Source organism: Pelobates fuscus, chromosome 5 (assembly GCF_036172605.1).
Source record: "Pelobates fuscus isolate aPelFus1 chromosome 5, aPelFus1.pri, whole genome shotgun sequence".
Taxonomy (NCBI): domain Eukaryota; kingdom Metazoa; phylum Chordata; class Amphibia; order Anura; family Pelobatidae; genus Pelobates; species Pelobates fuscus.
In genome coordinates, this window is record NC_086321.1 from 383,439,437 (window position 1) to 383,583,615 (window position 144,179).

The window sequence follows — 144,179 nt, forward strand, 5'->3', positions numbered from 1 at the left end:
ATAAAACGTCTATAATAATTAGAGAAACCCAGAAAACGCTGGATGGCTTTCAGACCTTGCGGCAGAGGCCATTCTATGACTGCAGCGAGCTTCTGGGGATCCATCCGAAAACCCTCGGCGGAAATCAAATACCCTAAAAACTGGACCTCGGACTGGTCGAATAGACATTTTTCTAATTTGCAATAAAGACCATTAGCAAGAAGGGTCTTCAGAACTGTTGTAACATGTCTGTGATGAGCGTGAATGTCAGTAGAATATATTAAAATGTCATCCAAGTACACAATAACAAATGAGTGAATAAAGTCCCTTAAGACATCATTAATAAATTCTTGGAACACTGCTGGGGCATTGCAAAGCCCAAATGGCATGACGGTATACTCATAATGACCTGACCGAGTGTTAAAGGCTGTCTTCCATTCGTGGTCCTTTTTAATACGTATCAAATTGTATGCTCCTCTAAGATCTAGTTTGGTGAATACCGTAGCATGTTTGAGCCTGTCAAACAATTCTGTTATTAGAGGTATAGGGTAAGCATTTTTGATGGTGATCTTGTTAAGACCTCTATAATCAATGCAAGGTCTTAAATCACCTTCTTTCTTTGATACAAAGAAGAACCCCGCTCCAGCCGGAGAAGAGGATCTTCTAATAAATCCCTTGTCTAATGACTCTTTAATGTACTCCTCCATGACACGGTTTTCTTGAATCGATAGGGGGTACACCCTGCCCTTAGGAGGTATAGTACCAGGCAACAAATCAATAGCACAATCGTAGGGTCTGTGAGGCGGTAATTTGTCAGCCTCTCTTTTATCAAAGACAGTCTTTAAAGTTAAATACTGAGAGGGTATTGTCGTAGATAAAGGAGGAACAGTAGGAACGTTAATAGAATTCACAGGCGTGACTTCAATAGTACATGACTCATGGCAGGCTTCACTCCATGATTTTATCTGCCCTGTCTCCCAGTCAAAAATGGGATTGTGGGCACGTAACCATGGATACCCTAACACCAACTGTGAAGAGGGAGAGGTGATGACCTGGAACCGAATGGTTTCATAGTGTAGAACCCCTGTGTACATGTGTAGCGGTGCAGTCTCGTGAGTAACAACAGGAGATATCAATGGTCTACCATCTATGGCCTCAACGGCCAAGGGTATCTCCTTCTCTCTGATGGGAATATTGTTTCTCTTTACAAAACCAGAGTCTATAAAGTTCTCGGCTGCCCCAGAATCAACCAGGGCGTCTATGTTTTCAACTATACAACTCTCTCCCATATGTAAAGAAACAGGGAGAAGCAGTCGGTTAGGAGGCAATGTAGGAGACTTAGAAATCACACCCAAGGCCAGTCCCCTATAAGGTCTTAGGTGCGAGAGTTTTCCGGGAGCAGAGGACACTCCTTTACCATATGGTCTCTCTTACCACAATATAGGCAGAGTCCCTCCCTTCTCCTATGTAATTTCTCAGTATCTGAGAGTTTGGCAACCCCTAATTGCATAGGTTCCTCTTCAGATACTTTAACACTCTCCGGTATATTAACTCTGGGTTGAATAGGTGTAACAAAACGTCTATTCCTGTTCTTAGTATAGAGCCTGTCACGAATCCTATTATCTATATCGATGAGGTAGTCAATAAGGTCCTCTAAGGCAATAGGAAGCTCCTTAGCTGCTACCTCATCCAATATAGAGTCTGATAAACCTTCCATGAAGGCCGTAGTTAACCCATTATTGGTCCAATCGACCTGTGAGGCAAGGGTACGAAACTGTATAGCGTAATCAGCCACAGACCTAGAACCCTGTTTAACCCTCATTAATGCTCTAGCGGCATTCTTAGACCTTTTCATAGTATCAAAAGTTCTGCGAAAAGCTGTTAGGAAACTGTGAAAGTTATGCACCATAGGTCCATTAGCCTCCCAAATAGGGTTTGCCCATTCAAGTGCTTTGTCGGTAAGTTGGTGCATAAAGAACCCAACTTTAGACCTCTCTGTGGGAAATGAACGTGGATACATTTCAAAATGAAACTCTATTTGGTTAATGAACCCTCTGCATGTCTTAGAATCCTCTCCATACCTAGGAGGAGGCGTTAAATGTGCTGTAGCGTTAGGCATAGTCGATACTTCAGGAAGCAGGGGTGCAGGAGGGTTAGGTGCGGTTGCTGGAATGGTTCTAGCTAAGAGCGTCTGGAGAGCCTGAGCTATTTGATCCATACGGTGATCCTGCTCTACAAATCTAGCCTCATGGGTCGCCATCTGTTGAGCTAAATCTGCGGGGTCCATGGCCCTATCGTAATGTAACGAGTATATACCCCTACACGCAGGATCCAGCCTAACAGAAGACAGTACAGAGGAGAGATACGTCTACCGGACCTTAGAGTGGCCGGACTCGACGTAATAGGATAAGACAGAGTCAGGAACGATCCGAGGTCAAGGGCACAAAGAGACAGCGTAAACGAAAACTAGCCGGGGACTGGTACACAGGAAACAGCAAGCCGGCAAACAGTACAGAATAGGATAAAGCGAAAACGAAGTCAGAATACAAAGCCAAGGTCAAATACGGAGAAACACAACTGAACACAACAAGCACTAAAGGGAACTGTAGCAGAAACCACGATAGGGCAAGGAACAAAGGGAAGAGGGTAAGTATAAGTAGCCTTCAAACTAATGTGATTGGCTCCTGTCACTTCCACTCCCCCAACAGGTAAGTGTATGGGGTGATTGGCATGACAGGAGCCAATGGGAGCCTTTTTGCAATTTAGGCTCCCACTGTCTCTTTAAGAGCGCGCCCGAGATTCGCGGCGCGCTCTTAGCTGCAGGCGGGACACGTGACCGCTTCTCGCGGTCACTGCCCGCCTTCCTGTCTGAACAGTCGGACGAGCCGCGCGCGGCTCGTGCAGCCGCAGGACCGCGCGCGGCTTGAAGAGAGGACCGCGTCCGGCCCCCGGATAAGGTAAGTACCGCTACAGAGTTCAGCTCATGAAAAATAGGGGCAAAAACAAAAGTGTTGTGTTAATTTTGTTCAGTGTTTCTTACACACAATGAATATTGTGATATCTAAGATTACAAATATGGGACGTATGGCAGCTGGATTCACATCTCTTGGCAGACACCCACATGCAGAGAATTGTGGGGTGCCACATGCTATTTGGGGTCTCTTCTCTGCTTTTCCTGTTTTAGAATTTGTTTTGAAATAACGCTGCAATATTTGCTTGTTCTTTATACAGCGTGGGCCAAAATTCAGTAGACACTATTGCACCAAACCAACTTTAGCTCAATTAAGCAGTTTTGGTGTATAGATCAAGCCCCCTGCAGTCTCATTGCTCAATTCTCTGCCATTTAGGAGTAAATCACTTTATTTATATCGCCCTCCATGTGACTTACACAGCTTCCTACACACTTTTGTTTAAACTTCCTTTATAGCACAGTCTGTTTAATTTAGAATTTCTTATCTCCTGCTCTGTTAATAGCTTGCTCCTCCCATGTGAGATTTAAGTTCAATTTACAGAACAGGAGATAAAAACTTCTAAACAAGTTAACACCTGATTGAAAATAAAACCATTTTTTCATAAAACACTGGTTTTGGTTGTAAGGACCCCTTCTTTATTCACTGCCTGCCCTCACCCAAAGACACAAAACAAACATAAAAAAGCATAAAGTAACCGGTTTTGCTAAGGTTCTTTCTGGAGTTATTCTTTCGGCAACTAAGGTGTTAATATCTGTATGTGAAGTGTTTAAAAGCAAACTGTGGCACATGCTGGAACCAATGAAGTGGTTATGGTGTTTGTAGACATCCTATAATGACATGGAGGAGACTGAGTGCAGCGTCCAGCCGTGACCCTCCCCGACAGCAGGCGGTTGAGGGATTAAAAATAGAAATTCCTCCTCCATCATGGGAGTTCAATTGAGCAGACCGACCCAGACTAATCGCCATCTCGCTGGGAGTCTCTGACACAAACTGTGGCAGCAGCGGTGCGAGTTGGGGAGGGACATTCCACCAGAATCCCATCCCACAGTCCCAGGGAAGGGAGGTGGAGCTACTGGTAACCACTTTATCAATACCGGGGGACCCTGCATCAGACACCCCAATATTAAAGCATGCGTCTTCTGTAATTATAATTTAATGGCGCAGCATTCATTACTTTCCCAGGCTACTTTTATGGGTGAAACAAACATTTTACTGAATTGTTTGGTTTGTCTGAATGTTTCCTTTTTCTGTCGCAATTCTGGAATATTTACTTGGATAACACACATTGTCGGGAATTTGTAATTTTAGGCCAGAATTGTGGAGTTTAGCGAATTTTCCAGTTCCCGTCAACTCTCCACAGATTCCAGTTTAGTGAATTGCAAATATGTGGCCAAAATCCAAAACACAACAAATGGGTTGTATTTACTACTGGGATCGGTGGAGAACGGAAGGATGTAACTCCGATAGATCTTCAGAGGTTTTAAAACTACAGCTTCCATGATGATTTGTCATTCTAAAGGCGTGCAAAGTATCATGGGAGTTGTAGTTCTACAACATCTGGGGATCCACCTTTTAAGCATGGAAGTAACTCATATAATCGTGAAAGAGTTCTAGAATCAGATATATAGCAGCAGACTGCCCCCTAGTGGTGCCACGGAGGCATTGAGCGACACAGACCGTTTCATTGTGTTTTGAGTTATTACCTCACAATAACCGTGCCGTCCAACATTTAGGCAGATAAAACATCCAATGTTCCAGTGATACTCACTACTTGTATACAAATAAACCACTAATGTCTGGACATGTGCAATTTGTTTCGTTCCGAATGTACATTAGGATGAATTTCATGAAATTGGGATATTCAGATGCTTACAAATGTCCGAAGTGCCGAACCGAAGTGCTGAACTGCTTCGGATTTCTGAAAAGTGGCAAAACAAGAGCGAGGGAGGGAAAATTACATGAATGATGACAGGAATCTTGACCAATAAGCCAATTCCTGGCACTGGGAGCCCTACAGATGTGTAAGTGGTTGTGGTGGCAGTCCGGGCACTGGGAGCCCCCTGCCCATTAGAGTAATGGGCAGGGGGCTCCCAGTGCCCGGACTGCCACCACAAGTTCCGAAAGAATGCCATTGGTCCGAATTGCTGAGACAATTATTTTTACTTACCCGAATTACCGAACTGAACTTTTTGCCCATGCTCTGTATTACGGGCGGCCCGTTCCCCCGCTCTGTATTACGGGCGGCCCGTTCCCCCGCTCTGTATTACGGGCGGCCCGTTCCCCCGCTCTGTATTACGGGCGGCCCGTTCCCCCGCTCTGTATTACGGGCGGCCCGTTCCCCCGCTCTGTATTACGGGCGCCATGTGGACCTTTTATTTAAGTTAACAGTCAAATTTGGGGGACTCTGCAACCCAAAGTTTGGGTGCACCTACTTCTTATTGGCAAATCCAGTGAGTGCAGATCCTGTATGGATTACATAAAGCAAGGAGCCGTCTGGATACTCGGCATGATTTGCACAGTGCTCTATCTATCAACATAAAGCCGAATCAGGAACTCGCCTATAAAATGAAGAAACATCTGGTTAGTTACTAAATGTTCACCAAGGATTGCAAAAAGAATTCTGCATTCGAAAAGGTTTGGGAAACACTGCTTTAAGGTACGAATGAATGCGTGAAATCCCTCCAGTCTCCCCCCAATGGTCTGGATAAATAATTCAACTAATGAGAATTCACAGACAAGTGGATAATTTACATTTATAGCTCTGTTTTAAAAACCACAACAGACTTCAAATAACTCGTCAAGTCTCAAAGGAAAACAGTTTTCAAGATCAAATAATAATAAAAAAAATATATAGCAGTATTCATCATATTCCCTTCAACCATGTCTTTGAATATATTATTCTGTATATATTATCTATTGTTATAGAGCAGCAATATAGGCTAGAACTTGGTATCTGTCAGTAGAGTTTAACCTACTGGAGCCATTTTAAAAGACTGCCGTAAACCTTTATGTCCCGGCTCCTCTATAGAGGCATTTAGTTATTATTAGCTCAAAGAAGATCACCGCCTTCGCATTTCTGGGGATATTTCTTAAATTGTTCTAGGATTAAGACTTTGTGGTCACTTTGCAATGTGTGACACACAAGATATCGCTTGCTTCCTCTGAGGCTCCCAAATCACCTGGTACCCTCAGAGTTTGGTTTGCATCATGTGTTTTAATAGGATAAAACCAGCCTGTGAGACTGCGGTTTGTACATAAAGCGTTACAATTATTAATAAACATACATTCTCCTGGAAGAGAGAATGGACGTTTAACCCTTTGCTGTGACACAAATGCCATTAAGTCCTTCTCTGCCAAGAGGGTCACCAGTGCCTTTTGTGCAAAGTTCCTCAGACATTCCACCATGATTGTTGGTTTGTAGGATTCAATTAGATGCTTAGAAGACAACTCTGTCCTCCTGTCTCCGTTCCCAACACAGGGTGCTGTTCATGGTAGCCACGTTGTCTTCTTCTTCCTGCTCCTTGGCCAGTTCAATGAATACCTGCAATTTAAAGGCATCAGGGGATAAGCGAGAGTGGAAGGGGCAGATGAACCGCACATAGCATAGCAAAGCGTACAGTGCTCACCTGTTCGAGTGATGACTGAGAGAAGCTGTACTCTTCAACATTAAATGTTTGTTTTACTGTAAGAGGAGAGAGATGCAATAAATGAAAGCAGACGACTCTCAAACGGTTCATTGGGGGCCAGAAGGGTTAGGTGTGGGGTGCATGGAGCACACTCAAACAAACAAAGGTGAAATTGGGGACAATGGGACGCACTATGGAGGTTACCTTGCTCCAATCTGGAGAATGACTGAGAGAGGGACTGGATGTCTTCTTTGGGAACTTTATATGACAAAATTGAGGAGAAGCTGAAACACAGAGATAATCATGTAAAGACCTTGTTTAGGGAGTTTCCTGGATTATTACACAGAAAAGGATGAATTACCTCTCCTGACGACTTGTGTTCGGGAAGATCTTGAGAATCTCTTTGTGAACAAGTTCTTCTTTTTGAATGCCAATGTCTGCGTCAAGCTTCATGTCCAAGGAAAAATGGCGCCCAAACTTGCTCTTTAGGTGCTGAACTGAACCAATGTATCTGTCAGGGAAATTAAAATAGTGTGACTGGCTTTATTTCGGATTCTGAAGGAGGACACCCAGGGAGCCTTTGGAAGTATCGTTTCCCGGTTTTGGAGTTCAACGCTGCTCCTCCAGTTGGTGCAGCTGCTAATTAGCTCTGAGCAGCCTTTATTTTCCACCTGGTAAACTCTGACACAGGAGGTGGTCTCTGAGCACTCTATCCCACCCCCGAGTAGACTTTTACACAAACCTCTAATCGATGGAGGAACAAAATTTATTTGATTGGATTTGCCTAACAAATTGATTCGTTTGTTCATCAGTTGACATGCATTTGATTCGATCAACGCAACTGAAAGGGATTTGTGCATCCCGGCCAGTTGTGGTTGCCAATAAATGAGCTCCTGCCTACCCTCAACAGAGTCTCATCTCATGCATGGGTGGGGGGGGGGGGAGGGTGGTGAGGGGGAGGGGGCAGCTGTATCTCTGCTCTGGGGATTGCTATATCACTATACTCCTCTGAGTTATAATTACTTGCTCTTGTAGCCTGCTACACTCTTTGGAGTAGGAGAGGTCTGCTCACTGGAAGCTGGATCCTGGTCTTGGGTCCAGGGTGGGTGGAGGACAGCGAGACCCCAACCAAGCTGTAACGCTGGAAGTGGGGACTACAGTGCTGATGGTGTCTGGTGGAGTGCTTGGAGTACTGGGTGAGCACTAGGAGCATCGATTGGCGGAGGTACCCGGTCGGGGTGCCAGGCGGTCCGTCACACTGGGTATTTATTAGTTTGTCAATATAGCACCCCAATAACATTTGGAAAGAATAGATTGAACCCTAATGATCTTGTCAACTTAAAGCAAGGAACTGTAATACATTTGTAATTATTATGGATAATTATATATAATATAGCCCTGTTGAGCATTACTTTGTAATGAATACATATTAGTTCATAAAAACTCTTTAAATTGAATCCCCCACCTTGCCTTTGTACTCTGAGGGCAGCCATCTTTAATCCCTCTTTCGTCTAAAGCATTAGATTATCTGCCTAGGCCAGTGGGTCCCAATGCAGTCCTCGAGTACCCCCTACCAGTCCAGGATTTAGGGATTACCCAGTTGTGTCTAAGGTGTTTTTAGAAAAGAAAAAAAAAAAAAACACTTTAGTCACAACTGGATAATCCCTAAATCCTGGACTGGTAGGGGGTACTCGAGGACTGGGTTGGGAACCCCTGGCCTAGACCATGCACAATGTGAAGGCTTGAATACGTCCCGTAATGAGAAGAGGTATTTAATTATATGTATATTGTACTGGATTGTAAATGGAAATGTATTAACTGTAAAACTGCAGTGTGTTTACAGTGAACTTTTTATCACAATAAATTAATAACGAAATAAAGCAGAAATTTTAAAATCGCTAACATTGTTTTTGTATTTCACCGTCTCAGATGGTTTTACCATTGGATCAGTGTTTTTATTGAAAAGATGAAATATCATGTACCTGAGCTGCCCGGCCACCATGATGGCCACGCGGTCACAGACGGCCTCTGCTTCCTCCATGTAATGGGTGGTTAGGATAGCGGCCTGCTCCTTGCCTTTAAACGTAGCACGGATCATTCTCCTGCAGATACAGATATTCCTTATGTTAATAATGAAAATGTAGCCATCACTGCATATAGAAATTATTATTAACAGATGGGTCTGAACTATATTTCCCATGATACATTGCCTCCCAGAAGCCCACGAAACGTGGCTCAGAATTATGAGGGCGCCATATTACGTCATCACTGACAGACAGACAGAGGAGGACGTCACAGCTCAGTTATGCAGCGTTTTTACACCATGTAGGGATTTTATCCCTTAAATTCCTTTAAAATATTATTAATGTTCGATTTTCTTTTAAGCTCGAAAAAAATGGGTGTGGTTTTAGATGCAGGGAGAAACCCATTTTAGTTAATTTTGGGAAGGGCTTTCCTGGCTGAAAGACACAGTGAGGGGTCTAGATTTTCACATTCTAGTGGCATAATATACTGTGACGTGTATACTAACCACATGCGCTGCTTGGCTTTCCAATCCATTCCATTGGACGGTTCATCCAGCAGCACAACGTCTGGATTACCCAGCATGCTCAGCGCGAAACATAGCTGCAGTAAGGCAAGAATGAGCCATTAAATGAATGCTCCATTCAGATTGGCTGGACAGCGGTGCAGGGAGTAGGAAACACAAGCTCACCTTCCTCTGGGCTCCTGCAGAGAGCTTCTTCACTGGTTTCTGGGCATGTTCATTCAGATCCAGAGCGTCGATTATTCTGCAAATATTGCACAGGTTCTTATTAATTCTGGCAAGATCAGTCAGTAAAGACTATAAGGCATCGTATACAATGAGTGTCTGGTACATTATGTCAGTAGGTCCCAGGGTGACACATTCCCATACAGACATCACATACACACACACACACAGCATCAAACATACAGACATCACACGCACACAGCATTGAACATATACAGACATCACACACACACACAGCATCGAACATATACAGACATCACACACACACAGCATCGAACATATACAGACATATCACACACACACAGCATCGAACATAAACAGACATCACACACACACACAGCATCGAACATATACAGACATCACACACACACACAGCATCGTACATATACAGACATCACAAACACACACCCATCATCAAACATATACAGACATCACACACACAGTCAGGGACGTATTAGCCATGAGGCAAGTTTTGGCATGTCTCGGGCAGCACAAAACCAGGATACACCACTGCACACAGTATCAAACATATAGAGACATCACACACACTGTATTAAAAATATACAGACATCACATCTATAAAGCATCTAACATCAACTGTCACATACATAAACATTAGACATATGAAGCTATCACACACATACACCTCCCATCACAAAGATGCAGCCAATAACACGTGTTTTATAACAGATATAGTATTCAGAACATAGAGGGGTGGTTAGACGCATATTAACGGCTTGTTCATTCATGGACAAAACGCACTTTGTTGTTTAATTTCGCAGGGCAATATTGCAGAACGTGCCTGGATTTCTGTAGATACTCTGTAGGTATTTGTACCTTTGTGTGTACAATGTGTCCCAATGTGTCACCATTCCAGCAGTGCCCTCTTGTGTTTGTTCTCTGGATCAGACTCTGTACCCGTGGGGCAAGCATCATCACGGAACACGAAGACCGAGTTCAGAATTACAAAGTGTCCGAATAGATCACAAAACATCATGTGGGAGGAAAACTGAGAAAATAAGCCATTTGCCGGCCAGCTTCTTCTGCCCTAACGACTTGATAAAGTTTTATTTTTCTGAATTCTGAAATCCGGGTTAAGTGACTGTGTTGAATTGGTTCACTGTGAACCTTCCTGACATTTTCCTCTTTATGACATCACTCGGGATATTTACCTCTTTATGACGTCACTCAGGATATTTGTGCTCATGCCCTTGATGGCTCCGTAAGTCTCGAGGTGTTCTTTCAGCTTTATCTCAGGCCAGAGATGAGTCATTTGTGGGGAGTATCCTATGAACCTCGCTGGCCTGGACCCTTGTTCTGCAGCTGGATCCCCAATTAGTATCTAAAATACAGGCAGACACGGGATAGATAGACAGTATCCCAAATAAATCATGCACACAAACCCTTCACACAGCTCTAAATTAATTTTACCATTACACACTCACCTGCCCAGCATTCGGCTCAGTCTGTCCTACCAGCATGTTAAGTAGATTGCTTTTTCCACATCCATTAGGTCCCACTAACCCCAATATCTCTCCTGAAAGCATTAAATGAGTAAACTGCCATTAGTATTATCCATTCTGTCATGGGTATCATAATATTAAAGCAAGGAGAGGGTGGGGAGGATATGGGGAGACCCACAGGGGGAGGGTGGAGAAGATATTGGAGGCGCACAGGGAGAGGGTGGAGAGGATTTGAAGAGACCCACAGGGGGAGGGTGGAGAAGATATGGGGAGACCCACAGGGGGAGGGTGGAGAGGATATTGGAGACGCACAGGGAGAGGGTGGAGAGGATATGGGGAGACCCACAGGGGGAGGGTGCAGAGGATATTGGAGGCGCACAGGGAGAGGGTGGAGAGGATATGGAGAGACCCACAGTGGGAGGGTGGAGAAGATATGGGGAGACCCACAGGGGGAAGGTAGAGAGGATATTCCCCACAGGATCAGAGCTCCCTCGCCGCCTGCATTCACCGCCCGTCCGCCCAGCAGCCCCACTGGACCCCAGGGAAAGGGAGCATTTCCCCCCCCCCCCTCCCATGCCCCAGCATTCCCAAAGGTAAGGAGGCTGGGGGGATTGAATTAAAAAAAATGTGAGAGTGTTAATGTGTGTATGTGTCTGTTAGTGAGTGAGTGTGTGTGCCTGTTAGTGAGTGAGTGTGTGTGCGTGTCTGTCAGTGAATGTGTGTGTGTTTATTTAGATGTCTAGGGCAGCACAAAACCAGGATACACCACTGCACACAGTATCAAACATATAGAGACATCACACACACTGTATTAAAAAATATACAGGGGGAAGGTAGAGAGGATATGTGAAGACCCACAAGGGCAGGAAAGTGGAGAGGATATGGGAAGACCCACAGGGGGAGAGTGGGGATGATATGGGAAGACCCACAGGGGGAGAGTGGGGATGATATGGGAAGACCCACAGGGGGAGAGTGGGGATGATATGGGAAGACCCACAGGGGGAGAGTGGGGATGATATGGGAAGACCCACAGGGGGAGAGTGGAGAGGATATGGGAAGACCCACAGGGGGGGAGTGGAGATGATATGTTAAGACCAACAGGGGGAGGGTGGAAAGGAAATGGGGGAGAGACACGGGGGAGGGTGGAGAGGATATGGAGTGTAAGGAGGGTATGAGGAGAGACACGGGGGGAGGGTGGAGAGGATATGGAGTGTAAGGAGGGTATGAGGAGAGACACGGGGGGAGGGTGGAGAGGATATGGAGTGTAAGGAGGGTATGAGGAGAGACACGGGGGAGGGTGGAGAAGATATGGAGTGTAAGGAGGGTATGAGGAGAGACACGGGGGGAGGGTGGAGAGGATATGGAGTGTAAGGAGGGTATGAGGAGAGACACGGGGGGAGGGGGGAGAGGATTTTGGGGAGAGACAAAGAGTGGGTGATCAAACCTGACCTTTCTTTACACAAAAAGATATGTTATTTGCCACCAACTTCCTCATTGTCTTCCCTAGGATGGTCTTTCTCGATTCCTCATATTCTTTATGTACACCGCTGACCAGGATCACTGGTTTCTGGAAGTAACAGACAGGAGTGGGAAGACATGCGGCAGAAGAGTTGTGTGGAATGAACTCTCACAGTCTACTTGTAGAAAAGGTTTGCGTGGGACGTGCGGAGTGAGCTCTGGAGTCGGAAATTAGTTGCTGGCAGTATTAGCTTCTCTCGTCCATTCCCGTTTCCCCACTACTTAGAGATCTCCTAACCCACATGAGATGAGATGTTGGGCTCTGAGCGGTGCGGTGGGCTCTATGGCCGGTGCGGCTCTGTGAGCAGTGGGGTGGGCTCTGGATGGTACGGTGGGATGAGTGGTGTGATGTGCTCTGTGAGAAATGTGTTGTGGCTCTGTGAGCGGTGCGGTGCGCTTTATGACGGTGTGGCGCGGCGCTCTGTGAGCAATGGGTTGTGGCTTTGAGTGGTGCGGTGGGATGAACGGTGCGATGCGCTCTGTGAGCAATGGGTTGTGGCGCTGTGAGCGGTGCGGTGGTATGAGCGGTGCGGTGCGCTCTATGACCAGTGTGGTGTGGTGTGGCGCGATGCGCTCTATGAGCAATGGATTGGGGCTCTGAGTGGTAAGGTGGGATGAGCGGTGCGATGCGCTCTGTGAGCAATGGATTGGGGCTCTGAGTGGTGCGGTGGTAGGAGCGGTGCGATGCACTCTGTGAGCAATGGGTTGTGCCTCTAAATGGTGCGGTGGTATAAGCGGTGCGATGCGCTCTGTGAGCAATGGGTTGTGGCTCTGTGAGCGGTGCGGTGCGCTCTATGACCGGTGTGGTGTGGTGTGGCGCGATGCGCTCTATGAGCAATGGATTGGGGCTCTGAGTGGTATGGTGGGATGAGCGGTGCGATGCGCTCTGTGAGCAATGGGTTGTGGCTCTGAGTGGTGCGGTGGTATGAGCGGTGCAATGCGCTCTGTGAGCAATTTGTTGTGGCTCTGAGTGGCGCGGTGGTATGAGCGGTGCAATGCGCTCTGTGAGCAATGGGTTGTGGCTCTGAGTGGTGCGGTGGTATGAGCGGTGCGATGTGCTCTGTGAGCAATGGGTTGTGGCTCTGAGTGGTGCGGTGGTATGAGCGGTGCGATGCGCTCTGTGAGCAATTGGTTGTGGCTCTGTGAGCGGTGCGGTGCGCTCTATGACTGGTGTGGTGTGGCGGATGCGCTCTATGAGCAATGGATTGGGGCTCTGAGTGGTAAGGTAGGATGAGTGGTGCGATGCGCTCTGTGAGCAATGGGTTGTGGCTCTGAGTGGTACGGTGGGATGAGCGGTGCGAGGCGCTCTATGAGCAATGGGTTGTGACTCTGAGTGGTGCGGTGGGATGAGCGGTGCGATGCGCTCTGTGAGCAATGGGTTGTGGCTCTGAGTGGTGCGGTGGGATGAGCGGTGCGATGCGCTCTGTGAGCAATGGGTTGTGGCTCTGAGTGGTGCGATGCGCTCTGTGAGCAATGGGTTGTGGCTCTGAGTGGTGAGATGCGCTCTGTGAGCAATGGGTTGTGGCTCTGAGTGGTGCGATGCGCTCTGTGAGCAATGGGATGTGGCTCTGAGTGGTGCGGTGGGATGAGCGGTGCGATGCGCTCTGTGAGCAATGGGTTGTGACTCTGAGTGGTGCGGTGGGATGAGCGGTGCGATGCGCTCTGTGAGCAATGGGTTGTGGCTCTGAGTGGTGCGATGCGCTCTGTGAGCAATGGGTTGTGGCTCTGAGTGGTGCGATGCGCTCTGTGAGCAATGGGTTGTGGCTCTGAGTGGTGCGATGCGCTCTGTGAGCAATGGGTTGTGGCTCTGAGTGGTGCGATGCGCTCTGTGAGCAATGGGATGTGGCTCTGAGTGGTGCGGTGGGATGAGCGGTGCGATGCGCTCTGTGAGCAATGGGATGTGGCTTTGAGCGGTGCGATGCGCTCTGTGAGCAATGGGATGTGGCTCTGAGTGGTGCGGTGGGATGAGCGGTGCGATGCGTACTGTGAGCAATGGGTTCTGGCTCTGAGTGGTACGGTGGAATGAGCGGTGCGATGTGTACTGTGAGCAATGGGTTCTGGCTCTGAGTGGTACGGTGGGATGAGTGGTGCCGTGTAGCTCTCTACTCTATCAGTTGCCCGTCGTGTGTGAGGCAGATATTATCCTAGGTATATTACTCACGATCTTGTGTATATTTACATGTCTGTGGGCACTGTATACTTTCTTTAACAGCCATTCAGAATATAGATAATAATTTGTTTCATCTTGTTGTGGCAGAATATACTTTACAAGTCTATATTTAAAGAACCACCTGTAACATCTCTCTGACGCAGTATGGATTCTTCTCAAGCTTCCTATGTTTTGAAGGAACACACCAATGGACACTTTTTTTATAGCAATTTAGTAGATCTAATTTAAATGACTACATCCATTCATACATGTAATAGTTATTATTTCACATTTTGGGTATATACAATTTGGACATCTTTGCTGAATGCACCCAGCACTGAGTTTTTCTACAATATATATATATCTAATAGCTGAAGATCTCTTGTCTGCAGCCTTTGCAAGCCCTCCCCTTCTAGCCCCACCCACACTTTCTGTGGCTATCCAATCACAGACTTCCCAATGCAGCTCAATGAGAAGCCTTTGCAAGGCAGGTCCACTGGGCAATTGCTGCCTCTTGGGTTTATCTCCACCTAGCTAAACAAACCACTATTCGGCAGGGATCAGGTATGTGCACAGACATAATCTTACTGGGATCAATGGATATCAGAAATAGAACCCAAGGAAACGCCTGAATGCAGTGCTTCATACTCGGGTGAGGAGCAAGAGTAGATATACCCTGATAGACCCATTGCTGTCACAGAGAAGAGACCGTCAGCTACTGATACTAATTGAAGTTAGTTGATACTGCAAAGTAGTTAGAGTTAGGGACCAGGGAGGAGGGCGGCAGAGGGTCATTCCCCTCCTTAGTGGGGTGGCTAATCTTGTAAGAGGTATTTTGCTCTCTCCTTCCCTACCATTACCGCCATCCCCCCCTCCCACTGCCCTGGCATCCCTCCATTACCTTTCTCTTCCATCGTCTTCCCAGTTATCCAACCAACTGCTGCTCTTAACTTAAAGGGACACTATAGTCACCTGAACAACTTTAGCTTAATGAAGCAGTTTTGGTGTATAGAACATGCCCTGCAGCCTCACTGCTCAATCCTCTGCCATTTAGGAGTTAAATCCCTTTGTTTATGAACCCTAGTCACACCTCCCGGCATGTGACTTGCACAGCCTTCCATAAACACTTCCTGTAAAGAGAGCCCTATTTAGGCTTTCTTTATTGCAAGTTCTGTTTAAGATTTTCTTATCCCCTGCTATGTTAATAGCTTGCTAAACCCTGCAAGAGCCTCCTGTATGTGATTAAAGTTCAATTTAGAGATTGAGATACAATTATTTAAGGTAAATTACATCTGTTTGAAAGTGAAACCAGGTTTTTTTTTTCATGCAGGCTCTGTCAATCATAGCCAGGGGAGGTGTGGCTAGGGCTGCATAAACAGAAACAAAGTGATTTAACTCCTAAATGACAGTGAATTGAGCAGTGACATTGCAGGGGAATGATCTATACACTAAAACTGCTTTATTTAGCTAAAGTAATTTAGGTGACTATAGTGTTCCTTTAACATATTAAGTTACATATTTCAAACCCTAATTACTGCACCTCCCGGCTGCTTGTGAATCAGTTCGGTGCCTTGTATTATATATCTTTGTTGTTCAATGGAACTATGCTCTCTTTCTGATTTTGCCTATTTTGATGTCTGTCTAGTGCTTAACAAATATTGTCATCCATTTTATGGACATATCTGACTTGTATTGTCTCTGGATATTATGTAAAGAAACTTAAAGAAACACTATAGTCACCTCAATTACTTTAGCTAAATAAAGCAGTTTTAGTGTATAGATCATTCCCCTGCAATTTCACTGCCCAATTCACTGTCATTTAGGAGTTAACCCCTTCAGGACGGAGTCAATAGTGCACGTTCTGATCAAAACAAAACGTAAACAAAAACTGGAATTTGCGCCATATGTCTGTTCACCCGTAGTTCCCCTCTTTCATATTATATGCACCCACACTTATTATATATCATTTTGTTCAGGAGAAACTTATCATTAACTATTCATATATGGAACATAATTAATTATGAATACAAAAATGTGAGAAAATAAGATTTTTTTTTAATTTGTATTTCCGTCTGACATTTTAGCTGTGAATGTCATAATACTGTTTTAATGCAAAAAAATGCACATATTTGTAATCAGCGATGTCTCACGAGTACAACAGTACCCCCCATTAACAGGTTTTATGGTGTCTTGGAGAGTTACAGGGTCAAATATAGTGCTTGCGAATTTAATTCTCTGCACTTTCTCCCTGTGTTGTCAGGCATGTCAATCAAATTTTAATTAATCAAATGACCTAATTATGTTAAAAGATTACTTTAATATACACGTAGAATTTTAATATATATGCATTTATAGGTATTTAAATTCTACGTGTATACTAATGTAATCTTTTATGTAATTATATGTATTTATCTATCTATATATATATATATATATATATATATATATATATATATGCGGTTATTTGCATTTTATATATAGATAGATATATATATATGTAAAAAATAATTTTAGTGGAGCGCTGATTCAATGTAGATAAAAGAGATTGGGGTAAATAGATAGGAGACCTAACAACCTATATAATAAACGGCAGATGCATAAAAATAAAATAAACCCCTCTCTTAAAATGACTTGGAACTGACCTTATTTATACACTCAAATAGAGTAAAAAATACATTTATTGAAAAAATACAGACAAATATATCACAGAAAAGAAAATAACTTTTGCGGATGAAAAATATGTCTATGAAAAAATAGCTAAAAAAACAGCCACATAAAAAATGATAAAATTAAAGTCCAGACCTTATTTGAATGCTCGGCGTCCCGAGTTAGCAAAGATGAATACTGCTGAAAAAAATATCAAATAACGGTCCTCTTTATAATCCAGATGCTGGCTGATATCCGACCTCTCCAAACGCGTTTCTCCGCTTCGGCGGCTTTTTCAATGGATGAGGTCTGTGTCTCTGTGTTCTCTTTATATAGCAGTTTTTGCCGACAATCATTTGCACACGGCAAATCCAAAATTCCAATGTGTAATGCAAAGTTGACTTCTATGTAACTAGTTAGTTACTAAGTGTTCATGCCTAATTGCTCAAAAAATAGATACTTATTATAGGCAGCAGAACATATTACCTGTCAAAGCACTAACGTGATATATGTACTGGAGTGCCCATGTGGGCTCCAGTACGTAGGAAGAACAAAGAGGCAACTGTACATTAGAATTAGGGAACACATGCTGAATATAAAGAAGGGATATATGCAACATTCAGTATCGGCCCACTTTAAACAAACACACAATTCGGATATGAGCCTTTTGAACTTTAAGGGGATATGTAGAGTAAATAAAAACTGGAGAGGAGGAGACCATACCAAACAACTGGGCATCACTGAGATGAAATGGATATATCAACTTGATACGCTGCAGCCTAAGGGTTTGAATGCCGAATTTGAGCTGTGTCATTTTTTGGGATGAATCCCCCTTTAAATTTCCATTTTTTATTAAAATTAATGGCATATAATATCTTTAATCCCACATGCATTTATATCTAGAAGTGGTAGCAGAAGCGCAAATATAAGATTTTTTGCGTCTATTTAGATAATTTTTATTTTATTTGTATTTTTATTTTTGTTTTTATTTTTATTTTCTACATTAGTCTGCTATATAGAATCATCCTTTTTTTTTATATATATAAATAGAGATTTCTACTTTTATAGGGCACCTTTTTTAATTTTATTTCTCTTTTATATATTTTTATAAGTTGATAATGGGAGTTATGCTTTTATTCACTTAGGGATTGTTTATATAGCAACAAAGCATCCATTATACCGTTTAAAATTAATAGTATAAGTTTCAAGACATCATGTCTCGGTATATTTAGAGAATAGATTATGGGGGACCAATGATACTCACTTTTCTGATACAAAACAATAAAAACCTTAAGGTGATAACGGAAAGGTTCTCTTCACTTACCGAGTCAAGTGTTACCTTGGTAACACGAGTAAATAAAGTTAAGTAATCTTATGTGCCGAAATCTCCAGTTATGAAATTGTGATACACTGTAACCACCAGATTATGGAGGAGTTATATTTACAATCATTGACTTTCTGTTTAATTCAGAAAATCTTACGTTATTCTACTTTCTTTTTCATGCTTGTTAATATGAGAAACGGCAGTTGCATTTAAACCCGATCAGGCGGGGTTACTATGGCAACAGAAGTAAATAGAAAATAGAAATGGTTATATGCTGCCTATAATAAGTATCTATTTTTTGAGCAATTAGGCATGAACACTTAGTAACTAACTAGTTACATAGAAGTCAACTTTGCATTACACATTGGAGTTTTGGATTTGCCGTGTGCAAATGATTGTCGGCAAAAACTGCTATATAAAGAGAACACAGAGACACAGACCTCATCCATTGAAAAAGCCGCCGAAGCGGAGAAACGCGTTTGGAGAGGTCGGATATCAGCCAGCATCTGGATTATAAAGAGGACCGTTATTTGATATTTTTTTCAGCAGTATTCATCTTTGCTAACTCGGGACGCCGAGCATTCAAATAAGGTCTGGACTTTAATTTTATCATTTTTTATGTGGCTGTTTTTTTAGCTATTTTTTCATAGACAGATATATATATATATAGAATGTCATTCTAAGTGTATTTTGTTACCAATATATATATTAATAACAAAATACAGTTAGAATGAAATTACATATGAATATATAATTTATATTACATTTTGTTTCAATATTTTATTTATTAATTGTATTATTTTATTTATTTTTGTAATTATACGTATATATATATATATATAATATATGTGTATATATCTATTATATATTATATATATGTAACGTCAGTCTAAGTGTATTTTAATACTAATATATGTACTTATATTAGTATAAAAATACACTATGACGTTAAATATATATGATATATTTAATAATATTATATATATAATATTATATATTTATAAATATATTTATTTTTTAACATGTCTAATATTTTTTTTTACAGATCCCACCAGCAGGGGGACTGTCTGATATTTCAGACAGCCCCCCTGCTGGCAGATCCACAGCCACCTATAGGGGGCCATGTGATCGCTCTTTGAGAGCGATCACATGACCCCCGGGGGCCTGATTTGCCGTGGGGGGGCTGCCTGGGCTGTGAAGCAGTCCTCCCGAAGTGGAGCGCCGGTAAGGTAAGTATACCAGGCGCTCCAGGGCTCAAAGCCGTTACCCGGTTCTATGCCGCCGCAACGGCTTTAAAGCCCACTTAATGGCATAGAACGCCGTAACGGCGAGAAGGGGTTAAATCACTTTGTTTCTGTTTATGCAGCCCTAGCCACACCTCCCCTGGCTATGATTGACAGAGCCTGCATGAAAAAAAAAACCTGGTTTCACTTTCAAACAGATGTAATTTACCTTAAATAATTGTATCTCAATCTCTAAATTGAACTTTAATCACATACAGGAGGCTCTTGCAGGGTTTAGCAAGCTATTAACATAGCAGGGGATAAGAAAATCTTAAACAGAACTTGCAATAAAGAAAGCCTAAATAGGGCTCTCTTTACAGGAAGTGTTTATGGAAGGCTGTGCAAGTCACATGCAGGGAGGTGTGACTAGGTTTCATAAACAAAGGGATTTAACTCCTAAATGGCAGAGGATTGAGCAGTGAGGCTGCAGGGGCATGTTCTATACACCAAAACTGCTTCATTAAGCTAAAGTTGTTCAGGTGACTATAGTGTCCCTTTAAATGAAAAACAAAACCAACCAACAAACAAACAAGGAAGTAACAGAAGTAACACGTCTGAATGACTTCTAAAAGTGTACATGTCTATTGAAATCTGCACTTTTTGTAATATGAAAAAAGACACTCTTCACACACAGATCATTTCAGTGATATAAACTGCTTTAGGGGTCTGGAGTGACCTTTAACTTGCTACATAAGAGAGCTGGCAATAGAGCAGTACCCAGAAACTAGTGCACCCCATAAAACACTGCTAAACACTCACACAGTAAGCGGAGTATTGCTAGACGTTAATAAATAACTCCAAAAGGAAAGTGTGTCCCCCTCCTCCCCACACACCACGTTAGACAATGTACAAGAGGGGACAGGTTCTCTGCTAGTAACCATTCTGTACATCATGGTTCGTCAACCTGGTCCCTACCGCCCACTAGTGGGCGTTTCAGGATTCCAGGTGGGCGGTAGGGATTTCCAGGTTGATCGGGCGGGCGGGTGCGAGCCGGCGGTACCCGCGCGACTGGGTACCGCCGTGACCATTTGCGGCTCCGGCCCGCCCGGTAAACCGCCGGGGCCGCCTTCCAAAGTGTCCATCGGGTGGCCCATGCTGTCAGGGCCACCCGATGGATGCGGATTGTAAGGGGGCCCGGTCACGCTGTTAAAGCGCCCAGCGCTGACCGGGCCCCCTGTGATGACATCAGAGCTGGGAGGAAGTGATTCCCCGGTCACTCCTCCCAGCTAAAACTGAGAGCCGCGCGGGAGGAACACCAGGGAGTCAGAGTGGGAACTCTGACTCCCATCCACCTGAGCCACCACTGGACCCCAGGGAAAGTCACCCTCCTGCACCTTAAAGGTAGGAAACAGGAGGGTGACTTAAATATAATGTGTGTGTCTTTGTAGGTATGTCTTGTGTGTGTCTGTCTGTATGTGTCTTTGTATGTATGTCTTGTGTGTGTATGTGTCTGTCTGTGTATATGTGTGTGTGTGTGTCTGTATGTGTCTTTGTATGTATGTCTTGTGTGTGTATGTGTCTGTCTGTGTATATATGTGTGTGTGTGTGTCTCTGTATGTATGTGTGTCTTGTCTTTGTATGTATGTCTTGTGTGTGTGTCTGTCTGTGTATATATGTGTGTGTGTGTCTGTATGTATGTCTTGTGTGTGTGTCTGTGTCTGTCTGTGTATATATTTGTGTGTGTGTCTGTATGTATGTGTGTCTTGTCTTTGTATGTATGTGTCATTGTATGTGTGTCTTGTGTCTGCATATGTGTGTGTCTATGTATGTCTGCATGTGTGTGTGCATGTCTGTGTGTCTGTTTGTATGTATGTGTCTTGTGTGTATGTGTGCCTGTCTGTGTCTTTGTGTGTGTATGTATGTGTGTCTTGTGTGTCTGTATATGTGCCTGTCTGTGTCTGTATGTATGTCTTGTGTGTGTCGTATGTGTGTCTGTATGTGTCTTGTGTGTGTATGTGTCTGTCTGTATGTATGTGTGTCTTGTCTTTGTATGTATGTGTCATTGTTTGTGTGTCTGCATGTGTGTGTGTCTATGTATGTCTTATGTGTGTGTGCATGTCTGTTTGTATGTGTGTCTGTTAGTTTGTATGTATATGCTGCGAGACTAAATATTTGATATCTGGTTCGATTTTCGTAAGGAACAAACGAAGGTCTCTTTCAGTGATATTCAGACGACTTCTCTGTTTGCGCATAATATGATTTCTCATTTGTGCGTCAGCTCATCTCCTCTCCCTCCTCAATTCCCCTCCCCACCTTTTTTCCCCCTTTTTTCTATTTTTTAACCATCCTTATAGCAATGCCCAGTAGGAAGGCTGAGCTAGGTAGCCCACTTACTATAGTCCACTATAACATACAGACACACACATACAGACACACACACACACACAGGACACACACACACAAGACACACACACAAGACACACACGACACACACACACAGGACACACATACAAAGACATAGACAGGCACACATACGTGTGTGTGTGTATATGTGTGCCTGTCTGTGTCTTTGTATGTGTGCCTGTCTGTGTCTTTGTGTGTGTGTCCTGTGTGTGTGTGTGTCTGTATGTTATAGTGGACTATAGTAAGTGGGCTACCTAGCTCAGCCTTCCTACTGGGCATTGCTATAAGGACGGTTAAAAAATAGAAAAAAAGGGGAATAAAAGGTGGGGAGGGGAATTGAGGAGGGAGAGGAGATGAGCTGATGCACAAATGAGAAATCATATTATGCGCAAACAGAGAAGTCGTCTGAATATCACTGAAAGAGACCTTTGTTTGTTCCTTACGAAAATCGAACCAGATATCAAATATTTAGTCTCGCAGCATCAACCTCAAGGATCTCATTAATCACTAGTAAAGGTAATTTCAATTTACTTTATTGTTTTCTCATTAAACGTTATAAAGTTAAAAACCTTATAAACCTGCATTAAGTAGAAATAAAAAGATAAATGTACGTACATTTATTTTTTTAAAAAACACCCCCCTTTCTTAAAAATATTCTGCATTTGCGCGAAAACTGGTGGGCGGTAAGGAAATTTTTTCAACCAAAAAGATGCATTAGTGGGCGGTAGGTAGAAAAAGGTTGACTACCACTGCTGTACATAGTCTAAACGAGCATTATGATTGGCTGAGTCACTGCATATGCTGTAAACAATAGAAATATGCAGCAAATACCGAACCTTGAAATGTTAGCATGTTTTTATGTTAGTTTACAGTATTTGCGTACATGATTTAACCCCTTAAGGACACATGACATGTGAAATGTCATGATTCCCTTTTATTCCAGAAGTTTGGTCCTTAAGGGGTTAAGGCATTATCTATACAATACATTCCAAGCATTATAAAAAGAGCATAGAAAGGACAGCTGTGCGGTTCTCAAGGGGTAAATGTTTATATAAAATGCCTGATAATGGTTGTATGGTAGAGTCTTACATTTTAATAGGATTCTCACGGGACAGTGAATACCAGAGTTAAATCCTGTTTAAAACAATGGCAGCCAATAGTCTGCTCGCCATTCGTTCTAGGGATGGTGGTAAGATAGCCAGTCTATGCTACACAGGCAGAACTTCAGCTCTTGTAGGCTGGCACAGCGCCATGGGAGTTGTAGTTCTACCATTTGGCCACGTGATTGTGGGGCTCACCTCTCCACAGCCCGCCGTCATGTATTCCCCAACTCTGGCTCTCTCCGCTCGAATATCCTCGTCTTCATTGTCAGGAACTTCAGCAAATTTCCACAACTTCTTTTTTTTAGCTTTGTTTCTGCAAAAGCCACAAACTTCAGCGAGTTATTATTAAAAATGCAACTTTAACACAGTGATAATGGTTAAAAAAAAAAAAAAGACGCGAATCCTTGAGATCCAGACTCTCACATATTCGTGTTACTGCGGTTTATTTAAAATAAGACATAAAAACACAGTTTGAATTGATTTTCCTTTACAGTGAGTGCAGCAATGATTGCTTTCCTCTGGGGGACGCACTCTGTGAGCACAGGGTTCCTTTACTTGTTCGTGTTTTCTAGCAGCTAGTTTTCGGTTTGCATGTGCTCCTTCATATCCACACTATTACTGGTGTTTATCATATAGAGGCTCGGTGTTATATTTATGCCTATGATTTTATATTTCTATATTTGCTTACATAATAAGTATCCTTTTGGTTTGAGCATAAAATTTATATATTTCTATTGTTAAGGTATTCGATTGGTTTGCTTTACATGTGTCTGATTTTCCCAATCCTTTTGCACCCTTTCCTATATAACTCGTACTGTACCCTTGTCTTGGCCCTATTTATATTACGTATCTTCTGAATACGCCTATTTTGTTCTCATGTACAAAACCCATTTACACGTCCTTCTAAATAGCGCATTGGCATAAAGAGAAAGTAATTGGTTAATGCTGGAGATTGCTCGGTTTATTCAAATTCTATGCAGGATGCTGGGTTTTTATTCTTCCTTCTATGAATACATGAATAAAGAAGACGATCTGCAATCAGTGTTGTATTCCAATCATACCTGAAAATTGGGTCTTTTCTTATGGACTTCCCACCATTCTTTATCTCGAGATAACGTAGGATCAATAGTAAGACCACGCACTGCATGTACGGCTGGAAAGATGGACACGGAGTGTTATTACGGAGTCCAATCACAGCATCTGAACCAAGTCAAACGTTGCTTTTATCTAGTGAGAAAAGTGGGTCACTGTTCTAGCACTTGTTAAAGGCACAGGCCCCGGGTCTTGACTATACGAAGCTGTTACGTAATCTGTAGAAGTATCATGCGTGAATCACCAGACGCATCCTTGTGCAAGTGTTAGAAGGGAAAATTGTTCATTGGTGAGATGGGAGATTTATCACAATACCCCATTCTGAAAAGTGGTGCAAAGTTGGTGGCCAAATGAGGGGATAATAGCCCTCTCCACCTTATAACTATTATTGCCCTACCCATCGACCATGGATACAAGGTCCTACACCATGAATGGTTAAAGTAGACCCAACTCAATGCCCACGGGTGGGATGGGGGCTTTTCTAGTGACTGGGAAGTAATGGCTTTTAAAGTTTATTAGACATGCCCCCCACCTGCAAGACCCCCATAGTATTTTTTTGTTTTTAAATGTTCACATCATTAACCCTTGCGCCACTGCATGTTTTTAACTAGCATGCAAATAGTACTTCTCATTATTATTGCAAAAAGCAAGTGAATGAAAATTTTCAAGTGTGCGTCCTGCTGGTTGCATTTGGTTTATCTTCGGCCGCCAATAACCGTGTTGTCAATAAGTTCAGATGCTGTTATTAGTGATTTTCTGAATGCTTCCAAAAATTTTACAGAATGGGTGAGATCCACAGAACCTGGCTTTAGTAAATCAGCGATCTGGCAATTCAGTTGCAATTTGGTAACTTGTTACCGAATAGTGAATAACAAAGTATCCCAAAGTTTTAAACTCATGGAATCAGCAGGAATACTCCGTGGGTTTTCTGCCAGAGATTCCTCCACTTTACATTGGAATCACCTTTGGAAATCTCCCTACTGAGCGTCTTTAACAGGCTCTCTCTGCATTCTATAACAGCAGTTTGAGAAACGACTCCTGTATTGCACCATAGGAAGTGGGGAGGTGGCTCTGGTTTCATAGACCTAATTGTAATGTATGAAGACTGGAAGAAGAACATTCATTGGTTATATATAGAAAGGCTCACGGTTTTAGTCTTTTTCTTACCGCTATAACGGACACCAGGAGCCGGCCCAGCTTTGTATACCCGTTCTCATCACTATGTGACACTTTCCAAGACATCTGCAAATGTAATAATAGTAATTCATCAGCTATTACTTTAATAGGATGGGAATAAAAAACAAACCCCTGAGAATGTGAGATAGCAGGAATCCAGACTGGTATAAAGGTGGAGATACTCTGCACGCTAAGCACAGGCTGGCAGGTCATGGGGAAAGGTGCCACCAAAATCACTAATCACAAAATAACAGCCAGCTATATTAAATGCACACCATTAATTTCAAGACAAAACTTTAAATAAAACCATGAACTTCAGTAGGAAATAAGGGTTTATAACGTAGATTAAAGATTTAGCAACCGACATAATAATCCAGGTAAGTCCTGGCACAGATTGCATTGGTGGAGGAGAAAGCCTCTATGCTGACTGACAGGCGCAAGAGACGGAGTTAATGACAATGATTGACAGGGAGACGAGATGGATATGTTCAGCTCCAGGATAGAGGTCAACACAGCGATGTGGATTTCCACATTTAATTTTATTATCTACACCTCCCAAAACACACATTTTTTTTAAATATAGGGGACACATTAGCAGGCTATCTTACTGTTATGAGTGCGATATATATCATATCGTACTGTTGGGAGTGAGATATATCATATCGTACTGTTAGAAGTGAGATGTATCATATCGAACTGTTAGGAGTGAGATGTATCATATCGAACTGTTAGGAGTGAGATGTATCATATCGAACTGTTAGGAGTGAGAGATATCCTAACAGTACAATGTAATATATCTGACCTAACATTACGTAAGAGGATATATCTCACAGACACTTTATCACGGTTTTAGTAACACGGTTTTTATATCTGTGATATAAGAAAATTAACATCTTAAACAAATGCCTTGTTCCCTATGTGCGCTGCGGCTTTGTAATTCTTCCACACCGTTTCACTATGAAGTTACTAGTGTTATGCTCAATGACACTTTATTAAAACATATTAAATTGCTTTAACCTACCTTTATAAAGAATGTCAAACAACCTATCAGTGGGTAAATTGGGATAAAAAGAGAGAAAATATCATGAAGAATCGTGGCTATCAAATCGTTTCCAATAAGGAATGCGGCTTCGGTGATCGTGATGGAAACGGACGCTGTCTGAAGAATAAAAACAAGACAAATTACATTTTCTTTACTGAGCGAAATGGGACTTATATAATTCACATTTTCCGTCTGCTTTGCTGTGAGTTTTAAATCACCTCCACCTTATCAGAGAACAGTCTGCAGTCTGAAGGCTAGCTGCCTTTAAAACATTTTAGGGCAATCATTTTATTTTAAAGGCGGTAGTATAGTAGGTAGATATATCACAGGGAACACGGAACTTGAATAAAATTAAATACGGTTAGGCTATTGCAGCATGGCGGGCATGAACGTCAGAATCAATTAATTACTAACAAATCATAGCCTTCAAGCAGTCAACTGGGTTTAGCCCAGTATTAGGGAGGTCTATAAATAACAATATGATCTACGACATGGAAAAATAATAATACTATGATCTAAGACAGGGGTAGGCATCCTACACGGCACTCAAGGCTGCTAGAGCCAAACTGGCTCTGGCTTATCAGGAGTTCCAGTGAAACTTCAGATATCTGCTAATAGGTAAAGGTGATGAAGGACAATCCTTAATGTATGCATTGCAGCACATAGAGATTGTATTTTATAAACCCTTTCACATTTAACCCTTTATGTGGCTAAAAAATACCCCTTCCTGTCTCATTGGAGATTCTTCGCTGATATCAGCAAATCTAATGGCTAGAGTAGGCCTCACCTTTTGGAGCTTGCCTTGATGTGGCAGGTGAGCTTATATTCAAATGGCCATTGGAATAAAACTAAAGAGCCTCCATTTTGTTTAAATGTACATAGGGATTTAGGCCAGAGCGCAGGTAACGTTCTCTTTGTTTTTACTATGTATTTTGAGCTGTTGAATATTAAGCTACTGCTGCTGTAAGCGCGGGGCTTTATCTTTGAGTTTGGATATGGAAAAATATTGACAACATGATCTACGATATGGAAAAATAATGGCAATAGGATTTAAAATATGGAATAATAATTAAAATATGATCTAAGATATGGAAAAATAATAATATGATTTACGATATGGAAAAATAATAATGATATCCCCTAGATATAGAGAAAACAGTTAAGATACAAAAGGATGGGGGGAGAGAGGGGAATTAGGGGCCCTGTATGACATGAGATAGTCTAACAGATGGCCTCAATCTAAGCCCCCAGCATGGTTTACTAAATAATGAAGAGAGATATTCACAATACATACCAGGGCGAAGATTATAGACCAGCACTGCCGTGTGTCATGAATCTGTTTGTAGGTGAATGAAACCACATAGGTCAACACGATCACAGCAGGAACGTAGCCCAAAAGGCAGAAAATCTGAAACAGATCGTAGCTCAGTGAAGAATTATTTCATAAAAAGTGATGTTCTAATGAATATGGGACATTATCACACAATACTACTGCCAGCAATACATATGGTTAGTTTCTAGGTTTTCACTAAATAAGTGTTATTCCACTTATATTTCCTCTTTAATTAACAATTATCAATGTGATGTGTCGATTGGAAACCTCCGGGAATAAAAGGGGGCACAATCAATGTGATGTGTCGAGTGGGAACCTCCTGGCAAAAATGGGGCCCAATCAATGTGATGTGTCGCGTGGGAACCTCCTGGAATAAAATGGGGCCCAATCAATGTGATGTGTCGAGTGGGAACCTCCTAGAATAAAATGGGGCCCGATCAATGTGATGTGTCGAGTGGGAACCTCCTGGAATAAAATGGGGCCGATCAATGAGATGTGTCGATTGGGAACCTCCTGGAATAAAATGGGGCCCGATCAATGAGATGTGTCGATTGGGAACCTCCTGGAATAAAATGGGGGCCGATCAATGTGATGTGTCGAGTGGGAACCTCCTGGAATAAAATGGGGCCCGATCAATGAGATGTGTCGATTGGGAACCTCCTAGAATAAAATAAGGCCCGATCAATGAGATGTGTCGATTGGGAACCTCCTGGAATAAAATGGGGCCCAATCAATGAGATGTGTCGATTGGGAACCTCCTAGAATAAAATGGGGCCCAATCAATGAGATGTGTCGATTGGGAACCTCCTAGAATAAAATGGGGCCCAATCAATGTGATGTGTTGCGTGGGAACCTCCTGGAATAAAATGGGGCCCAATCAATGTGATGTGTTGCGTGGGAACCTCTGGAATAAAATGAAGCCCAATCAATGTGATGTGTTGCATGGGAACCTCCTGGAATAAAATGGGGCCCAATCAACGTGATGTGTCGATTGGGAGCCTCCTGGAATAAAATTGGGCTCAATCAATGTGATGTGTCGCGTGGGAACCTCTTGGAATAAAATGGGGCCCAATCAATGTGATGTGTTGCGTGGGAACCTCCTGTTATAAAATGGGGCCAAATCAATGTGATGTGTCGAGTGGGAACCTCCTGTAATAAAATGGGGGATGATCAATGTGATGTGTTGAGTGATCAAACCCCATTTTATTCCAGGAGGTAACCAATGGGTGTGTCGATTGGGAACCTCCTGGAATAAAATGGGGCCCAATCAATGTGATGTGTCGAGTGGGAACCTCCTGGAATAATATGAAGCCCAATCAATGTGATGTGTCGAGTGGTAACCTCCTGGAATAAAATGGGGCTCAATCAATGTGATGTGTCCATTGGGAACCTCCTGGAATAAAATGGGGCCCAATCAATGTGATGTGTTGCGTGGGAACCTCCTGGAATAAAATGGGGCCCAATCAATGTGATGTGTCGAGTGGTAACCTCCTGGAATAAAATGGGGATCAATCAATGTGATGTGTCGCGTGTGATGTGTCCATTGGGAACCTCCTGGAATAAAATGGGGCCCAATCAATGTGATGTGTTGCGTGGGAACCTCCTGGAATAAAATGGGGCCCAATCAATGTGATGTGTCGATTGGGAACCTCCTGGAATAAAATGGGGTCCAATCAATGTGATATGTCGCATGGGAACCTCCTGGAATAAAACGGGGGATGCTCAATGTGATGTGTTGAGTGATCAAGCCCCATTTTATTCCAGGAGGTAACCAATGAGATGTGTCGAGTAGGTACCTCCTGGAATAAAATGGGGCCCAATCAATGTGATGTGTTGTGTGGGAACCTCCTGGAATAAAATGGGGCCCGATCAATGTGATGTGTCGAGTGGGAACCTCGTGGAATAAAATGAAGCCCAATCAATGTGATGTGTCAAGTGGTAACCTCCTGGAATAAAATGGGGCCCGATCAATGTGATGTGTCGAGTGGGAACCTCGTGGAATAAAATGAAGCCCAATCAATGTGATGTGTCGAGTGGGAACCTCCTGGAATACAATTTGGCACAATCAATGTGATGTGTCTTCTAACCAGTGCAGGGATACCCGAAATAAAATGGGGTCTGATGTAATGTGTCTTCCAACCACTAGGGACCTAGGTTTTGTTTTTGACTTAGAACATAAGAAACACTATTTGTAGTAGATGAGTAAGTAGAACTTACCAAGGTGATAACCGTTCCAGCATAGAGATAGATCCCGGTATTAAGAACTAGTAAACTTCCAATCATTAGGAAGAGGATGAGAAAATACAAAGGCATATCTACTGCAGCCTGTCCTACCCAATAGGCCGACTGGTAGAGACCGGACATCTTCAGCTGGGTGTAAGCATTCACCTGCCACGGGAGAGGATAAAAGACAGAGACAATTACACGTATATTGACATGGTAACAACTATACGCACACTGACATGGTAACGGCTACACATACATTGACATGGTAACGGATACACAGACACTGATACGGTAACGGATAAATTTACATTGATAAGATAACAGATACACAGACACTGATACCTAACAGATACACTTATATTCATACAGTAACGGACACACTCATACGGTAACTGATACAAAGATATTGATACGGTAACATACACAGACACTGATACAGTAACAGATACACTTGCACTTTTACGTGACAGATACACCTAGATTCATACAGTAACGGACATGCTGCTACAGTAATGGATGCACAGACACGATACAGTATCAGATACATAGACCCTGATTCGGAAACGGGTACACAGACACTGATACGGTAACGGGTACACAGACACTGATACGGTAACGGGTACACAGACACTGATACGGTAACGGGTACTCAGACACTGATACGGTAACGGGTACTCAGACACTGATACGGTAACGGGTACTCAGACACTGATACGGTAACGGGTACACAGACACTGATACGGTAACGGGTACACAGACACTGATACGGTAACGGGTACACAGACACTGATACGGTAACGGGTACACAGACACTGATACAGTAACGGGTACACAGACACTGATACAGTAAAGGGTACACAGACACTGATACGGTAACGGATACACAGACACTGATACAGTAATGGGTACACAGACACTGATACAGTAACGGATACACAGACACTGATACAGTAACGGGTACACAGACACTGATACGGTAACGGGTACACAGACACTGATACGGTAACGGGTACACAGACACTGATACGGTAACGGGTACACAGACACTGATACAGTAACGGGTACACAGACACTGATACGGTAACGGGTACACAGACACTGATACAGTAACGGGTACACAGACACTGATACAGTAACGGGTACACAGACACTGTAGCGGCACCCCGGTGTAGTAGGGGTTTACGCCGCTGAGAAGGTGTCCTTTCCCCCAAGCACGAAGTCAGCTAAAGCATAACAGGTTCCCCATAATTACGACATCCAAGTAATGGTCATCCCCTCCAAGCACGAGACGAGACTCTGTGTTGAGGGTCAAAGTAGGAATAATGTTTATTCTGCAACTCGGGCTTTTATGCCGTACAACAACTCCTCCCCGTATCCGGAGGAGATAATACATTTACAGTGGGAGTCACTCCCACTGTACCGAGCAGAATATTATACAAAAATTACAGGTTTAATAATACACACAATATATAACAAAAATACAATGTGCTACGTGTATTAGGGAACGGAGATCTAGGGGAACAATATACGTGAAAATCCCCTAGATCGGTTGGGCCGTTCGCTAGATACACGTTCGCACCATTTACTCAGGAACCATTTAACATAAACAAAAACTCTCTCTTGGATCCGGTGTCTCTATTTCGGTACTTTGGATCTGTCGACCAGTATGGGCGTACGTTACCGGTAAGGTTGACATTCGTCGTGTGGAAAGTTTGTGATTGTTCGGTCATTAGTCCATGCGGTCAAAATGGCCGCGACCCATTGTTCTTTCCACGTGGCGGCGCGTACCGTACGGATCCACAAGTACCCGAAATCCACAATAATCCAAATACAACGACAATTCTCCGAGATGGTATCTGTCACTCTCAAAAGGGGTCCGTCACAGAAACTGATACGGTAACGGGTACACAGACACTGATACGGTAACGGGTACACAGACACTGATACGGTAACGGGTACACAGACACTGATACGGTAACGGGTACACAGACATTGATACGGTAACGGATACACAGACACTGATACGGTAACGGGTACACAGACACTGATACGGTAACGGGTACCCAGACACTGATACGGTAACGGATACACAGACATTGATACGGTAACGGATACACAGACGCGTAAACGGATGCACAGATGTGGATGCGGTAACGGATACACAGACATGGTAATGGATACACAGACATCAATATGGTAACTGTATCAGTTACCGTATCAATGTAAGTGTATCAAAGACACTAATACGGTAACGGATACACAGACACGGTAACAAATACACAGACACGGATAGGGTAACGGATACACAGACACTGATACGGTAACGGATACACTTACATTGGTACAGTAATGATACACAGACATCGTTACGGCAACTGATACACAGACACTGGTACGGTACCAGATACACAGCCATTGATACGGTAATGGACACGGTATATCCACATTTATTTATGGAGCACAAACCAAGTTATGGTTGATGTATTGACACATTTATTTATGAAATTCTGACAAACTGGCCCATTCCATCCCACTGTCACTATTATAATAAATACCAATAATTATTGATTGTCCAGCTGGTATTCTTACCTTATGATTGTAGGTGTTTTCCATGGCAAAATACGGTAGCATTCCCACTGCCATTATCCCTAGGAAAGCAACCAGAAAATAGAGGTCGAGCCTGATGGAGTTATCTGAGAAATCCTAGAAAAGCAGATCAATACGTGAGTTTCTTACATGTTAGGGACGTTTTCTGAGGCTTTCTTTATGCTGGGAATTCATGCTTTAGAATGAGATTTCCAACATGTAAGTCAATTACTCTATAGCATCAGCCATGCCAATAAGCATCAGATTATCAGATCTATGTTTGTACATTAAAGGGTCGCTCTAAACACCATAACAACGTTCTATGGCTGCACACTAACCACTGATTTGCAAATATCGCACAGCTATAAGTCAGCTCCTCAGAACAGGTCAGGTCAGTACTGTCCAAACTGTCAGCACAGAGTCCTCGGGATGATAGCCGAGCTCCGCGAGTTAAACGTTATAGTGGTCACGTTGCGTCCGCTATAAGTTCATTGAGCAGTTAAATCATCCTTTTGACAAGAGGCGTCTGCTGGCTACTATCACTCGCTGCACATTATGTAGAAAATGCATTGGTTTTAGTCATTTTTACTCTACTCTTCCCATTAGCTCCCAATTCACTCAGAGTTATACAAGAACCCATGGTTTGTGTCTCCATGACCAGACTAAATGATCAGAGATGGCGAGTGCTTTGTATTATAACTCATTGAAGGGACATTGGTGGCTGCAATGCTTGGGGCATCTGCAAGTTCACTCAAGGACAAGAAACCTGCACAAAAAAACATTGTGAAAGGCTGAACATGACTTTTTCTTGGTCCCTCACCTGGTAGAACGGACTGCTCCAGGTCTGGATGCTTTGGTTGACACGCAGCTGACGGAGCAGAGAGTTACTGATTGCATTGATGAGGACCGGAAGGGAATGGACCATGGTTTTATTGAACACAACCCCATAGCTGTAATACTAAGAGACAATGATTACATATGAAGGCCATTGTAACAACTATAAATATACATAAAGAATAGCTAGCCTAAATTACGTTTTATAATTAGAATATATTATATGCAGCTTGTTTAACAAGGCTTTGCATCCCAGCATTTAAAGGGATCCTATAGTGCCAGGAAAACAAACCCGTATTCCTGGCACTATCGGCTGTTTGAGTTCCCCCCCTCCCTCGGCGCTGAAGGGGTTAAACCCTCTTAAGCCACTTACCTTAATTCAGCACCAGGCTCCCTCGGCGCTCGTGACTTCTCCTCCCCCGCCGATGTCAGCTCCCGAGTGGAGCCGAATGTGCATGCGTGGCCAGAGACGTCCGCGCATTCAAACCTCAAGGCTTTCCTATGGGGATCTTTTTTTTTTTTTTCGCTGGAGGTCCATAAGAATGTCCAGCATCAAATAAGTGCGATTTACTCAGTGTAAATCGCGGAAGCGCCTCGAGTGGCTGTCAGGGAGACAGCCACTAGAGGCTGGATTAACCCTGTAGACCAGACAATTTTTAGGGTTGCCACATTGGCCGATATTTGGTGCAAAAATACCAGCAATACAATTCTTTGAAGAGAATGTTCTGCAATATCCGGACCGGCCACCATGGTGTGCAGTGCTCTCAGGCCGTACTAAGAAAACTCGTTGGTGCTTGGCTGTGTGGACAGGGCTAAGATGGGGTGTCGCTGCTGGTCCCTGCCCTCTCCACTAACAGAATCCGCATTGCAGGAGCTGCAGGTCAAGGAGATGGAAGCATGGACTTGAGAGCACGTGTGCGTGTATATTCAGCAGTTTGTGTGTGTACTCCGCAATCTGTGTGTTTGTACACAGCAAACTGTGTGTATACTGAGCAGTTTGGGTGTATGTACTCAGCAATCTGTGTGTGTGTGTGTATAGAGTGTGAAGAAAACAACATACTTTGGTTCTCATTCATTATTTTTTGGTTCAGTAGATAAATCTACCGAACACCGACCACTCCCCAGGCTCATTAATTTCTAAGAAAACCACAGAAATTAGCGCTCTCTCTATGTGGCCATTTTGGCACACAAAAAGAGGCTGCGGGACTTGGTCATCGAATGTCTGGAACTCCAAATCGGACACTACTTCCCGAACGCCAGTTAATGTCGCGAACGCCTGCTTCTTTTCCCCAACCAGCCAGGAGAACGATGTTCAGTAGGTTTGTTCTCACAAACTAGGGGAACAAACGTTACCTATGAGCAAGGGGCACCATTCGTGGATTTGTTCGGTTTGGGACTCCTGAAATTGACCAACCGCTATCCCTGAAACTCTGACCATGAAACTGTCAAATTTTTACCCCGGTGGAGATCGGCTGTGTTTGTGGGAACTGAGCGCAATTTAGACACCTTGGGCGTTCAGATCCAAGCAATCCGGGGATATGACATTTATGGGGGTCCCTATAATATTTACGTGTTTTATTATGTACTTGTGTCATTGTGACTCAGGAATATAAGGGGCGTGTTGTGGGAGTTTTTGTGGGCATGTATACTGTACTCTGGTCTTGCATAAAAGCTGCCCGTTTGGCCTGAATAAAGACATTCCGGTTATACCCTTCATCTAGTTCAGGCTGATGTTTGGGTATGCATCTGATTACTGGGTGGATGTACTTGTATGCTGTATTTTAGAGAACGTTTGAATCAACACCTGAACTGCGAGCTATAATCATTCAGCCTCTAGCAGTTCGGGAGAAAGCAAAAGAATGGGTATCCGAAATATCAGTGTTCGTAACATTCAGCAATCAGTGTGTGTGTATACTCGGCAATCTCTGTGTGGGTGTGTACTCGGCAGTCTGTGGGTGTGTATATTCACCAGTCTCTGTGGGTGTGTATTCAGCAGTCTGTGTGAAGGGCCGGCGCTTCCTGAAAGACCACTGAGGGAGGGGGGTGGGCGAGAGACCACCATGGGAGGGGGGGGAGGTGGAGGAGGGACCTCTATGGGGAGAGACCACTGTGGCGAAACCAACCTCGCCACTGTGAACTGGAGAAGCCTGGTTGCTAGCCTCCTGCCCAGTGATTATGGCCCTGGACTATATTGCCCTGTAAAACTTACATTTGGGGGTGGCGAAACCGACCTCGCCACGTGTCCTTGGAGGGGGCTGATTGCCCGCCTCTTGCCTTTGGACTATGGACCAGACTTTATGGGAATGTGATACCCCAGATAGCTATACCATGGAGCCTATTCATATAATGAAAGACTATGGGAAAGACTTTAGCTCCATGGCAATTGTACTGTGTGAATAGGATCTGTGCGCTATTCGGTAGTTTTGTGCGCTCAGATCCCAGCTATCTGGGGATATGTGAAATGTCTGTGTGTTATGGATAAAAAGTAACTTTCTGTATTTTAAAGTGTTCTATGTCTTTCTGTAACCATGTGGTTAATGGAGTCTGCTTCTAGCCCTGGATAATTGGATTACTTTTCTCTTTGTCTCCAGGATAGAGGCCTATGTAAAACCTGTCTAAACCGGTTTGCCATGCGGCTAGTAAGGGACAAAAGATACTTTTAGTAACTTTTGAACCCCTGGTCGGATTCATGCCATTTTTTAATATGTTGTTCCCCTGAATGGATTGATTGTGGATATGTATTTTTAGGTGAATGTGATGTATGGTTTTTGAGTTATGAAAGTTGTGTAAAAAGTATATTTTAAACTGTATGAATAATGGGATTATGTGTCACACTAAGGGGAGGGGATGTGTGGGTTGCACCCGTGATACTATTGGTCATTTTATGCCTCCCCCTGGGTGTGGCCTGTATGTGTGAGATGGAAATAAAAGCCAGGCTGGATGAGCAAGTCCAGAGTTCCTGCTTAACCCTCAAAGTGAAGTGTCGTCTCATTATTGGGGGAGGATTTATTGTATGGTGTTCCAGTTTGACTGCTAGGAGTGTAAACCTATTCGTATGGTTTTTCCTATTCAACTATCTACAGCTTAAGATCTCTCCTATAGAGTTCTCCTCATTGTCCTGGTAGCTCTGAATGTGAGGCAAACCTTGGCTGAGATCATCAGAAGGCTTTCCTATGGGAAAGCATTGTGATTGGCTGAGATAATCACTTCTGATGATGTCATTTTACTATATATAGGTTGGGAAGGGGGCTAGATGGTGTTTTTAACACTATAGGGTCAGAAATACATATTTGTATTAGATTTAATACAGGTTAGGGTTTCTGATCCTATAGTGTTCCTTATTCCATTTGTTCTCAATCAAGATATTGTATATTTGTTTCATTTTATTAAAGACAGGAGGATTCATATTTGCTTTACTTTCTTTACTCAAACCTCCCAGCAGCAAAGAAATGGTTAACAGTGTAAAGTAAAAAGTCAACCAATCACATTAACGGTGTCAGTAACAAAGGGTAGTGATGCTCCTCCCACTCCCATTCTATTGGTGTATATATCCTGTAATTAATATTACACATTAATATTCATACTAATACTTGATCTATTTTGTGCTGGGATTGCTTTCTCTATTTTTAATCTAACTATTTCTCACTATCATTTTTATTTTATTATTATTTTTACTTCTCTAGTCGGCCGTTGAGTATCACCAGTGCCCTTCATGCATGGGGGGCTCCTACTCTGTTTTCCCCTCCAACTGATCCAACTTAGCGACGGTATAAACCGTTCAGGGCACTTTGTTTCAGCGTGCCTTGCCGCCTGATAAAGTTCCGCGGCCGGCTTGCTCTCGGTGCTTGCGTCTATCACTGACGCTCCGTGTCCACTCCGCCCCCTCCTTCACTCAGCCATATTTTTTCAATGATTTTTCCTGCCGTTTCTCGCTCTGCCTGATAACCTCACCTAATGTCGGTTTGGCGGTTCGGCAGAACAGTGAACAGATGCAGGGACCCTTCCTGCTTCATTGTTGAATGGGTAAGGCAGTGGCTGAGTGACAGGCAACAGAGGGTTGTAGTCAATGGAGTATATTCGAAGCTTGGGCTTGTCACCAGTGGGGTACCTCAGGGATCTGTACTTGGACCCATTCTCTTTAATATTTTTATTAGTGATATTGCAGAAGGTCTTGATGGTAAGGTATGTCTTTTTGCGGATGATACTAAGATATGTAACAGGGTTGATGTTCCAGGAAGGAAAAGCCAAATGGCAAGTGATTTAGGTAAACTAGAAAAATGGTCAGAGTTGTGGCAACTGACATTTAATGTGGATAAGTGCAAGATAATGCATCTTGGACGTAAAAACCCAAGGGCAGAGTACAGAATATTTGATAGAGTCCTAACCTCAACATCTGAGGAAAGGGATTTAGGGGTGATTATTTCTGATGACTTAAAGGTAGGCAGACAATGTAACAGAGCAGCAGGAAATGCTAGCAGAATGCTGGGTTGTATAGGGAGAGGTATTAGCAGTAGGAAGAGGGAAGTGCTCATGCCATTGTACAGAACACTGGTGAGACCTCACTTGGAGTATTGTACGCAGTACTGGAGACCGTATCTTCGGAAGGATATTGATACCTTAGAGAGAGTTCAGAGAAGGGCTACTAAACTGGTTCATGGATTGCAGGATAAAACTTACCAGGAAAGGTTAAAGGATCTTAACATGTATAGCTTGGAGGAAAGACGAGACAGGGGGGATATGATAGAAACATTTAAATACATAAAGGGAATCAACACAGTAAAGGAGGAGACTATATTTAAAAGAAGAAAAGCTACCACAACAAGAGGACATAGTCTTAAATTAGAGGGACAAAGGTTTAAAAATAATATCAGGAAGTATTACTTTACTGAGAGGGTAGTGGATGCATGCAATAGCCTTCCAGCTGAAGTGGTAGAGGTTAACACAGTTAAGGAGTTTAAGCATGCGTGGGATAGGCATAAGGCTAATTCATAAAGATGATGGTATTTCATCAAAGTAACACAAAATTCATCCTATATACACCAACTATATACATATATCTAGACACAGTATCCTCCTTTGTTCAATGAATAGTTCAAAGTCTGTATATCTGTACACGTTAATTGGTGATCTTAAGCGCAAAAATAAAGCAAAAGTCGTGTGGGAAAATTAAAAAAAAACCAGTGAAACAATAAGAGAAAACTCTAGGAAAATCGAAAAAAAGTGTAAAAAATGAAAAAAGTTGAAAAAAAATTTGAAAATAAGAAAAATGAAAAAATGAAAAAAATGCAAAATACTAAAGTCCTGATAAGTAGCAGTCCAGTATATAGTGCACTATATGTTACCCACTATCTGTGGGTTGATCTCACCAATGTCGTCTATTTCTTTATGCTGTGTCCTGTAGGAAGATTCTGTAGTCTGTGAAAGATGGTCTGAATGGAGGGGATGGAACGAATTCCTGATGGTTGTAAAAGTGATCGCCACCCTGTATCAGCGGGTAGCTGGTCAATCCTGCTGTAGTGAATGAAGTCAATCGTAAGGCTCTGCTATAGGTAGGTTGAAGTCAATCGTAGGGCTCTCCTGTGAATGGGCTGCGCGCTCGGGACATATGAGTCCCTTCGATGGCCCCAGTACCGTGCACGGATACTGGGGCCATCGAAGGGACTCATATGTCCCGAGCGCGCAGCCCATTCACAGGAGAGCCCTACGATTGACTTCAACCTACCTATAGCAGAGCCTTACGATTGACTTCATTCACTACAGCAGGATTGACCAGCTACCCGCTGATACAGGGTGGCGATCACTTTTACAACCATCAGGAATTCGTTCCATCCCCTCCATTCAGACCATCTTTCACAGACTACAGAATCTTCCTACAGGACACAGCATAAAGAAATAGACGACATTGGTGAGATCAACCCACAGATAGTGGGTAACATATAGTGCACTATATACTGGACTGCTACTTATCAGGACTTTAGTATTTTGCATTTTTTTCATTTTTTCATTTTTCTTATTTTCAAATTTTTTTTCAACTTTTTTCATTTTTTACACTTTTTTTCGATTTTCCTAGAGTTTTCTCTTATTGTTTCACTGTTTTATTTTTTCATTTTCCCACACGACTTTTGCTTTATTTTTGCGCTTAAGATCACCAATTAACGTGTACAGATATACAGACTTTGAACTATTCATTGAACAAAGGAGGATACTGTGTCTAGATATATGTATATAGTTGGTGTATATAGGATGAATTTTGTGTTACTTTGATGAAATACCATCATCTTTATGAATTATTCTTAAAAGCTTTTCAATAAATACTATGAAATTGAACATAGGTTTAACTATCATTTAATGTCATTGATTGAGTGCGGTATTCATATTTTGTTTATGATATTGATTAGGAGTTTTTTTTGTGGGGTTATACCTCGAATACCGGCACCTAACACTTAATTGAGTGCCAGCACATATTGTTTTTTTAGGCATAAGGCTATCCTAACTATAAGATAAGGCCAGCCTACTCCGCGTTGAAGAGAGGGAGGTGTCGGATTCCCCTGCACTGTGACTAGTCTGCAGCCTACTCTGCGTCGAAGAGAGGGAGGTGTTGGATTCCTCTGCACCGTGACTAGTCTGCAGCCTACTCCGCGTCGCAGAGAGGGAGGTGTTGGATTCCTCTGCACCGTGACCAGTCTGCAGCCTACTCCGCGTCGAAGAGAGGGAGGTGTTGGATTCCTCTGCACTGTGACTAGTCTGCAGCCTACTCCGCGTCGAAGAGAGGGATGTGTTGGATTCCTCTGCACTGTGACTAGTCTGCAGCCTACTCTGCGTCGAAGAGAGGGAGGTGTTGGATTCCTCTGCACCGTGACCAGTCTGCAGCCTACTCCGCGTCGAAGAGAGGGAGGTGTTGGATTCCTCTGCACCATGACTAGTCTGCAGCCTACTATGCGTCGGAGAGATGAAAATTAGTGCTGAGAGTTTTAATAATTAAAGTATTCTGATTCTTGGCACTCCGCATGTAGTCCTGTAACTCGCACAATGCTCAACCAGTCTCAATTTCTTTCCATTGCTGAGCACCATGGGAGTGGATTCTTCCAAATCTAACGACTTTCTGAATGAGTCATCTAATCTTACAACCCCCGTATTGAGTAATCTAATTTTACAGCCCCCCGTATTGATTACTCTTACAGCCCCCCCATATTGATTACTCTTACAGCCCCCCGGTATTGATTAATCTAAACTTACAGCCCCCCGGTATTGATTAATATAAACTTACAGCCCCCACGTATTGATTAATCTAATTTTACAGCCCCCACGTATTGATTAATCTAATTTTACAGCCCCCACGTATTGATTAATCTAATTTTACAGCCCCCACGTATTGATTAATCTAATTTTACAGCCCCCCCCCCCCCCAGGTATTGATTAATCTAATCTTACAGCCCCGGTATTGATTGATTTATGATTGATTGATTAAACTAAACATGCAATCCGTTTGAAAGTCAGAATTGATAGCGCATCAGCTCATGCTTACCTCTCCTGAGCGCAGCACATTCAGGCCACCATTGTGCGGAGATAAAGATACATTTTCACCCTCGTTAATTACCTCCACTTTTATCATCTGGTTGTTGAGAATGGCAATGAGGTCATCAATATTTGTACCTGTGTTTAAAATATTTAAGTTATTAAAGGCAACATATCCTTAAAGGGTTTAATAATTTACATTTAAGCCCCACCCCTGTATCTTTTAAATAAAGCAATTTAACTAAAACTTAGTTCCCCTGTTAATTCCCTGTGTGTTTGTCTAGCCCCTAACACCGTTCTTCCTCTGCCTGAGATCATTACTGATGGTCTCAGCCAATCCAATGCTCCATTATAGAGAAGCATTGGGGGCCTAGTAAGCATGTGTGGCTATTGTGATAGAGCCAATTAGCATCTCAATTAACTCTTCAGCAGAGTGTAGAGCAGGCATAGGCAACCTTCGGCACTCCAGATGTGTTGGACTACACCTACCATGATGCTTTGCCAGCATTATGGGTGTAAGAGCATTATGGGGGATGTAGTCCACAACATCTGGAGTGCCGAAGGTTGCCTGTAGAGCAATGAATGTCTGTCCTACTAAGATTGCAGGATCCCTGCAGGAAGAGTAACAGATTATCAGAACTACAGGTGGCCATTAGTACAAATAATATCACTGAAATTTCTATTTACAAACATCAGACTGCAGGGACAGGCTCTTTACATCATAGTACTTAGAGAGTCCCTTTAACAAAAATAACCCCAGTTTATTATGTGACTCAAGCATGCGGTAAGGAAGATCTTAGTTATTTAGTTCTGCAGCAAAATGGTTTAGATTTGACTTTAAATCCACTAAAAAAAAAGCAGAGAAAATAAACAGATATTTGCCAGTGACCGACCTGTGGAGTTCTCAAGTAAAAGACTTGTAAGGTATCTGTGGGTCTTTTGTCCAGGTTGTAGAAAGTAAAGATCTGGGGAAAGCTTCGTAGGAGCCAAAGATCTGCGGTAATAGCGGTGTACAATGCACATCGAAATCTGAACTGCGAGGAAAACCAATAGGAACAACGATCTGAAAGGAAAAAAACTGCTGGATATAGTGTGTGATTTATCCTCTATAACTGGATACATAGTGTGTGATTTATCCTCTATAACTGGATACATAGTGTGTGATTTATCCTCTATAACTGGAGACATAGTGTGTGATTTATCCTCTATAACTGGATACATAGTGTGTGATTTATCCTCTATAACTGGAGACATAGTGTGTGATTTATCCTCTATAACTGGATACATAGTGTGTGATTTATCCTCTATAACTGGATACATAGTGTGTGATTTATCCTCTATAACTGGAGACATAGTGTGTGATTTATCCTCTATAACTGGAGACATAGTGTGTGATTTATCCTCTATAACTGGAGACATAGTGTGTGATTTATCCTCTATAACTGGAGACATAGTGTGTGATTTATCCTCTATAACTGGAGACATAGTGTGTGATTTATCCTCTATAACTGGAGACATAGTGTGTGATTTATCCTCTATAACTGGATACATAATGTGTGATTTATCCTCTATAACTGGATACATAGTGTGTGATTTATCCTCTATAACTGGATACATAGTGTGTGATTTATCCTCTATAACTGGAGACATAGTGTGTGATTTATCCTCTATAACTGGAGACATAGTGTGTGATTTATCCTCTATAACTGGATACATAATGTGTGATTTATCCTCTATAACTGGATACATAGTGTGTGATTTATCCTCTATAACTAGAGACATAGTGTGTGATTTATCCTCTATAACTGGAGACATAGTGTGTGATTTATCCTCTATAACTGGAGACATAGTGTGTGATTTATCCTCTATAACTGGAGACATAGTGTGTGATTTATCCTCTATAACTGGATACATAATGTGTGATTTATCCTCTATAACTGGATACATAGTGTGTGATTTATCCTCTATAACTGGATACATAGTGTGTGATTTATCCTCTATAACTGGAGACATAGTGTGTGATTTATCCTCTATAACTGGAGACATAGTGTGTGATTTATCCTCTATAACTGGAGACATAGTGTGTGATTTATCCTCTATAACTAGAGACATAGTGTGTGATTTATCCTCTATAACTGGAGACATAGTGTGTGATTTATCCTCTATAACTGGAGACATAGTGTGTGATTTATCCTCTATAACTGGATACATAATGTGTGATTTATCCTCTATAACTGGATACATAGTGTGTGATTTATCCTCTATAACTGGATACATAGTGTGTGATTTATCCTCTATAACTGGAGACATAGTGTGTGATTTATCCTCTATAACTGGAGACATAGTGTGTGATTTATGAGAGGTCTTACTTACACACATCGGAAAGATTTACTGTCTCGATACAAATTGCGGATGTGTAATTTGGCTACTGTAGCAACCTGCTGCTTCCACAGCGCCCGGCCGCTCAACATACAAGACTCTGAATGCGGTAGGGTCAACAAGCCTTGCTCAATCTCCTCCATAGACCTCCACTTCACGTCCTCTTCCACCTTCTGCTGGCCGAAAATATGATCTACAGGAGACAGAATGTGTTTCATAGTAAACAAAAGTCCTAACAGTATCTAGAACTTCTATATTATATCCAAACTTTGGAGTGTTGGGAAAAAAGGCTATTTAAAGGGAGAACATGACCACGACAACAAGAGATTGGGAATATTTTGTGAATAGGATAAAAGGATCTCCACGTTTCTAACCAACACCTGGCAACTTGCAATCTTGAAGCACCTCATCCACCAGCAGAAACAACTAAAAAAATTGACTCATCACCTTCAGAAATGACCCTCAACAATTGATCAGAGCTGGAAGGTATCTCTGAAGTGTTGGAGCAAAGTGTACATTATTAAAGGTTTGCAATTTAGACACTCCCTTGCCAAGCAACCTACTACACCAACTCCCCTTTATGACCCAGAGGTCTTTACTAAAATCTCCAAATCAACCCTGGTGGAGAGTAGCACAGCTGTTACTTTAAAGGGACACAAGTCACCAAAACAACTTTAAATTAATGAAGCAGTTTTGGTGAATAGATCATGCCTTTAAAGTCTCAATTCATTGCCATTTAGGAATTAAATCACTTTGTTTACACAGTCCTAGTCCCTCCTTCCTGCCGGAGATTTACACAGCCTTCCTAAACACTTCCTGTAAAGAGAGATCTAATGTTTACACTTCATTGCACATTCTGTCTAATTTAGAATTTCGTATTTCCTGCTTGAGAATCGCTCTTTGACACTGGTGAGCTACAGGTGTACACAATACATGGAACACCCTTTCCTAAACATGACACCAGGGACCAAAATGTCTCCTCCCCGATCTCCCCCCCCCCCCAAAATGTCTCCCCCCGATCTTCTACAACAGTCTGATTGGATGTCCACCCGCTTTCTGAAATTCAATCTCCTTAAAAACAGATCTTCCTTTTTTCCCCTCTTCAGAATACTGATCCTCCTCTTCCACTCTCCCTGCAAGTTGACAGTACGAGCATTTGTCAGTCCTTACATGCTTTCTGTCTTAACGTTTTCATTGATCCCGGCCTCACCTTTGTGCCTCATATCCAGTTTGTTGCTAAAAGCGGTTGATTCCATCTTGACAACATTGCCTTAGTCTGCCCCTTTCGTACGCTAGGTGCCGGTAAAGAGCTTTATCATGTTCTAGTAACTTCTCATAGAAACATAGAATGTGACAGCAGATAAGAACCATTCGGCCCATCTAGTCTGCCCAATTTTCTAAATACTTTCATTAGTCCCTGGGCTTATCTTATAGTTAGGATAGCCTTATGCCTATCCCACGCATGCTTAAACTCCTTTACTGTGTTAACCTCTACCACTTCAGCTGGAAGGCTATTCCATGCATACCACTACCCTCTCAGTAAAGTAATACTTCCTGATATTATTTTTAAACCTTTGTCCCTCTAATTTAAAACTATGTCCTCTTGTTGTGGTAGTTTTTCTTCTTTTAAATATAGTCTCCTCCTTTACTGTGTTGATTCCCTTTATGTATTTAAATGTTTCTATCATATCCCCCCTGTCTCGTCTTTCCTCCAAACTATACATGTTAAGATCCTTTAACCTTTCCTGGTAAGTATTATCCTGCAATCCATGAACCAGTTTAGTAGCCCTTCTCTGAACTCTCTCTATAGTATCAATATCCTTCTGGAGATATGGTCTCCAGTACTGCGTACAATACTCCAAGTGAGGTCTCACCAGTGTTCTGTACAATGGCATGAGCACTTCCCTCTTTCTACTGCTAATACCTCTCCCTATACAACCAAGCATTCTGCTAGCATTTCCTGCTGCTCTATTACATTGTCTGCCTACCTTTAAGTCATCAGAAATAATCACCCCTAAATCCCTTTCCTCAGATGTTGAGGTTAGGACTCTATCAAATATTCTGTACTCTGCCCTTGGGGTTTTACATCCAAGATGCATTATCTTGCACTTATCCACATTGTCAGTTGCCACAGCTCTGACTATTTTTATAATTTTTCTAAATCATTTGCCATTTGGCTTATCCCTCATCGAACATCAACCATGTTACATATCTTGGTATCATAGCAAAAAGACACACCTTCCCATCAAGACCTTCTGCAATATCACTAATAAAAATATTAAAGAGAATGGGTCCAAGTACAGATCCCTGAGGTACCCCACTGGTGACAAGCCCAAGCTTCGAATATACTCCATTGACAACAACCCTCTGTTGCCTGTCACTCAGCCACTGCCTTACCCATTCAACAATATTGGAATCCAAACTTAAAGATTGTAGTTTATTGATAAGCCTTCTATGTGCAACATTGTCAAAAGCCTTACTGAAATCTAGGTAAGCAATGTCTACTGCACCACCCTGATCTATTAATTAGTTACCCAATCAAAAAAATCAATAAGATTAGTTTGGCATGATCTCCCTGAAGTAAACCCATGTTGTCTCTGATCCTGAAATCCATGTGTTTTTGGATGTTCAAGAATCCTATCCTTTAACATGGTTTCCATTACTTTCCCCACTACTGAAGTAAGGCTTACTGGCCTATAGTTGCCCGACTCCTCCCTATTACCTTTCTTGTGAATGGGCACAACATTTGCTAACTTCCAATCTTCTGGGACTACTCCTGTTATCAATGATTGGTTAAATAAATCTGTTAATGGTTTTGCTAGTACACCACTAAGCTCTTTTAATAACTTTGGGTGTATTCCAGCAGGTCCCATTGACTTATTTGTCTTTACTTTTGACAGTTGAAATAGAACCTCTTCCTCTGTAAACTCACATGTAATAAATGACTCATTTATCCTTTTTCCTGAGGTCCCTTTCCTTCATTTTCATCTGTAAACACTGAACAAAAATATTAATTGAGGCAGTCAGCTGGACCTTTATCCTTTTCTACATACCTTCCTTCTTTTGTTTTTAATCTAACTAATCCTTGTTTTACTTTTCTCATTTACCGTATATACTCGCGTATAAGCAGACCCGAATATAAGCCGAGGCCCCTAATTTTACCCCAAAAAACTGGGAAAACTTATTGACTCGAGTATAAGACTAGGGTGAGAAATGCAGCAGGTACTGGTAAATTTCTAAATAAAATTAGATCCTAAAAAAAATACATTAATTGAATATTTATTTACAATGTGTGTATAATGAATGCAGTGTGTGTGTATGAATGCAGTGTGTGTGTATGAATGCAGTGTGAGTGTATGAATGCAGTGTGAGTGTATGAATGCAGCGTGAGTGTATGAATGCAGCGTGAGTGTATGAGTGCAGCGTGTGGGTATGAGTGCAGCGTGTGGGTATGAGTGCAGCGTGTGGGTATGAATGCAGTCTGTGTATGAGTGCAGTGTGTGTGTGTATGAGTGCAGTGTGTGTGTGTATGAGTGCAGTGTGTGTGTGTATGAATGCAGTGTGTGAGTGTATGAGTGCAGTGTGAGTGTATGAATGCAGTGTGAGTGTATGAATGCAGTGTGTGTGTGTATGAATGCAGTGTGAGTGTATGAATGCAGTGTGAGTGTATGAATGCAGTGTGAGTGTATGAATGCAGCGTGTGTATGAGTGCAGCGTGTGTATGAATGCAGTGTGTGTGTATGAGTGCAGTGTGTGTGTGTATGAGTGGTGTGTGTGTGTGTGTATGTGTATGAGTGGTGTGTGTGTGTGTGTATGAGTGGTGTGTGTGTGTGTGTGTGTTGCAGAGCCTTGGTGGGGGGTGGGAATTTTTTTTTTATTATTTTAATTTTTTTTATTATTATTTATTATTATTTTTATTTATTTAATTTAATTATTATTATTTTTGTATTATTATTTATTATTTAATTATAAAAATTTTTATTATTACTAATTATTTTTTTTTCGTCCCCCCTCCCTGCTTGATACATGGCAGGGAGGGGGGCTCCTTCCCTGGTGGTCCAGTGTCATTGGCAGTTCAGTGGGGGGAGAGGGGTGCTGGCAGAGCTGTAACTTACCTGTCCTGCAGCTCCTGTCAGCTCCCTTCTCCTCCGCGCCGTCCGTGCAGCTCCCTCTGTAAGTCTCGCGAGAGCCGCGGCTCTCGCGAGATTTACACTGGGAGCTGACCGAGGTGCTGAACGGACGGCGTGGAGGAGGAGAGAGCTGACAGGAGCTGCAGGACAGGTAAGTTACAGCTCTGCCAGCCCCCCTCTCCCCCGGTCTGTATTATGGCAATGCAAATTGCCATAATACAGACTATTGACTCGAGTATAAGCCGAGTTGTGGTTTTTTAGCACAAAAAATGTGCTAAAAAACTCGGCTTATTCTCGAGTATATACAGTATGTATCTAAAAAATGTTGTCCCTTTTTTACTGACTGTGCGATTTGCTCTTCTGTGTGTGATTTGGAAGCTCTTATAACTTGCTTAGCCTCTTTCTGCCTAATCTTATAGGTCATTCTGTCTTCCTCACTCTGGGTTTTTTTATAATTACTAAATGCTAACTTATCCCCCTTCCATAAACCAACCTATACCACTCTCTCCATCTGCCGATGCTACAAGGTCCATAGAACCACGGAATCTGGAAACCATTACATGTTAGGTGGAGTTGGGGCAGTCCCAGCAATCAGTAAATGGTTTCAGTTTGTCCAGCATTTGGGTTTTCTGCGTGGACACATGCGAGAGGTTTGGCTGGAATGTTGACAGGCGGAGGTAATAAAGGGTGTGAGGGTTTTACAGCAGGACAGACCAGGACTTGGGGTTGGAAAAGAAATTGTAATATATTCTCACGTTTCGTTGTATGGGTAAATGATGCTGAGGCCGCTAAGGCAAACCGCACCTGTCTGATCGAGTTCAGTTTCCGTTTCTAGTTTGAAGAAGACGTCTTCCAGGCTAGTAATGGACAAGCCATAGGTAATTACACCCACAGTGGAATCACTCTCTAGAGTAGAAAACAACCCTATGGAACACACAATCACAATATTACAACATATAATGTAATAACTGGGGCATTCTGGGGTTTTATTACAACAAGCAGGCATTCAGGACTCCCGGGTTGGATTACCTGCAAATTTATCGGTGTCTCTGAATGGCAGGTTATAGATTAGGGAGGTCTCTGTCTGCTGCATTACACTTGCCCCCGATATGTGACGTGTGATCATCTCCGTCATAGAGTCTACGTTACAGGATGCATTGATGTCCAGGCTGAGGAGAGAAAGGCACACATTATGGCTACAGAAAGCCTAGGGTTTACTCACTTTACCAGCCATGTACCGGAGAATTGCAAGCTTTAGGCCAGCTGGAAACGCATCCAACCTCTTTTACTGTGAATAACCTATAATTCTAGGTTTAGTGGATAACATTTTGTGAACTGACAATTTGTCAAATCATGCTGAAAACGCTCTTACATTGAGCCACTTCTCCCTAATTTCTCCATATATCATTCCACACAATTTACTGTACAGAGAAAAAAAAAGAAAAAGAAAGACACAAAGCAATAATCCATGAGCTGACATGCTTCCTGGCACATTCACCTGCCAGGGATTAAAGAAGGAAGATGGCGGCATCGTGAGGTCATACCTAATTTTTCCCTTCTAATCCAAATGCCACCTTCCAATGCAGGTCACCTGGGGTTGTCTTCCCAGACATGCAGACACACTGAAAGTGACTGGATTTAGTTGTTAGAATCACAATTCCATTTTATAATTAGGACATGTCCCAGTATGACACAGACCACCTCTGTGGCATTTCCATTCTGTTTTTAAAATTAGGGAGAGTCCGCTGGTGGGCTTGTGAGTCTGCTGCATATCTCGTTCATCCGATTCCTCTAGGGGGATTCATGACGGTTGTACTGGGTGGTTGTGGACGGTAGCCGGCAAGCAGGAGCAAGCCGTTTCATCCCTCCAGCTCCGGGCCTGGAGTTAAGGCCAGCATCATGTAGCCACTGACCCGGGTGTTTCCGGAGTCAGAGTCCTTCCCTGTTGGGACAGGTCTGGAGACTTTAATGGTACTGCACTGCCTGTGGCGAGTGGGCCTCCGCCTGCAAGGAAGGTGCGCCGAGGTTAAACCCCTGATGGCCTTTGGCCCAGATGAGCAAACGTGGGGATTTTAGTGTTGTATCCCATTCCCTCTCCGACTGCCATCCATCTGACATCCCCCTGTACTCCAGCTCTCCTGTGGCTGAGTCTGTGCTGCAACATGTTGAGCTTCAGTCCATGCACAGAAGCTATCAAACAGATTGTTCAAGCATGTGAGTAGGTGCTAGGTTGCGTTGTAGTGGCTCTCCATTTTGATGCGGTCCGCGGCAGGTCGATTCAGTGGATGGTATGAATGTGTGAGGCATCCCCTGATTCACCGATGGTTGCAAAGCGATAATGCTGTAGGTTGGGGTCCGAGATGGAGCAAGTAGCTTGTGGTTAAAGACGATTATCGAGCCCAGGCTCGGGAGCTCACACACAGTGCATCCGCTAGGCTCCACAGTCAGGCCCCCCCACCTGCCCAAAACAAACATTTTACATAGCTCTGTAAATATCATTTACACGCATGTCTGCTACATAGTAATAGTGTAGCAAAAGTACTGAAGTATACAAAAGTCTGTCAGACGCTAGCTTAAAATAGAATACATATTTGCTTATATATCACAAAATTTTAAATTTCAAACAGATCCTGTGTTTGTTAATAAAACCTGGTGATACGGAATGGAGTCTCTCGCCTATGGAGTAGTGCTCGCGGGTGCAATGGTTATCCATATTTAACAGTTTAGTAGATATCCCCCAAACACACAAAGTAATGCTTGTAAGACAGCTTATTGATAAGGGGAAAAGGCAAGCGTGCCCTAGCCTACCACGGCTGCTACTTCCTTTAACTTTGTGAAGCAAACGGGAGAGAAAGTAAACTTTTCCGTCTGGGTGTTAGTGACGGAGTGACTGTTCGCATCTGAGTAACAGCCACGGATGTGTTTCCGCTAAAAGTTATAAAACGGTCCCAAATATTACAGACTTAAGACATATAAAGCAATTCAGCAAGTCCTAGGCACACCTCCACTGGCTTGTTTGCTGATCTTACAGCACAGTGTGTTTGTTTGATTTGTTAATTGAACTTGGATGATGGTGGATAATGAAAGGAGAGTAATGTAGGCTATAGCAGGCTATAAAAATAAGTAGGAGATATGAAATTCTAATTCAAACATCGATTCAGAATATTTAAAAAAACAAACAAAAAAAAAAAAAAAAACTTATGTTTAAGAGCTCCATCTTTTTTATCCCTCTACTTAACTGTTCAGTCATCAATCAATATATATACAGAGCAGGGAAAACGGTTTATAGAGAGATTATTGATAAAGAACGTTATGTTTAACACATTCACAAGAGATGCACATAATACTTTATATACCCAGGTTATCACGCACCATACCTTAATCGATAGCCAACTCCCCATTTGCTCTTAAGGAATAAGGAAGTCCCAATGCATGTCAGCATCCCCTGTGAAATGACAGCTTTACGATCTGAAAACCAAAACACAGTTACCTGGACCTTTTTCCAAACACCAAAGTAGGTTTCAGATTCATCACGCAATCAAGACAAATTAACAATAAATGTAACCTCACAGTACAATACGTACCAAAAATCATGCAAATAAAGCATGGGGCCAATAGGAACCTCTGAAACCAGAGGAGCAACTTGGATTTACTCCGAGAGAGAAGGAAAGCACGCTGTACCTGCCGATCACACCGCGGCCAAGCTCAGTACCCATCTCAGTTGGCAGGGGGCATGCAGGGAGACCCGGCTAGCGTCTATTCACTCGACCATGGTGTTTTTGATGTATTTAAAGCAGGTACACTCAATGGCTCATCAGTCATTCTGTGGCCACTAAATATGGCTCCAGCTAATACAGGGAGCCCAAGGTATTGATTGATAACTGGGCCTCCCTGGTGCGAGCAGTGTTAAGTCAGCATTAAGCCCACTCTGTGGAGGACGGCATGGAACCTGTTCAAGTGGGGAAGAGGTTAACTAAGCTTCTTCTAGATTACCTTTGGCAAACGTTAAGTCCTGTGTAATGTGTTCCAATTTTCTTTGACATTTGCGATCCACCAGGTGGCGCTGTATGCTGAATGTGATCTTCCCATTCATGGTACATTACTTTTTGGAAACTGAAAAAAGCCTCATTGTTGGAATACAGGATTCATAGCGGTTTCTTCACAACTAGACCTAGAACAGTCTGTTTATCAGTTTCATACGGAGTATGTAATCCTGATTTGTCAGATTGCTCTGTGATTAGTTCCAGAAGGGTCACTTAACACAAGGTTCCTTTGTGATCTGGGATGGTAACTAAAATAATGTAACTACTACAAATGAATGCCACTTACAGTCGGGCAGAGCTTCCAAGCCCTCCTCAACAGAACGCAGAATTATAAAATGTCACAGAACCGGCGATCTGACTGCCTGAATTAGCAATGAATTAGTGACATGAATTAATTCCTTTCTCATATCCATGCACCATTACAGACGTACACACTTAAAGTTACCTGCCAGGATGTCCGCTTCATCCATGCAGTGAGTGCTGAAGACAATCACATGATTTTCCCTTCTGGACTTTAGCATGTTCCAGACAGTAAACCGTGAGCAGGAGTCCATGCCAGCTGTGGGCTCATCCAGAAGCAGCACCTGGGCACGGCATTAACAAGAATTCAGACACCACGCGTGTGACCACAAGGATCAATTCTGGGGCAACATTCTAAGCGATAAGTGAAGGAACCAGATGTAGTATAAAACACTGGTTTCCATGCGGACTGCTCAATCTTTAGAATGATGCCCGAAATCGCCTCCTTCTGAATACAGTAATGGGCTGGCTGGGGTCATTACCTTAGGATTCCCAAGTATTGCAATGGCCACGGACAACTTCCTCTTCTGGCCAATACTGAGCGTCCGGACTTGGTTGTGTTTTAATACCTGCATATCCAACTCATTAAGGATCTTATTTATCTAGAAAGAAAAGGCAATACAGAAAGAAAGATCAACAGATCATTCACGCGAATGAAAAGGGGAGGATGATGAAGTGTACGTTGGTGGTTAATTCAGCAGTCTGCTCGGATAAATGGCAGAAGCATGAATATGATAAATTGACCAAACACACAGCCTTCACACAAAATCTGTTACTACAGAGATCATTCTGAATTTACTTAAAAAGCAAAAATGACAGACGTCAATGTACTTGCTATCATTCTGAATGTTTTGCAGCCATCCTACACCTGGTATGCAAGATTGTGACATGCACCACCTGCCATCTCCTGTCCTCATCCAGCAGGTCCACGGTGCCAGGCCTGCAGCCACGAGTTGGGTCACGTCTCCCAGACAACCAAAGACACCAGAGAGATGTGTGCACTGAATGGAAGCTGCAGGACAGCCCGGTACGCTCTAAAAGCCCCATAGTAATCCCAGACATCACAATAATTGTAAATAGGAGGGCGGAATTGGAAGGTGCATGGTTATGCCATAAGCAACCTACAGTCAGGTCCATAAATATTGGGACATCAACACAGTTCTAATCTTTTTGGCTTTATACACCAACACAATGGGTTTGAAATGAACAAGATGTGCTTTAACTACAGACTTTCAGCTTTAATTTGAGGGTATTTACATCCAAATCAGGTGAACAGTGTAGGAATTACAACAGTTTGTATATGTGCCTCCCACTTTTTGAGGGACCAAAAGTAATGGGACAGATTAACAGTCATAAATCAAACTTTCACTTTTTAATACATGGTTGCAAATCCTTTGCAGTCAATTACAGCCTGAAGTCTGGAATGCATAGACATCCCCAGACACTGGGTTTCATCACTGGTGATGCTCTGCCAGGCCTCTACTGCAACTGTCTTCAGTTCCTGCTTGTTCTTGGGGCATTTTCCCCTCAGTTTTGTCTTCATCAAATGAAATGCATGCTCAATCACATTCAGGTCAGGTGATTGACTTGGCCATTGCATAACATTCCACTTATTTCCCTTAAAAAACTCTTTGGTTGCTTTTGCAGTATGCTTCGGGTCATTGTCCATCTGCACTGTGAAGCGCCGTCCAATGAGTTCTGAAGCATTTGGCTGAATATGAGCAGATAATATTGCCTGAAACACTTCAGAATTCGTCCTGCTGCTTTTGTCAGCAGTCACATCATCAATAAATACAAGAGTTCAATAAATACAAGAGTTTCATTGGCAGCCATACATGCCCACACCATGACACTACCACCACCATGCTGCACTGATGAGGTGGTATGCTTTGGATCACGAGCAGTTCCTTTCCTTCTCCATACTCTTCTCTTCCCATCACTCTGGTACAAGTTGATCTTGGTCTCATCTGTCCATAGGATGTTGTTCCAGAACTGTGAAGGCTTTTTTAGATGTTGTTTGGCAAACTCTAATCTGGCCTTCCTGTTTTTGAGGCTCACTAATGGTTTACATCTTGTGGTGAACCCTCTGTATTCACTCTGGTGAAGTCTTCTCTTGATTGTTGACTTTGACACACATACACCTACCTCCTGGAGAGTGTTATTGATCTGGCCAACTGTTGTGAAGGGTGGTTTCTTCACCAGGGAATTAATTCTTCGGTCATCCACCACAGTTGTTTTCCGTGGTCTTCCGGGTTTTTTGGTGTTGCTGAGCTCACCGGTGCGTTCTTTCTTTTTAAGGATGTTCCAAACAGTTGATTTGGCCACACCTAAAGTTTTTGCTCTCTCTCTGATGGGTTTGTTTTGTTTTTTCAGCCTAATGATGGCTTGCTTCACTGATAGTGCCCCCTCTTTGGATCTCATATTGAGAGTTGACAGCAACAGATTACAAATGCAAATAGCACACTTGAAATGAACTCTGGACCTTTTATCTGCTCCTTGTAAATGGGATAATGAGGGAATAACACACACCTGGCCATGGAACAGCTGAGGAGCCAGTTGTCCCATTACTTTTGGTCCCTTGAAAAGTGGGAGGCACATATACAAACTGTTGTAATTCCTACACCGTTCACCTGATTTGGATGTAAATACCCTCAAATTAAAGCTGAAAGTCTGCAGTTAAAGCACATATTGTTCATTTCAAGTCCATTGTGGAGGTGTATAGAGCCAAGAATATTAGAATTGTGTCGATGTCCCAATACTTATGGACCTGACTGTATTAAAACCCAGAGCAGTTGAGCGGTCATTGCTAGTTATTCTGTGCTATTGCAGGGAGCACTTGGATGTGTATTCACATTTGATTCTCCTGGTACCTGACCATTGCTGCCTGGATACTTGGCCTTATGGAAATGTTAGACTTTGCCATCGGCTTGGGATCCTTTATTTCTCACCATGACCCCAGTGGGTACTAACCAGCGTGACTCCAGTGGGTACTAACCAGCGTGACCCCAGTGGGTACTAACCAGCGTGACCTATGTCCAAACACAATCTAAGACAAACTGTGAAAACTGATCAAGCAGAATTGTGAAGAAATCAATATATGTTTAATCTGCCTCTTACTGCCAGGTGGATATATTTAATCTGCCTCTTACTGCCAGGTGGATATATTTAATCTGCTGCTAACCTCCAGGTGGATATATTTAATCTGCCGCTAACCTCCAGGTGGATATATTTAATCTGCCGCTAACCTCCAGGTGGATATATTTAATCTGCCGCTAACCTCCAGGTGGATATATTTAATCTGCCTCTTACCGCCAGGTGGATATATTTAATCTGCCTCTTACCGCCAGGTGGATATATTTAATCTGCCGCTAACCTCCAGGTGGATATATTTAATCTGCCGCTAACCTCCAGGTGGATATATTTAATCTGCCGCTAACCTCCAGGTGGATATATTTAATCTGCCGCTAACCTCCAGGTGGATATATTTAATCTGCCTCTTACCGCCAGGTGGATATATTTAATCTGCCTCTTACCGCCAGGTGGATATATTTAATCTGCCGCTAACCTCCAGGTGGATATATTTAATCTGCCGCTAACCTCCAGGTGGATATATTTAATCTGCCGCTAACCTCCAGGTGGATATATTTAATCTGCCGCTAACCTCCAGGTGGATATATTTAATCTGCCTCTAACCTCCAGGTGGATATATTTAATCTGCCGCTAACCGCCAGGTGGATATATTTAATCTGCCTCTAACCGCCAGGTGGATATATTTAATCTGCCTCTTACCGCCAGGTGGATATATTTAATCTGCTGCTAACCTCCAGGTGGATATATTTAATCTGCCTCTTACCGCCAGGTGGATATATTTAATCTGCCGCTAACCTCCAGGTGGATATATTTAATCTGCCGCTAACCTCCAGGTGGATATATTTAATCTGCCGCTAACCTCCAGGTGGATATATTTAATCTGCTGCTAACCGCCAGGTGGATATATTTAATCTGCCGCTAACCTCCAGGTGGATATATTTAATCTGCTGCTAACCGCCAGGTGGATATATTTAATCTGCCGCTAACCGCCAGGTGGATATATTTAATCTGCCTCTTACCGCCAGGTGGATATATTTAATCTGCCTCTTACCGCCAGGTGGATATATTTAATCTGCCGCTAACCGCCAGGTGGATATATTTAATCTGCCTCTTACCACCAGGTGGATATATTTAATCTGCCTCTTACCGCCAGGTGGATATATTTAATCTGCCGCTAACCGCCAGGTGGATATATTTAATCTGCCGCTAACCTCCAGGTGGATATATTTAATCTGCCGCTAACCTCCAGGTGGATATATTTAATCTGCCGCTAACCTCCAGGTGGATATATTTAATCTGCCTCTTACCGCCAGGTGGATATATTTAATCTGCCTCTTACCGCCAGGTGGATATATTTAATCTGCCGCTAACCTCCAGGTGGATATATTTAATCTGCCGCTAACCTCCAGGTGGATATATTTAATCTGCCGCTAACCTCCAGGTGGATATATTTAATCTGCCGCTAACCTCCAGGTGGATATATTTAATCTGCCTCTTACCGCCAGGTGGATATATTTAATCTGCCTCTTACCGCCAGGTGGATATATTTAATCTGCCGCTAACCTCCAGGTGGATATATTTAATCTGCTGCTAACCTCCAGGTGGATATATTTAATCTGCCGCTAACCGCCAGGTGGATATATTTAATCTGCCGCTAACCTCCAGGTGGATATATTTAATCTGCCTCTTACCGCCAGGTGGATATATTTAATCTGCCGCTAACCTCCAGGTGGATATATTTAATCTGCCTCTTACCGCCAGGTGGATATATTTAATCTGCCTCTTACCGCCAGGTGGATATATTTAATCTGCCGCTAACCTCCAGGTGAATATATTTAATCTGCCGCTAACCTCCAGGTGAATATATTTAATCTGCCGCTAACCTCCAGGTGGATATATTTAATCTGCCGCTAACCTCCAGGTGGATATATTTAATCTGCCTCTTACCGCCAGGTGGATATATTTAATCTGCCTCTTACCGCCAGGTGGATATATTTAAATCTGCCTCTTACCGCCAGGTGGATATATTTAAATCTGCCGCTAACCTCCAGGTGGATATATTTAATCTGCCTCTAACCGCCAGGTGGATATATTTAATCTGCCTCTAACCGCCAGGTGGATATATTTAATCTGCCTCTAACCGCCAGGTGGATATATTTAATCTGCCGCTAACCGCCAGGTGGATATATTTAATCTGCCGCTAACCGCCAGGTGGATATATTTAATCTGCCTCTTACCGCCAGGTGGATATATTTAATCTGCCGCTAACCGCCAGGTGGATATATTTAATCTGCCGCTAACCTCCAGGTGGATATATTTAATCTGCCGCTAACCTCCAGGTGGATATATTTAATCTGCCTCTAAACTCCAGGTGGATATATTTAATCTGCCTCTAACCTCCAGGTGGATATATTTAATCTGCCGCTAACCTCCAGGTGGATATATTTAATCTGCCGCTAACCTCCAGGTGAATATATTTAATCTGCCGCTAACCTCCAGGTGGATATATTTAATCTGCCTCTTACCGCCAGGTGGATATATTTAATCTGCCTCTTACCGCCAGGTGGATATATTTAATCTGCCGCTAACCTCCAGGTGGATATATTTAATCTGCCTCTAACCTCCAGGTGGATATATTTAATCTGCCGCTAACCTCCAGGTGGATATATTTAATCTGCCGCTAACCTCCAGGTGGATATATTTAATCTGCCTCTTACCGCCAGGTGGATATATTTAATCTGCCGCTAACCTCCAGGTGGATATATTTAATCTGCCTCTTACCGCCAGGTGGATATATTTAATCTGCCTCTTACCGCCAGGTGGATATATTTAATCTGCCGCTAACCTCCAGGTGGATATATTTAATCTGCCTCTAACCTCCAGGTGGATATATTTAATCTGCCGCTAACCTCCAGGTGGATATATTTAATCTGCCGCTAACCTCCAGGTGAATATATTTACTCTGCCGCTAACCTCCAGGTGAATATATTTAAACCATTCAACCTGAAATATGTATTTTAAAATGTCCCTAAAGGTCATAGACTGCGGTCAATATTAATGCCTTACAGCCCTGATATATACATCCTTTTAATTACATGAACAATTAGATAATACGGCCTCACTCAATGCCACAATAATTAAATGATAGAAATGCAGGGAACAGTGTTTTGGGGTGGTGAGGTCTACGTCTATGATAACAGTCTCGGACCTCTTGCTCTCTTGTCTTCTCAGGTAGACCTCTTAATGAAGCAAAGATGGAGAGATTCTCTTCCACAGTGAGAACGTCAAAATGGACATCGTGCTGCTGGCATATTCCGGTGACTTTCCTCGCCTCCAGTATCTCATCGATGTCCGTTATCCTGTGTCCATAAAGAGTAGCAAACCCTAAAAAGAAAAAAAATGCGAGTTAGACATGAAAGGATTAGTCATGGACGTGTGAATTTTAACTAATCCATTGTAAATTTAAAGGGGAATTCACATGTTCAGACAAAATATCTATGAATTGGAAAATACCAGTTATCGATGTTTTCAGCTTAGCGATCCTGAAGCCAAACTGAACACCTGCAAATTTACTAAATTGTAAGGAATAGGATTTTTGGTTGGATGTTAAACAGAATAGAGATGGAATCCACGTTACACTTTTAGTTTCCGTGAAACTGGCAATATTCAAGAAGAGGACTAAAAAGTGACTTTTTAGCACTAAACACTTTATTCGGCTACTGACTTTACAAACATTTAAGTTTGCTGCAAATTTCTACTGAACTACAGAACAGACTTTATTTTTTGTGATAATCCACTATTTATATCAATTTGGCAGGAACGTAACTGAAAAACAGAAAACCCGTCTGCAAAGTTAAGGGTAAAATAGGTGAAGGGAAATAAGGGGATTTTTTGGAAATGGAATCTTAGGTTCAAGGTAAGAACACGCCGTGTTACAGAGAGATTACAGAACCGGATAATAATGGAAACGGATTCCCAGGATCAGGGTAAGAACACGCCGTGTTACAGAGAGTTTACAGAACCGGACAATAATGGAAACGGATTCCCAGGATCAGGGTAAGAACACGTCATGTTATAGAGAGATTACTTCCAGCGCCCCAGTGTTTTGATAACATGAGTTGGGATGTTGACACTGGAGGCTGTGGACGCGGCTCCTATACGAAAGGAGTGCCCTGAGTAGTTGGCTGCGTTGAGGCCCAGTTGTGTGAGCAAGGACCTGACGTAGGTCATGAAGGTTGTAGTGGTGAGTACTGAACCTTGTAGCTGTAGTAATGGTTGTGAGGGCAGTAAGTTATGATGCTGTATGTAGGATCAAGAACCCTGACGGGACACCATCTGTTGTGCGTGGGATAGTACGGAACGTTTACGGGTATGTGCTGACAGGTTTTGGAGTGAGGTAAAGTCAGGATGTAATGATCCATATGTTTTGTCAAGTGGAAATAGAGGAGGAAAGGAGTAGTTTGGGTCGTGGAGGTTGTAGTGAATTCTCTAGGTCTTAGAAATCCATAGAAAGCCATGTATATTGCGGTTTTGATGATAGAATTTGTATTGGTGTCAAACGGTTTTAAGTCAAGCAGGTTAGACAATGCATTAAAGATATGGTTATCTATGGGTAGCCTCTGGGCTGTATGTGTGGGTTCTGATTTCTGAATACCTCTGAGTATGGTCTTAATCTGGTGAGAGGCCATGAAACTGTTGTTATTTTGGTGTAAGATTAGCATGTGGTGTTGAATGCCAGTGAGATAGAGTTTGATGGTGTTATGACATTTTAAGTTTAAGGTGGCAAAAGGAACCAAACCCCAAAAAAGATGTCATAACAAATGGTTGCATGATGCTATGTTCCAGAAGGAATCTTTTGAATAGTGTGAAAGCTCTGTTGTATGTTTTGTGTGTATTGTTTGAAAGTGCCAATTGGGACAATGTCCTGCTATGCTGCATGATGGTTTCTAGTCCAGTATGAGTTGTTGAAATGTTGGAGTGATGGTGGCTGCCAACCAAGTGAGTTTCCTCAGAAATCTCATGATCGTAAGGGATTTGGAACGACCTTTGTTGATGATGTGACAGGTTGCCTGGTTGTCTGAGTAACAACACACTGGCATATTAGCCCATAAATGACCCCATGCTACGGCAGCCGCCACGATGGGATAGATCTCAAAAAGAGCTGAGGTAGTGGAAAAACCTTCCAAATCCTCAACTGCTGAAGGCCAGCTGCCCCAAAGCCATTCGTTCCCAAAAATTGCAGCAAAACCAGTGGTAGATGCCGCATCTGACCAAATGGTAGGAGATGAGTCAGTCAATTGAGGGAGGAACATACTTTTACCATTCCAAGTGGATAAAAATCTCTTCCACCTGTTTAGATATGCTGTAGCTTGGGTATCTAAGGACAACCTGTGTGTGTCATGTAGGAAAAGATGCAATAGTCGTGATATAAAGGAGCGGCCTTGAGGTATGATGCGCATAGCAAAATTTAGTGATCCCAGCAGGGACTGTAGCTCTTTGCGGTTGCAAGTACCGAGCTGAAGGTAGCTGTTTATGTAAGTGAGAATATTCACTATCTTATCGTGTGGTAGGCTCGCTTGCATTGTGGCGGAGTCTAATTGGATACCCAGAAAAGTGATAACCGTGTCTGGCCCCTCTGTTTTCTTAGGGGAGATAGGTACACCTAGTTGCTCAAATAGCTTAGTGGTAGCTTTGAGACTAGTAGGAGGGGAAGTGTTCTCCTCAACCAGTAGGAAATCGTCCAGGTAATGTAATACCATAGGGAATCTGGCTATGTTCAATAATAACCAGCATAATGCTTTGGCAAATGTGTCAAAAATAGCTGGGCTACTTTTGGACCCAAAAGTTAACCGGGAGAAAAAATTGTAGTTCCCAGACCACTTGATGCCATGCAGGTGCCACAGTGTGGGGTGGATTGGTAGTAATTTAAAGGCGTTAGTAATGTCGGTCTTACTGAGCCAGGCTCCAACCCCTGCTTGTATGATAGCGGTAATGGCGTGATGTATGGTGGTGTATTGCAGGGAGAATTCCTCAGAGGGGATGAGGGAATTAAGACTGGGGTTGGCCGATGAGTGGGGTGCCGATAAGTCAATGATGACTATGTTTTTGGGAAGATTTCCCTGTAACAATACCAATGGGGTTAGTGCGCCATTCTATAAATGGAGGAGTTTTGAAAGGCCCCAATACGAAGCCCTCAGCCACTTCTTGAGCTATGAGGGTGTCAACCGCTGTGGGGTTGTGTTGGGCGGATTGTAGATTAGGGCATTCCAGAGTTCCGGCTGGTATGTGTAGGATACCTGTATGGAAGCCTTCTGTTAAACCAGAGATAAGAAAGTCCACTAGGTGTCTAGATGGGTGCTGAGACATAAATGCAGTGAATACTGGCATATTAATGGACGTTAGGTAAGGCTTGGAATACATTTTATTTGGACACATGGTCTTTGCATGTGCCCTAAAACATTTTGAACAGACATGCAATAGTCTACATCCGCTGTAATTACAAGACCCAACATTGAAATTGTTACATATCTGGGACTTGCCCAGAAACTTGATTGGGCGTCCCAGTTTGTCTCTTGACAACTTCTCTGGAACCCCAGAGGAACTAGCTCCTTGCGTGGAGGCATGTTCGTCTGCCGTGTTGGGACAAAAATTTGTAGTATGGGCTGTGGAGGAGCAGTATGCACAAGCCGGTAGTTCTTAGACCTGCAAAGTGTCTGCAAAAAATGACGGTATCAATCCTTCCCCAGTTGGATCGTGTTCCGTACTGGGAGAAGGCTCCAGACACTTTTGTAGAAAAAGACCTATGGTAGTCATAGAAGGCTGAACCACCATATTTGTTGCCCAGGTCTACCAGCTTGTGCATATAGAGATCAAACTCCTCTCTTCTGTTGGGATAGACCGCACAGATGACATCCCTGTAAATACCAAAGGCTAGTACAAATTCAGGGATAGTCAGTTTCCTGTTTAGGAGGGCATCCCTAGACCTGACAACAACAGATACATCATCATAAGCATACGTCTTATTCTCAACAATATCCTGGGAGGCAATCAACAGGGAAGCCAGGTTGACGTATTTACCTTCCAGGATATCCTTTTTATGTGTTCAGGTATCATATGAGCCGGGCTAACTTCCTGGTCATCCAGGGTGATGGCTGGAGCAACTAATGCGGGTGGCCCTGCTAGAGTAAGGGCCGTGGTGACCGACTAAAGTTTCTCCAGCCTGGAGTTGACCTTGCTCATGGACGCCATGAGTGAGGATAACATGGCATGTATGTCTCCTGGGTTGGACTGGCTAGGTCCTTCCCCGGCATCCATGTTATTTGTAGATGTGCGTAGCAGTTTGAAAAGTTCTTTCCTTGCTGTAGCGGGGTAGGGGATTTGTCGTGTACTCAATTCCATGGTTATACGCGGGATCGTCCAGTATCTGATCGATGCTGGACTAGCTAGCTCTCCTTGTGTGGGAGTGACAGTTCTAGCCGGGGTGCTAGGCAGGGAGAAATCCTCTACCCCTTCCTGAGACATACTATAAACAAAACAATTAATTAGTATATGAAACCACCAAATTGTACTGGCAGGCTAGCTAGGCCGGATGGCGAAAACATTATACTTGTTTGGTGACAGATGAGGCCCTGCTAATTGCCAAGCGGCTTGAGAGGCTCTATCTATGCGTTGGCGCGAGGGGTTATTGAGGCCACTCGTAGTGGCAGGAGTTTTAGGCCTCTCGGTGACTGTAAGACAGAAAACAGGGGAAGGGAGTGACAGGTAAGGTCCTCTCTATGCAACATGCGAGGTGGCTAGCTAACGTGTGGCCCGATGGGCGTTTGCCTCTGAAATGTTTGAGGTGGGGTGTTGGCCTTGTGGTACCACTAACTGATGGCGACTGCCAAGACGGGGTAAATACCTATTGGGAAGCCTGTGACCCTATTGCCAGCACTCTAACCTAGGGGGACGAAATGAAATGTATGGTAGAATACCATATGAGCAGGTGTACGTACCTGGTAGTATGACAAATTCACAGGAAAAAAACGTGTGGAGCAAATATATATAAGCTTGACAGCCTGAAATGGGTAAAATAGTAGTATGATGAGTGTGGATTGTTGGAAAGAAAACAAACAAACAGACGTATAGCCTGTAGCATCAATGTTTTAAGGTTTGCTTGCGTATGATTGCAAATAAAATGTTGATACTATGCAATAGATATGTGTTACTCAGAAATGTTGTCATGGCTTTAATAAGACATCTGAGGCAGGCCGTGGCCTATGTACCAACAACATATGTGTTATATAATAATGGTGTGTAAGGGAAACATAAAATGTAAGTTATATATATATGTATATTACTGTGCAGGAAACGTATGATTGGTTGGATCAGCACGTGTGATTCAACCCGAGTATGCATGAAAAGGAATTAAATCCTTATGTGTCATGGCTAACAACAAAGAAATGAGGCCTGTAACGTAGGCTGATTAATTGTAATGAAATGGATAATTTATGAAAAACTCCTGTAAGCGTGGGAGTCCAATGATCCATACAGAAATGTTAGCTGGTTTCATGCACTTGATGTAATAAGTGATACCTTAAAATAGCAATGAACATGGTCTGTCTATTCAAACAAGCAACTATTTAACCGAATGTATATACATGAAATGTAACTCACAAAACAGATCTATGTGAATACATAGCAGAATAACCAAATCTAGTATGAAGGGAACCAGAAGTTAGCATGAATAGCTTAACCGTATGCACTTTAATGCGAACAGCAATCGTGCATGAATATGACATGAATAAGTGCCGAACGGAAAACATAACCGAAATGACAATCGTTTAAATGAAGCAAGGGAAAACAGTTTGTGCGAAATGATCGCTTCTCTAATACGCATGATTTAGCCGAACAATTTGTAAGAAATGAAGCCGCGAGAAAGGGTATGTAATGCAACTGTGCAGAGAAAACCGTAAAGCGAGGACCCGTGCTGTACCGTGCGCCGTGGGAACCGATCCTGGCGTGACAGGTAGGTCTAACTTACGGTTTAGGAGTCCCTGGGACGCGATCTACGACGAAGACCCGGGTAAGAAGCTGGACGGACGGAAAAGGCCTGTAAGAGGATTCCTGGACACAGCTTGCCGCGGAGAAACTCGTGGATAAGAAAACCAAGATGGCGTCTGAGAGAACCCGGAAGTAAATCCTCATTCAACGCTGACCTCGAACGGTAAGGAGCAAGGTAAGGGGAGTGCCTTAAGTAGGCTAGGGGTAGCAAACCAGCACCTCCCACAAATCCAGGCAAAATTGCCTTAATACATATATAAATTATGATGAAAAAAATGTAACAAAAAAAAAAAAAACCACACACACACACTTTTTCAAACTTTGACCCCCAAAATCTGTTACGCATCTACAACCGCCAAAAAGCACCCATGATAACTAGTTTATACATTTTGTCCTGATTTTAGAAATAGCCAATGTTAACATGTTCTTAGCTTTTTTGGAAAGTTATAGGGCTATAAGTACAAGTAGCAATTTGCCATTTCCAAACCATTTTATTTTTCTTAAAAATTAACGCAAGTCACTTATCTTTCAGGAATCCCAGAAAAAACGCTTCACACACACACACATATTTTTTTTTTTTTTTTTTAAAGAAGACAACCCAAGGTATTAAACTTATTTTGGCTCTTCATTTTACCACCAATCTCTGCCAAATTAAAAAAATAAATAATTGGTGATTTTTTTTTTACACACATAGCAATTTAAGAATACATGTACGGGGAACTTTAAGGAGTACTGCCAAAGAACATCCCGATATGTGTTCAGCAACATCTCCTCAGTGATACCCCCCCCAGGTGTGTCGGGTTCTCCGGGGGCTAAAAGACCTTATTTGGAGGGTGCGCATTCCAGTTTTCCAACTTGCAATTTTCACAGCTTGTCATCATGCACCCATGTCCTATTTGGTACATTTTTGAAGCCGGCCAATGTAATTCACCCCCATCAAACCATAAATTTTTGAAAATTAGGCAACCCAGGGTATTCAATATCGGGTATGTCCAGTCTTTTTTAGTAGCCACTTAGTCACAAACACTGGCCAAACTTAGCGTTTATATTTGTTTGTGTGTTGAAAATGCAAAAAAACTATTATGAACGCTAACTTTGGCCAGTGTTTGTGACTAAGTGGCTACTAAAAAAGACTGACATACCCCATTTGCAATACCTTGGGTTGTCTTCTTTTGCAAATGGTATGCGCCATCATGGGGGTAATTTTCATTCCTGGGCTACCATATGCTCTCAAAGGCAACATAGCCATCTGGCAAATTTCAATGTGAAAAAACAGCCTTATATTTAACCCTGTAACATTCATAAATGGTATAAAACCTGAACATGGGGGGGTACTGTTATACCCGGGAGACTTTGCTGAACACAAATAGGAGTGTTTCAAAACAGTAAAACATATTACAACAATGATATCAGTGAACGTACCATTTGTGTGTGAAAAATGCAAAAAACTTCACTTTCACTTAAAATATCATCTCTGTGATAGGTTTTACTGTTTTGAAACACTAATATTTGTATTCAGTGAAGTCTCCCGAGTAAAACAGTACCCCCCCCCCATGTACAGGTTTTATGGTGTATTGGAGAGTTACAGGGTTAAATACAGTGCTAGCAAATTAAATTCTCTGGACTTGCTTCCTGGGTTGTCAGGCAGGTCCCTCAAATTGCAATTAATAAAATTACTTAATTATGTAAAAATATTACATAAATTTGCATGTAGAATTTATACATATTTAAATATTTGAAGTCTACGTGTCGATTTATGAAGTTATTTATGTAATTATGTATATGGACAGATGTATATTTCCCGACTTTACGAACTAATTAGTTCATAAAGTGAGAACTAATTTCCCATAGACACAATGTAATAAACACGGGTTCCGTTCCTGACCAACAAATCTTACCATTGAAAACCTAAATTATTAAGTATAAATACAGAACGAAAGCATAGCAAATACATGTATGTTGTAGGAATTTTAAAGGCATGCATACCATACTGAAATCGTTAAATTATCATCAATCCTCATACTATTCAATGAAGAGACATGCTGCACCTCTCTTAAACCCTCATGCTTATTCATTGTCTTCATTATCAGCTTCCCCCTTTCCTTTATCACTTTTCTTTTACTCCTTTTTTATTTTTACAGCTCTCAAACTCTCCTTCTCCTCTCTTACTTTCAAGCTTGCATCTCTTGTTTAGCACTTTTCTGTTACTCCTTTTATTTTTACAGCTCTCAAACGTTCTTCCTTCTCCCCTTTTTCAGCCCTCCTCCTGCTCCTTACTATTGCTGCCTGCCAAAACATGGCACAATGGTAAACACACATACACAGACAGCTATGCCAGACACACACAGACACAGACAGCAATGGCAAACACACATACAGCTATGTCAGACACACACAGACAAATCAAGTCAAATCTATACCCAATAGCACACAGTGCAATCATATTACAGGATATGTAATGTATGCCCATGAAAGCACAAAAAGAATACAGTACAATCTAAACCTGTTTTTTAGACTTCCCTTTATCTTCAGGAACGGTGTTCCTGATCCTCATCTCTCTTCAAGTCTACTCCTGATCACAAATTCCTCGTCTTCTCTTCTTGTTTGTGCTCCAAAGCACTCCTCGGTCCTGATCCGTGGACCACTGACACAAAATGGAGGTGAAACAAAATGGCGGCACATCCAGAAAAAAGCTCATAAAGTTGGGAGTTCATAAAGCGAGAGCTTCTTAAAGTGAGAAATGCCTGTATATATAAATTCATTCTAAGTGTATTTTGATATAAATATATAAATTAATATCATAATACTGTTAGCATAAAATTACATATATACATTAAAAAAAATAAAAAAAATTCACCCTCGAGGCACTCGGCACAGGCAGAGCATCGGAAGCCTGCCTGATGGCTTCCGATGCTCTGCCTCACTGCTGGACTCAACGTGGAGCAAACCGGAAGTGATCGCTCCGGGGAGAGCGATCACTCTGTGTTCTTCGGCGGCCCGGCAGTCAGGAGGGTATTGCACGATGCCTCGACATAGAGGCATCACTGCAAAACAGTTAGTGTGGCTGGAAGCGATCATGATTGCTTCATGTGCTCTAATTAGTCGCAGACATATCAGGTACGTCCGCGGTGCTTAAGGACCGTTTTTTTGTCGGACGTACCCGATACGTCCGAAGTCAGGATGGGGTTAAACAGCAACTAGATGCATACTTGCAAAAACAGAATATTCAATTACCTTATATACTAGAGTATAAGTAGAGTTTTTCAGCACTTATACTCGAGTCACTGTCTGTATTATGGCAATTCACATTGCCATAATACAGACAAGGGGCTGTTGGGGGCTCGCAGCGAGCTGTTACTTACCTTTCCTGCAGTTCCTGTCAGCTCCCTCCTCCTCCGCGCCTGTCCGGTCAGCTCCCTTCTCCTCCAGTGTAAGTCTTGTGAGAGCCGCAGGGTCAGAGCGTTGCCATGGGTTACCGTGGCAACGCTCCGCGCGGCCGCGAGACTTACACTGGGAGCTGACAGGGGAGCTGACCAGACCGGCGCGGAGGAGGAGGGAGCTGACAGGAGCTGCAGGAAAGGTAAGTAAATGCTTTCTGCCAGCCCCCCTCCTACACAACCCATCCACTGGACCACCAGGGAATGAGAGCCCCCCTCCCTGGCCAGCTAACAAGCAGGGAGGGGGGACGAAAAAATAAATAAAAATTTAAATAAAATATTAATAATAAAAAAATAATAAAATAAAAAATAATATATTAAAATTATAATAATTAAAAAATAATAATAAAAATGCCCACCCCCTCACCAAGGCTCTGCATCACATACACAAACACACACTGCATTCACACACACACACTGCACTCATTATATACACACACTGTAAATAAATATTCAATTAATATAATTTTGGGGGGATATTTTATTTAGAAATTTACCAGTAGCTGCTGCATTTCCCACCCTAGTCTTATACTCGAATCAATAAGTTTTCCCAGTTTTGGGGGTAAAATTAGGGGTCTCGACTTATATTCAGGTCGACTTATACTCGAGTATATACCGTATATAATTTTTCAACTGTAGGATAATAGCTGCTTGATCCAAGGATAAATCTGACTGCCTTTTTTGGATCAACAGCAAAAAACAGATGTGAGGAAGGTTGAACTTGATGGACACGTGTCTTTTCAGCCTATGTAACTATTTAACAGAGACAGAGAAGCATCATCCAACGAGGGAACGGAATCAGTCAGAAATATATCACCTCCACATACTAGGCTGGCTAGCATAACAGGAGTTGAGATCCACAGTACAACGTGTACATGGCTATTCATAAGATAGTGATTTGTGGTAAGTTGACAGCAAAAAGGGAAGATTCTGCAGCTCTGTAATTTTTCCTGAATATCTATTTGATTAATTCAGCTTTACGCACTGTTTAGCGAGTAAGCCCCTTGGCATTGAGTCTGCAAAGATCTGGGGAGAGAAGGAAATGAATGACTTACCTTCCGTTGGAGGACAAAGCCCACATAAAATATTCATTAGTGTCGATTTCCCAGTGCCACTGTGTCCAAGCACAGCCGTTATTTCACCTTCGTACATGCTGAAGGTCAGCCCTGGTGTTAACAAGAATAAGACACATTGTAATACAAAGCTCTCTCTAAATAATAACAAAAAGCAACAACTGTCACTTAGTCTTACCTTGAAGGGCTTCTACCTGCTTGTTATTCTTCTTGAAAGACTTGTGGATACACTTTATCCTAAAGATGAAAATGATTAATTAATTTATTGGCAATTAGTAGCAATATAACTAATCAACAGACGGAGATCTACCATTTACCATTAACAAAACAGCAGACACACAACATTAATTTTATGGGCCATTTATAGAGGCGTTGAGACGTCACTACGTTCATAAGAACACTGGAAATCCAACACTGTTGTAATAATACAATAAGCTGTAATGATTCAAACCATAATAATCTACAATAACACAATGAGTTGCAATAATACAATAAGCTGTAATAATACAAACCATAATCTATAATAACACAAGGAGCTGTAATGATACAAAACAATCTATAATGATGCAATGACATACAATGAGCTGTAATAATACACTAAACTGTAATTATTATTATTATGTTATTATTTATATAGTGCCATCAAATTATGCAGCGCTTTACAATGGGTGGACGAACAGACATGTAGTTGTAACCAGACAAGTTGGACACACAGGAACAGAGAGGTTGAGGGCCCTGCTCAATGAGCTTACATGCTAGAGGGAGTGGGGTAAAATGACACAAAAAGGTAAGGATAGTATTAGACTAGTGACAGTTGCAGTAGAGGAATCAGTCAGGAGCTATTAACAGTTTAATTGATACGCTTTTATGAAGAAGTGGGTTTTTAACGTTTTTTTTAAGGAGTGGAGACTGGGTGAGCATCTAACTGAGGAGGGAAGCGAGTTCCACAGGAACGGTGCAGCCCTCGAGAAATATTGAAGGCGAGCATCAGAGGTGGGAGCATGGACAGAAGATAGACGTAAGTCTTCAGCAGATCGTAAGGGCCTAGACGTGACATACTTGTGTACAGGGCCGGACTGGCCCACCGGGATACCGGGAAATTTTGGCCGGTCCGGTGGCACACTTAGAGGGGGCCGGCCGCGTTCCACGCTGGAGCCACCGGGGCGGGTTGCAGCCTCGCCGGTCCGGCGGCACTCCTATCACTAAAGGAGGAGGGAGGAGCATATCTATCATGCTTCCTTGCGGTTACCACAATTCCAAGCACAGAATACAGCATACTGTGCTGGGAATTGTGGGAACTGCAAGGGAGCATGGTAGAGAGACATGCTCCTCCCTCCTCCTTCAGTGCTCAGCATCAGTGACAGGAGTGCCGCCGGACCGACAAGGCTGCCACCCGGTCCAGCGACTCCAGCGTGGAACGCGGCCGCCCCCCCTAACTTCTCTCGGGAAAAATGGGGGGGAAGGGAGAGAAAGGGAATAAAGAGACACAAGGGGAGGGGGAAAAATAAAACCGAGAGGGGGGAATAGACACAGGGAAAAGAGGGAGAAAGAGACAGAGGGGGAAGAGTGAGACACAGTGGGAGAATAGAGAGATAGGGGAGAAAGAGGGGGAATAGAGAGGTGGGGGAGGGAGGAGAAAGACAGAGGGGAAGAGAGATGTGGGGGAGAGAGAGACACAGGGAAAGGGGGGAGAAAGAGACAGAGGGGGACGAGAGAGGCTGAGAAGGAGAGGGGAGACATTGACACAGAGGAGCAGTGAGGGGGAGAAAAAAAACATACAGAGGGACTGGGGAGAGACAAAAAGGCACACAGAGGGGCTGGAGATAAAAAGAGACACACATAGGGGCTGTATATATAAATGGTGGATGGGGGGGCAACGGGGCAATTCCACCCCCCCACCCCCCCAAGAGGCTCTCCCCTGCCGGCCGATCTCCCTCCCCGCTGCACAGGCACCGTGTGGGCAGAAGAGCCTGCAGCTCCTCTGGGTCCTTCTCGCGCGAGCACAGAGCATAGCCGCGGTTACCACGGCAACGCTCCGGCTCTCACAAGGGTGAACTCTAGCCCTGGAGCTACGAGCTAGAGTTCACTCTCACCACTGCGACCACCAGGATTCCTGGTGGTTGCAGTAGTGTGAGTGAACTCTAGCCCCATACACACACTGCCCCCACAAACACACACCATACACCCCCCCGCCCCCCTCAAACGGTTTGACTACTTACTCTGGGAGGGGGTCCCGGCACCATAACCACTACACAGAGGAGTATTGTTATTGTGAATATTTATTTAAATAATCTACAAGTGCCCATCCCGGGATCAGGCTCTGGATCCGCCACTGGTATATGACATGTATATTAATGTGTGTATTAGTTAGATTATATATAACTAATTATATCATATTTACACAAATATTAATGTACATTTATATATGCATAATACACAGAGAAATGTCATTAATATGTACCATATGTAATAAGCAGATATTGGCCCAGTCTTGTTGCTAGGTGCAAACTCCAGCACAATAACATCCGCATAGAAATAATATTGGAAGCCAAAGGAGCTAATGATACACAGAGCTGTAATAATACAATGAGCTACAAGGAAACTGACCATAATCTGGAATAACACAATGAGCTGCAATAATACAATAAGCTGTAATAATACAATGAGCTGTGTGAAGAAATCACTCTATGTATAATATTTCTTCTATATTCATTCGGTAGATCTAACTACCGAACAAAGACCACCCCCCTGGCTCGTTAAACTTCAAAGAATGCTTCAATTGAACCCTCTATCTGTGCGGCCAGCGTTTGTACTACCGAACGCCACGTGGCTGAGAAAACGGCGGCCATCTTTTTTCAGGCAAACAAAGTCGACCACTCGACTTCCCGAACACCGGACTCAAACAAGCGAACGCTGGATCTATATTTCCCGAATAGCTAGAAGAGCGCTATTCAGTACTTTTGTGCATTCGAATGAGGGGAACAATCACTGTTAAGAGCCAGGGGGGTGCAATTGTTCGGTTTTTACCCTTCTACTGAATAGACCGGCAAAACCACCCAAACTCCTGGAACTATTTTGGGCAGCCAGCTCGCGGTTAGCCGGTTATAAAGGACTTCCACACTTTTTGAGAACCCCTGAACCGATCTGGGTGAAATTTGAATATGTTGGTCACCCAGATCGGGGCTATCAGGGGACATATTATTTGTGGGGATACCCCGTGTATAAAGGGGTGTTCTGAATATTGGGGAAAATTGTAATTTTTCTGCCTGGAGATAATGAAGTTATTACTTTATCAGACTTGATTATCTCCAGGACTAGGGGAGGGAATTGTATGTTTGTGCTGGGTGTGTTTTACTGTACCTGATTGGTTATACTGTGTCCCTCCCTGTGGGATGTCCCCTTGCATGGGGACTTGCATAAAAGCCTGTGTGTGGTCATTAAAGCCAGTTCTGTTGTACCCTTCTTCTTGACTTCGGCTGATGTTTGGGGATTCGTATGCTTTATTAAAGGAATTATCTTATAAAGCTATTTGTATTCGTATGGTTTTCGTCTATTTCATCTACCGAACGGAGAGCTATATTCACTGATGCTCTGGCGGTTCGGGAGGAAACTACCGAATGAGGATTAAATATACTAGGTTTCCTTACAAGCTGCAATAATACAATAAGCTGTAATGATACAAAACATAATAATCTATAATGATGCAATGGGTGATATTAGACTGATGATACAATAAGCTGTAACAAATCAATACGACTATAATAAGCTGTAGGGATACAATAAACTGTAACGATACAATAAACTATAATAATCTGTAACCATACAATAAACTAGATTAAGCTGTAGTGTCCCTGTAATGGTGATTCACATGACATGTTTGCAAGTAGGGTAACACAGTAAAATATTCAAAGGCATCTATTCAAGGTTGTGGCGAAACCGACCTCGCCACGTGTCCTTGGAGGGGGCTGATTGCCCGCCTCTTGCCTTTGGACTATGGACCAGACTTTATGGGAATGTGATATCCCAGATAGCCATACCATGGAGCCTATTCATATAATGAAAGACTATGGGAAAGACTTTAGCTCCATGGCAATTGTACTGTGTGAGTAGGATCTGCGCGCTATTCGGTAGTTTTGTGCGTGCAGATCCCAGCTATCTGGGGATAGGTGAAATGTCTGTGTGTTATGTGTAAATGTGACTTTATGTATTTTAAAGTGTTTTATGTTGTTTTGCAACCATGTGGTTAATGGAGTCTGCCTTTAGTCCTGGGTAATTGGATTACTTCTCCAATTAACTCCAGGGCAGAAGGGAGGAAACCAGGGTGCATTGTGGGGATGTTTTTCTGCCAGCCAGAAAGGAACAAAAGATACTTTTAGTAACTTTTGAACCCCTGGTCGGATTCATGCCATTTTTTAATATGTTATTCCCCTGAATGGATTGATTGTGGATATGTATTTTTATGTGAATGTGATGTATGGTTTTAAAGTTATGAAAGTTGTGTAAAAGTATATTTTACACTGTATGCATAATGGGATTATGTGTCACACTAAGGGGAGGGGATGTGTGGGAGGTAACATCTATGTCATTGGTTCTTTTATGCCTCCCCCTGGGTGTGGCCTGTATGTGTGAGTTGGAAATAAAAGCCAGGCTGGATGAGCCAGTCCAGAGTTCCTGTTTTAACCCTCAAAGTGAAGTGTCGTCTCATTATTGGGGTAAGGATTTATTGCATGCTGTTCCAGTTGACTGCTAGGAGTACAAGCCTATTCGTATGGTTCCTATTCAATGGTCTACAGCATTCATACGCTTGGGAGAATTTAAAAGGTTTCTCGGATTCGGTGATTGTGGTGTCTGCCAGAGTGCTTGGAGTCCTCAGGAAGCACTAGGAGCATCCATTAACGGAGGTACCAAGTCGGGGTGCCAGGCGATCCGTTACATTGGTGGCAGCGGTGGGATCGTTCCTACAGCCAGAAGGACAGCTACAGGAAACACCATTCCTTTGGATTTACAAATTGAGGGCAACGCTAGCAGTCGTGCAGTGCCCCTGGGAGCAGACAAGTATGGAAGGTTCTGGCTCTGGAGATGATTGGCTGGCCGAGGTGAGGCAGTGAGTGGCCGAGTATGGGGATGATATACCCATGGAGACACGCCGGGTGATCTGGAACCAGGTCATGGCCGAGCGAAACACAAGGCTGGACCGAGAATTCCGGCTGGCGAAAGAGAGGAAGTATGCTCAGCAGCAGGAGCGTTACAGCAGCCGAGTAGAGGCTGCATCCGAGGAGGTTAGCCGTCTTTCCCTGAGGCGGCGGGAGGAACCCGAAGTGGGGGTCCTCATAGACTGGTCCTGTGAGGAACCACAACAGGCAGGTAGAGATGGGACCAAGGTCTCTCCACCGGGCCCATCGGGATGCTGGGCAGCCGGCCCAGATCCCCAGCAGCAGCCAGAGTTGCCAGGTGGGGAAGCAGGTGGCCCTTACTCACAAATGTTGAGGGGCCTCACGGATTGGTCCTGGGAAGACCCACAGATGGCAAGTGGAGATGGGACTGCGGTCTCTCTACCGGCCCTACAGGGATGCTGGGCAGTCGGCCCAGATCCCCAGCGGCAGTGTGCGTTACAGGGAGCTGAAGGTACTGTTCTTGCTCCCCAGCAGCAGTCTACGGTGCAGGGAGAGGAGCCCGTTATCCCCTCTCCCCAGCGGCTGAAGGTGTGTAAGGGAGAGGAGTTTGTTACCACCTCTCCCCAGCAGCGGATCATTAATGTACAGGGAATAGAGAGCCCAGTCTCCATTCCCCAGCGGCAGAGTGTTCTAATGGGAGAGGAGCTGGTTACCACCTCTCCCCAGCGGCAGCCCAGCTCACCAAGGGGAGACAGTAAGCCCCTCACCAGCGCAGATGGGACCGTGGTCTCTGCGCCCTGCCTACAGGGAGTACAGAGGGTCAGCCCTGCTCCCCAGCGGCAGTCTACGATGCAGGGAGAGGAGCCTGTTATCCCCTCTCCCCAGCGGCTGAAGGTGTGTAAGGGAGAGGAGTTTGTTACCCCCTCTCCCCAGCGGCAGCTTAGCACACCAAGGGGAGACAGTAAGCCCCACACCAGCGCAGATGGGACTGTGGTCTCTGCGCCCAAGTTACAGGGAGCTGAAGGGGCCGTCCTCCCTCCCCAGCGGCAGTGTGATTTGTTGGGAATTGGGAGCCCAGTCTCCATTCCCCAGCGGCAGAGTATCCAGCAGGGAAGGGAGAGCCCAGCCCCCTTTCCCCCTCAGCAGGACTCTGTGCTGGGAGGAGAGACAGTCGGTCTCCCTCCGCAGAGACGGGAAGTATGTATGGGAGAGGAGATTGTTACCACCTCTCCCCAGCGGCGGATCATTAATGTACAGGGAATAGAGAGCCCAGTCTCCATTCCCCAGCGGCAGCTTAATGTACCAGGGGGAGACTATCAGCCCCACACCTGTGCAGATGGGACAGTGGTCTCTGCACTTCCAGCACAGGGGGTAGGGACGGTCGGTCCTGCCCCCCTACGACAGGGCTGTTTAGCCAAAGGGGAGACAGTCTGTCTCCAGCAGCAGAGCTGTGTAACTAAAGGGGAGACAGTCGGTCTCCAGCAGCAGAGTTGTGTAACTCAAGGGGAGACAGTCTGTCTCCAGCAGCAGAGCTGTGTAACTAAAGGGGAGACAGTCGGTCTCCAGCAGCAGAGCTGTGTAACTCAAGGGGAGACAGTCGGTCTCCAGCAGCAGAGCGGTGTAACTCAAGGGGAGACAGTCGGTCTCCAGCAGCAGAGCGGTGTATTTAAAGGGGAGACAGTCGGTCTCCAGCAACCAGGCTCCAACCAGACTACTCCCGTGGTAGTGCTGGCAACAGGACAGAGTACCGCTGGTCTCTGCCCCCTCAGCAACCTACCAAGGCAGCCTACCAGTCCCCCACACAGCCGTGGTGAGGCACCTGAACCTGGACAAGATTCTCCCTCACCCAGGTGTAGTAACTGTTTATTGTGGGTGGGCTGCTCTGCTGTTTCTGTCTTGTGGGTGGGCTGCTGGACTAACAAGGGCACTGACCGGCAGGAGGTCAAGTACCCTGTTAGTCTGGGGGATAAAGGGGAGAAGTGTGGCGAAACCGACCTCGCCACGTGTCCTTGGAGGGGGCTGATTGCCCGCCTCTTGCCTTTGGACTATGGACCAGACTTTATGGGAATGTGATACCCCAGATAGCCATACCATGGAGCCTATTCATATAATGAAAGACTATGGGAAAGACTTTAGCTCCATGGCAATTGTACTGTGTGAGTAGGATCTGCGCGCTATTCGGTAGTTTTGTGCGTGCAGATCCCAGCTATCTGGGGATAGGTGAAATGTCTGTGTGTTATGTGTAAATGTGACTTTATGTATTTTAAAGTGTTTTATGTTGTTTTGCAACCATGTGGTTAATGGAGTCTGCCTTTAGTCCTGGGTAATTGGATTACTTCTCCAATTAACTCCAGGGCAGAAGGGAGGAAACCAGGGTGCATTGTGGGGATGTTTTTCTGCCAGCCAGAATGGCATGAATTCAGGGGAATAACATATTAAAAAATGGCATGAATCCGACCAGGGGTTCAAAAGATACTTTTAGTAACTTTTGAACCCCTGGTCGGATTCATGCCATTTTTTAATATGTTATTCCCCTGAATGGATTGATTGTGGATATGTATTTTTATGTGAATGTGATGTATGGTTTTAAAGTTATGAAAGTTGTGTAAAAGTATATTTTACACTGTATGCATAATGGGATTATGTGTCACACTAAGGGGAGGGGATGTGTGGGAGGTAACATCGGATTAAAGGTTTCTCGGATTCGGTGATTGTGGTGTCTGCCAGAGTGCTTGGAGTCCTCAGGAAGCACTAGGAGCATCCATTAACGGAGGTACCAAGTCGGGGTGCCAGGCGATCCGTTACAAAGGTTAAATTCAACATAACAGAATTATTATCCATTAATCAGTTATATGCACTTCTAGTGCATCATTCGGATTGGCTGCCGCAGCTCCATGCTGATTGGCTGCTGACCCCACACCTCCGTAGACAAACCTAGTCGACAGTCATTAATTGCTGCTGTCCATCCCAAAACAAGTAAAACAATGGACACTAACACATTCCATATATTTCAATAGAGAGAATGGTTTACTAAATAGGCACATGTAACTTTTTGGTGGTTGTGTCCCTTTAACATCAACATTTGCTTGAAGGACTAAAATCGGTTCTATGAAGCCGCAATTTAATACTAATTTAATACGCTGCTTTAAGCTCTAATTAACAGAATGAAGTTACATTGTTTCACTAGCAGATTAACTACCGTATATACTAGAGCAGGGCTTCCCAAACTTTTATGGGCCGAGACCCACTTTTCAAAATGGTAATTTTTCGAGACCCACTTGCTTTTAATGCGTATTTTAAAAAGTGAACACCATGGCAATCCGCTTCAGAGGCATACAATTGGCACACCATGGCAAACCGCTTTAGAGGCATACAATTGGCAAACTATAGCAATCCGCTTTAGATGCATACAATTGGCACACCGTGGAAATCCGCTTTAGATGCATACAATTGGCATACCATTGCAATCAGTTTTAGATGCATAAAATTGGTACATCATTGCAATCAGTTTTAGAGGCATACAATTGGAACATCATGACAGCTTTAAATACATAAACTTGGCACACCATGGCAATCAGCTTCAGAAGCATTCAATTGGCACACCATGGTAATCAGCTTTAGATGCATAAAATTGGCATATCATGGCAATCACTTTTAGATGCATAAACTTGGCACATCATGGCAATCAGCTTCAGAAGCATTCAATTGGCACACCATGGAAAACAGTCAGATGCATACCATTGGCACACCATGGCAATCAGCTTTAGATGCATACACTTGGCATATCATGGCAATCACTTTTAGATGCATAAACTTGGCATATCATGGCAATCACTTTTAGATGCATAAACTTGGCACATCATGGCAATCAGCTTCAGAAGCATACAATTGGCATACAATTGCAATCACTTTTAGATGCATAAAAGTGGTACATCATGGCAATCAGTTATAGAGGCATACAATTGGAACATCATGACAGCTTCAAATACATAAACTTGGCACACCATGGCAATCAGCTTTAGATGCATAAACTTGGCATATCATGGCAATCACTTTTAGATGCATAAACTTGGCACATCATGGCAATCAGCTTCAGAAGCATACAATTGGCACACCGTGGAAATCCGCTTTAGATGCATACAATTGGCACACCATGGCAATCCGCTTTAGATGCATACAATTGGCATACCATTGCAATCAGTTTTAGATGCATAAAATTGGTACATCATGGCAATCAGTTTTAGAGGCATACAATTGGAACATCATGACAGCTTTAAATACATAAACTTGGCACACCATGGCAATCAGCTTTAGATGCATAAACCTGGCATATCATGGCAATCAGTTTCAGAAGCATTCAATTGGCACACCATTGCAAACAGTCAGATGCATAAAATTGGCACACCATGGCAATCAGCTTTAGATGCATAAAATTGGCATAACATGGCAGTTTTAGAGGCATAATTTTGATATATCATGGCAGTTTTAGAGGCAGAAACTTTACACATCATGGCAATCAGTTTTAGAGACATACAACTGCTTACTCACAGACTCAGAATCAGAAATGTTGTTGTCCTGCTCTTTCATCCAGGCACCTCACGTTGATTATCCTAGTGGTGGAACTAATGTAGAGAGGACCGTGGTGCAAGTATGTTTTCTGGGCCCCCATCTAGTGAAAGTGTGGCCAAAAGGTAGATCTCCATCTGTCGGAGAACTTCAACAATAATATGCCAGATGGAGATCTACCATTTGCACATCATTGCAGGGTTATATTTGTGAGCAGTGTTTGAATGTAAGCATGTTTTTGTATTAAGTATATGTGTGCATGTATGAGTGTATTTGTATGTACTGTTGCTATTGGAATGTAGTGGTGTACTTGTTTGTAATGTTTGCATCTGAATGCAGGGGTGTTTGTATATGTAGTGTAGGACTTTAAATGCAGGTGTGCTTTTTGTGTGTAGTGTTGGTGTTTGAATGAAGGGGTGTTTGTAGATCATTTTAGTGTTTTAATGCAGGGGTGTATTTGTATGTAATGTTTGCGTTTGATTGCAGTGTGTGTGTGTGTGTAGTGGATGCAGTGTGTGTATATTGTGTTTATAAAATATACATATACACAATGTGTGTTTCAATGTAAGCATGTTTTTTGTATGGAGTATGTGTGCAGTGTATACACACACACACAGACACACAAATACACACATTGACACAGCGATACACACAATGACACTTAGTTTCCCACACACAGATACACAGACACTCATGTACACAGATACACACAGACACACAAATACACACACACACAGACACAAAAGGACACGCAGAGACAGGAGGTGAGGGTGACAGTGTGGGAGGGAGTGTGTGTACTGGTAACAGTGTGGGGGGCAGTGTGAGAAAGGGTTACAGTGGGTGGGCAGGGGGAGAAAGGGTTACAGTGTGGGGGGGGCAGGGGGAGAAAAGGCGACAGTGGGGGGGCAGGGGGAGAAAAGGTTACAGTGTGGGGAGAGGGGCAGGGAGAGAAGGGGTTACAGTGGGGGGGTAGGCAGAGAAGGGGTTACAGTGGGGGGAGGGGGGCAGGGAGAGAAGGGGTTACAGTGGGGGTAGGCAGAGAATGGGTTACAGTGGGGGAGGGGGCAGGGAGAGAAGGGGTTACAGTGGGGGTAGGCAGAGAAGGGGTTACAGTGGGGGTAGGCAGAGAAGGGGTTACAGTGGGTAGGGTAGGCAGAGAAGGGGTTGCAGTGGAGGGGTAGGCAGAGAAGGGGATACAGTGGGGAGGGTAGGCAGAGAAGGGGTTAGAGTGGGGGGTAGGCAGAGAAGGGGTTAGAGTGGGGGGTAGGCAGAGAAGGGGTTACAGGGGGGGAGGGCAGGCAGAGAAGGGGTTACAGTGGGGGGAGGGCAGGCAGAGAAGGGGTTACAGGGGGGGAGGGCAGGCAGAGTAGGCGTTACAGTGGGGGGAGGGGGGCAGGCAGAGAAGGGGTTACAGTGGGGGAGGGGGGCAGGCAGAGAAGGGGTTACAGTGGGGGGAGGAGGGCAGGCAGAGAAGGGGTTACAGTGGGAGGGAGGAGGGCAGGCAGAGAAGGGGTTACAGTGGGGGCAGGAGGGCAGGCAGAGAAGGGGTTACAGTGGGGGGGAGGGCAGGCAGAGAAGGGGTTACAGTGGGGGGTGGGGGGCAGGCAGAGAAAGGGTTACAGTGGGGGGAGGAGGGCAGGCAGAGAAGGGGTTACATTGGGGGGAGGGGGTCAGACAGAGAAGGGGTTACAGTGGGGGGGAGGAGGGCAGGCAGAGAAGGGGTTACATTGGGGGGGAGGGGGGCAGGCAGAGAAGGGGTTACAGGGGGGAGGGGGTCAGAAAGAGAAGGGGTTACATTGGGGGGAGGGGGTCAGAAAGAGAAGGGGTTACATTGGGGGGAGGGGGTCAGACAGAGAAGGGGTTACAGTGGGGGGGAGGAGGGCAGGCAGAGAAGGGGTTACAGGGGGGCAGACAGAGAAGGGGTTACATACAGAGAAGGGGTTACATTGGGAGGGAGGGGGGCAGACAGAGAAGGGGTTACATTGGGGGGAGGGGGGCAGGCAGAGAAGGGGTTACATTGGGGGGGAGGGGGGCAGGCAGAGAAGGGGTTACAGGGGGGAGGGGGGCAGAAAGAGAAGGGGTTACATTGGGGGGAGGGGGTCAGACAGAGAAGGGGTTACAGTGGGGGGGAGGAGGGCAGGCAGAGAAGGGGTTACAGGGGGGCAGACAGAGAAGGGGTTACATTGGGGGGAGGGGGCAGAAAGAGAAGGGGTTACATTGGGGGGGAGGGGGGCAGACAGAGAAGGGGTTACATTGGGGGAGGGGGGCAGGCAGAGAAGGGGTTACAGGGGGGCAGACAGAGAAGGGGTTACATTGGGGGGGAGGGCAGGCAGCGAAGGGGTTACAGTGGGGGGAGGGGGGCAGGCAGAGAAGGGGTTACGGGGGAGGGGGGCAGACAGAGAAGGGGTTACAGGGGGAGGAGGGGGCAGAGAAGGGGTTACAGTGGGTGGGGGGTGGGGGGTAGACAGAGAAGGGGTTACATTGGGGTGGGGGGGGCATTGTTTGGGCTCTGTGCCCTACCTGCTTTAAACATCCCTGGTGGTCCAGTGTCTCCCTGGTGGTCCGGTGGGTTACCTCTCCGGTCTGCAGCTCCGCCGGGTGCTGAGCTGCAGACAGTGTAATAAAAGTCTCGCGAGCTCCCTGAGTGTTGCCATGGTAACGCTCTGGGAGCTCGCGAGACTTCTATCACACGGTCTGCAGCTCTGCACCCGGCGGAGCTGCAGACCGGAGCTGCTGGCAGACTGACTGGAGGGAGCCCGGCGGCATACAGGGCAAGCTGCCGGGCTCCCTCCTGGTGTCAGTCTGCATGCCTGACTGTCCGGCGGCCCTGGATGTGTGGGTCAGCGCGACCCACTGGGGATCGCCCTGCGACCCACCAGTGGGTCGCGACCCACACTTTGGGAACCGCTGTACTAGAGTATAAGTCGACCCGAATATAAGTCGAGACCCCTAATTTTACCCCAAAAAACTGGGAAAACGTATTGACTCGAGTATAAGACTAGGGTGGGAAATGCAGCAGCTACTGGTAAATTTCTAAATAAAATATCCCCCCAAAATTATATTAATTGAATATTTATTTACAGTGTGTGTATATAATGAATGCAGTGTGTGTATGAATGCAGTGTGCGTAGTGTGTGTGTGTATATAATGAATGCAGTGTGTGTATGAATGCAGTGTGCGTAGTGTGTGTGTATATAATGCAGTGTGTGTAGGAATGCAGTGTGGGTGTGTATGAATGCAGTGTGGGTGTGATGAAGAGCCTTGGTGGGGGGTGGGCATTTTTATTATTATTTTTTTATTATTTTAATATTAAATTATTATTTTTTATATATTATATTTTATTTTTCTATTATTATTTTTAATATTATTAATATATTTGTACTTTATTTAAATTTTTATGTTATATTTTTTTCGTCCCCCCTCCCTGCTTGTTAGCTGGCCAAGGAGGGGGGGCTCTCACTCCCTCGTGGTCCAGTGGATGGGCTGTAGGAGGGGGGCTGGCAGGAAGCTGTAACTTACCTTCACAGCAGCTCTTGTCAGCTCCCTTCTCTCTCCTCCGGTCAGCTCCCACTGTAAGTCTTGCGGTCTCTGACACCGCGGCTCTCGCAAGACTTGCAGAGGGAGGTGACCGGAGGAGAGAGAAGGGAGCTGACAAGAGCTGCTGTGAAGGTAAGTTACAACTCGCTCCCAGCCCCCAACAGGCTCATTACAAGCCCGGCGGTCCTGGTCTGTATTATGGCAATGTAAGTTGCCATAATACAGACATTGACTCGAGTATAAGACGAGTGGGGCTTTTCAGCACAAAAAATGTGCCGAAAAACTTGTCTTATACTCGAGTATATACGGTACTTGTCTTCCTCATACAGAGCTGGTTGGAACGAGACCCCGGCATAGCCAGTTGGATTATATGCTAGAATACCTGATTGCTTCTTTTCCTTGCAGTTCTGATGGTACGGGTTCCACCATCTCACTTAGGGCCAGATTACTGTTACAATGGCTTTCGCTTAACTCGCCGTAGTTTCTCTGTCTCTTTGACCAGTAGGATGGTTTCAGAAAGAAAAATGGCGGCCGTTTTAGTCCATATTCCCCTATTTAAAAAAAATTTAAAAATTAAAAAATCTATATTAAACAGGTTGTTTTTTTCCGCTCTATTCCTTTAACACAGACATATTTGCTGGATCTACAAACAGTCTATAACTGATGAGGATGCTAGGATCATATGGAACCATAAATGGACTTCTATACACCAGTCATAATCATGAAAATTTGTGCAAGAAAATGTATCTAGCAGAGAGATGCAGGAATGCCAACTAACAAGTTAAGAAAAAGGTAAACGGTTTTACTCCTCTGTATTATCAAAACCAATGTCATCATGTAGGACGGCAGTCAGACTGACAGCGATGGGCCGACCTGCCCTGGTGGGAACGGACATTGGCCATGCAGAAGTGCAAATCGACTGAAGGGGTGGAGTTTAGGGGCTGGGATAGACCATTTTGTCAAACTGATCTTAATAGTGGGCAGCGACCATAGTGTGACATTTCACTGCCCCTCCCCTCCCGCATCTTCCAGGCTGTAAGCCAAGTCACACCTTCTGGCTAACCGAAGGCACCAGGGAGATGTTTGCACTTGAAACAAACCACAGGACTGGCCAGTGGGCGCCGCTATGTCCATAATACAGATCACAAGTTCCTATGGTAACCCCACACAAACTGTACATTAAAAAGACAGCGGTTGGTGTGGGGCACCATATGTAAAAACAGAATAACAGAGCCTGCCTTGCTCCGTTGCTAAAAACAATTTAACCTGAATGAAGCAGTTTTGGTGTTTAGAACATGCCCCTACAGTCTCACTACTCAATTCTTTGCAATTTAGGAATTAAATCACTTTGTTTATACAGCCTTAGTCACACCTCCCTGCATGTGACTTACCCAGCCTTTCTAAACACTTCCTGTAAAGACTCATATGATGTTTATACTTCCTTTATTGCAAATTCTGTTTAATTAATTTATTATCTCCTTCTCGGTTAATAGCCTTTTAGACACATAGCAACCTCCCATGTGTTATTAAATTTCAACTTCCTGAGCAGGATATAAAAAACTTCTAAAGCAATTTAAGATCGGTTTGAAAATGAAACCTTTTTTCCATGCAGGCTGTGTAAGTCACAATCAGAATAGAAGTGACAAGAGCTGCATAAACAAAGTAACTCCTAAATGGTGGAGAATTGGGCAGTGAGATTGCAGGATATGATCTATACATAAATGCTGCTTCATTAAGTGGCAATAGTATACCCGTAAGATACTGAGCTGTAGGGTCAATGGTCCTGAAAATGTCCCTTCAGTTTTTACTAACCTAGCTTGCATAGAGCCATGTTTTATCCACACATCGTCTGGGAGTACACAATACAAGGAGGCTTGGCAACCAATCAAATCCATTGCTCCTGAATCAGGTTCACATATTATAGTAGTGATGATAACATTTATGATAATGGTTCCCAAAGACAGAATTCAGTTCAATATCTAGCTTATCTGAATAAATTCACTTTTCCATTATTATTTCACAGACATGTCCAGGTTTAATAGTGTCCACTAGCTGGCTTGTTTGAAAATTTAAATGGACACTATAGTCACCAAAACAACTTTAGTTTAATGAAACAGTTTTGGTGTATAGATCATGCCTCTGCAGTCCCACTGCTCAATTAAATTACTTTGTTTATGAACCCTAGTCACACCTCCCTGCATGTGACTTGCACAGCCTTCATAAACACTTCCTGTAAAGAGTCATCTAATGTTTATCCTTCCTTTATTGCAAGTTCTGTTTAATTAAGATTTTCTTATCCCCTGCTATGTTAATAGCTTGCTAGACCCTGCAAGAGCCTCCTGTATGTGATTAAAGTTAAATTTACAGAGCAAGAGATAAAATTGTTTAAGGTGAATTACATCTGTTTGAAAGTTTTTTCATGCTCTGTCAATCATAGTCAGGGGAGGTGTGGCTAGGGCTGCATAAACAGAAACAAAGTGATTTAACTCCTAAATTTTGATTTAACTCCTAAATGACAGTGAATTGAGCAGTGAAATTGCAAGGGAATGATCTATACACTAAAACTGCTTTATTTAGCTAAAGTTGTTTAGGTGACTATAGTGTTCCTTTAACTCCCCAAACATTACCAACCTTTCTCTTACTAATGTTCCAAAGCATCAAGCTACAGCCCAGACCTTACTAGGATTTAACTCAGAAAACTAGAGGTTTGACAAAACATTGCTAGGAAACTGCAACTCTTACACCAAAAATTCCCAGCTGATAAAAAGCAGAGTTTTGGGTCAATTCTCAATAATTCCGGGTTTAGCGAATAAATCCATTTATTATTACTCAAGGGGAATTCATGCATCACAGATCTCAGGAGGTTAATACTTTCACATTAACCGTATCAATCCATCCGTGCCTGGTGTAATATATTAACAGCGCGTCAGTGGACACCCCGCCAATGAATTTCATCCAATTATGAACACAATTGATATCGTATGGAAGGGAGGTCTGAGATAGCGCCAAACCATGGGACGATACTTGCAGATTCCTGGAACCATAACCACTACAACAGTCTGCAGTATTAATATAGTGTGTAGAGCGCCCCTTTAAAAACAAGCACATACAAGTTTTACTAATCGTATCAGTCAATAATTAAAAATTCCCCTCATCAACATTTTAAAATGAAGGAGTTTTATTCCCTAAACTATTATGTTCAGTAAATCAAGTTCCAAAATGTAGACCAAAATAGATCATTTGAAGATTTAGGAGATAATAGACGTGTCCATGTCATGGTGTTTGGTTGCATACCTGGGAGGATCTGATCGAGATACGAGGCTAGGAGAAGGTACATGACGCTGTCCACCACAAGGAATATAAAGGTGATGATAAGCGGGTATGGCCCATCCTTCAGGTATGACATCTGGGCTCCTCTGTCATAGCCTTCCAAATGCATAATCTGGAGAATAAACCAAACTATCCCATAATTCCTTTATTCAAATCCCACAGATATTAGTACAAGGAATCCTAAATACAATACAACTCTGAAGCAGTGACTGCTGAAATCAAATAGGAAGCAGCTACAAAAAGCTAAATGAAAATTCACCTAATTGAATATTAAAGTCTTTAAAATTAATTCACATAGAATTGCTGCTCTGGGAGACTGCAAAATGCAGGAACAGAATGCTTGGAAGTCAAAGATTTGTTTCCCATGCCCGTGTCATCACAATGAAGTTGTTATGGTGCAAGGAAGTCCCTGGTGCTGACCTACCAGGTACCTTTTTTCACTCAGTTTAATGAATGTCAAGCCACCGGAAATGAAGGGGCAGAGCTCTTGGGTGCAGTGTTTCAGATTTTGGGATTAAACGGCTTGCTAACGGTTTAAACCCTGAAGGTAAGAGGTGCCTGGGACCTTCTTGCAACAAACAACGTGTTATGGTGTCCAGAGTGGCCCATAGTCCTCACCCAAAACTAAACCTTAACAGAAGCAAAATGTAAAAAAAAACAAAAAAACTTTCAATGATTTAACTCATTTGTGTTAAAGTCCATATTTTAACACATGATTTCAAACAGGCCCCAGCGACACGCCACCAATCCTCCTCTACAACTGTCCTGTTCCAGGAGCAGTGAATGTCGACAAGAATAGATACCAGATGCTCCCACTGGCTATCACTGCCATCACTGGAGATTGGGTAAACTGTGGATTATAAACTTTTCAGGTACAAGTTAGGGCGATCATTGTAATATGCCTAATGCACATCCTGAAGGCGTTAAAGAAACACTCCACTGAAAACAATGTTGTGGTTTCTTTAACAGTTTAGTAGATTTATCTCCCAATGAAACGATTCATTCACTTCTGATTTTTCCCTTGTGGGTATATGTAAAAAGCTTGTAAACGCTGCAGATCTCTCTTCTGAAGCCTTCCCCATCCAGACTGTGTGTGCGGGGGAATCCTCCAATCAGAGGCTTCACATGTGCACTTGCATCTTTCCTCTGCTTCTGTTGTACATCTCACTGAGAAGGGGTAAGGTAGGTGCGCACTAGCCCAGTTATTTCTCTTATGTTATTTCGTGGAGCCCCGGCTGTCTGAGGGGCTATTAGGTCTTCTGCCCTCAGTTTCTATTGAAATCGTCCCTTTTATAAACTATAGACACAGCAAGTTGCGTGTCCCTTTAAAAAAGCACATAATGTTGAGATCTAAATATAAAAAAAAAAAAAAATTGACACTGACCCCAATATAATTGGATAAATGAGTATTGCCATGCTCTCCGTATCAGTAGCCATACTGTACCTGGGCCACTCCAATCATGAACGTGCAGTGACAGAATGGACTGAAGAACCACACAAACGACTTGGGAAAGTCCTCTTTCAGCACAATGAAAATGCCCACAGAACCGAGAACCAGCGTCGCCAGGAATCCAACCGCCCCGGCCTGCTTCGCTTTCTTGAAAAGTGGCGTCAACATCAAGGAAAATAAAATCTAAGAGAAATAAATGACAAAAGACCGTGGGAGATTTACCAATGGAGCAAAATGTTCCCCTTATTAAATACATTGTACTGAAGTCAAGGTTGTTTATTGTGACTGTCCGTTATTTATTGCAGTTTGATACGGCTTAATATGTGATATCAGAGTAACAGCTTATAGCTAGCAAGCATCTTTCCTACAGGAAGTTAACACCAACCTCTGGCCTGCTGTAAAAAAGTTAAGTTTATGGATTAGGCCATAACCCATACCCCACCCTTTCACCCGGGGTCATTACCGTATCCATTCACAGAGTCAGTACCATATCCATTCACCCGGTATCACTACCAGATCCATTCACACACTGTCAGTATCGCATCCATTCACCCGGTATCACTACCAGATCCATTTACACACTGTCAATACCATATCCATTCACCCAGTATCACTACCAGATCCATTCACAGAGTCAGTACCATATCCATTCACCCGGTATCACTACCAGATCCATTCACACACTGTCAGTATCACATCCATTCACCCGGTATCACTACCAGATCCATTCACACACTGTCAGTATCACATCCATTCACCCGGTATCACTACCAGATCCATTCACACATTGTCAGTATCACATCCATTCACCCGGTATCACTACCAGATCCATTCACACATGGTCAGTATCACATCCATTCACCCGGTATCACTACCAGATCCATTCACACATTGTTAGTACAGTATCCATTCACCCTGTATCACTACCAGATCCATTCCCACACTGTCAGTATTACACCCATTCACCCGGTATCACTACCAGATCCATTCACACATTGTCAGTACCGTATCCATTCACCCGGTATCACTACCAGATCCATTCACACATTGTCAGTATCGCATACATTTACAAGCTATCACTACGGGATCCATTCACACACTGTCAGTATCGCATCCATTCACCCGGTATCACTACCAGATCCATTCACACATTGTCAGTACCGTATCCATTCACCCGGTATCACTACCAGATCAAATTCACACACTATCAGTATTGCACCCATTCACCCGGTATCACTACCAGATCCATTCACACATTGTTAGTACCGTATCCATTCACCCGGTATCACTACCAGATCCATTCACACATTGTCAGTACCGTATCCATTTACCCGGTATCACTCCCAGATCAAATTCACACACTGTCAGTATCGCATCCATTCACCCGGTATCACTACCAGATCCATTCACACACTGTCCGTATCGCATCCATTCACCCGGTATCACTACCAGATCCATTCACACACTGTCCGTATCGCATCAATTCACCCGGTATCACTACCAGATCCATTCACACACTGTCAGTATCGCATCCATTCACCCGGTATCACTACCAGATCCATTCACACACTGTCCGTATCGCATCCATTCACCCGGTATCACTACCAGATCCATTCACACATTGTCAGTACCGTATCCATTCACCCGGTATCACTACCAGATCCATTCACACACTGTCAGTACCGTATCCATTCACCCGGTATCACTTCCAGATCCATTCACACACTGTCCGTATCGCATCCATTCACCCGGTATCACTACCAGGTCCATTCACACATTGTCAGTACCGTATCCATTCACCCGGTATCACTACCAGATCCATTCACACATTGTCAGTATCGCATCCATTCAACCGGTATCACTACCAGATCCATTCACACATTGTCAGTACCATATCCATTCACCCGGTATCACTACCAGATCCATTCACACATTGTCAGTACCGTATCCATTCACCCGGTATCACTACCAGATCCATTTACACATTGTCAGTATCGCATCCATTCACCCGGTATCACTACCAGATCCATTCACACATTGTCAGTACCGTATCCATTCACCCGGTATCACTACCAGATCCATTCACACATTGTCAGTATCGCATCCATTCACCCGGTATCACTACCAGATCCATTCACACATTGTCAGTATCGCATCCATTCACCCGGTATCACTACCAGATCCATTCACACATTGTCAGTACCATATCCATTCACCCGGTATCACTACCAGATCCATTCACACATTGTCAGTATCGCATACATTTACAAGCTATCACTACGGGATCCATTCACACATTGTTAGTACCGTATCCATTCACCCGGTATCACTACCAGATCCATTCACACATTGTCAGTACCGTATCCATTCACCCGGTATCACTACCAGATCCATTCACACACTGTCAGTATCGCACCCATTCACCCGGTATCACTACCAGATCCATTCACCCGTTATCACTTCTCTTTGAGCATCTTGGGAAATGTAGTTCACAAGTAGTTGGTGTGCCAAAGTTAGCAAACACTGAATTGGAAGGGAAGAGTCAGGGGCTTTGCTATTTTGTAGAATATGGTCCCTGTGACAGCACTTACCAGTGAGATGCCGTACAGAGCGTACAGTAGAAAGATGAGAAAACTATTACTTCTTTTAAACGGGAAAAAGACGGTGGTAATAACTGCCATCAGCAGAGATATTAGCAGGTTCAGAGCTGTATAAAGGAGAACCCAGGGCAGCCTGCAAAAAAATACAACTTTATCAGATGGACAAAAATCACTGAAAAACACTGGCATTACAGAGTGTCCGTGTTAGTATTTTAAGTTGAATTCCATTAAGATGACCTAATCCCTGGCCATTTACTGGGCAGCCATTCTGCTCATCTTTGGAAAGTGGCGTGTTTAGGCCCAAGACTGATCAGAGTGGCTGTAAACAGACAAAAACCTGAGAAAGCCTAGCTTCACTAACAAATAGAAGAGACTTATTTCCAGCATCGAGACTCCCTTGGCACTGCTCAGCTCTCCTCCTGCCGCAATGTCATCGGTGAGGCATGGCTTCCTCCAACGTGGTTCTAAATAAGGATTCTCACCTGATGCGCATGCGCGGTGACTGACAAGCATGCATCGAAGCTTCCCCATAGGAAAGCGTTGTATTCAATGCTTTCCCATTTGCTTTCGTGTTATGTGACAGGACAGCCACGTAAAATGGATTTTACCCCACCATGGAATCATGGCGGCTTGTAAAAACTACAATGTTTTACATTGCATGGTAATAGCAACATGATCTCTTCACCCAGCCCACTTCAATGAGATACAAAGATTGTAAAGACAAAACTAAAAAAAATCTCCTTAGATAACGACAGAGGGTTACTTCTGTGGAGTGTATGGTAAACAAGGGGTGTGTACGTTTTACTAGCATTATCTCAGACACTAGTATTCAATATTACATAATGTTCTCTAGAAAATAAATCAAGAGAGCACCCAAATCTAGGATAATTTTAGCCACACATGGAATCCAGTTATATTTAATGCAGCGATCATGAAAACAATCTCCAGCTAACAGATAGTAAATTATAGGACAGTACCAGAAAGCCGTGTCATGAAGGCCCATAATCTTCAAAAACTCCTTCAGCTTTTTTTCTTTTTCTGCTACGATGTGCACAGCCAGGGAGCATCCAAAAGGTGAAAAGGCCATAACGAGGAAGATGAACATCAGGACACGGTAGAAGAGGTCAACTTCCACCACAGACTGCTCGCCCATAACAACCACCTGGGTCCTCCTCAACTCGTCCCAGGCAGAATAATTGGTTTTTAGCTGGAATTAGAAATAACGTGAAGGACTCTCAAATACCAGGAAATTATTTATACTACCTATAAATAGCTGAAAGACCTGGGGTGAAGTACGGGACATAATCCATCAAACTGTTGGCTATGAAGTCTCAGGATACTTTGGAGATAAATAATGTGTTCTGAATAAATCTGGACAAAGGTCATGAAAAGGCTACGCTTTCCAGGTTATCATCTCCCTTACAAGGTGATGTCTATAAAAGAAAATAAATAAATAAAGTCTGTAGATCAGTATTTTGCATTGTTTGTTTGTCCCCATAGATAGGAAGGGTCACATATTCATTGGTATTATGGGACACATTACATTCACCGGGTCTCACACCCCCCATTGGTAGGAAGGGACACATTACATTCACCGGGTCTCACACCCCCCATTGGTAGGAAGGGACACATTACATTCACCGGGTCTCACACCCCCCCTATTGGTCGGAAGGGACACAATACATTCACCGGGTCTCACACCCCCCATTGGTAGGAAGGGACACATTACATTCACCGGGTCTCACACCCCCCCATTGGTAGGAATGGACACAATACATTCACCGGGTCTCACACCCCCCATTGGTAGGAATGGACAAAATACATTCACCGGGTCTCACACCCCCATTGGTAGGAAGGGACACAATACATTCACTGGGTCTCACACCCCCATTGGTAGGAAGGGACACAATACATTCACCGGGTCTCACACCCCCCCATTGGTAGGAATGGACACAATACATTCACCGGGTCTCACACCCCCCATTGGTAGGAATGGACAAAATACATTCACCGGGTCTCACACCCCCCATTGGTAGGAAGGGACACATTACATTCACCGGGTCTCACACCCCCCATTGGTAGGAATGGACACAATACATTCACCGGGTCTCACACCCCCCATTGGTAGGAAGGGACACATTACATTCACCGGGTCTCACACCCCCATTGGTAGGAAGGGACACAATACATTCACCGGGTCTCACACCCCCCATTGGTAGGAAGGGACACATTACATTCATCGGGTCTCACACCCCCCATTGGTAGGAAGGGACACATTACATTCACCGGGTCTCACCCCCCCCCCCCCCCTCCATTGGTAGGAAGGGACACAATACATTCACTGGGTCTCACACCCCCATTGGTAGGAAGGGACACAATACATTCACCGGGTCTCACACCCCCCCATTGGTAGGAATGGACACAATACATTCACCGGGTCTCACACCCCCCATTGGTAGGAATGGACAAAATACATTCACCGGGTCTCACACCCCCCATTGGTAGGAAGGGACACATTACATTCACCGGGTCTCACACCCCCCATTGGTAGGAAGGGACACATTACATTCACCGGGTCTCACACCCCCATTGGTAGGAAGGGACACATTACATTCACCGGGTCTCACCCCCCCCATTGGTAGGAAGGGACACATTATATTCACCGGGTCTCACACCCCCCATTGGTAGGAAGGGACACATTACATTCACCAGGTCTCACACCCCCCATTGGTAGGAAGGGACACATTACATTCACCGGGTCTCACACCCCCATTGGTAGGAAGGGACACATTACATTCACCGGGTCTCACACTCCCCATTGGTAGGAAGGGACACATTACATTCACCGGGTCTCATCCCCCCCATTGGTAGGAAGGGACACATTACATTCATCGGGTCTCACCCCCCCCCCCCCCCCATTGGTAGGAAGGGACACATTACATTCACCGGGTCTCACACCCCCATTGGTAGGAAGGGACACATTACATTCACCGGGTCTCACACTCCCCATTGGTAGGAAGGGACACATTACATTCACCGGGTCTCATCCCCCCCATTGGTAGGAAGGGACACATTACATTCATCGGGTCTCACCCCCCCCCCCCCCCATTGGTAGGAAGGGACACAATACCTTCACCAGGTCTCACACCCCCATTGGTAGGAAGGGACACATTACATTCATCGGGTCTCATCCCGCCCATTGGTAGGATGGGACACAATACATTCATCGGGTCTCATCCCCCCCATTGGTAGGAAGGGACACATTACATTCATCGGGTCTCACCCCCCCCCCCCCATTGGTAGGAAGGGACACATTACATTCACCGGATCTCACACCCCCATTGGTAGGAAGGGACACATTACATTCACCGGGTCTCACACTCCCCATTGGTAGGAAGGGACACATTACATTCACCGGGTCTCATCCCCCCCATTGGTAGGAAGGGACACATTACATTCATCGGGTCTCACCCCCCCCCCCCCCCATTGGTAGGAAGGGACACAATACCTTCACCAGGTCTCACACCCCCATTGGTAGGAAGGGACACATTACATTCATCGGGTCTCATCCCGCCCATTGGTAGGATGGGACACAATACATTCATCAGGTCTCATCCCCCCCATTGGTAGGAAGGGACACATTACATTCAACGGGTCTCACCCCCCCCCCCCCCCCCCACATTGGTAGGATGGGACACATTACATTCACCGGGTCTCACATGTCCCCATTGGTAGGAAGGGACACAATACATTCACCAGATCTGATTAGTGGCGGCTACACTTGAAAAATGAATCAGTTACAAAAGAACGAATTTCCGTCAATGCTATGTATAGAATTTGTGTCCGTCACAAAAAAAAAAGTGAAATGAACACTGCAATGGTAATATTTGTACAATTTAGTAGATATTCCCCCAATGAAAATATGCATGCATAACTGGGGTACATCTAAAAGCAACTTGCAAGAGGTGCAGATATCTTCTCTGAACCAACTGAAGTGCAAGCTACAGAGAGCTTTCATATTGTTGGCTTTTTGTTGTGTAGAGAAATCTCTGCCAGTTTAGCAGTCACTTCTTACAGAGCAGAGAGGATTTTAGCACTTACCTTGATTATTGCAGAGTTTATGCATGCCTGCAAAGTTGTGAATGTTGAAGAGAAATACAAAGATGCTTCACACTTCCAGGAATAGCACAGCTCTGGGAAAGAGGCAAAGAAGACCTGTGAATACCCGCATGATGCAGAGTCTAATGGCTAATGTTGACTTACCATCTGCCCCCAATGGCTGCTATTCATACCACACAGTCCAAACGCAAACCAACATATTAATAAATAAAAAGGGGGTGAAGGCCCATGTTATATTTATATAATGGAAACCAGGCTATAAAGAGACGTAGCTTCTCACACACCACCACACCATGTAAAATGCAGTCATGGGAAGAAGAAAGTATACACACACACACACACGCACATCGATACAGGATCTCACAAAAGTGAGTACACCTCTCACATATTTGTAAATATTTTATTATATCTTTTCATGTGACAACACTGAAGAAATGACACTCTGCTACAATGTAAAGTAGTAAGTGTACAGCCTGTATAACAGGGTAAAGTTGCTGTCCCCTCGAAATAACGACAAACAGCCATTAATGTCTACAACTTATTTGTTAAAATAAAGGATTTTTGGCTTTACATACCTTGGTTGCCATATTCCTTTCTTTTATTTTATTTATATTTTAGTTTAAATATCCTCACCTGACCACATTATCTTTCATCGCCTAAAAGAAGCACAAAGAATCATTAGGTGGGGATTATACCACCCATACGCTATACATCGAGCAGTAAGCCTGCTCAATATACTGTGAGTATATTTCATGCTTTTATCTCTCAATTTTAAAAGATACAGTGAGCACTATATTTTATTCCTTTTATTCTGGGTTGGACCACACTGCTGTTGGACTACCGTACTGTTATATACATCTAATAACCAGAAGCACTCCATATATCCTTGAGTGGGGATCATTCCACTTTACACATTCCATACCAGAGCTGGACTTTAGCTCTGGATATTGTGAGTAGTACCTTATTATTATATTATCCCAATATCTAAGTGCATCTACATACTGTACCATTGGAGTCCCTTCTTTTTGTTTTCTCCCCCCATATTCCATTGGATTACAAGCCTACACTCGTGACTATTCATCTTATCGGCTGTCCCACAAGAACTCTCCCTACTACTGTGGATTACACTTCATTGGACTAGTGTTATGTTACTTGGACTATATTTTATTATCTACTCATATAAAGTACCACACTTTGTTTATTTTTAATACCATTCTTTAATACCATTCTTTGTCCTTATAAAGCCTTGCCCCGCTCTGCAATTAGGCTCAGAGCACTCTGATTGGTGGGTTTAAGCCATCCAATCAGAGTGCTCTGACAGGTAAATGAAGAGACTGACAGGTAAGTCTCTACAGTTACCTGTCACAGCACTCTGATTGGCTGGTTTGAAATCCACCAGAGTGCTCTGTGTCATTTTACACAGCGTGGGGATGTTCTTTGGAATTTTCCCACGCTGTGTAATTTGACTCATAACTCTCTGATTGGTTACTTAATCCACCAATCAGAGAGTTATGAGTAAAATTACACAGCGTGGGAAAATTCCAAAGAACTTTCCCACGCTGTGTAAAATGACACAGAGCACTCTGATTGGGGGATTTCAAACCAACCAGAGTGCTGTGACAGGTAAATGTAGAGACTTACCTGTCAGTCTCTTCATTTACCTGTCAGAGCACTCTGATTGGATGGCTTAAACCCACCAATCAGAGTGCTCTGAGCCTAATTGCAGGGCGGGGCAAGGCTTTATTTTTTTATTGTTTTGAAAATTGGGTCGTTATTATGGTTTTTTATTTGGCCTTTTTTGCAGGCTGAAAAAAGAAGATTTTAGAAGAAAGAAAACATTGAATGGTAAGTTTTATTTATTTTTTTACAGGTACTTCGTTAAAGGTCCACCCCTCATCAGTTTTTAGGGTGAGGGGGATCATTTTTATTGTGGGGGAGGGGGTGACATTAGGTCCCCCCTTATTAGTATTTAGGGCCCCCACCCACCGCTCAGGGGTGGGGGCCAGGGGGGAGGACATTAGGTCCCCCCCCTTATTTTACTGCAGGGCCCCCACACACCACTCAGGGGTGGGGGCCAGGGGGGAGGACATTAGATCCCCCCCCTGTTAGTATTTAGGGCCCCCACCCACCGCTCAGGGGTGGGGGCCAGGGGGGAGGACATTAGGTTCCCCCCCCTTATTTTACTGTAGGGCCCCCACCCTTCGCTCAGGGGTGGGGGCCAGGGGGGAGGACATTAGGTCCCCCCCCTTATTATAATTTAGGGCCCCCACCCACCGCTCAGTGGTGGGGGTCAGGGGGGAGGACATTAGGTTCCCCCCCTTATTTTATTGTAGGGCCCCCACCCACCGCTCAAGGGGGAGGACATTAGGTCCCCCCTCATCATTTTACTTTAGAGCCCCCACCCGCCACTCAGGGGTGGGGGCACTATTTTTTTTTTTTTTTTTTTTTTTAAACAGTGAGCAGTCACAGGCTGCTCACTGTTTACTAGACTAAAAATTACTTAGTATTAGTAAATTTGGCTGAAAGACCAATTTAGGTCTTTCAGCCTTTTGGTAGATAACTCCCTAATACCGTGGGAATTAGGGAGTTATCTACTAAGCGGCTGCAAGAGAAGTCCCGAGGTGCCGAAGTCCCGATGTTCCGAAATGTCGAAGTGCCAAAGTTGCCGTATTTCCGAAGTCGAAGTTCCGAAAATCCCGAATTTCGGAATGCCGAACCGAACCGAAAATTTTCCCCATGCACATGCCTACCGGTCAGATTTGGGTCTTAAACCAAGACAACTGTAATGGATCTGCAATGGTTGCGTGGTAGGTAAACATCTAATTTAATTATTTTTGGGAGTCTAAAATCAGGTTTTTACTTTCCTTTGATTGGAAACTCTACCTCTTGGTTCTATATAAAATGCAGACACTGGGATGGTTGCTGGAAAAAACTTCAGTTTGTAGGACATGGAGTCTTTAAATACGACACCAACAAATCGACTTTCTAAAAAGGCACTGGCTGTTTTAAGTTTCTCCTCGTTAGGATACGGGCTGATGGTTACATCTGGAAACAGAAAGGATATACATTAGAACAGGCGACTATAGAACATTATATATAAATCCTCTTATAAACTGCGCTGTTTGAAAATAGAGCAAAGAATAAGCTGTATTAGGTTTCCCCAGAGGTTACACCAGCTCCTGTCTTGCTCTGATTCTATCCCACATCAAGCTTCCTTGAATCCAGAGAGATTTTCCAGTGTTATATAATCCATATCACATGTGAGCTGATGGGAGTGGGTTAAAATCCCATGATGTCAGCTGTCCTGAATATACTGCCAGCCAAAGCGTGCAGATCGGGTGTCTTCTCTAATCGAATATTTAGATAAACAATTAAACCTCCTGACCGTGTCTGCGTGCCATACGGTTTCCTCTTTGTCTGTCTATATATTATCAGCAGGTGGATCTGATGAAGAGGCTTGTGTGCACATACTGTGTATATTATGGAACGTCCATATACCAAAATACTCACACCTCTTCCTCCCCAAGCCATACCTGTCCTCAAGCACTCGGAGGCAGCCAGCTCCATGACGTGTTGTGTGACATTATTAACCGGCGTGTAACCGATAATAAGATCCGGGTATGTGGGTAGATCCAGCTCCCCGAGCAGCCTGCTTGTTGTTGCCTCATAGTGTTTGCTGGGATTTAGCAAACTAACCCAGAGCAGCGATATCAACCACCAAATGATGGGGTAAAGGATTTCCTGCGTAGACAGATATTGGAGCAAAAATCACAGTCTACCACTGGTGTTTTTTCTCACCACAGAAAAGGGTTTATGCAGATTTATTCAAATTATATAATTAGGATATTCTGGGTCCAAATGGATTGAATTTTCCATACATTTTCTTGGATGGAGTCAGGAGTAAAATAGCACATGGATCTTTTTCAACAAATTAATACGTTTTTCAAATGAGAACAATTTGTTAGAAAAGCTTACCAAATTAATTCTCTACAAAAATTTGCACAGATTTTAAACAGTGACCTCTGTCGAATGATCATTTGGAAGTCTCTTTCTAACAATATTGAATCATTTATAAAAGCAGTTTAAATTGAGGCCTGAGTCTTAAGGCTCAGAAAGTGGACCCCAGTTAAAGAACCACAGATTTAAACCAGTTAGGAAGGCAAAACAACAACTCCCTTGATAAAGGCATTTTGCCAAAACGTTGGGGCTTATTGGTTGACTCTTGTCCTTCTTCTTACTAGATCTGGTATGCTTTTTTGTGTGTGGTGTGTGGTGTGTATATATATATTATATTTTTGGGTCTGTTACATTTGGTGTCTCATAGTTTTTTTGTATACTTGTGTCCAGTGATTTATGCATTATGTAGTTGCCTATATGCAATTTCAGAACTTGTAGGTATTGCATTGTACGCTCCATTTGACGTCTTTTTCATTCATTGATACAGTTTATGAGAAAGCCTATTCCTGTGACCCATTTAATAAAATACATTTTCATATACATTTGTGGTTGTGCCCCTTGTTTAAGCAATATATGTAACTCTTTTGGCCTTTGGGAATATGGCCTTACACAAGTGAGAACCCAGTATTAGTTGCCCATTTCTGTTTGGATATTTTCTGTTCCTTATCAGCATTTTGAGTGTGCCTACCTGTTTTAATTTTTACTAGGAAGGCAAAACAACACAGGAATTATTAGCAGCTGTTGGTCTAACTTTTGACCAATCCCGATCCAAGTTAAAATGGATTTTTCTGAGCAGTGCTGTTTTAGTGACCAGGGGCACTCAAATTCTGGACGTCTAGCTATTGGCAGATTGCCAGATCCCTTCTTTTTTGGTGGGCAATGGTTTATGGGGGTGATATTCCGCTAAAAGGTGGACCTACATCTTGTTCTCTTGCTATCCTGCACCTTAATCTCGCCCACAAAATGTTTTAAAGCTGATCACTACCAGTAACGTGTATACACAAGAATGCAAGGTCTATCTTATGTTCCAAATCCCCGTGCGCAGACTTGGTACCATTTAAAATGAAATTCTTAAATTGCAAAATACACGCTCCCAGCAGAGTATAAACTTTAACTCTATGTTCAGGACAATGATGTTGGATCCCATTACGGTGTGTTACTGGACCTCCATGCTAGGGAACGTGGTTATTTATTTGCAGGAGATCAAGTAACACACACAGTGCAGTTAATAGCATCGTCTCCTGTGTGTCTGTGCTGGACACGGAGAGATGTTCGGTGAGTGCTGGAGACCCTACTCACAGGGCCATTTGGAGTTTAGTAGGCACTTGGTTAATATGGATTTGCCTCAATAAAAGGATTGCAATGACTAAGAAAGGCACCTTTCAAGAAAAGTGTATATTATATAGGCAGTGCTTACCGCTATATTTCTGTATTTGTGCCATATAATTGCAATGTAAAAAAATAACAAAGAAATTATACAAAAATTTGCCATTTTTACAGTTCAGCTATTTTGATGCAAAATTCCTATTTCCCTGACTAATTCTTCAGGGTCTGATTTAGTGAATCGGATGGAATGGGTGCAGCCGATCTCTCCTCCAGTAACAAACAGCTGAGACAATCAGACATTGCAGGATAAATAGTGCAATATGTATAAAAAAAAAAAAAAAAGCCCAAGAAAAAGGAAGACATAGTCGGTCAGAACCTACAGTTTCAGATAAAATAAGGGCAATAAATTTGATTTCCAACAAATGTAACCAAGAACAGAAAATAGGATAAAGAGTAAAAAAATAAAGAGGCAGGAAAGTGCCCGTGGGGTAAATGTTGACCATCAAATGATGATAACCTTAGGATACAATCTGACCCATTATCCCAAATGATGATAACCTTAGGATACAATCTGACCCCTTATCCCAAATGATGATAACCTTAGGATACAATCTGACCCCTTATCCCAAATGATGATAACCTTAGGATACAATCTGACCCCTTATCCCAAATGATGATAACCTTAGGATACAATCTGACCACGTATCCCAAATGCTGATAGCCTTAGGATACAATCTGACCACGTATCCCAAATGTTATGGAGAGCGGTGGCAGAATTGTGGACTAAAACGTTCACTTTTCACGTGCATTACAATCACATACAATCATGTTACTCGGTACACGATAAACTTACATGCTGTTGTGCAGTACATAAAAATAGTGTTTTCGGCAATATATAGCATTCGCAGATCGGACGTGAATTAAAGAAAGACTCCAAGCACCATAACCACAACAACGGACTGAAACATTCCTGGCCTGCGGAAATGAAATTGATGAACTAATTCGGGCAGGTCCTTTGTAATTCCTCCTTGGTTAGTAGTAAGCACTGCATCACGCTGTAGTAGTTATGGTGCCAGGAGAGCCCTCCCAATGGTGCCAACTTACGAGCCTAGTCACCTGGATGCAGGGAATCAGCATGAATGGTTAACCGTCCAATAAAAACCATTGCCGGCCGGAGGTAATGGGGGCTATGAGGAGTAGATTCCCTACCTGAATACTATCCTTCTTCGTGCGGCATTTCACAAGATAATTCTTGTACAGAAGGATTCTCGTTTGCCTCCAAACCCCAACATCATTAATATCAGACGCCATTTCACAGAAACCTGCAAACAGAGAGAGAGAACATTTCAAATGAAAACCTTAAACCATTGTTTAAAGTGAATGAAAGGTTTATTTCTGAGCCTTTCGACCTGCGTGTCAGTGGGAGGTGCTGCATCCATCATTATATCAACACAAAGCCTGCCTCACAGGTAACATGATGGCGTCAAGGGTCCCCACGTTATCAGCTGGTTTGGGGTCTCCTAGTAGATTACACGTTCCTGGACGTTTTCACTTAATTAATACAGACACAAAGCGTGCAGTTTTCAGATCGATTCCCAAATCATGATCTGATAACTATGGGCCTAAAATTGCCATAGTCATCTCCACAGACAGCAGCTACATTGTAATGTCCGTATCCCTTTAGTGTAAAAGATATTGGGGGGTTTGGTTAATTGCCCCCTCCAGTGTGAGCTGCTGGGTTCCCTGAGTATTCTACAGACAGCGGTTACATTGTAATGTCCGTATCCCTTTAGTGTAAAAGATATTTGGGGGGGGGGGGGTTGGTTAATTGCCCCCTCCAGTGTGAGCTGCTGTGTTCCCTGAGTATTCTACAGACAGCAGTTACATTGTAATGTCCGTATCCCTTTAGTGTAAAAGATATTGGGGGGTTTGGTTAATTGCCCCCTCCAGTGTGAGCTGCTGGGTTCCCTGAGTATTCTACAGACAGCAGTTACATTGTAATGTCCGTATCCCTTTAGTGTAAAAGATATTGGGGGGTTTGGTTAATTGCCCCCCTCCAGTGTGAGCTGTTGGGATCCCTGAGTATTCTACAGACAGCAGCTACATTGTAATGTCCGTATCCCTTTAGTGTAAAAGATATTGGGGGGGTTTGGTTAATTGCCCCCTCTCCAGTGTGAGCTGCTGTGTTCCCTGAGTATTCTACAGACAGCAGCTACATTGTAATGTCCGTATCCCTTTAGTGTAAAAGATATTGGGGGGTTTGGTTAATTGCCCCCTCCAGTGTGAGCTGCTGGGTTCCCTGAGTATTCTACAGACAGCAGTTACATTGTAATGTCCGTATCCCTTTAGTGTAAAAGATATTGGGGGGTTGGTTAATTGACCCCCCCAGTGTGAGCTGCTGGAATCCCTGAGTATTCTACAGACAGCAGTTACATTGTAATGTCCGTATCCCTTTAGTGTAAAAGATATTGGGGGGTTTGGTTAATTCACCCCTCCAGTGTGAGCTGCTGTGCTCCCTGAGTATTCTACAGACAGCGGTTACATTGTAATGTCCGTATCCCTTTAGTGTAAAAGATATTGGGGGGTTTGGTTAATTGCCCCCCTCCAGTGTGGGCTGCTGTGTTCCCTGAGTATTCTACAGACAGCAGTTACATTGTAATGTCCGTATCCCTTTAGTGTAAAAGATATTGGGGGGTTTGGTTAATTGCCCCCTCCAGTGTGAGTTGCTGTGTTCCCTGAGTATTCTACAGACAGCAGTTACATTGTAATGTCCGTATCCCTTTAGTGTAAAAGATATTGGGGGGGTTTGGTTAATTGCCCCCTCCAGTGTGAGCTGCTGGGATCCCTGAGTATTCTACAGACAGCAGTTACATTGTAATGTCCGTATCCCTTTAGTGTAAAAGATATTGGGGGGGTTTGGTTAATTGCCCCCCCCCCAGTGTGAGCTGCTGTGTTCCCTGAGTATCCTACAGACAGCAGTTACATTGTAATGTCCGTATCCCTTTACTGTAAAAGATATTGGGGGGGTTTGGTTAATTGCCCCTCCAGTGTGAGCCGCTGTGTTCCCTGAGTATTCTACAGACAGCGGTTACATTGTAATGTCCGTATCCCTTTAGTGTAAAATATATTGGGTTTTTTTAGTTAATTGCCCCCTCCAGTGTGAGCTGCTGTGTTCCCTGAGTATTCTACAGACAGCAGTTACATTGTAATGTCCGTATCCCTTTAGTGTAAAATATATTGGGTTTTTTTAGTTAATTGCCCCCTCCAGTGTGAGCTGCTGTGTTCCCTGAGTATTCTACAGACAGCAGTTACATTGTAATGTCCGTATCCCTTTAGTGTAAAATATATTGGTTTTTTTTAGTTAATTGCCCCCTCCAGTGTGAGCTGCTGTGTTCCCTGAGTATTCTACAGACAGCAGTTACATTGTAATGTCCGTATCCCTTTAGTGTAAAAGATATTGGGGGGGTTTGGTTAATTGCCCCTCCAGTGTGAGCCGCTGTGTTCCCTGAGTATCCTACAGACAGCAGTTACATTGTAATGTCCGTATCCCTTTAGTGTAAAAGATATTGGGGGGTTTGGTTAATTGCCCCCTCCAGTGTGAGCTGCTGCGTTCCCTGAGTATTCTACAGACAGCAGTTACATTGTAATGTCCGTATCCCTTTAGTGTAAAAGATATTGGGGGGTTTGGTTAATTGCCCCCTCCAGTGTGAGCTGCTGTGTTCCCTGAGTATTCTACAGACAGCGGTTACATTGTAATGTCCGTATCCCTTTACTGTAAAAGATATTGGGGGGGTTTGGTTAATTGCCCCTCCAGTGTGAGCTGCTGCGTTCCCTGAGTATTCTACAGACAGCAGTTACATTGTAATGTCCGTATCCCTTTAGTGTAAAAGATATTGGGGGGTTTGGTTAATTGCCCCCCTCCAGTGTGAGCTGCTGTGTTCCCTGAGTATTCTACAGACAGCAGTTACATTGTAATGTCCGTATCCCTTTAGTGTAAAAGATATTGGGGGGTTTGGTTAATTGCCCCCTCCAGTGTGAGCTGCTGGGTTCCCTGAGTATTCTACAGACAGCGGTTACATTGTAATGTCCGTATCCCTTTAGTGTAAAAGATATTGGGGGGTTTGGTTAATTGCCCCCTCTCCAGTGTGAGCTGCTGTGTTCCCTGAGTATTCTACAGACAGCAGTTACATTGTAATGTCCGTATCCCTTTAGTGTAAAAGATATTGGGGGGTTTGGTTAATTGCCCCCCTCCAGTGTGAGCCGCTGTGTTCCCTGAGTATCCTACAGACAGCAGTTACATTGTAATGTCCGTATCCCTTTACTGTAAAAGATATTGGGGGGGTTTGGTTAATTGCCCCTCCAGTGTGAGCTGCTGCGTTCCCTGAGTATTCTACAGACAGCAGTTACATTGTAATGTCCGTATCCCTTTAGTGTAAAAGATATTGGGGGGTTTGGTTAATTGCCCCCTCCAGTGTGAGCTGCTGGGTTCCCTGAGTATTCTACAGACAGCGGTTACATTGTAATGTCCGTATCCCTTTAGTGTAAAAGATATTGGGGGGTTTGGTTAATTGCCCCCTCCAGTGTGAGCTGCTGTGTTCCCTGAGTATTCTACAGACAGCGGTTACATTGTAATGTCCGTATCCCTTTAGTGTAAAAGATATTGGGGGGGTTTGGTTAATTGCCCCCTCTCCAGTGTGAGCTGCTGGGATCCCTGAGTATTCTACAGACAGCGGTTACATTGTAATGTCCGTATCCCTTTAGTGTAAAAGATATTGGGGGGGTTTGGTTAATTGCCCCCTCTCCAGTGTGAGCTGCTGTGTTCCCTGAGTATTCTACAGACAGCAGTTACATTGTAATGTCCGTATCCCTTTAGTGTAAAAGATATTGGGGGGTTTGGTTAATTCCCCCCTCCAGTGTGAGCTGCTGTGTTCCCTGAGTATTCTACAGACAGCAGTTACATTGTAATGTCCGTATCCCTTTAGTGTAGAAGATATTGGGGGGGTTTGGTTAATTGCCCCCCTTCAGTGTGAGCTGTTGGGATCCCTGAGTATTCTACAGACAGCAGTTACATTGTAATGTCCGTATCCCTTTAGTGTAAAAGATATTGGGGGGGTTTGGTTAATTGCCCCCTCTCCAGTGTGAGCTGCTGGGATCCCTGAGTATTCTACAGACAGCAGTTACATTGTAATGTCCGTATCCCTTTAGTGTAAAAGATATTGGGGGGGTTTGGTTAATTGCCCCCTCTCCAGTGTGAGCTGCTGGGATCCCTGAGTATTCTACAGACAGCAGTTACATTGTAATGTCCGTATCCCTTTAGTGTAAAAGATATTGGGGGGTTTGGTTAATTGCCCCCCTCCAGTGTGGGCTGCTGTGTTCCCTGAGTATTCTACAGACAGCAGTTACATTGTAATGTCCGTATCCCTTTAGTGTAAAAGATATTGGGGGGTGTTTGGTTAATTGCCCCCTCCAGTGTGAGCTGCTGTGTTCCCTGAGTATTCTACAGACAGCAGTTACATTGTAATGTCCGTATCCCTTTAGTGTAAAAGATATTGGGGGGTTTGGTTAATTGCCCCCTCCAGTGTGAGCTGATGTGTTCCCTGAGTATTCTACAGACAGCAGTTACATTGTAATGTCCGTATCCCTTTAGTGTAAAAGATATTGGGGGGTTGGTTAATTGCCCCCCTCCAGTGTGAGCTGCTGGGATCCCTGAGTATTCTACAGACAGCAGTTACATTGTAATGTCCGTATCCCTTTAGTGTAAAAGATATTGGGGGGTTTGGTTAATTGCCCCCCTCCAGTGTGAGCTGCTGGGATCCCTGAGTATTCTACAGACAGCAGTTACATTGTAATGTCCGTATCCCTTTAGTGTAAAAGATATTGGGGGGTTTGGTTAATTGCCCCCCTTCAGTGTGAGCTGTTGGGATCCCTGAGTATTCTACAAACAGCAGTTACATTGTAATGTCCGTACCCCTTTAGTGTAAAAGATATTGGGGGGTTTGGTTAATTGCCCCCCTTCAGTGTGAGCTGTTGGGATCCCTGAGTATTCTACAGACAGCAGTTACATTGTAATGTCCGTATCCCTTTAGTGTAAAAGATATTGGGGGGGTTTGGTTAATTGCCCCCCTCTAGTGTGAGCTGCTGTGTTCCCTGAGTATTCTACAGACAGCAGTTACATTGTAATGTCCGTACCCCTTTAGTGTAAAAGATATTGGGGGGTTTGGTTAATTGCCCCCCTTCAGTGTGAGCTGTTGGGATCCCTGAGTATTCTACAGACAGCAGTTACATTGTAATGTCCGTATCCCTTTAGTGTAAAAGATATTGGGGGGTTTGGTTAATTGCCCCCTCCAGTGTGAGCTGCTGGGATCCCTGAGTATTCTACAGACAGCAGTTACATTGTAATGTCCGTATCCCTTTAGTGTAAAAGATATTGGGGGAGTTTGGTTAATTGCCCCCTCCAGTGTGAGCTGCTGTGTTCCCTGAGTATTCTACAGACAGCAGTTACATTGTAATGTCTGTATCCCTTTAGTGTAAAAGATATTGGGGGGTTTGGTTAATTGCCCTCCTCCAGTGTGAGCTGCTGTGTTCCCTGAGTATTCTACAGACAGCAGTTACATTGTAATGTCCGTATCCCTTTAGTGTAAAAGATATTGGGGGGGTTTGGTTAATTGCCCCCCCCCAGTGTGAGCTGCTGTGTTCCCTGAGTATCCTACAGACAGCAGTTACATTGTAATGTCCGTATCCCTTTACTGTAAAAGATATTGGGGGGGTTTGGTTAATTGCCCCCTCCAGTGTGAGCTGCTGTGTTCCCTGAGTATTCTACAGACAGCAGTTACATTGTAATGTCCGTATCCCTTTAGTGTAAAAGATATTGGGGGTTTGGTTAATTGGCAGCAGCCTGATACGCACTGATCAAAAGAGGACACTGACCCTTGCTCACTGAGTGATTCGGGGAGGCTTGAATAAAACCCGAATATATTATAAACTATCACTACAACAAAGCAAATAATAAATATACGTTACAAGATTGCAACATTTAAATTGCTCACAATAATTCCCCTTGAAACTGTTTATTATTATTATTATTTATTATTGTACACAAACGGTTTATTTTTTTTTTTTTAGTTCTTTATTACATCATTTTAACCTTGGTAAAATGCATTATTTTGTAATAAAAAAAAACAAAACAAGAAAACCTTTGTATAATGAAAATCGCGTGAACAGGCGGGTTTTTAATTGTAGTGGATTTTCTTTATAAAATGAAAACATAACAAACAGCTCATTACGAGGGCAGATTTAGCTATTAAATAATACCGAAGAAATAAATAAAGATCCCTTTTGATGGCTCAGTACAACGCGTACATATTATGAGTGAAAACGCATTCTGTGTAATCTGGGCATGGTGCCAACGCACTGATTTATTCCATGTTTGCCAAACTTGCCCAAATGGCAGCCATTACTGATAGAAAACATATGGAATAATGAATGCTGTTTGGAGGCTTCTCACAGCCAAGACAGATTAAATGTCATTCTTAGCTGCTGCGTGGCGTACACTGACACTATTACCCAGGGTAGAAATATGGCAGCTACAGAGGATGCTATACGATAGTAAATACATAGTGTCCTCACTTTACATACTTCCAGGGTAGCAGGGAGTTTAACCGGACCTTACGCTCCCCACATAATGACTAGGACACTCGGGCCAGTCTGACAACATAATAGTACCAAATGAGTGCACGCACAGCCATTTATGGCACCGAGTGAGTGCACGCACTGCCATTTATGGCACAGAGTGAGTGCACGCACTGCCATTTATGGCACCGAGTGAGTGCACGCACAGTAATGGGAATCTGCCCCACGAGAGGCATTCTTCTCCTCCCCAGCTAGACGTGATCAGGACCTGGAGTGAGTGTTTACTTGGAAACATAATGTGAAGGCAGATAAGAACCATTCGGCCCATCTAGTCTGCCCAATTTTCTAAATACTTTCATTAGTCCCTGGCCTTGTCTTATAGTTAGGATAGCCTTATGCCTATCCCACGCATGCTTAAACTCCTTCACTGTGTTAATCTCTACCACTTCAGCTGGAAGGCTATTCCATGCATTTGGGATGTTTCTCCAATGAATTTACCACAGAAATAAGAATTGTGAATTTACATGTTATCATAAAGAAAGCGACAGAACGCTTGCACTAATCACACATCAGTGGCGATGTGAAACAAAGCGAGGGAACGTGACGCTTTATATTTACGCTGCAGAAATGGATCACCTACACCAGGGATAGGCAACCTTCGGCACTCCAGATGTTGTGTACACCAGGGATAGGCAACCTTCGTCACTCCAGATGTTGTGTACACCAGGGATAGGCAACCTTCGGCACTCCAGATGTTGTGTACACCAGGGATAGGCAACCTTCGGCACTCCAGATGTTGTGGACTATATCCCCCATAACGCTGGCAAAGCATCATGGGAGGTGTAGTCCAAAACATCTGCAGTGCCGAAGGTTGCCTATGCCTGACCTACACCATCAGTAAACAGGCCATCTATGGACCATAACGCCAGGTTATGTCAATCAATTTTTAACGGAGGTGCCAGCAAAGGTTCACAAAACATGCAATGCCATACAGAGGAGGAAATACAGAAAACACCAGCATACACAATAACAATATGTAATAATTGAAAATACTACACAATGTTTTATAAAAGTTATACATCATATCGACTCTGACAAATAAACAAACATAGGCTAACAACAACATGCTAAACTAATCAGAGAGACCAGGAGCTATTAACGGCCAATAACAAGTCAGGAGATCCTCGGGAGGTATGGGCTATCAAGGAAGGAGGAGATCCTCGGGAGGTATGGGCTATTAAGGAAGGAGGAGATCCTTGGGAGGTATGGGCTATTAAAGAAGGAGGAGATCCTCGGGAGGTATGGGCTATTAAAGGAAGATGGAGATCCTCGGGAGGTATGGGCATATTAAGGAAGCAGGAGATCCTCGGGAGGTATGGTATATTAAGGAAGCAGGAGATCCTCGGGAGGTATGGTATATTAAGGAAGCAGGAGATCCTCGGGAGGTATGGGCTATTAAGGAAGCAGGAGATCCTCGGGAGGTATGGGCTATTAGGGAAGGAGGAGATCCTTGGGAGGTATGGGCATATTAAGGAAGCAGGAGATCCTCGGGAGGTATGGTATATTAAGGAAGAAGGAGATCCTCGGGAGGTATGGTATATTAAGGAAGAAGGAGATCCTCGGGAGGTATGGTATATTAAGGAAGAAGGAGATCCTAGTGACATGATGATAACGTGTCCTAATTGACAATAACAAAATGTACTGTGAAAGTAATGTAACTGAAAAGTAAGAATAAAGTGGAGTCAGCTAAAAGACTAAGAATATGCCTTAGAGTCCCCTCAGTTCAATTGAGTGCCGCAGCAGGAAGCTTTTTAGCAGGGTAGATCAGCTAGATGTCATCAACAGTCCAGCTTGTTATGCCTTAGTCCCAGTGGAGTTGGAGGGGTCATGATTGGCATCGTAGGCCAAGGGATTCCCATAGCTGTGATAAAGCTCTTGCCCCCTGAAATGTCTGCAGTTCTTTGCCCCCATGGCTGGTACGCACCCTGGACCCGACATGTAAGCAAAGTTCTTTTCACTCAAGAGCTTGGTGATGGGTCTGAACTGTTGCCTCTAGGCTATAGTAGAGTGACAAAAGTCCTTAAATCAGTGCGTACAAGAGGCCCGAGCTGCAACAATAACTACGGCTTTGTCAGCCTCCACCCGAGAACCTCACCAGCAGATCCAGAGGTACATCCTCTGGGGCCTTGGGCAACTGAGGCATCCTAAAGTGGATCTCAACTGCTACATGCTTCGCTTTAGTGGGTGTCAACAAGAAAGTCCAGAGCCTCCTAAGAAAATAGGGGAATCTCCAGCATGGAAATACTTTCTGGTAGGTCTTGTATCTGGACATTCCGTTGCTGGAGCAGGTCTTCTATAAGCGCCAGTTTCGCCTCATGTAAATTTTGCTGGGTTTGTAGTTGGGTAACTGCAGTGGCCATATCCTGCTGTCTATCCCCAATATCTCCTTCATCCTCTTCAAGTGCTGTATGAGACCCGACAGGGTGGTTCTCTCCTCTCTCGCCACTGATATGTCTGCTGCGAAGATCGCTTTTATTTTGCAGTGAAGTACTTTAATGTCAGCATCTGTCTCTAGTGAGCCTGGTCCAGCAACCAGCAAGTCATTCAAGGAGTCTAGTGGGTCTCAGCTACTACATGTGTAGCAGTTCAGACCCACTAGCAGTTGCTGGCCTGGGCTGTGTTGTGTGTGGACTGGTACCAGAATCACAATACGGAGGTTGAGCAGCCACTGAAGATAAGCCTGAGCATAGGTAGGTATATCCTCCTCATTGCTGTGTTCTGATCCATGTTGGAAGCACGCAGCCCAGGAGTGAGGGAACAACTCCATGATATCCGGGGATTTCTTATGTAGGTTGCCTCTCGAGGCCCTGTTTTTGCACCCCGTGATCTGATAGAACAGGGGTCCTCAAACTACGGCCCGCCAGGGGTCCTGAACCCAGCCCCAGCACTCAGGGCCACCCGATGGGCCCGGTATCTTCAGGGGCCCGGTCAGCGCTGCGGCCGTGTAATAGCGCAACCGGGTACCTTTAAAATTTTGCAGCCGCAAAGCAGTGCTGGGAGGAAGTGGCCGACTCCCATCAGCCACAGCCATCCACCTGCAAAAAAAGTAAGAAAAAATAGGTGTGTGTTTGTATGTCTGTGTGTGTGTGTGTGTGTATGTATTTATGTCAGTATATATCTGTGTATGTATGTCAGTGTGTATGTCAGTATGTATTTCTGTATGTATGTATGTATGTATGTCCTTATGCGTGTTTGTGTCTGTATATATGTCTATGTGTCTGTTTCACTATATATAGGAATTTGTTAAAAAAAAAAAAGTAAAACTATAGTCCGGCCCCCAGCAGTGTCTAAGGGACCATGAACTGTCCCCCTGTTTAAAAAGTTTGAGGACCCCTGGTATAGAAGATACAAGACAGCAAGCAGCCCCCTCAGGTCCTGAAGTAAAGATTACAAAAAAGCTGGGAAAAGGCAATTTCTCCGGAGCAATTGCAGCATGAGCCCACTCAGTCGCTGGATCCGCCCCACAACCCCATGTTATGTTAAATCACCCAAAATATTAACTGTACGTGAAATATTGGTCCAAAACATTAAATGACAATAAAAACTGCACGCACAGAAAATTACAGTGACAATCTACAGGGATAAATGGTAACAATTATGTAGGAACTAATTATAATATGGTAACATATGGACCAGAACGCCAGGCTATGTTAAAGGGGCAATCTACGGACGCCTGGCTATGTAAAAAGGGGTAAGGGGGGCTTGCATTGTTTTTAACACAATAGGGTCAGGAATTCACTGTTTATGACCCTATATGGTTTCGTTATACTAATTGTCAGATCTCACAAACACAAATTAGTCATACATCCCAGGTGTCCCTATTTAGGAAGGACAGTCCCCAATCACTCAGTACAGCCCCGTACCGGGCCACACCACCCCCAATCACTCAGTACAGCCCCGTCCCTGGCCACACCACCCCCAATCACTCAGTACAGCCCCGTCCCTGGCCACACCACCCCCAATCACTCAGTACAGCCCCGTCCCTGGCCACACCACCCCCAATCACTCAGTACAGCCCCGTCCCTGGCCACACCACCCCCAATCACTCAGTACAGCCCCGTCCCTGGCCACACCACCCCCAATCACTCAGTACAGCCCCGTCCCTGGCCACACCACCCCCAATCACTAAGTACAGCCCCGTCCCTGGCCACACCACCCCCAATCACTCAGTACAGCCCCGTCCCTGGCCGCACAACCCCCAATCACTCAGTACAGCCCCGTCCCTGGCAACACCACCACAAATCACTCAGTACAGCCACGTCCCTGGCCACACCACCCCAAATCACTCAGTACAGCCCCGTCCCTAGCCACACCACCCCCAATCACTCAGTACAACCCCGTCCCTGGCCACACCACCCCCAATCACTCAGTACAGCCCTGTCCCTGGCCACACCACCCCCAATCACTCAGTACAGCCCTGAGCTTATAACAAGGACTGACAGGGAGCTAAGATGGAGGCGGCTCTCTCTATACTGACTGCCAGGTGTAAAGGGCGGAGCTTATAACAATGATTGACAGGGAGCTAAGATGGAGGCGGCTCTCTCTATACTGACTGCCAGGTGTAAAGGGCAGAGCTTATAACAATGATTGACAGGGAGCTAAGATGGAGGTGGCTCTCTCTATACTGACTGCCAGGTGTAAAGGGCGGAGCTTATAACAATGATTGACAGGGAGCTAAGATGGAGGCGGCTCTCTCTATACTGACTGCCAGGAGTAAAGGGCGGAGCTTATAACAATGATTGACAGGGAGCTAAGATGGAGGTGGCTCTCTCTAAACTGACTGCCAGGTGTAAAGGGCGGAGCTTATAACAATGATTGACAGGGAGCTAAGATGGAGGTGGCTCTCTCTATACTGACTGCCAGGTGTAAAGGGCGGAGCTTATAACAATGATTGAAAGGGAGCTAAGATGGAGGTGACTCTCTCTATACTGACTGCCAGGTGCAAAGGGCGGAGCTTATAACAATGACTGACAGGGAGCTAAGATGGAGGTGGCTCTCTCTATACTGACTGCCAGGTGTAAAGGGCGGAGCTTATAACAATGATTGACAGGGAGCTAAGATGGAGGTGACTCTCTCTATACTGACTGCCAGGTGCAAAGGGCGGAGCTTATAACAATGATTGACAGGGAGCTAAGATAGATGCGGCTCTCTCTATACTGACTGCCAGGTGTAAAGGGCGGAGCTTATAACAATGACTGACAGGGAGCTAAGATGGAGGCGGCTCTCTCTATACTGACTGCCAGGTGTAAAGGGCGGAGCTTATAACAATGATTGACAGGGAGCTAAGATGGAGGCGGCTCTCTCTATACTGACTGCCAGGTGTAATGGGCGGAGCTTATAACAATGATTGACAGGGAGCTAAGATGGGGGTGGCTCTCTCTATACTGACTGCCAGGTGTAAAGGGCGGAGCTTATAACAATGACTGACAGGGAGCTAAGATGGAGGTGGCTCTCTCTATACTGACTGCCAGGTGTAAAGGGTGGAGCTTATAACAATGATTGACAGGGAGCTAAGATAGAGGCGGCTCTCTCTATACTGACTGCCAGGTGTAAAGGGCGGAGCTTATAACAATGACTGACAGGGAGCTAAGATGGAGGCGGCTCTCTCTATACTGACTGCCAGGTGTAAAGGGCGGAGCTTATAACAATGATTGACAGGGAGCTAAGATGGAGGTGGCTCTCTATATACTGACTGCCAGGTGTAAAGGGCAGAGCTTATAACAATGATTGACAGGGAGCTAAGATGGAGGTGGCTCTCTCTATACTGACTGCCAGGTGTAAAGGGCGGAGCTTATAACAATGACTGACAGGGAGCTAAGATGGAGGTGGCTCTCTCTATACTGACTGCCAGGTGTAAATGGCAGAGCTTATAACAATGATTGACAGGGAGCTAAGATGGAGGCGGCTCTCTCTATACTGACTGCCAGGTGTAAAGGGCGGGGCTTATAACAATGATTGACAGGGAGCTAAGATGTAGGCGGTTCTCTCTATACTGACTGCCAGGTGTAAAGGGCGGAGCTTATAACAATGACTGACAGGGAGCTAAGATGGAGGTGGCTCTCTCTATACTGACTGCCAGGTGTAAAGGGCGGAGCTTATAACAATGACTGACAGGGAGCTAAGATGGAGGCGGCTCTCTCTATACTGACTGCCAGGTGTAAAGGGCGGAGCTTATAACAATGACTGACAGGGAGCTAAGATGGAGGTGGCTCTATACTGACTGCCAGGTGTAAAGGGCGGAGCTTATAACAATGATTGACAGGGAGCTAAGATGGAGGCGGCTCTCTCTATACTGACTGCCAGGTGTAAAGGGCGGAGCTTATAACAATGATTGACAGGGAGCTAAGATGGAGGCGGCTCTCTCTATACTGACTGCCAGGTGTAAAGGGCGGAGCTTATAACAATGACTGACAGGGAGCTAAGATGGAGGTGGCTCTATACTGACTGCCAGGTGTAAAGGGCGGAGCTTATAACAATGATTGACAGGGAGCTAAGATGGAGGCGGCTCTCTCTATACTGACTGCCAGGTGTAAAGGGCGGAGCTTATAACAATGATTGACAGGGAGCTAAGATGGAGGCGGCTCTCTCTATACTGACTGCCAGGTGTAAAGGGCGGAGCTTATAACAATGATTGACAGGGAGCTAAGATGGAGGCGGCTCTCTCTATACTGACTGCCAGGTGTAAAGGGCGGAGCTTATAACAATGATTGACAGGGAGCTAAGATGGAGGTGGCTCTCTCTATACTGACTGCCAGGTGTAAAGGGCGGAGCTTATAACAATGATTGACAGGGAGCTAAGATGGAGGTGGCTCTCTCTATACTGACTGCCAGGTGTAAAGGGCGGAGCTTATAACAATGATTGACAGGGAGCTAAGATGGAGGTGGCTCTCTCTATACTGACTGCCAGGTGTAAAGGGCGGAGCTTATAACAATGACTGACAGGGAGCTAAGATGGAGGTGGCTCTCTCTATACTGACTGCCAGGTGTAAAGGGCGGAGCTTATAACAATGATTGACAGGGAGCTAAGATGGAGGTGGCTCTCTCTATACTGACTGCCAGGTGTAAAGGGTGGAGCTTATAACAATGATTGACAGGGAGCTAAGATGGAGTCACCAGTGAGAGGATAAAGAGCTTTGGATTTCTACATTTAACCCCTTATGTAGACAGCATTACTGTCTATGGTGGCTGTATTGCCCACTGATGGCATACATGGTTATAACTTTAAGGTAGCAGCTGGGCTACATCCATGCTTGTACCAGGGAGCCCCAGGTATCATTCGATATCTGATGTTCCCCCTCCGTCAGTCCTGGTCCCAGGTAGTCTTATAGAATTTGCAGAGGACCTTGCACACACACTGTTTCAGTGAGTACTCCACTAGGGTGATATAAAACAGGGAGGGAACAAAAGAGTAAAGTTGGGCACTCCCAGTAGTTTCTTCAGCAGGCAGACTTTATTGTGGAATACAAAAATGTAGACAGCGTTTCGGCTGTCCTGAGCCTTTGTCAAGTCACTTAGTAACTGTAACGGACTGTTTCTCTCACAAGGGGTTAAAAACCGTTTAGGCGATAATCCCCTTCCAGATAGACCAGCAGCTACTGCAATCACCAATCTCCCGAACTGCAAACTGCACAAATTCACCAACTCCCGAACAAGAGACACACAAACACTGGGAGCAGCCGAACAGGAAAAGCCATACGAACAGCTTACACTCCTGGCAATCGGCATACAATCACTCACAATCACTCACCATATTACACACACACTCTGGGCTCCCTGTATTACACAATACTCCCCGTATTACACGCACACTCTGGGCTCCCTGTATCACACACACACACACACTGGGCTCCCTGTATCACACACACACACACACTGGGCTCCCTGTATCACACACACACACACACACACACTGGGCTCCCTGTATTACACACACACACACACTGGGCTCCCTGTATTACACACACACACACACACACACACACACACACACACTGGGCTCCCTGTATTACACACACACACACACACACTGGGCTCCCTCTATTACACACATTGACACTGGGCTCCCTGTATTACACACACTGACGCTGGGCTCCCTGTATTACACACACTGACGCTGGGCTCCCTGTATTAAACACATTGAGGCTGGGCTCCCTGTATTACACACACTGGGCTGGGCTCCCTGTATTACACACACACTCTGGGCTCCCTGTATTACACACTGGGCTCCCTGTATCACACACACACACACACACACTGGGCTCCCTGTATTACACACACACACACACACACAAACTGGGCTCCCTGTATTACACACACTGGGCTCCCTGTATTACACACACACACACACACACACACACACACACACACACACACACACACACTGGGCTCCCTCTATTACACACACACACACACACACACACACACACACTGGGCTCCCTCTATTACACACACTGGGCTGGGCTCCCTGTATTACACACTGGGCTCCCTGTATTACACACTGGGCTGGGCTCCCTGTATTACACACTGGGCTCCCTGTATTACACACACTGGGCTGCTCCCTGTATTACACACTGGGCTGGGCTCCCTGTATTACACACAGGGCTCCCTGTATTACACACTGGGCTGGGCTCCCTGTATTACACACAGGGCTCCCTGTATTACACACTGGGCTGGGCTCCCTGTATTACACACTGGGCTCCCTGTATTACACACACTGGGCTCCCTGTATTACACACACTGGGCTCCCTGTATTACACACTGGGCTGGGCTCCCTGTATTACACACTGGGCTGGGCTCCCTGTATTACACACTGGGCTGGGCTCCCTGTATTACACACTGGGCTGGGCTCCCTGTATTACACACTGGGCTGGGCTCCCTGTATTACACACTGGGCTGGGCTCCCTGTATTACACACTGGGCTCCCTGTATTACACACTGGGCTGGGCTCCCTGTATTACACACTGGGCTGGGCTCCCTGTATTACACACTGGGCTGGGCTCCCTGTATTACACACTGGGCTCCCTGTATTACACACTGGGCTCCCTGTATTACACACTGGGCTGGGCTCCCTGTATTACACACTGGGCTCCCTGTATTACACACTGGGCTCCCTGTATTACACACACTGGGCTCCCTGTATTACACACACTGGGCTCCCTGTATTACACACACTGGGCTGCTCCCTGTATTACACACTGGGCTGCTCCCTGTATTACACACTGGGCTGGGCTCCCTGTATTACACACTGGGCTGGGCTCCCTGTATTACACACTGGGCTGGGCTCCCTGTATTACACACTGGGCTCCCTGTATTACACACTGGGCTGGGCTCCCTGTATTACACACTGGGCTGGGCTCCCTGTATTACACACTGGGCTGGGCTCCCTGTATTACACACTGGGCTGGGCTCCCTGTATTACACACTGGGCTGGGCTCCCTGTATTACACACACTGGGCTCCCTGTATTACACACTGGGCTCCCTGTATTACACACTGGGCTCCCTGTATTACACACTGGGCTCCCTGTATTACACACTGGGCTCCCTGTATTACACACTGGGCTCCCTGTATTACACACACTGGGCTCCCTGTATTACACACACTGGGCTCCCTGTATTACACACACTGGGCTCCCTGTATTACACACTGGGCTGGGCTCCCTGTATTACACACTGGGCTCCCTGTATTACACACTGGGCTGGGCTCCCTGTATTACACACTGGGCTGGGCTCCCTGTATTACACACTGGGCTCCCTGTATTACACACTGGGCTGGGCTCCCTGTATTACACACTGGGCTCCCTGTATTACACACTGGGCTCCCTGTATTACACACTGGGCTGGGCTCCCTGTATTACACACTGGGCTCCCTGTATTACACACTGGGCTGGGCTCCCTGTATTACACACTGGGCTGGGCTCCCTGTATTACACACTGGGCTCCCTGTATTACACACTGGGCTCCCTGTATTACACACTGGGCTCCCTGTATTACACACTGGGCTGGGCTCCCTGTATTACACACTGGGCTCCCTGTATTACACACACTGGGCTCCCTGTATTACACACTGGGCTCCCTGTATTACACACTGGGCTCCCTGTATTACACACTGGGCTGGGCTCCCTGTATTACACACTGGGCTGGGCTCCCTGTATTACACACTGGGCTGGGCTCCCTGTATTACACACTGGGCTCCCTGTATTACACACTGGGCTCCCTGTATTACACACACTGGGCTCCCTGTATTACACACTGGGCTCCCTGTATTACACACTGGGCTCCCTGTATTACACACTGGGCTGGGCTCCCTGTATTACACACTGGGCTCCCTGTATTACACACTGGGCTCCCTGTATTACACACTGGGCTCCCTGTATTACACACTGGGCTGGGCTCCCTGTATTACACACACTGGGCTGGGCTCCCTGTATTACACACTGGGCTGGGCTCCCTGTATTACACACACTGGGCTCCCTGTATTACACACTGGGCTCCCTGTATTACACACTGGGCTGGGCTCCCTGTATTACACACTGGGCTCCCTGTATTACACACTGGGCTGGGCTCCCTGTATTACACACACTGGGCTCCCTGTATTACACACTGGGCTCCCTGTATTACACACTGGGCTCCCTGTATTACACACTGGGCTGGGCTCCCTGTATTACACACACTGGGCTCCCTGTATTACACACTGGGCTCCCTGTATTACACACTGGGCTCCCTGTATTACACACTGGGCTGGGCTCCCTGTATTACACACTGGGCTGGGCTCCCTGTATTACACACACTGGGCTCCCTGTATTACACACTGGGCTCCCTGTATTACACACTGGGCTCCCTGTATTACACACTGGGCTCCCTGTATTACACACTGGGCTGGGCTCCCTGTATTACACACACTGGGCTCCCTGTATTACACACTGGGCTCCCTGTATTACACACTGGGCTCCCTGTATTACACACTGGGCTGGGCTCCCTGTATTACACACTGGGCTCCCTGTATTACACACTGGGCTGGGCTCCCTGTATTACACACTGGGCTGGGCTCCCTGTATTACACACTGGGCTCCCTGTATTACACACTGGGCTGGGCTCCCTGTATTACACACTGGGCTCCCTGTATTACACACTGGGCTCCCTGTATTACACACTGGGCTCCCTGTATTACACACTGGGCTCCCTGTATTACACACTGGGCTCCCTGTATTACACACTGGGCTGGGCTCCCTGTATTACACACTGGGCTGGGCTCCCTGTATTACACACACTGGGCTCCCTGTATTACACACTGGGCTCCCTGTATTACACACTGGGCTCCCTGTATTACACACTGGGCTCCCTGTATTACACACTGGGCTGGGCTCCCTGTATTACACACACTGGGCTCCCTGTATTACACACTGGGCTCCCTGTATTACACACTGGGCTCCCTGTATTACACACTGGGCTGGGCTCCCTGTATTACACACTGGGCTCCCTGTATTACACACTGGGCTGGGCTCCCTGTATTACACACTGGGCTGGGCTCCCTGTATTACACACTGGGCTCCCTGTATTACACACTGGGCTGGGCTCCCTGTATTACACACTGGGCTCCCTGTATTACACACTGGGCTCCCTGTATTACACACTGGGCTCCCTGTATTACACACTGGGCTCCCTGTATTACACACTGGGCTGGGCTCCCTGTATTACACACTGGGCTGGGCTCCCTGTATTACACACACTGGGCTCCCTGTATTACACACTGGGCTCCCCGTATTACACACTGGGCTGGGCTCCCTGTATTACACACTGGGCTCCCTGTATTACACACTGGGCTCCCTGTATTACACACACTGGGCTCCCTGTATTACACACAGTCGGTACCTGGTCCAGTTCTGGTTCCCCTGGGAGCAGAGAGGATGCTGGTCCTGCGGCCTGGTTGCCTTGGTAACGCTCCCAGTCCAGGCCGGGTCCCTCCCTGGGATCAGCTGCAGCAGCTCGGCCGCCCCGGACTGACACAGGCTGGGAGGAGGGACCGCGCTCTGCTGCCACCAGCTGGACATCCCCGGTACTGCAGCCAGTGACATCATCCCCACTAACACAGAGCTCCCTGTCAGCAATCACAGAGCTCCACGGCAATCACAGAGCTCCACAGCAATACAGCTCACTGTCAGCAATCACAGAGCTCCACAGCAATCACAGGCTCACTGTCAGCAATCACAGAGCTCCCTGTCAGCAATCACAGAGCTCCACAGCAATCAAAGCGCACTGTCAGCAATCACAGAGCTCCACAGCAATCACAGGCTCACTGTCAGCAATCACAGAGCTCCCTGTCAGCAATCACAGAGCTCCACAGCAATCAAAGCTCACTGTCAGCAATCACAGAGCTCCACAGCAATCACAGGCTCACTGTCAGCAATCACAGAGCTCCCTGTCAGCAATCACAGAGCTCCACAGCAATCAAAGCTCACTGTCAGCAATCACAGAGCTCCACAGCAATCACAGACTCACTGTCAGCAATCACAGAGCTCACTGTCAGCAATCACAGAGCTCACTGTCAGCAATCACAGAGCTCCACAGCAATACAGCTCACTGTCAGCAATCACAGAGCTCACTGTCAGCAATCACAGAGCTCCATGTCTATGAGGAGATGCTAATTGGCGCAGCTTGGCGTTTTGCCACACATGCACAATAGTTTCACAATACTTTCCAGGGCGGGATCAGCTGCGGCAAAACCAGCACAGAATGGGGAAAAAAAGGTGAGCAAAAACTACCGTTCCCATGTGATTGGGTGGGCCGTTCACCTAAACAGACACTCACTGACAAACACACAGTGACAGACAAACACTCGCTGATTTGACATACACTGACAGACACACACACACTTACAGACAGACACACAGTGACAGACACACACACTCGCTGATTTGACATACACTGACAGACACACACACGCACTGACTGACACACTCTGACAGACAAACACACACACTCACTGACAAACACAGAGTGACACACACACTCACTGATTTGACAGACACACACTCACTGACAAACACACAGTGACACACACATTCACTGATTTGACATACACCCACAGACACACACACGCACTGAGTGGCACACTCTGACAGACAAACACACACTCACTGACAAACACACAGTGACACACACACTCACTGATTTGACATACACTGACAGACACACACACTCACAGACAGACACACACTGACAGACACACACACTTGCTGATTTGACGTACACCGACAGACACACAGACAAATTTTCAAGCTGGACAGAGGTGGCAAGTGGTGTCCCTCAGGGGTCTGTTCTGGGACCCCTTCTATTTAACATTTTTATAAATGATCTTGAAGACAGCATTGAAAGTCATGTTTCAGTGTTTGCAGATGACACAAAACTTTGTAAAATAATACAATGTGAGCAAGATATTACTTTGCTGCAGAAGGATTTAGATAGACTGGAGGACTGGGCACTCAAATGGCAGATGAAATTTAATGTTGAAAAATGCAAAGTTATGCACTTCGGCGTAAAGAATACACAAGCAACGTATACCCTTAATGGGAGCGAATTAGGGATAACAACACGAAAAGGACTTGGGAATTGTTATAGACAACAAACTATGCAACAATGTGCAATGTCAATCAGCAGTGGCCAAGGCCAGTAAGGTATTGTCATGCATGAAAAAGGGCATTCATTCTCGGGACGAGAATATCATTTTGCCTCTCTATAAATCACTGGTAAGACCACATATTGAATATGCTGTGCAATTTTGGGCACCTGTTCTAAAGAAGGATATCATGGCACTAGAAAAAGTGCAGAGGCGGGCTACAAAATTAATAAAAGGATTGGAACATATCGGCTATGAAGAAAGGTTAACAAATTTAAACCTATTTAGTTTAGAAAAACGTCGCCTGAGAGGGGATATGATAACATTATACAAATATATTCGGGGCCAATACAAACCATTGTGTGGAAATCTATTCACAAACCGGACTTTACATAGGACACGAGGCCATGCGTTTAGACTGGAAGAAAGAAGATTTCGTCTAAGGCAAAGGAAAGGTTTTTTTACTGTAAGAACAATCAGGATGTGGAATTCTCTGCCTGAAGAAGTGGTTTTATCAGAGTCCATACAGATGTTCAAACAGCTACTAGATGCATACTTGCAAAGACAGAATATTCAAGGATATAATCTTTCAATGTAGGGTAATAACTGCTTGATTCAAGGATAAATCTGACTGCCATTCTGGGGTCAATAAGGAATTTTTTGTCCTAGCTTGTTGCAAAATTGTGCTTCAAACTGGGTTTTTTTTTTTTCTCTTTTGGATCAACAGCAAAAAACAGGTGTGAGGAAGGCTGAACTTGATGGACGCAAGTCTCTTTTCAGCTATCTAACTATGTAACTATGTAACTATGTAACACACACACTCGCTAACAAACACACAGTGACACACACACTCACTGATTTGACATACACCGACAGACACACACCCACTGACAAACACACATTGACAGACACACATTCACTGATTTGACATACACTGACAGACACACACACTCACAGACAGACGCACAGTGACAGACACACACACTTGCTGATTTGACATACACCGACAGACAAACACGCGCACTGACACACTGACAAACATACTCACACTCACTGACAAACACACAGTGACACACACACTCACTGATTTGACATACACTGACAGACACACACAGTGACAGACACACACATTCGCTGATTTGACATGCACCGACAGATATACACCGCTGTTTAGTAATGCGGGAGCTGGAGTGACATCCTATTCCAAGTCCCGGCATCACTAGAGGGCATGCGAGGGAGCAGAGCAGAGAGATTACAGCTACCTCCCTGCCCACCCACCTGCACGCTCTGCCTGCATCCACTCTGTCAGCCGCCCGCCTCCACTCACAGTCACCCTTTATTCCAGTCTGCTAATGCCGGCTCTGCCCCTGATCTGCCTCTTTGGCTGACATCATCATGCTTTCCTATTTTCTCTGAAAAGACAGTGTTTACAGAAAAAAGCCTGAAGGGAATGATTCTACTCACCAGAACAAATTCAATAAGCTGTAGTTGTTCTGGTGACTATAGTGTCCCTTTAAGTCCACCTTTAGCGGCTTTCTTCCAGGAGCATTCGGGTCCCTAGGTGAATAAAGGGTTTGTATTTGTTATGCTATAGGGTTCCTTTAACGACACAGAGGAGAGAAGCAGAAAATCCTAGAATACAAATGAATCAAGGATATAGCCGAGTAAGAGGAACATAATAATGACATCAATCCCTACCATCCAATCAACAGTCTGCATAAGTTCTAAAACGCAGAGCATTGGGCAACTCACCTCCCACAGACGGCCAGGAAGGTAAAGAACGGTCAAACAGACAATATTTCCCTGGAACGTGGCACACAGAACGAAAGATCTGGTAATGTTATGCTAATAGGTGAACATGTAATACATGTGTATCAGTACATAACAATGATAGAAAATCTCAAAGATTCCCCAAAGGCTGGGAAAACCATTTCCAAAAATTAGCGGGGGATAAGACTCGCCTCGATGTCTGTAATACAATTCTGACTTTTCGTCGTGACTTTGTAAAATCCTGTTTAAGTCAAACATTGCCAGTCAGTAGAATTGCCCACTATCACCGCTGTCTTTCCAGCCAATCGCGGTCCATTCTGCAAACCCGTCATTTAGACAGTAAGCACTATGGTGGAAATATTGCTACAAAACTATTATAAAATTTTCAGTGGTTGATATGCACTCACATATTCCAGAAAGGTTAAGCGTGTTATGGGTGCCTCCCCTCGATGGAAATGGGTTTTTTTTTCCCTTTTGATTTTCCCTCCTCAAGTGATAGCCAATAGGGGATCCAGGTCATGTATCTGTTATTGGATGATTATTGAAAGAGGTCCCTGAGGAAGTCCTGTTTGTATAAGGACGAAACGCGTAGGACCAACATCTTTTATTTACATTGTTTTTATTATTTTATTTCATTTTGTACACCCTCTTAAAATCCTTGTAAGTGAATAAATTGCCTTTGGAGTATTCCGTTTGGTTGCTGTTCCCTTGGAATCTTTGGCTGACCTGGATCCCCTATTGGCTATCACTTGAGAAGGGAAAATCAAAAGGGAAAAAAAAAAACCCCATTTCCATCAAGGGGAGGCACCCATAACACGCTTAACCTTTCTGGAATATGTGAGTGCATATCAACCACTGAAAATGTTATAATAGTTTTGTAGCAATATTTGCACTATGTTTTGTCCTCCTTTATAGGTATACTAGCAGATACCCAAAATAGCCCATCAATTACACAGTTCTGTTATACGGTTATCAGCTGGGAGATAACCCTGGGAAGCAGTGTACCTATCAGCTAAGTTTTCTGTTATTATATATTTTTCTCACGGGTGTCCGTGTGTTTGTTATCTGTAGTAAGCACTATGGGTCTAGCTGGCTTGCACTTTATACACTTCCTCTTGCAGGTTTGCACCATTGACGTCATCTCATTAAGGAAGGTGATTTGGGGCGTCAGGATTACTGGTTCCAGGAAGAGGGGTGCAGGATGTCCTATACCCAGGAGTGCAGAAACGATAAATCCTGGCATTATCTCCATGCCAGGTGGCCCATATTTCAGCGCTATATACTGCTTGGGGACAGCTGGCCCTGCTGTAACAAAAATAGTTTCCCAAATATACTTGTCGCTGCACCCAGGAAAGATAAGACTCTGCAGCAGGGAATGTTTCCGAGTATTCAGAGAACGGCCGACTTACACATTGAATGGAGGTGGCAGGTCCTGTGTCCAGCAAGCTGTATCCTGAATACAGATATTAACGTGCACCTGTCAAGCGCATGTGACGCGCTGGCACTTTATAAAGGGAAGAATTCCTCTCCGCATATTGCCAGCACTGTTCACAGCCGATATAGAGGAAGACAGCGATTGTAAGGTGTGCGTTGCAGCGTCACTTCAAACCACACCGAGTCTGTTATGTAGATAATGCTTTGTAAAAATGTCCCAGAAAGATTTTTACAAAACATTTAAGTGAGAAACGGGGCTAGCAATGTGTGTGTGAGTCAGAAATCAGGGTCAGCGCCTGGTAATACACGGGAAATAACAGTCTGTTTCCTTTTACATTAAACAGCTGAAGGTGCAGCTAAATTCTGCAGGGCTCAGCACGGCACAGCTAACGGCAGTTCCTAAGCAGGTAGTGGAGATGGGGAGCAGAGCCCAGGTAATAATTCAAACTATTACAAAACAGGTGATGTGCCAGGGCACAACTCGCACCGAAACCACTACAGTGCGCTGCAATGGTTCCTTTAAAAGGTTACTCCAACCCTTTTTGGCTTTTTTTTTTTATATTTTAATATCTTTTCATCAACCCCTCCAAATGCTAAAAAAAAATTATATAAATAAATAGTTTTCCTTAACTTGGATCCAGCGTGGGGCAAAGCTCCCAGTGCTGCTCACCATGCCCCCTGCATTAAAGAGTCCTCGTAGAGGACATGCGCACGCTCTGAGACAGAAAAGAGAGGGGGAGAGAGGGGGGAGAGAGGGGGGAGAGAGGGGGGGCGACAGGGAAAAAATACATTAGTGGAGGCTATTGGGAAGAGGGAGGGACGACTCAAGATTCCTGTCACCAGCACGCTGAATTTTGCACAGAATTGATATTTGACAATCCGGAACAGATTTCTGGGCTGCAAGAGTAACTAGCGTCCGGCAAACAACTGCCAATATCACTGGATGTTCAGTATCTCAAGTAGAAACACTTCACATACAGACTCTACCGTCAAGATTACTTCTAAAAGCAAGAGTGGTCATGGTGGTTGGCTAAACGCTTTAAATCTCTTGATCGTTAAAAAAATATATATATATAAAAATGCCATATGACATGCAGCAGCAAATCCTTTTATCAAATAAAAAATAGTGACAGTTTATATGTGAATGGCTTGTGCACTTTTTATTCACTAAAAACCAATGATAGTGAAATGAAAACCAGATTGTGGATTTTTTTTTGCGTAAAGTGACGATTTGATAAGAAGTCTCCAAGTTTGCTCTAGTCATTGCTGGACCATTCAATTCAGTTTACCCCAAACTAAACTGGATCAGGGGGCCCTGGGAGATGATATGCGGTGGGTGAAATAAAAACAATTGGAATTAATTCATGAAAAACTTTATAACGATTTGTCTCCAGACATAAAGGTTGCTTTGTAATCAAATGAAATGACTAATTAAGATCATTACAGCCCAAAGTGACAATGTTCAATAGAAGACATCATTAGAACATGTACGGTCTATAAATGTAAAGCTCTGATTTAATTAGGTGCTCCTAGGTGCTGCAATTAGTGTGCATAATGAGCGATCTGATATAAACTGGCAACGCGAGACACAAAGGGTTTATTCATGAGAGCCCCAGATATCTGAAAAGCTCTGCTAAAGCCTGTTTTTTGCTGAAATTTTACTATCTGGATTTTTGCCGGCTCGGGTTGGAGTTTAGGGAATTAATTCCCAGGACTTCTGTTTTAGGACGTGAAATAAAGGGTTACTCCCATAACCACTGTAGGCCGCTGTACAATCCGCTGTAGTGGTAACAGGGGTATCCTGGCCCGGATCCCCGGTAATGGCGTAAACTATTTAGCAATGGTTGCCCCTTTATTTGGATCCCTGAGGGGCTCCGATACTTTCTGGTAATCCATCTCCTGCAGAAGATGCAGCGACCGCTCTTGGCAAAACATTCTGCTTAACTAGAACCGCACAGAATTGACATAAAACAGCTAGTTACAGGGTGGCTGACTGTGGCAAACCTAGCCACTTCAGACTAGAAAACTGTGTCTCTAAAGGTTGTCCAGAACATTGCTGCCCTATTCTGTTTAATGTACTGTACTTGCTGTATGGAAATGTATATTTGCTTGTAATCCCTATAGAATTAGTGTGCTGGCAGCCGAAAGCCGCTAGCATTTACATGGTTGGTTCACGAACAGCTGTTTTACCGGCTGTTCGGGAAACGACTTATGTACCGAACCCAAGCCCACACACTGAGGGTCGTGTGGCACCAATTGTTGCAATCGGTAATTAAGTGCGTTCCTAGGTGGCCGTCGTTCGACTACCGACCATGCGGCGGTCGGCCATCTTGGATCCTTTGTCTCCCCAGCGGTGTTTGGTCGTCGAGCGCGTGGAACTGAAAACGGCTACTCGACGACACGAACACCGCTGTACTTCCAGGCCGTTCGGGAGCTCCGGTCTTCTCCTATGGTGGTTCCCCATCGGTGTTCGGTACTTTTTACCGAATTTGATAAGCAAATGTATTTCGTGCGGTGTTCGGTTGTTTTAGCTGGGATCTGAGCGGTATTCGCACGAATGTGCACTCAGACCCCAGCTATCTACCGAACGTCTGTTCGTGCAAATAATGTGAATATTGTTGGAGTTATAGATTTAAATGTGAAATGCCGGTTCTGCTGCACGGAGGGATATTCCACTTAACGGTGTATTTCAGTGGGAGTGTCCCTCTCGTGCAGCAGTGCCTGATGGGAGAAATGCTCCAAATGTTAAGTCCCCCATGTAGTCCCTTACTGTATTACCCCTGCTATGTCAGTAAGGAAACCCCTTGCATGGGGACTTGCATAGATACTGGAAGCTGTGAATAAAGACCTCAGTTGACTCCCAGAACTGTGTTTCGTCCGGTTACTGGGGGATTTGGGATATTGCCTTACTTTTCAGCGCTGACTGGGGATTTACCTTTAATACCAGCGGAGATCGTGGGATTTAATATTGCCGCTCCGCTACACTGATGGCACCACAACTACGGTGCCAGATGCGGAGTTACACATCTAGCACTAGAGGGGTTAATCAAAGTGAAACACTGCAGATACAGACTGCAGGCACTATGACCACTTCAACTCACTAGACTGGTTATGATGCTTAGCGTAACCTTTTGAAAGGCTTTCCAGGAACAAACACAGCTTTTAATGCATCTTAAAGCAAGGCTTTCTGGGATTTGCTATAAACTATGTGTTGAGTGGAGCGCCTATCGGGATAAAAAGCTAAGAAGGAGAGGAGGGTGAGCATATAGGTAACCTGTTAACCTATTGAATACTGAGAGAACAGAAAAATAAAAGTACACCCCACTCTCTATGCATATAACACAAACACAGATTTATACGCTCTAGCAATGCAGTGTTTTGTGAAAAAATGCATAAAAAATTACTAACAGTTTGATAATGTGTCAAAAATATATAAAAAAATTGTAAATGTCTTGGGGCTTAGATTATTTCAAAAATAGTCCTTACACACATTTGATAAATTTGCATGATTTTGCTATTACATGACGAAAAATCATGATTTTATTAAAGACACAGAGGCGAGTATTGCATATCCGTTTCTTTACTGTCCACCAATAGCAGCAAAGGATATAAACAGAGTGAAAAAACAATGAACATACAGTAACATAGGCCCATCCCCGCTCAGGTCCCAGTATAATAGGCAGCACTTCCCTTCCATTTCCCTCTTTCTGAAGGTGCGACACTATACACAAAGTCCATAACATGAACGGTAATATAGTCCAACGAGAAACCAAGGACATATAAACTGTAAGCCACGAAGAGGATCATCACATCCAAAAACAGGGAAGTATAACTGGATAACTTCCAACCGAACTTCATTCGCAGTGAACGATTCATATGTTGAAGCCAAATACTCTGCAGGATCGGTTTAGGCTGTGAAGACATAAAGAACAGGAGCCCAGGGGTTAAACCAGTACTTGAGACTGATATCAAGGCCAGACAGAGCAATGTCCCACCAATATCTGCAGTGACAAAACCATATAGACCCAAATTGAAATAGTTATATATTCAAATCCCAATCAACACAGGCCCCACTTACCGTACCAAGCAAGACACTACCTGTCATCCAAACCTTGAAATAAACTGGGGGGGAAAAACAAGCGAAACATAACATGGGTAGTCAAAATGGGTGGGACAATACTCGCCTCCGTGTCTTTAATAAAATCATGACTTTTCGTCATGTAATAGCAAAATCATGCAATTTTATCACAAGACACGGAGGCTCATATTGCAAGTTTAAAGCCTATCGACCACTGCCTCAAACGTATGAGGAACCGGTCTAAAGTAGAATTCCCAGAAAACCGATTCCCTCGACCAGTCAGCCATCTTCATGAGATCCTCCAGGCGTGCACCTGAAGCCATCATTGAAGATGCCGAGGCCCCCCTGATAGAGTGTGCGCCAAAAAGCGCAGTATCAATACCGGTTTGAGAGAGTAGCTATTTAACCCAGCGAGACAAAGTAGTGCTAGTGACGGGGTTAAACGGAGGCCGGATAGATAAAAATAGATGGGGAGAGGATGCAGCCCGGTGTAGTTTGGTGCGATCCTCATATTCGCGTAGGCAGGCCACCGGACATAGCGCCGGTGCAGAGGGGAAACTCGAATAAGATATAGCTTTCATAGACGTTTTGGTGCGTCTGCTGATATTAAATGTGACACCCTCAGGGGTATAAGATCTGGCATCCAAGTCCAGAGCACGGACATCCGAGACCCTTTTGCAGGAGATGAGACAAAACAAACAGACCAACTTGGCTGATAGCTGTCGTAGGGAGAGAGCAGAATTAGTGGGCCAAGAAGTAAGGAAGGATAATACCACCGATACACCCCAGGTCGCGGTGTAGCGTGGCCTGGGCGGTCGGGATAGGCGAGCACCTTTGAGGAGCCGACACACCAGGGGGTGCTGGCCCGCTGGGCAGCCATCGAACCCTTGATGCGTTGAGGAAATGGCTGACCTATATAGGTTGATGGTCCTGTAGGCCTTACCTGCTTCAAAGAGGGAAGTCAGGAATTGCAGGACCGTAGTTACAGGGGCCGAAGCGGGATCCATGTCCCTAGCCAGGCACCAGCCAGCCCAAGCTCGCCAAGCTGACCCATATGGCTGTCTAGTGCCGGGAGCCCATGCCTCCGCCAGCAGGCGTCTAGTAGTGTCCAAAACTCCCTGGACCTCCCAAGGTCCCCTGAAATCCGCCACGCCAGAAGCGGGAGGGAACCTTCCAACAGGAGGGGGTGGCAATACCCCAATGGGTCCAGTAGAAGTTCCCGGGAGGACGGCAACAGCCTGGGATAATCTACCGTCATCCCGAGAAGTTGGGGAAACCAAGATTGTGTTTCCCAAAACGGGGTTACTAGGACCAGCTCGGCTACGTGTCTGTAGGTGTGAACAAGGGTGCGAGGGATCATGGAGAACGGGGGAAAGGCGTATAGGAGGCCTCCGCTCCAGTCCTGCAGGAAGGCGTCCACTGCCTCCGCCGCCATGTCCGGCTGCCAGCTGAAGAACCGTGGGAGTTGGGTGTTGACCCGGGACGCAAATAGGTCTATAGCAAAAGGGCCCCATAGAGACGATAAACTGGAGAACATGTTCGTGTCCAATTTCCAGTCGCTGGCGTCCGATAGATATCGTGAACCCCAGTCCGCCTGGACGTTGTGTAGACCTGGAAGGTATTCCGCTCGGACCACCAGGTTCCGGTCTAAGCAAAAGCCCCAAAAGTCTTTCGCCAATCGGGCCAGAACCGCAGACTGAGTACCGCCCAAGTGGTTGACATACCTCACCGCGGAGACATTGTCCATGCGGAGGCGGATGCACGTATGAGTCCGGTCCCTCGCGAAGCTGCGGATCGCGAAGGAGCCCGCCAAGAGTTCCAATGCGTTGATGTGGAGTCGGGATTCTGATTCCGACCAGCGACCCCCTGTCGCCACACCCTCGCAATGAGCCCCCCAGCCATGGAGGCTCGCATCTGAGTCGATGGTGAACTCTGGCATGGAACCGAAGATTGCCCTGCCGTTCTAAGCGGATAGGTTGAGGATCCACCAACGAAGCTCGTCCTTCGTCTCGCTGTCTAGCACCACTAGATCCGCGTAGGAGGCGCCAGCTCTCAGGTGAGCTATTTTCAGGCGTTGCAGTGCGCGGTAAAGGAGCGGGCCCGGGAACACGGCCTGAATAAAGGATGCGAGGAGGCCGATGAGAGCTCTGCAGAGCTCCTTGCGTATCAAACGAGTCTTGGACTTCGGAAGGCTCAGAGTGGCGGCTTCCGTATCCACTAGGAATCCGAGGAATTCCATACGAGTGGCGGGAGTCAGGCACAACTTTTCCTGGTTGATGATGAAGCCCAGACGGGAGAGTAGGTTCATAGCCAGCCGCAGGTGCGCCAGAAGTATGGAGCGATCCTGAGCCATGAGCAGGATGTCGTCTAAGTATATAATTAGACGAATGCCTCGACTGCGTAGCCAGGCCATAGGTGGGCGCAGCAGTTTTGTGAAGCACCATGGTGCTGATGAGAGGCCAAACGGAAGGCAGGTGAACCTCCAAATCCCTGTCCGCCAATGGAAACGCAGAAGATCTCGGGATGAGTCGGCTATAGGCACAGTGAGATACGCATCCTTGAGATCCAGCTTTACCAACCAGTCCCCTGGAAGGAGTAGGTCTCGCAATAGATGGATACCCTCCATCTTGAAATGGCGGTATCTCACCATAGCATTGAGCGGGCGCAGGTTTATGACTGGGCGCATTTGGCCGCCTTTCTTTTCCACTAGGAAAATATTGCTTACGACACCTGTGGAGGTTGGGGGTGCCCGTTCTATCGCTCTCTTGGTGAGGAGCGCGGATAGCTCGTCGTCGATCGACCTGCGATCTCGGAGGGAGAAGCGGATCGGTCGAGGAGGAGGGATATTTACAGGGTTCCCCACTAGGTCTATGTGAAAGCCGCAAATAGTGTTTAGTACCCAAGGGTCGGAGTTATCTGTGCCCAGGCTGGGAAAAAATGTTGGAGTCTGCCCCCTACACAAACATGAGAAGAAACATGTGTTATGGGTAAACTCACCATAAGGTCGTCTGGAACCGGTGTTACCCCTGAATCCTCTGGATCGCCACGGGCGTCCTCATGACGGGAAGAATGGGGAGCGGGTACTTGTCTCCTGGAAATTGCAGCGGTGTTGAAAAGAGCCTCGTCCCGAGCCACGGGACTGAAAATAATACTGGCCGGACAGACGGCTCCTGGATCTGCCAGCCCTGGTGGAGACCTGACCCTGGAATACGCGTCTCATAGAGGCCTGGGCCTTGTCCAGGGCTGTAAATGCTCCCACAAAGCGTCCCAGGTCTTTAATGAAGGAGTCGCCAAAAAGTAAACCTTGGGGGTCCTTCCCAGCCTCTGTGAGGGCAAGGTTGGCCAATTTAGGCTCTATTTTGAACAAAATGGCTTTACTCTGGTCAATGGAGAGGGAGGTATTGACACTCCCTGCGATACAAATAGCCTTTTGGACCCAACCACCGAGGTCTTCGGGGTCAACCATATGGTTTCCGGCTCTGGCATCCTCCGCCAGTTCAAAAAGTTTGGCCAGTGGGACAAATATGTCTAGGTGCTTATCCTGACGTGCTTTTAGAGCAGAGTCTAGGCCTTTACGAGGGTTCCAGCCTAATTTTGCTAGGAACTGGGTCATTTTTGGGTTGACCTCAGGGGTATCGCAGACCTTATTGGGCACCATAGGTCTCGGGCACTCGGTCCTCAATTTATTACGTGCCGCTTTAGAGAGCGGGCGTTGTACCCAATTTTCAAGGTACTTGGATACATGGTCCGCCAAGAGCCACTCCGCCGACATCGGATGGTGTAGCTCATCCGGGTCGAAGAGAGGTTCGCCCAACGGATCCAAGAGGGCGGACCCCGCGGTAGCGGGGTGAGGCGCCCCTGTGTCGCCTCCAGACGTCTCTGCCTGAGCAGAGGTAAGGAGTTCAAGGCCCCGCTCAGCGGAATCAACATCAGATATATATTAACGATATAGTGTTGATTAAATGATTATTATAGTAACGATATAGTGTTAATTAAATGATTATTATAGTAACGATATAGTGTTAATTAAATGATTATTATAGTAACAATATAGTGTTAATTAAATGATTATTATAGTAACGATATAGTGTTAATTAAATGGTTATTATAGTAACAATATAGTGTTAATAAAATGATTATTATAGTAACGATATAGTGTTAATAAAATGATTATTATAGTAACGATATAGTGTTCATTAAATGATTATTGTAGTAATGATATAGTGTTAATTAAATGATTATTATAGTAACGATATAGTGTTAATTAAATGATTATTATAGTAACGATATAGTGTTGATTAAATGATTATTATAGTAACGATATAGTGTTAATTAAATGATTATTATAGTAACGATATAGTGTTGATTAAATGATTATTATAGTAACGATATAGTGTTAATTAAATGATTATTATAGTAACGATATAGTGTTAATTAAATGATTATTATATTAACGATATAGTGTTAATTAAATGATTATTATAGTAACAATATAGTGTTGATTAAATGATTATTATAGTAACGATATAGTGTTAATTAAATGATTATTATATTAACGATATAGTGTTGATTAAATGATTATTATAGTAACGATATAGTGTTAATTAAATGATTATTATAGTAACGATATAGTGTTAATTAAATGATTATTATATTAACGATATAGTGGTAATTAAATGATTATTATAGTAACGATATAGTGTTAATTAAATGGTTATTATATTAACGATATAGTGTTAATTAAATGATTATTATATTAACGATATAGTGTTGATTACATGATTATTATAGTAACGATATAGTGTTAATTAAATGATTATTATATTAACAATATAGTGGTAATTAAATGATTATTATAGTAACGATATAGTGTTAATAAAATGATTATTATAGTAACAATATAGTGTTAATTAAATGATTATTATAGTAACAATATAGTGTTGATTAAATGATTATTATAGTAACGATATAGTGTTAATTAAATTATTATTATAGTAACGATATAGTGTTAATTAAATGGTTATTATAGTAACGATATAGTGTTAATTAAATGATTATTATATTAACGATATAGTGTTGATTAAATTATTATTATATTAACGATATAGTGTTGATTAAATGATTATTATAGTAACGATATAGTGTTAATTAAATGATTATTATAGTAACGATATAGTGTTAATTAAATGATTATTATAGTAACGATATAGTGTTAATTAAATGATTATTATATTAACGATTGTAACGGACCGTTTCACTTACAAGAGGGTAAAACCCAGTTTAGGCGATAATCCCCTTTACAGATGCACAGGCAGCTAATGCAAACACCATTCTCCCGACTGGAGACACACGAACACTGAATCCGAGAAACCTTTTAAATTCTCCCAAGCATATGAATGCTGTAGACCATTGAATAGGAACCATACGAATAGGCTTGTACTCCTAGCAGTCAACTGGAACAGCATGCAATCAATCCTTCCCCCCAATAATGAGACGACACTTCATTTTGAGGGTTAAACAGGAACTCTGGACTGGGACACCCAGTCTGGCTTTTATTACAAACAAGTACATACAGGACACTCCCAGGGGGAGGATGAAATTAACCAATCACAGGGATGTACCTCCCACACATTTCCTCCCCTTAGATTAACACTTAACATAATTATACCGTACACCCTTTTTCCCAAGTTCTGGATGTACCCCAAATACAGAGGGTACACCTTTAAAAGGAGTTCAAGGCCCCGCTCAGCGGAATCAACATCAGATATATATTAACGATATAGTGTTGATTAAATGATTATTATAGTAACGATATAGTGTTAATTAAATGATTATTATAGTAACGATATAGTGTTAATTAAATGATTATTATAGTAACAATATAGTGTTAATTAAATGATTATTATAGTAACGATATAGTGTTAATTAAATGGTTATTATAGTAACAATATAGTGTTAATAAAATGATTATTATAGTAACGATATAGTGTTAATAAAATGATTATTATAGTAACGATATAGTGTTCATTAAATGATTATTGTAGTAATGATATAGTGTTAATTAAATGATTATTATAGTAACGATATAGTGTTAATTAAATGATTATTATAGTAACGATATAGTGTTGATTAAATGATTATTATAGTAACGATATAGTGTTAATTAAATGATTATTATAGTAACGATATAGTGTTGATTAAATGATTATTATAGTAACGATATAGTGTTAATTAAATGATTATTATAGTAACGATATTGTGTTAATTAAATGATTATTATATTAACGATATAGTGTTAATTAAATGATTATTATAGTAACAATATAGTGTTGATTAAATGATTATTATAGTAACGATATAGTGTTAATTAAATGATTATTATATTAACGATATAGTGTTGATTAAATGATTATTATAGTAACGATATAGTGTTAATTAAATGATTATTATAGTAACGATATAGTGTTAATTAAATGATTATTATATTAACGATATAGTGGTAATTAAATGATTATTATAGTAACGATATAGTGTTAATTAAATGGTTATTATATTAACGATATAGTGTTAATTAAATGATTATTATATTAACGATATAGTGTTGATTACATGATTATTATAGTAACGATATAGTGTTAATTAAATGATTATTATATTAACAATATAGTGGTAATTAAATGATTATTATAGTAACGATATAGTGTTAATAAAATGATTATTATAGTAACAATATAGTGTTAATTAAATGATTATTATAGTAACAATATAGTGTTGATTAAATGATTATTATAGTAACGATATAGTGTTAATTAAATTATTATTATAGTAACGATATAGTGTTAATTAAATGGTTATTATAGTAACGATATAGTGTTAATTAAATGATTATTATATTAACGATATAGTGTTGATTAAATTATTATTATATTAACGATATAGTGTTGATTAAATGATTATTATAGTAACGATATAGTGTTAATTAAATGATTATTATAGTAACGATATAGTGTTAATTAAATGATTATTATAGTAACGATATAGTGTTAATTAAATGATTATTATATTAACGATTGTAACGGACCCAATAATGAGACGACACTTCATTTTGAGGGTTAAACAGGAACTCTGGACTGGGACACCCAGTCTGGCTTTTATTACAAACAAGTACATACAGGACACTCCCAGGGGGAGGATGAAATTAACCAATCACAGGGATGTACCTCCCACACATTTCCTCCCCTTAGATTAACACTTAACATAATTATACCGTACACCCTTTTTCCCAAGTTCTGGATGTACCCCAAATACAGGGGGTACACCTTTAAATCCAGCATCGCTGGATAGCCCTTATTCAGGGGGACAACATATCCAAAATTCAAGTAATTCGGATGAATGGTTCGTGAGATATGGGGTTCCAAAGATTTGACCGACCGTTGGGTAAAGTATCCGAAAACAGTTCCATGCATTTTGGCCCTGCGGTCGGTCACAAACAAGGGAATGAAAACAGACGAATTGCCTGTGTTATAGAGCCTGGAGAGGGTTTGAATGAATTCCCTTGTTTGTGGGGTTCTTTCTACCGAACGGCGGGTCATTCGGTAGTTTCTATACGAATTTCTGGGAGTATGGAGGTCTCAGCGGTGTTTGCCTAGTCAAGTGTCCGATTTTAGTTCCAGACACTCGACGGCAAAACACCGCTGTTCGGTAGTTTAAGATGGCCGCCGCCACGTGTTTGTTTCCCGAATGGCGGCCACCCAGAGGACACAGAATACATTACACTGATTGCCAATTACCCGTTTGCAACATTGTTGCAAACTGTAATTGGAGGCACACTTATTCCTGGGTGGTCTGGTTGTTCGGTAGTTTCACTCAATATAATGAATGGAGTGATTCTACCGAACAATCAGTGAATGCTGCATACATATCACCCAGGTTAAACTTAACACATGAATACATATACAATATTACAGGCAGTACACTAGAATATGCTTCACAGTCTTAAAGGGACAGTAGTCCCAAAAGTCCCAATCTGTTCATAGATGATTTTAAAGGGCCGGTAGCAGCAATATAAATTATTACATGCCCAAATATAGTTTTTATAGAGCAATATGTCCAGGGGCCGTAGTCGCAGGGCAGGAGGCTAGCAACCAGGGATTCTCCTGTCCACAGTGGCGAAGCTGGTTTCGCCACAACGATATAGTGGTAATTAAATGATTATTATAGTAACGATATAGTGTTAATTAAATGATTATTATAGTAACGATATAGTGTTAATTAAATGATTATTATAGTAACGATATAGTGTTAATTAAATGATTATTATAGTAACAATATAGTGTTAATAAAATGATTATTATAGTAACGATATAGTGTTAATTAAATGGTTATTATAGTACCGATATAGTGCTAATTAAATGATTATTATATTAACGATATAGTGTTAATTAAATGATTATTATATTAACGATATAGTGTTGATTAAATGATTATTATAGTAACGATATAGTGTTAATTAAATGATTATTATAGTAACGATATAGTGTTAATTAAATGATTATTATATTAACGATATAGTGTTGAGTCCTTTAACTAAGAGTATTTTGACACTTTTCATTTCACCCTGTATCTGCTACTTTACACTATAGTCACCATAACAACTTTATCTTAATGAAGCAGTTTTGGTGTATAGATCATGTCCCTGCAGCGTCCCTGCTCAATTCTCTGCCATTTAGGAGTTAAATTACTTTTGTTTATGTTTATGCAGCCCTAGCCACACCTCCCCTGGCTGTGATTGGCACAGCCTGCATGAAAATATTTTATTTTTATTTTCAATCAGATGTAACTTACTTTAGAAGTTTTATCTCCAGGTCTGTAAATTGGACTTTAATTACACACGGGAGGCTCCTGCAGGGTCTAGCAAGCTATTAACAGTGCAGGAAATAAAACAAATCTAAATTAAACAGACTTTGCAATAAAGGAAGTGTAAATATTAGATGACTCTTTGCAGGAAGTGTTTAGGAAGGCTGTGCAAGTCACATGCAGTGAGGTGTGACTAGGGTGCATAAACAAAGGGATTTAACTCATAAATGGCAGAGAATTGAGCAGTGAAACTGCAGGGACATGATCTATACACCACAACTGCTTCATTAAGCTAAAGTTGTGTTGGTGTCTGTAGTGTCCCCTTAGGTTGTTCATTTCCATTGGGAATTTCGTGAAACTGTGTGTGCCCCTTGTAAACAGCTACAGTCCCAAAATGCAGCAAAAATGTGGCTGCCAAAAAAGGAGTTCCTCTTCACCCTCAACATAGAGCCTCACCTCATGTGTGGAGGGAACAGCTATATTCACTCTGGGGATTGCTATACTCATTATACTCCCTTGGATTATAATTACTAGCTCCTGTAAGACCTAGCCTGCTTTACTCTCTGGACTAGGAGAGGTCTACTGGCTGGGTCCAGGGTGGGTGGAGGACAGCGAGACCCCAACCAAGCTGTAACGTTGGCTGTGGGGTTAACGGTGGTTATGGTGTCTGGTGGAGTGCTTAGGAGTACTCGGAGGAACTAGGAAACAGTGTTTGGCAGAGGCACCCAGTCGGGGTGCCAGGCAGTCCACCACAGAAATTAAATATATATATATATATTAATGCTTCTTAAATACACAAACATACACTCTCAATGACAGACACACAATCTCACTGATTTTAAACACACACACTGGCAGACACATACATTGACAGACACACTCACTGAAAAAAACGGGGAAAAAACCACACACACTTACTGTGGCGGAACCCACCTCGCCACTGGACATTGGAGGGGCCTGGCTGCCTGCCTCTTACCTGCTGACTATGGCCCCTGGAAAATTGGTACACTTAAAGATTTATATTTGGGCATATTGTACTGTAAATTGCTGCTACTGGCCCTTTTAACAGCATCTATGGACACATTGGGACTTTTGGGACTACTGTCCCTTTAAGACTGTGAAGCATGTTCTAGTGTGCTGCCTGTAATATTGTATATGTATTCATGTGTTAAGTTTAGCCTGGGTGATATGTATGCAGCATTCACCTGATTGTTCGGTAGAATCACTCCATTCATTATATTGAGTGAAACTACCGAACAACCAGACCACCCAGGAATAAGTGTGCCTCCAATTACAGTTTGCAACAATGTTGCAAACGGGTAATTGGCAATCAGTGTAATGTAGTCTTTGTCCTCTGGGTGGCCGCCATTCGGGAAACAAACACGTGGCGGCGGCCATCTTAAACTACCGAACAGCGGTGTTTTGCCGTCGAGTGTCTGGAACTAAAATCGGACACTTGACTAGGCAAACACCGCTGAGACCTCCATACTTCCAGAAATTCGTATGGAAACTACCGAATGACCCGCCGTTCGGTAGAAAGAACCCCATAAACAAGGGAATTCATTCAAACCCTCTCCAGGCTCTATAACACAGGCAATTCGCCTGTTTTCATTCCCTTGTTTGTGACCGACCGCAGGGCCAAAATGCATGGAACTGTTTTCGGATACTTTACCCATGCGGTCGGTCAAATCTTTGGAACCCCATATCTCACGAACCATTCATCCGAATTACTTGAATTTTGGATATGTTGTCCCCCTGAATAAGGGCTATCCAGCGATGCTGGATTTAAAGGTGTACCCCCTGTTTTTGGGGTACATCCAGGAATTGGGGAAAAGTGTGTACTGTATAATTGGGTTAAGTGGTAATCTAAGGGGAGGAAATGTGTGGGAGGTACATCCATGTGATTGGTCAATATCATCCTCCCCCTGGGAGTGTCCTGTATGTACCTGTTTGTGAATAAAAGCCAGGCTGGATGAGCCAGTCCAGAGTTCCTGTTTTACCCTCAAAGTGATGTGTCGTCTCATTATTGGGGGAAGGATTTATTGTATGCTGTTCCAGTTGACTGCTAGGAGTACAAGCCTATTCATATGGTTCCTATTCAATGGTCTACAGCATTCATATGCTTGGGAGAATTTAAAAGGTTTCTCGGATTCGATGATTGTGGTGTCTGCCAGAGTGCTTGGAGTCCTCAGGAAGCACTAGGAGCATCCATTAACGGAGGTACCCAGTCGGGGTGCCAGTGGATCCGTTACATTGGTGGCAAGCGGTGGGATGGCGTCCTAGTGTGAGGTAAAGCAGCTCAGAGACACTGTTTGGATTTACAAATTGAGGGCAACGCTAGCAGTCGTGCAGCGCCCCTGGGAGCAGACAAGTATGGAAGGTTCTGGCTCTGGAGATGATTGGCTGGCCGAGGTGAGGCAGCGAGTGGCCGAGTATGGGGATGATATACCCATGGAGACACGCCGGGTGATCTGGAACCAGGTCATGGCTGAGCGAAACACAAGGCTGGACCGAGAATTCCGGTTGGCGAAAGAGAGGAAGTATGCTCAGCAGCAGGAGCGTTATAGCAGCCGAGTAGAGGCTGCATCCGAGGAGGTTAGCCGTCTTTCCCTGAGGCGGCGGGAGGAACCCGAAGTGGGGGTCCTCATAGACTGGTCCTGTGAGGAACCACAACAGGCAGGTAGAGATGGGACCAAGGTCTCTCCACCGGGATGCTGGGCAACCGGCCCAGATCCCCAGCAGCAGCCAGAGTTGCCAGGTGGGGAAGCAGGTGGCCCTTACTCACAAATGTTGAGGGGCCTCACGGGTTGGTCCTGGGAAGACCCACAGATGGCAGGTGGAGATGGGACTGCAGTCTCTCTACCGGCCCTACAGGGATGCTGGGCAGTCGGCCCAGATCCCCAGCGGCAGTGTGAAGTGCAGGGAGAGGAGAGCAGCGTCCTCCCTCCCCAGCGGCAGGCTGAGTTACAGGGGGCAGAGGTAGTTGGTCCTACCCCCCAGCAGCAGCGTGATTTTTTGGGAATAGAGAGCCCAGTCTCCGTTCCCCAGCAGCAGGACACTGAATTGGGAGGAGAGACAGTCGGTCTCCCTCCACAAAGACTGAAAGTAGGCATGGGAGAGGAGATTGTTACCTCCTCTCCCCAGCGGCAGATCATCAATGGGCAGAGTGTTCTAATGGGAGAGGAGATTGTTACCACCTCTCCCCAGCGGCGGATCATCAATGGGCAGAGTGTTCTAATGGGAGAGGAGCTGGTTACCACCTCTCCCCAGCGGCAGCTTAATGTACCAGGGGGAGACCGTAAGCCCCACACCAGCACAGATGGGACCGTGGTCTCTGTGCCCAAGTTACAGGGAGCTGAAGGGGCCGTCCTCCCTCCCCAGTGGCAGTGTGATTTGTTGGGAATTGGGAGCCCAGTCTCCATTCCCCGGCAGCAGAGTGTCCAGCAGGGAAGAGAGAGCCCAGTCTCCTTTCCCCAGCAGCAGGACACTGTATTGGGAGTAGAGACAGTCGGTCTCCCTCCACAGAGTATAGAAGTATGTAGGGGAGAGGAGCTTGCTACCACCTCTCCCCAGCGGCGGATCAGTAAAGTGCAGGGAGAGGAGAGCAGCGTCCTCCCTCCCCAGCGGCAGCCTAACACACCAAGGGGAGACAGTAAGCCCCACACCAGCACAGATGGGACCGTGGTCTCTGTGCCCAAGCTACAGGGAGCTGAAGGAGATGTCCTTGCTCCCCAGCGGCAGTCTACGGTTCAGGGAGAGGAGGTTGTTATTCCCTCTCCCCAGCGGCAGCACAGCTCACCAAGGGGAGACAGTAAGCCCCACAACAGCACAGATGGGACCGTGGTCTCTGTGCCCAAGTTACAGGGAGCTGAAGGAGCCGTCCTTGCTCCCCAGCGGCAGTCTACGGTTCAGGGAGAGGAGTTTGTCATCCCCTCTCCCCAGCGGCAGCTTAGCACACCAAGGGGAGACAGTAAACCCCACAACCGTGCAGATGGGACCGTAGTCTCTGCACCTACACCACTGGGGATAGGGACAGTCGGTCCTAGTCCACAACAGCCAGACAAAATATCGGAAGGGGAGACAGTCGTTTTTCCCCAACAACAGCTGTGTTCAACCAGGGGAGAGGACACCCTGGTTACTTTTTCCCCAAGCCTTGGACTTACAACTGGACACGAGTGGCAGGGGGCCATCTGGACAACTACCCCCTGTAAGGACAGCCAGCCGACTATCAGAGCCCCAGACCGACTGGAGGTCTGGAGTCTGGATAGTCTAAATGGGAAAGGGGAGAAATGTGGCGGAACCCACCTCGCCACTGGACATTGGAGGGGCCTGGCTGCCTGCCTCTTACCTGCTGACTATGGCCCCTGGAAAATTGGTACACTTAAAGATTTATATTTGGGCATATTGTACTGTAAATTGCTGCTACTGGCCCTTTTAACAGCATCTATGGACACATTGGGACTTTTGGGACTACTGTCCCTTTAAGACTGTGAAGCATGTTCTAGTGTGCTGCCTGTAATATTGTATATGTATTCATGTGTTAAGTTTAGCCTGGGTGATATGTATGCAGCATTCACCTGATTGTTCGGTAGAATCACTCCATTCATTATATTGAGTGAAACTACCGAACAACCAGACCACCCAGGAATAAGTGTGCCTCCAATTACAGTTTGCAACAATGTTGCAAACGGGTAATTGGCAATCAGTGTAATGTAGTCTTTGTCCTCTGGGTGGCCGCCATTCGGGAAACAAACACGTGGCGGCGGCCATCTTAAACTACCGAACAGCGGTGTTTTGCCGTCGAGTGTCTGGAACTAAAATCGGACACTTGACTAGGCAAACACCGCTGAGACCTCCATACTTCCAGAAATTCGTATGGAAACTACCGAATGACCCGCCGTTCGGTAGAAAGAACCCCATAAACAAGGGAATTCATTCAAACCCTCTCCAGGCTCTATAACACAGGCAATTCGCCTGTTTTCATTCCCTTGTTTGTGACCGACCGCAGGGCCAAAATGCATGGAACTGTTTTCGGATACTTTACCCATGCGGTCGGTCAAATCTTTGGAACCCCATATCTCACGAACCATTCATCCGAATTACTTGAATTTTGGATATGTTGTCCCCCTGAATAAGGGCTATCCAGCGATGCTGGATTTAAAGGTGTACCCCCTGTTTTTGGGGTACATCCAGGAATTGGGGAAAAGTGTGTACTGTATAATTGGGTTAAGTGGTAATCTATGGGGAGGAAATGTGTGGGAGGTACATCCATGTGATTGGTCAATATCATCCTCCCCCTGGGAGTGTCCTGTATGTACCTGTTTGTGAATAAAAGCCAGGCTGGATGAGCCAGTCCAGAGTTCCTGTTTTACCCTCAAAGTGATGTGTCGTCTCCTTATTGGGGGAAGGATTTATTGTATGCTGTTCCAGTTGACTGCTAGGAGTACAAGCCTATTCATATGGTTCCTATTCAATGGTCTACAGCATTCATATGCTTGGGAGAATTTAAAAGGTTTCTCGGATTCGATGATTGTGGTGTCTGCCAGAGTGCTTGGAGTCCTCAGGAAGCACTAGGAGCATCCATTAACGGAGGTACCCAGTCGGGGTGCCAGTGGATCCGTTACATTGGTGGCAAGCGGTGGGATGGCGTCCTAGTGTGAGGTAAAGCAGCTCAGAGACACTGTTTGGATTTACAAATTGAGGGCAACGCTAGCAGTCGTGCAGCGCCCCTGGGAGCAGACAAGTATGGAAGGTTCTGGCTCTGGAGATGATTGGCTGGCCGAGGTGAGGCAGCGAGTGGCCGAGTATGGGGATGATATACCCATGGAGACACGCCGGGTGATCTGGAACCAGGTCATGGCTGAGCGAAACACAAGGCTGGACCGAGAATTCCGGTTGGCGAAAGAGAGGAAGTATGCTCAGCAGCAGGAGCGTTATAGCAGCCGAGTAGAGGCTGCATCCGAGGAGGTTAGCCGTCTTTCCCTGAGGCGGCGGGAGGAACCCGAAGTGGGGGTCCTCATAGACTGGTCCTGTGAGGAACCACAACAGGCAGGTAGAGATGGGACCAAGGTCTCTCCACCGGGATGCTGGGCAACCGGCCCAGATCCCCAGCAGCAGCCAGAGTTGCCAGGTGGGGAAGCAGGTGGCCCTTACTCACAAATGTTGAGGGGCCTCACGGGTTGGTCCTGGGAAGACCCACAGATGGCAGGTGGAGATGGGACTGCAGTCTCTCTACCGGCCCTACAGGGATGCTGGGCAGTCGGCCCAGATCCCCAGCGGCAGTGTGAAGTGCAGGGAGAGGAGAGCAGCGTCCTCCCTCCCCAGCGGCAGGCTGAGTTACAGGGGGCAGAGGTAGTTGGTCCTACCCCCCAGCAGCAGCGTGATTTTTTGGGAATAGAGAGCCCAGTCTCCGTTCCCCAGCAGCAGGACACTGAATTGGGAGGAGAGACAGTCGGTCTCCCTCCACAAAGACTGAAAGTAGGCATGGGAGAGGAGATTGTTACCTCCTCTCCCCAGCGGCAGATCATCAATGGGCAGAGTGTTCTAATGGGAGAGGAGATTGTTACCACCTCTCCCCAGCGGCGGATCATCAATGGGCAGAGTGTTCTAATGGGAGAGGAGCTGGTTACCACCTCTCCCCAGCGGCAGCTTAATGTACCAGGGGGAGACCGTAAGCCCCACACCAGCACAGATGGGACCGTGGTCTCTGTGCCCAAGTTACAGGGAGCTGAAGGGGCCGTCCTCCCTCCCCAGTGGCAGTGTGATTTGTTGGGAATTGGGAGCCCAGTCTCCATTCCCCGGCAGCAGAGTGTCCAGCAGGGAAGAGAGAGCCCAGTCTCCTTTCCCCAGCAGCAGGACACTGTATTGGGAGTAGAGACAGTCGGTCTCCCTCCACAGAGTATAGAAGTATGTAGGGGAGAGGAGCTTGCTACCACCTCTCCCCAGCGGCGGATCAGTAAAGTGCAGGGAGAGGAGAGCAGCGTCCTCCCTCCCCAGCGGCAGCCTAACACACCAAGGGGAGACAGTAAGCCCCACACCAGCACAGATGGGACCGTGGTCTCTGTGCCCAAGCTACAGGGAGCTGAAGGAGATGTCCTTGCTCCCCAGCGGCAGTCTACGGTTCAGGGAGAGGAGGTTGTTATTCCCTCTCCCCAGCGGCAGCACAGCTCACCAAGGGGAGACAGTAAGCCCCACAACAGCACAGATGGGACCGTGGTCTCTGTGCCCAAGTTACAGGGAGCTGAAGGAGCCGTCCTTGCTCCCCAGCGGCAGTCTACGGTTCAGGGAGAGGAGTTTGTCATCCCCTCTCCCCAGCGGCAGCTTAGCACACCAAGGGGAGACAGTAAACCCCACAACCGTGCAGATGGGACCGTAGTCTCTGCACCTACACCACTGGGGATAGGGACAGTCGGTCCTAGTCCACAACAGCCAGACAAAATATCGGAAGGGGAGACAGTCGTTTTTCCCCAACAACAGCTGTGTTCAACCAGGGGAGAGGACACCCTGGTTACTTTTTCCCCAAGCCTTGGACTTACAACTGGACACGAGTGGCAGGGGGCCATCTGGACAACTACCCCCTGTAAGGACAGCCAGCCGACTATCAGAGCCCCAGACCGACTGGAGGTCTGGAGTCTGGATAGTCTAAATGGGAAAGGGGAGAAATGTGGCGGAACCCACCTCGCCACTGGACATTGGAGGGGCCTGGCTGCCTGCCTCTTACCTGCTGACTATGGCCCCTGGAAAATTGGTACACTTAAAGATTTATATTTGGGCATATTGTACTGTAAATTGCTGCTACTGGCCCTTTTAACAGCATCTATGGACACATTGGGACTTTTGGGACTACTGTCCCTTTAAGACTGTGAAGCATGTTCTAGTGTGCTGCCTGTAATATTGTATATGTATTCATGTGTTAAGTTTAGCCTGGGTGATATGTATGCAGCATTCACCTGATTGTTCGGTAGAATCACTCCATTCATTATATTGAGTGAAACTACCGAACAACCAGACCACCCAGGAATAAGTGTGCCTCCAATTACAGTTTGCAACAATGTTGCAAACGGGTAATTGGCAATCAGTGTAATGTAGTCTTTGTCCTCTGGGTGGCCGCCATTCGGGAAACAAACACGTGGCGGCGGCCATCTTAAACTACCGAACAGCGGTGTTTTGCCGTCGAGTGTCTGGAACTAAAATCGGACACTTGACTAGGCAAACACCGCTGAGACCTCCATACTTCCAGAAATTCGTATGGAAACTACCGAATGAC

General features: G+C 44.4%; 1 protein-coding gene across 2 annotated transcripts; it reads right to left on the reverse strand.

The window, feature by feature from the left end:
• Nucleotides 1-5,684: 5,684 nt before the first annotated feature.
• On the reverse strand, nt 5,685-121,576 carry ABCA5 (ATP binding cassette subfamily A member 5). 2 transcript variants are annotated; one of them, XM_063456358.1, is made up of 39 exons: nt 121,528-121,576; nt 99,683-99,795; nt 96,724-96,931; nt 96,074-96,235; nt 93,173-93,264; nt 90,049-90,278; nt 89,063-89,204; nt 86,466-86,654; nt 84,986-85,133; nt 82,074-82,242; nt 68,653-68,711; nt 68,457-68,567; nt 58,131-58,306; nt 52,315-52,434; nt 51,978-52,116; nt 50,867-50,957; nt 48,519-48,658; nt 48,294-48,413; nt 43,354-43,552; nt 41,874-42,043; nt 40,991-41,118; nt 33,452-33,589; nt 32,635-32,748; nt 30,037-30,207; nt 27,781-27,894; nt 26,466-26,603; nt 25,436-25,510; nt 24,238-24,329; nt 23,372-23,489; nt 12,260-12,377; nt 10,793-10,884; nt 10,520-10,689; nt 9,291-9,366; nt 9,108-9,202; nt 8,560-8,679; nt 6,939-7,088; nt 6,782-6,861; nt 6,578-6,633; nt 5,685-6,492 (listed from the first exon to the last, which is right to left on the reverse strand). In XM_063456358.1, exons 2-39 carry the CDS (start codon nt 99,782-99,784, stop codon nt 6,388-6,390), a joined length of 4,917 nt encoding a protein of 1,638 aa, XP_063312428.1. In that variant the 5' UTR covers nt 99,785-99,795; nt 121,528-121,576; the 3' UTR covers nt 5,685-6,387. The 2 variants fall into 2 exon arrangements, with proteins under 2 accessions (XP_063312428.1, XP_063312427.1); XM_063456357.1 differs by lacking the exon at nt 121,528-121,576 and adding an exon at nt 118,032-118,162.
• Between the last annotated feature and the right edge of the window lie 22,603 nt (nt 121,577-144,179).

Coding starts and splice junctions, on each gene's coding strand:
- ABCA5 (XM_063456358.1), bottom strand. CDS start 99,784: ATGGCGTCTGATATTAATGATGTTGGGGTTTGGAGGCAAACGAGAATC. Junction 85,134..86,465: donor TCATGATTGGAGTGGCCCAG/GTACAGTATGGC, acceptor TTTATTCTCCAG/ATTATGCATTTGGAAGGCTA. Junction 23,490..24,237: donor AGAAAAGACCCAATTTTCAG/GTATGATTGGAA, acceptor TGGCTTTTGCAG/AAACAAAGCTAAAAAAAAGA.